The following is a 144,179-nucleotide window of genomic DNA, read 5'->3' as shown; positions in this document are numbered from 1 at the left end:
ATAAATGTCTTAGTGTGTTAATACAGGTGCCCATGGACTTGGCTCAACCTCAGATGAGTACAGCGGCAAAATGATAGATTAACATAATTGGAACGAAAAACAGGCCAGGCTTTGGCTGAAATTTTACAGCTTCACCTCTCATCCTGCCCTTATCCTGAGAAGAAGCTTAAAGGACAGTCAATCTCCTGATGAAGACAGAAAACAGACAGAACAACACCGTAGATTTGAAGAATTAACAGCAGGCAGAAGACAGTACAACTGACCTAAAACACTGAAGGGTCCAGCAGCATGTATGTTAATGGAACATGTGCTCTGAATTACAAGCTGGAAAGTGTACCAGTGACATGACTGTGTGAAAGCACTGCATTGGACTGTCTGAGTTCATATTTGCCATGCTGGGAGTTAACCGCCAAGAAAAGACTGAAAAGATGAAGAGAGAATGAACAGAGAAGAAGAAACGGCTGATTTGGGCCTGTGTTTGATTTGGGAGGCCACACAGGAAGCTGTGAGAAGAGGGGACGAGGACCGGTGAGAGGTGAAGGCTGGATGTGTTCAAGTGAAAGTATAGGAAAATTGGGTTGAAAATTGAGGCTGAACTTGTGGGGTTTAGAAATGTCCAGAGCATCGCAACAGAAAGGTGAATTAAAAAAAAGAGAGAGAGCGGGATGAAGAAATAAATAAACTAATAATACATAAATGAATAGAAAAATCTTTTGTATATGGCGCGGTGCTGTGGGCACCTAAGTCTTTGATAGTGTAGAATTTTCAAGTCAATACCATGGTTGCATCTACTGAAAATCTCTGTGAAGCTTAAATCTCAATGACCTTGACTTCAAGGTCAGAGGTCAACTTTTCTGAAAATCAGAGGAGTTTCACATTCATAACACAGGTATGTCTACTAGGAGGCTGAAGGGTAGCTCTATATATTTATAAACAATCAAAAACAACAATTATTACGCAATTTATTTCCAATTTGTATGGAATTTATTTCTGTAAAGGTGGTGTTTTAGGTCTGATTGAAGGACTGATGTGATGGTAAGGTGTCCACTGCTGCGCTTTGAAGATTGGTAGGCTTTTTTTTTTAAATTTTCACAAGAATTGCTACTTCCCCTAGAGTTTTGGCCACTCCAACAATCAGAAGATTTCCCTATGAGCAAGCATTTAGCGACAGTGGGAAGGAAAAACTCCCTTTAAAAAGGAAGAAACCTTCAACAGAGCCAGGCTCAGGAAGGGACAGCCCTCTGCCACGACTGGTTGGGGTGGGGGGAGTGAAAATTTAAAAAAAAGAAGCCAAAGTGATCATTTTTGGAGCAGCTTAATTAATTTTTGCATTGTAATTTGCTGTTAATGTCATTTTCCAACCCCAGTTTGTATTTTTATCACTTTTGTCCAGGGTGGAAGATGCCATGCTGGAGACTGATTCAGTATGGTCTTTCAATGTTGATACATGGGAACCTTTTAGAGAGGCCAGGGCTGAAAAAGGGATGCCGGAGAACCTGAGAGGGTGTTATCCGCTGGTGTGCATCCAAGGCCAACATCTGTTTAATTAGGCTGACAAATAAGCGTTGGCCCGCTTCTGGTCCTCGTCTAAACATCATTAGCTGTTCAAGGTCATCCAGACGTGTAAGTATTATGTATCTTGTCTCCAGGGATTCATGTCCTGTCCCTGGAACAGAGCCTTTATATTGTTCTTCCGTCTTAAATGTCCAGCGCTGTTGCTTGTATTTGTCTCCAATGAAATAGTTTTCAGTGTACACGCCAGAGTCTAGCACATGATCTGGTGGCTGACCCTGAGTCTCTATGATGAATTTCAGATAATCATAGTCATTCTCCGAAGGGTAGAGTGGCAGCCCTGTAGCAAGCTCCACAGCCACCAGCCCCAGAGACCACATGTCACTTGCTTCATTGTAAGGAAGGCCAAGCATAACCTCAGGTGCACAGTAACCAACCGTCCCCACAAAGTCACCAGGTATCACTGCAGACGCAGGACATGCGAGGCCAAAGTCTATAAGTTTGACTTTGATGGGAGACTCATGGCGGTTTACAACCATGATGTTTCCAGGTTTGAGGTCAGCGTGCACTATTCCCACAGAACTCAGGTGGGACAGAGCATTTGTGATTTGACCTAAAATTGGCCTGACTTCGCTTATGGGGAGACCCTGTTTATTCTGGTCCCCTATGTAGTCCCACAGGCATTGATCAAGGAGTTCAAATTTCAGGCAAACCCGCTGTCCGTCGTGGAAAAAGCCGTTCCATTGAACAATGTTGGCGGCATCTGGATCCAACCTTCGCAGCTGCTCCAAGATGAAAATTTCCACATGTGCCTGTTGCAGAATATCAGGGTCGCTCTTGTTGACTTTAATGGCAACAGCTTGGTTGGTTGTTGTGTCGCGACATTTGGCTACAATACCAAAGCCCCCTTCTCCGAGGAAAGCCTCTACCTTGTAGTGCTTTCCCAAAATGCTCCCTTTAACTAATTCAAGCTCATCTGAGCTGAATGATGGACTGGCTGATGTGTGGACGAATACTTGCTGAGAAAATTCAACCGAGTTTTGAAAACTGCAGTTGATTTTCTGTGATCTCTTGCTTTCCAAGTTTGAAGGGTGCTGAAAGACCACAGGGTTTTGTGATATTTCAGCACTCATGTCAATGCACAGGGAACTCTTAGGGCTGAAAAAGGGATGCCGGAGAACCTCCGAGGGTGTTATCCGCTGGTGTGCATCCAAGGCCAACATCTGTTTAATTAAGCTGACAAATAAGCGTTGGCCAGCTTCTGGTCCTCGTCTAAACATTATTATTTGTTCAAGGTCATCCAGACGCGTCAGTTTTATGCATCTTGTCTCCAGGGACTCATATCCTGTCTCATACTGAAATTGTTGGTCAGTCTTAAATGTCCAGCGCTGTTGCTTGTCTTTGTCTTCAATGAAATAGTCTTCAGTGTAGACGCCAGAGTCTAGAACATGATCTGGTGGCTGACCCTGAGTCTCTATGATGAATTTCAAAACATCATAGTCTTCATTTCCAGGGTAGAGTGGCAGCCCTGTAGCAAGCTCCACAGCTACCAGCCCCAGAGACCACATGTCAATTGCTTCATTGTAAGGAAGGCCAAGCATAACCTCAGGTGCACAATAACCAACCGTCCCCACACGGTCACCAGGCATCACTGCAGACGCAGGACATGCGAGGCCAAAGTCTATAAGTTTGACTTTGATGGGAGACTCATGGCGGTTTACAACCATGATGTTTCCAGGTTTGAGGTCAGCGTGCACCATTCCCACAGAACCCAGGTGGGACAGAGCATTTGTCAGTTGACCTAAAATTGGCCTGACTTCGCTTATGGGGAGACAGTGGTTTTTCCGGTCCCATATGTAGTCCCTCAGGCATTGATCAAGGAGTTCAAATTTCAGGCAAACCCGCTCTCCGTCGTGAAAAAAGCCGTCCCATTGAACAATGTTGGCGGCATCTGAATCCAACCTTCGCAGCTGCTCCAGGATGAAAATTTCCAATTTCGCCTGTTGCAGAATATCAGGGCGGCTCTTGTTCACTTTAATAGCCACAGCTCGGTTAGTCATGGTATCACGACATTTGGCTACAATACCAAAGCCCCCTTCTCCAAGGAAAGCCTCTACCTTGTAGTGCTTTCCCAAAATGCTCCCTTTAACTAATCCAAGCTCATTTGAGCTGAAGGATGGGTGAGCTGACATGGTGAAATGTGTCGGCTTGGTCGGTGAATTGCTAAGTAAAATTCTCTCAAAACTCTCCAAAAAGGGTTTGCTTGCTGTCAGGTCAAGGTCCGTTGAGCATTAAAGTTTAACAGAGCAAAGCTCCTACTTAAGGGTTTTTTCTCTCAGCAAGATGATGACATAACAAAGGATCTATGTCATCATCTTGTGATGTCACAAGATGTCACCTTTTTTCACAAGATGCATTCCATTTGGATCAAAGGCATTCTATTTTTTCAGTTGAAACACTAAAAAAAAACAATGTTTCAACAGGCCAGGCTGCATTTTCTGCTGCGACATCTCAACAGGAGATAATAAGATAAAGACAAGGAAGACTGGTGATCTATCCATATCAGCAACATCGGCAGGTTTCTAGTGCAGGAAGTAATAAATTCAGCCCTCGTGTTTGCACTACAGGTTGCTTTCATGAGTATTTCTGTTTTTGTGGTGGGGGAATTTTTCCTCGTTCCAACGATGTAAACAAAAACATTAATTGTGCTTTCCGCAATGACTAGTAATCATTTTGTCCTACTGTTCATTTACAGAACAGGAAAGGTTTTGTTTGGTTATGATTGTTTTGCAAGAAATGCTTCAATCACAGTGGGGTAGTCTTGATTAAAATGTTATATGAGAACTGTGGCACCATGTGTGACCAGATATTGGCATGTAGTCGTCGCCAGACTGTCATCAAAAGTGTGAAGTTTGGGACAGACTGGACAAAATACATTTTTAGAGATGAAAATCTTATGTCCAGTGATAAATGATCAAAATTCCACCACAAACATGGCTTTGACGAAGATGTCCCTTTCTGAAGTAACCCCAAAAAGTTCCTGAAGTAACCAAATGGAATTTAACCAGTGACCTCTCACTTTGCAGGCGAATGTGTAAACCAGCGATGCCTGGAAAACACTAAAACTGTGCCAAAATGTCATTTTACATTCAAAATGGCGGACTTCCAGACTTCCTCTTTGGATTGGGTTCACTGAATCTGTGTGTAATAAATGTCATACACGTATTTCAAGCTGTAAATAAGTTGTTAGAAGTTCATTAAAATTTCTTAAGTGGTGCTGTAGATCCATTTCCGCAGTGCCAGTCACTTTTTTAAAAAAAGTACATTTTGACCTGATGTGAAGAATGCAAAAAAATGTCATTAGTTTGGAAGCATGTTTGGTATATGATATACGTGCCTGACTAACAATAATTTATTATTACTATTACTACTGTTGTTGTTGTTGTACAATGGAGCCTTTCCCCTGTGAATGACCAGCTCCCAGCTAAAATGTGTATTTTGTGCCATTTATAAGGTCAGTGCTTTATCATACCTTAAACTGTGCAGGGTAAAAGCCTCAGTTGCTGGGAAAAGCACAGGTGTATTAGAGTTTTTCTGAATTGCTAAAACACTAAACCCCATTGTAAAAACTAAACTGTCAACTATGAAAACTCTTTCATCAAATCAGTCCCACTGTTGCCAAAATCTTAAACACTATTCAAAGCTCAGTCTCCCATTTAGCAAAACTCTAAACACAAAACACACTTAGCAGTGTGGTGCACCTGTTGTCGTGTGAAGGCTGTGTGCAGTAGTGATGTCTCCTGTGTGTCGAAGCTTTGAAGCGTGTGTCGGGTAATCTCGTGGTAGTTTTGTAAAGCGCGTATCGAGGCTTGCTTTGATTACGTATGCAGGAACTGGCTCGCCGGTTTGCACCAGATTCTAAATAAATTGGGCAGCAAAACACAGCTGATTCCCCGTCACATTGTGTTGTGGAATTGGATTACGTCCCAGTTACATACTTACTTGAACATTTCTCCTTCGATGGAACCAGCAAGGAAGAGAATATTTGTCTGACAACATTTAATCTCATCTCTCCTAATAAAGTATGCACACAGTAATAAATATCACAAATGATAAGTACCATAATATAAATCAACAACACCACAGATCTTATAATCTGATTTCTGTCTTTTAGTTTATTACAGTTTTTTCTGAATGCCTAAGCACATTTTTTGTAACTATTGGCTAATTTTGCAAAACTCTTCACACAAATAAGAAAACCTGTCACCCAATAATCAAAACATTGTAGTTCTCTTGCAAAAGCAAACACAGCTAGATTAACTCTTCACACCTTCGTAAAAATGGTGTTTCCGTATCAAACAGTACACACAAGCCATCATCTACTAAGCACACAATGCGCCAACTGCACACTGATGGTATGAATACAAAACACATCTGGCTTTTGCTTTCTCTGTGCACAAGGTAGGCTATGTCAGTTTGAGCTCATACTTCTGTCATAGATCCATAAGCATAGAGGGATCCAAACTTCAAGTACTGGTGTACTTGAAACACATCAAAACAAACACAAGTGTTCATTTCCAAGTATAGGATTATTTGCAATCGCCATAATGACTATATGGGTTACTTGGTCTGCAGTGAACATGCTTCCTCTGCCCCCAGCATCTGGTCATCTAGCAATTCTGTAAAGTAACAATTTCAGTATTTTTACATCAATGGTATTGGTGTGTTTCTCATTGGCATATGGCAGTGCTACAAATCTTTGTGCGAAGTGACTGTACTAACCGATTCTCATTTCAAGATGTCCTTATGATGCTTGCTACAGTGTAGCGGCTCGAGTTAGGCTGGACCCGTTGGCCAGCTACCCTCAGGGTCATTCCACGGTTGATTACATGGTTGATTACATGGTCCACTATTGTCATCAGCAATTCTATTTCTTACTCTTCCTACCCTTCCTCTCCCCCCTCCTCATCTTCCTCTCCCCCCTCCTCGTCTTCCTCTTGCTCCTCCTTGTCCTTGTCGTCCTCTTCATCCTACTTCTTCACCTCCACGTCCTCTTCCTCGGCCTCCTCTACTTCTCACTCTTTCTGCTCCCTCCATTGTACTCCGCACACACAGCTTACCTGTATTATAGTGCTTAGGCTGATTGCAAAGTGAACTAATTATCTAAAAAAGTTTTCACATGTGAAAGTGTGCCAGACAGTTGGCAAATTAGTGTTAATGATAGCCATACATGTGTATACTTTTGCTAGGAGTGTGTTGGAAATTTGGTAATTGAGTGTTGTGCAGTGAATTGTGCCTACCGTTTTGCGAAGTGTGTGTTACAAAATTGCAAACTGAGTGCAAAGCAGTTTATGTGCTTTTAGTTTTGCAAACTCAGTGAGTGGTTTTGCTATAAGTCTGAATAGTTTTAGAGATTGTGCTACAGGAATCACAGTTAGGGTTTAAGCATTCAGAAAAAACTGTAAGTTTAGAGGTTTACACATCACATCATTATAATCATTGAGCCTGTCTGACTTTAATCGTCCACTTGATGGCGCAGTAGAGCCAATGAATCGTCACAATGCTTCGAACCATGAGTCGACCAGTTGGATGGAAAGCTTCAGTTCATCACAAGGCTTCATCTCACCATCACTAATGAAAGCTCTTATAATTTGGCTGCTATTAGAGACCATTGATTTAGTCTCTCTTTGGTTACTACGTGGATCTTTTTTCAGACAAATTAATGAAAAAAAATATAATAAATGGAAAAACAGAGTACAAATGTGGACAGTTAACTGGATATTACAGCGCGATTTCAGTGCATAAATACATAAATACAGGTCTGAGACGTAAGTGGTGCAATATTGATAGAGCTCACATGACTCCGTCCTGTTCGTATCCCAGAAATCCACCAGGATTTTAGTGCCTCATATACTGCACAGGTCATTGGCACACCTGAGATTCAGGACGACATGCTAAGCAGTGCTGTGTCACCATCAATAATACACCATATTAATGCAAGGTACAATTACAGCTGGGCTCCGCCACATTTTATTTTAACAGAGGAAATAAAATATGCAGAGCTAGCTGAGTTGGTTGAAATTCAGTTGCTACTTTAAGAGAATTTCATACAAGAATAATTGAAGATAAAATAGGTTATTAAAGCTGTCATCATTGCTTCAGTGCCATATTCTCTCTGCTGTAACTCCGATTTGAAGAGGGCTTGTTTAGGCAACAACTCAGAGCACTATACGATCACTGCCGGTCACTTAGGTGATTTGTTATAAATGTGAAAACAGCTATGCAGGTTTAATGCAAGGAAGTCTTTACTCAGTGTTTGGCATGGGTCCTAAATGAAGGAGGGGTAGTCTGTCAGTCACTGCATTCCTCACCTGCATGGGAAACTTCCCAAACTGGAAGTTATCAGAAACATTGGAGACAATACTGAATCCACCAGAGACAGCTGGGACAGGTCCTAGTCATTACCATACAGAAAAGAACGGATTTATTTCAGTTCAGTTCAAATCAATAAGGTGAAGAAAAAACAGAGACTGCATCTTATGTGTTTTCTATTCTATTCTAGTAGTTTTAGAATCCAATAACTACACAAACAATCATGGCAGTGAGGTGTGGAGGGCCAGGAGTGACAAAATGAATGAATTAAATATGCCATTAATTATTGAATTAAATGTTTCATTATTTAATTAAATGCCCATTCACTTCACTAGTGTTTGTAGTTGTTGTTGAGAAATGCCCACTGAAAGAATGGCCACCAGGGCAAGTGCCTGTAATCGGATTACAGTAACACGTTACTTGTAACGCATTACTGCCCATCTCTGTTGAGAACAAATAATGTAAATGAATAATAGTGTTCAAATTGTTCGTTAAAACTCTGCATATCTCAGAAAAACTAAAAAAAAATCAGCTTTCTTCACTCACTTCTTTACAATGCAGCCATTACAGTCTTCTTTGATTGGTCGCTGCAGGATTGCCATTCTTCTCATGTTTAGTTTTTTTTCCTATCAGTGCTTTAATTCTATGAAATAAATTTTTCAAAGTCACTTTTTGCTTTCACTAGCTTGTTTTTAGTGTCCCACTTTTGGATCTTCTGAACTCACTCTGATTAAAGTTGTCATTGTACTAATGTTATTCATGTGCAGCTGACTTCACAGCTGTGTGTGGGTTTTTTTTGCTTTTTTGCAACTTTTTGTGATATCTAAATGTTTAACCTGTTCAATAACATTATTACTATTCAGTGATTATTATATATGATTATCACTTGGCTACGTGAACATACATAAATCTGTTCAATCTCAGCGACACAAGCATGTCTTCATGCGCACACACAGTTTCTACTCCCATTCATTCAGGTTTATATTTACACCTTTTACAGGACGAATGGACAGCCATCACTTTAAGGAAAAACAAAGAGAGAGAGAGAGAGATTATAAGTTCAGGGCAGGTCAGTTTTTATAGAAATGCATAGATGTGTGTTGTACTTCCATCTGGCTTATTACTTTCTAATGCAGGGGAAAGACATTGGCAAAGAAACACCTACTACATAAATAGTTTGATTTGAAGTTGCTCTTTTGAGTCCTCTCTATTGACTCTGACATCCTGCTGTTAACAGTTTCATGGTATTGCTTTGTTTGCTTTAAACAAACCTCACAGGGTGGTAGAATATGTCTGCGGTGCAGAGGTCCTTGGATCGCCTCTCTGTTGTCTTTGTTGACAGCAATGAAGGTGGTGAAAGAACTGCTCACTCCTGATTGGACACTGAGCTGCACCACCTTCTCCTTCACTCCTCCATCTTGCTGTCCTCTGAGCTCTCTCTCCTTTATCTCCAGGGAACGAATCAGAGTGCAAGCACCCAACCTGTGGACTGTTAATCTGCAGACAAGGAAGAAAACATTTACAGTTCTAATGTTTCCTATTTTTGCTACATTTGTGCATCACTGACTTTTCTGTTTTTCTGTACTGAGGGTGCATTCTTTTTATATTAGAATTAGTAGAGTTACAGAGGGTATATAGAGTGTGAACATAAAATAAGAGCTTGATTAGGCTGTAGAAACGGATGAAAATCCAGTAAAGTGAAGAGTGTGTGTGTGTGTGTGTGTGTGTGTGTGTGTGTCTGGCAGGAAGTGAAGCAGGAAGTCTGAATATAGCTTGTGAGCTTGTGAGAGACGTTTCAAAAGGAAAACAGAGGAATTAGAGAGTGAAAGTGCTAAGAAATAGTAATGAAAATGATATTAAATAAATGTCTTAGTGTGTTAATACAGGTGCCCATGGACTTGGCTCAACCTCAGATGAGTACAGCGGCAAAATGATAGATTAACATAATTGGAACGACAAACAGGCCAGGCTTTGGCTGAAATTTTACAGCTTCACCTCTCATCCTGCCCTTATCCTGAGAAGAAGCTTAAAGGACAGTCAATCTCCTGATGAAGACAGAAAACAGACAGAACAACACCGTAGATTTGAAGAATTAACAGCAGGCAGAAGACAGTACAACTGACCTAAAACACTGAAGGGTCCAGCAGCATGTATGTTAATGGAACATGTGCTCTGAATTACAAGCTGGAAAGAGTACCAGTGACATGACTGTGTGAAAGCACTGCATTGGACTGTCTGAGTTCATATTTGCCATGCTGGGAGTTAACCGCCAAGAAAAGACTGAAAAGATGAAGAGAGAATGAACAGAGAAGAAGAAACGGCTGATTTGGGCCTGTGTTTGATTTGGGAGGCCACACAGGAAGCTGTGAGAAGAGGGGACGAGGACCGGTGAGAGGTGAAGGCTGGACGTGTTCAAGTGAAAGTATAGGAAAATTGGGTTGAAAATTGAGGCTGAACTTGTGGGGTTTAGAAATGTCCAGAGCATCGCAACAGAAAGGTGAATTTAAAAAAAAGAGAGAGAGCGGGATGAAGAAATAAATAAACTAATAATACATAAATGAATAGAAAAATCTTTTGTATATGGCGCGGTGCTGTGGGCACCTAAGTCTTTGATAGTGTAGAATTTTCAAGTCAATACCATGGTTGCATCTACTGAAAATCTCTGTGAAGCTTAAATCTCAATGACCTTGACTTCAAGGTCAGAGGTCAACTTTTCTGAAAATCAGAGGAGTTTCACATTCATAACACAGGTATGTCTACTAGGAGGCTGAAGGGTAGCACTATATATTTATAAACAATCAAAAACAACAATTATTACGCAATTTATTTCCAATTTGTATGGAATTTATTTCTGTAAAGGTGGTGTTTTAGGTCTGATTGAAGGACTGATGTGATGGTAAGGTGTCCACTGCTGCGCTTTGAAGATTGGTAGGCTTTTTTTTTTAAATTTTCACAAGAATTGCTACTTCCCCTAGAGTTTTGGCCACTCCAACAATCAGAAGATTTCCCTATGAGCAAGCATTTAGCGACAGTGGGAAGGAAAAACTCCCTTTAAAAAGGAAGAAACCTTCAACAGAGCCAGGCTCAGGAAGGGACAGCCCTCTGCCACGACTGGTTGGGGTGGGGGGAGTGAAAATTAAAAAAAAAGAAGCCAAAGTGATCATTTTTGGAGCAGCTTAATTAATTTTTGCATTGTAATTTGCTGTTAATGTCATTTTCCAACCCCAGTTTGTATTTTTATCACTTTTGTCCAGGGTGGAAGATGCCATGCTGGAGACTGATTCAGTATGGTCTTTCAATGTTGATACATGGGAACCTTTTAGAGAGGCCAGGGCTGAAAAAGGGATGCCGGAGAACCTGAGAGGGTGTTATCCGCTGGTGTGCATCCAAGGCCAACATCTGTTTAATTAGGCTGACAAATAAGCGTTGGCCAGCTTCTGGTCCTCGTCTAAACATCATTAGCTGTTCGAGGTCATCCAGACGTGTAAGTATTATGTATCTTGTCTCCAGGGATTCATGTCCTGTCCCTGGAACAGAGTCTTTATATTGTTCTTCCGTCTTAAATGTCCAGCGCTGTTGCTTGTATTTGTCTCCAATGAAATAGTTTTCAGTGTACACGCCAGAGTCTAGCACATGATCTGGTGGCTGACCCTGAGTCTCTATGATGAATTTCAGATAATCATAGTCATTCTCCGAAGGGTAGAGTGGCAGCCCTGTAGCAAGCTCCACAGCCACCAGCCCCAGAGACCACATGTCACTTGCTTCATTGTAAGGAAGGCCAAGCATAACCTCAGGTGCACAGTAACCAACCGTCCCCACAAAGTCACCAGGTATCACTGCAGACGCAGGACATGCGAGGCCAAAGTCTATAAGTTTGACTTTGATGGGAGACTCATGGCGGTTTACAACCATGATGTTTCCAGGTTTGAGGTCAGCGTGCACTATTCCCACAGAACTCAGGTGGGACAGAGCATTTGTGATTTGACCTAAAATTGGCCTGACTTCGCTTATGGGGAGACCCTGTTTATTCCGGTCCCCTATGTAGTCCCACAGGCATTGATCAAGGAGTTCAAATTTCAGGCAAACCCGCTGTCCGTCGTGGAAAAAGCCGTTCCATTGAACAATGTTGGCGGCATCTGGATCCAACCTTCGCAGCTGCTCCAAGATGAAAATTTCCACATGTGCCTGTTGCAGAATATCAGGGTCGCTCTTGTTGACTTTAATGGCAACAGCTTGGTTGGTTGTTGTGTCGCGACATTTGGCTACAATACCAAAGCCCCCTTCTCCGAGGAAAGCCTCTACCTTGTAGTGCTTTCCCAAAATGCTCCCTTTAACTAATTCAAGCTCATCTGAGCTGAATGATGGACTGGCTGATGTGTGGACGAATACTTGCTGAGAAAATTCAACCGAGTTTTGAAAACTGCAGTTGATTTTCTGTGATCTCTTGCTTTCCAAGTTTGAAGGGTGCTGAAAGACCACAGGGTTTTGTGATATTTCAGCACTCATGTCAATGCACAGGGAACTCTTAGGGCTGAAAAAGGGATGCCGGAGAACCTGAGAGGGTGTTATCCGCTGGTGTGCATCCAAGGCCAACATCTGTTTAATTAAGCTGACAAATAAGCGTTGGCCAGCTTCTGGTCCTCGTCTAAACATTATTATTTGTTCAAGGTCATCCAGACGCGTCAGTTTTATGCATCTTGTCTCCAGGGACTCATATCCTGTCTCATACTGAAATTGTTGGTCAGTCTTAAATGTCCAGCGCTGTTGCTTGTCTTTGTCTTCAATGAAATAGTCTTCAGTGTAGACGCCAGAGTCTAGAACATGATCTGGTGGCTGACCCTGAGTCTCTATGATGAATTTCAAAACATCATAGTCTTCATTTCCAGGGTAGAGTGGCAGCCCTGTAGCAAGCTCCACAGCTACCAGCCCCAGAGACCACATGTCAATTGCTTCATTGTAAGGAAGGCCAAGCATAACCTCAGGTGCACAATAACCAACCGTCCCCACACGGTCACCAGGCATCACTGCAGACGCAGGACATGCGAGGCCAAAGTCTATAAGTTTGACTTTGATGGGAGACTCATGGCGGTTTACAACCATGATGTTTCCAGGTTTGAGGTCAGCGTGCACCATTCCCACAGAACCCAGGTGGGACAGAGCATTTGTCAGTTGACCTAAAATTGGCCTGACTTCGCTTATGGGGAGACAGTGGTTTTTCCGGTCCCATATGTAGTCCCTCAGGCATTGATCAAGGAGTTCAAATTTCAGGCAAACCCGCTCTCCGTCGTGAAAAAAGCCGTTCCATTGAACAATGTTGGCGGCATCTGAATCCAACCTTCGCAGCTGCTCCAAGATGAAAATTTCCAATTTCGCCTGTTGCAGAATATCAGGGCGGCTCTTGTTCACTTTAATAGCCACAGCTCGGTTAGTCATGGTATCACGACATTTGGCTACAATACCAAAGCCCCCTTCTCCGAGGAAAGCCTCTACCTTGTAGTGCTTTCCCAAAATGCTCCCTTTAACTAATCCAAGCTCATTTGAGCTGAAGGATGGGTGAGCTGACATGGTGAAATGTGTCGGCTTGGTCGGTGAATTGCTAAGTAAAATTCTCTCAAAACTCTCCAAAAAGGGTTTGCTTGCTGTCAGGTCAAGGTCCGTTGAGCATTAAAGTTTAACAGAGCAAAGCTCCTACTTAAGGGTTTTTTCTCTCAGCAAGATGATGACATAACAAAGGATCTATGTCATCATCTTGTGATGTCACAAGATGTCACCTTTTTTCACAAGATGCATTCCATTTGGATCAAAGGCATTCTATTTTTTCAGTTGAAACACTAAAAAAAAACAATGTTTCAACAGGCCAGGCTGCATTTTCTGCTGCAACATCTCAACAGGAGATAATAAGATAAAGACAAGGAAGACTGGTGATCTATCCATATCAGCAACATCGGCAGGTTTCTAGTGCAGGAAGTAATAAATTCAGCCCTCGTGTTTGCACTACAGGTTGCTTTCATGAGTATTTCTGTTTTTGTGGTGGGGGAATTTTTCCTCGTTCCAACGATGTAAACAAAAACATTAATTGTGCTTTCCGCAATGACTAGTAATCATTTTGTCCTACTGTTCATTTATAGAACAGGAAAGGTTTTGTTTGGTTATGATTGTTTTGCAAGAAATGCTTCAATCACAGTGGGGTAGTCTTGATTAAAATGTTATATGAGAACTGTGGCACCATGTGTGACCAGATATTGGCATGTAGTCGTCGCCAGACTGTCATCAAAAGTGTGAAGTTTGGGACAGACTGGACAAAATACATTTTTAGAGATGAAAATCTTATGTCCAGTGATAAATGATCAAAATTCCACCACAAACATGGCTTTGACGAAGATGTCCCTTTCTGAAGTAACCCCAAAAAGTTCCTGAAGTAACCAAATGGAATTTAACCAGTGACCTCTCACTTTGCAGGCGAATGTGTAAACCAGCGATGCCTGGAAAACACTAAAACTGTGCCAAAATGTCATTTTACATTCAAAATGGCGGACTTCCAGACTTCCTCTTTGGATTGGGTTCACTGAATCTGTGTGTAATAAATGTCATACACGTATTTCAAGCTGTAAATAAGTTGTTAGAAGTTCATTAAAATTTCTTAAGTGGTGCTGTAGATCCATTTCCGCAGTGCCAGTCACTTTTTTAAAAAAAAGTACATTTTGACCTGATGTGAAGAATGCAAAAAATGTCATTAGTTTGGAAGCATGTTTGGTATATGATATACTTGCCTGACTAATAATAATTTATTATTACTATTACTACTGTTGTTGTTGTTGTACAATGGAGCCTTTCCCCTGTGAATGACCAGCTCCCAGCTAAAATGTGTATTTTGTGCCATTTATAAGGTCAGTGCTTTATCATACCTTAAACTGTGCAGGGTAAAAGCCTCAGTTGCTGGGAAAAGCACAGGTGTATTAGAGTTTTTCTGAATTGCTAAAACACTAAACCCCATTGTAAAAACTAAACTGTCAACTATGAAAACTCTTTCATCAAATCAGTCCCACTGTTGCCAAACTCAGATCTGCCAAAAAACATCTTAATGCTCCCCGATATATTTTGTGGACTGATGAGAGTGACATCCAGCACAAAACTAATGCAGCATTTCATAAAAGCAATATCACACCAGCTCCTGAAGGACAATGTCTGGCCATCAGTTTGTGCCTTGAAGTGGCACAAACTGAAGTGTAATTGGGTTATGTAGCAGGACAACAGATGTGAAAAACACCAGGAAGTCCACCTATGAATGTCTCAACGTCTCAGGAGCTGCAGATGAAAACAAGCTAGCAGCTAAATCTGGTACAATGCATCCTTTCTCTACAGAGGTTCTGTTTTTGCTTGGTCACTGACAAATAAAGTGGAAATGACAAATAAATAAATAAACAAAATGAAGGGTTTGGAGTGGCCCGGTCAAAGTCTGGAGTTAAATCAGATTGAGGTGTTTTGCCATGACTTGTCCTTGAAAACCTTCTAGTGTGGCTGAATTAAAACAATTCTGTAAACAAGAAAGAGGCAAAGTTCTTCTACAGCGAGATAAAAGAATCATTGCAGTTCTTGCTGGAAAAAACTACATTTTGTCCATACTTGGGTTATCTTTGTCTAATATTAAAATTAGTTTGAGGATCTGAAACACAAACTGAATGAACATCTTTTCTCCCCTCTTATTCACACATTTTCCCTGCATCTCTTCACATAAACCTCACTAAACACCTCAACGCAGATGGAGGATGCCAAAGTTGGCCTGCAAGCCTCTCTTCTGGTCAGATCTCCAGAAACTGGCGAGTTATTTGTGAACTTTGACCCAGAGATTCTGACGCAGATCAGAGAGGTGAACTGCATGACAAAGATGAATTTGGCAATCCCTCCCTTTGCTCTTCTACTGCTGCAAAAACAGGACGTCTTTAAGAAACACTACAATAGAATACAGGTGAGCATAGCACACAGTTGTAGCTAAAATTTCAAAAATGCATACAGTGAACAACCAAATGATCAAAGCTGCATGTAACTACAGGGAGTGCAGAATTATTAGGCAAATGAGTATTTTGTCCACATCATCCTCTTCATGCATGTTGTCTTACTCCAAGCTGTATAGGCTCGAAAGCCTACTACCAATTAAGCATATTAGGTGATGTGCATCCCTGTAATGAGAAGGGGTGTGGTCTAATGACATCAACACCCTATATCAGGTGTGCATAATTATTAGGCAACGTCCTTTCCTTTGGCAAAATGGGTCAAAAGAAGGACTTGACAGGCACAGAAAAGTCAAAAATAGTGAGATATCTTGCAGAGGGATGCAGCAGTCTCAAAATTGCAAAGCTTCTGAAGCGTGATCATCGAACAATCGAGCGTTTCATTCAAAATAGTCAACAGGGTCGCAAGAAGCGTGTGGAAAAACCAAGGCGCAAAATAACTGCCCATGAACTGAGAAAAGTCAAGCGTGCAGCTGCCAAGATGCCACTTGCCACCAGTTTGGCCATATTTCAGAGCTGCAACATCACTGGAGTGCCCAAAAGCACAAGGTGTGCAATACTCAGAGACATGGCCAAGGTAAGATAGGCTGAAAGAGGACCACCACTGAACAAGACACACAAGCTGAAACGTCAAGACTGGGCCAAGAAATATCTCAAGACTGATTTTTCTAAGGTTTTATGGACTGATGAAATGAGAGTGAGTCTTGATGGGCCAGATGGATGGGCCCGTGGCTGGATTGGTAAAGGGCAGAGAGCTCCAGTCCGACTCAGACGCCAGCAAGGTGGAGGTGGAGTACTGGTTTGGGCTGGTATCATCAAATATTGAGCTTGTGGGGCCTTTTCGGGTTGAGGATGGAGTCAAGCTCAACTCCCAGTCCTACTGCCAGTTTCTGGAAGACACCTTCAAGCAGTTGTACAGGAAGAAGTCTGCATCCTTCAAGAAAAACATGATTTTCATGCAGGACAATGCTCCATCACACGCGTCCAAGTACTCCACAGCGTGGCTGCAAGAAAGGGTATAAAAGAAGAAAAACTAATGACATGGCCTCCTTGTTCACCTGATCTGAACCCCATTGAGAACCTGTGGTCCATCATCAAATGTGAGATTTACATGGAGGGAAAACAGTACACCTCTCTGAACAGTGTCTGGGAGGCTGTGGTTGCTGCTGCACACAATGTTGATGGTGAACAGATCAAAACACTGACAGAATCCATGGATGGCAGGCTTTTGAGTGTCCTTGCAAAGAAAGGTGGCTATATTGGTCACTGATTTGTTTTTGTTTTGTTTTTGAATGTCAGAAATGTATATTTGTGAATGTGGAGATGTTATATTGGTTTCACTGGTAAAAATAAATAATTGAAATGGGTATATATTTGTTTTTTGTTAAGTTGCCTAATAATTATGCACAGTAATAGTCACCTGCACACACAGATATCCCCCTAAAATAGCTAAAACTAAAAACAAACTAAAAACTACTTCCAAAAACATTCAGCTTTGATATTAATGAGTTTTTTGGGTTCATTGAGAACATGGTTGTTGTTCAATAATAAAATTATTCCTCAAAAATACAACTTGCCTAATAATTCTGCACTCCCTGTAGGAGTATAAAACATCCTGGAATTGTGTTTAAATTCCACACAGATTTTTAAAAATGACTAAAATCGACAAAAACCCATTTTATTGTCAACTGAAAAATTCAGTTCATCCCTTTTGTGTGATTGCAAAAATGCTCCAACATGCATCTATCTCATTTCAGCTGATGTTGAGCGAGGACACTAGAGTGCGTGCCAAGATTCAGAGTGTCTTTGAACAGCTGGCCATGCCACATGTAGCTAAGGTAAGTGGACCGACCCTCGGCTACCAAAACTAGCAATTGGGACATGGAATGTCACCTCTCTCATGGAGAAGGAGCCTGAGTTAGTGTGTGAGTGTTGAGAGGTAGCGGCTAGATATGGTGGATGTGAATGGCTTGGGCTCTGGAACTAGTCTCCTGGAGACGCGCCCTTGGTGCGAGGTGGCCGGCTGGGATTGGGAATCCTAGAGTGATTGACCGAACAGTAAAGGACAGTCAGGCACAGGTTAAAGTCCAAAAAAGTGTTTTTTATTTAACCCAAAAAATGAACTTTGGTAAAAATAAAAAAAATCAACATCTTGGGCAAGAGATCAAAGCAACTGAGCTTGACTCAAAGTTAGTTTTTGTCCCTACCCTCACCTGTGGTCATGAGCTTTGGGTAGTGGAGGAGGTGACTGGGGAGAGGGAGGTCTCAGCTTCTCTACTTAGGCTGCTGCCCCAAGACCCAGCCCCGGATAAGGGTAAGAAAATGGATGGATGGATGTGTCTGTGAAGGTTCTCAGTCATCGTAGTCTAAGGATGGATGGTTTCCCTCTGTTCTTTATCATGTCGATGTCAAATCCTTCATGTTGTGCGCGCTGCAGTTAGCTAAATTATGTTTGCCAGTGCTAGCTAATAAAGCTTTGTTTTGATTTTATATTTCTCTGCAAAGTCCTGCATTTCAGTCCAACCCAGCATCCCATGATCGAGCGTCATGTGATTACATAAAAGTTCAAAATAGGACTCATTTTATTTGATTTCATTTGATTTTATGTTTTTATTTTCAGTTGTCTCTAGTAAGTCAGAAGAACACACAAAAAAATGTTAGATCCTTTTTTATTGTTGCTTGGTTTCGTCATGAATCTTTTCTAAGCATTAAACTGGTGACAGGTATGAGACTGACTGTCACAGCAGGTTGCTTACAAAGTGCATCACCATCATCATACCATACATGACTTACTTGACAGGTGGATGAGGCTATACAACCGGGTTTGACCTCCCTCAACTGGACATCTCTGAATATTGACAAGTATCTCGACCGCATCGACAAAGTGTTGGGTAAGCAAAAAATGTAACGAGATCGATCCTGTACACGCTGACACGAGACATTCCTGCAACTCAGCACTGGCTGCGTGTGATTAATGGATTTATTGCATAGGTGGCTTTCTCACAAGTAACACTCATATATTCAATAGATTCTTTCTCTCTCTACACATTGTCTTTTTTTATACTGAATTGTCTGTTTATCACTGTTCTCTCCTTTGTTCAAACGCATAACAAGTTCCCTTTGATTTTTCCCTCTTTCCCTTATTTTTGGTGGGTTTGTGTCCCTCCCTTTCTCTTTTGTGTGGTTTTTTTTTTGTCTGTTTAGCTGATCTTGAGTTGCTGATGGACAGAGTGAATGACCTGGTGGAGTTTAGAATAGAAGCAGTACTGCAGGAGATGAGCATATCCAACCTGTGTGTCCTGCCAGAGGATGAGCCTGTGACCTGTGAGGAGTTTGTTCAAACCACCAGGGTAAACGAAGACAAATAAAATAAAAGTATCCGCTGGGTTATTGTTGCTCTACTAAGTCTGTGTAACTATGCAGACATCTGAAAGATGCTATCAATATTTATTAAGTGGTTTTGGTAATTCTCACACATTTAAAATACTTTTTTCTGTATTTAAACATTATTTCTTATTCTAAAGATTAATTACATTGAACTGAACTGTATATCTGCATGTGTCTAGGACCTTTGCATAAGACAAGCCCAGAAAGTGAACATGAAGAGCTCACTGGTGGAGGAGGCAGCTAATGAACTGATCAACATGCTGCTAGAGTTTGACCACAATCAGAGAGAGGAGGTGGAGAAGTTTGAGGAAGAAAGCTGCACAGAGAGCAAGACCATAGACCACAATGACAGTGAAGGTATGCTGACAGTTTCCTTTCACGATCAAACACAATACAGTGTGATAATTATGATTCAATGCTGTAAGAGACAAGTTAAAAAAGGCAGTTCAAAGGTTTTTAAAGGAAAGGGGATTACCTTTTTTAGGACCTTGTTGTTTTTACTTTTATTATAATGCTGATTTATTCAAGGTGAAGTGTTGCTGAAGGTGTTCGTATTGACTGTAAACGTGTCACCTTCTTAGGTGATGACGAGCGTCTCTTCTCCAGAAACACGCTGCTACGTTCTGCTAGTGTTGGTCCTTCTTCTCCGTTGGTGAGGAGGAAGAAGAAGAGGGACTTGATGGAAGTGATGGAGCAGGAAGCCCAGGAGCTGCTGTCCTACTTCAACCACCGTAATGTGGATGCCTTGCTCAAAGTGACACGCAACACCCTTGAGATGTTGCGCAAGCGCATACATACGTCCTCGCTCATACACTTCTCTGGTGCGTCTTGTTTAATTGTTTGCTATATTTCTGTAAAGGCCTAAAATATTTAAAATAAGCTCATAAAATGTCTATTCCAATACTTTATGTGTGTTACCCTTCTCTCCCTCTGAAGCTGCAAGTGACCCAACCAGCCATGGCAAAAGCAGCGATCACCATGCAATCTTCAGAGTAAACATGACCCTTTCCATCCCTAACATTGTCATGGTTCCAGCTTTGGAGGAGGTTCAACAGGCTCTAAACCGCGCTGTAGAGTGTGTAGTCAGTGTCAGCAAAGGAGTCAGCCAGTGGAGCAAAGAAAGGATATCTAAGGTGAATAAAGGAAAAATCAATTTGTGACATTTAGCTTGATAACTGTAATAAACTGTTAGAACTGCTCTTTTTAAACTAATATTGTCGTGGTCCAGCAGTGTACTAAATAAACCCGGAGGTTTTACATTCCCCTTTCCAGAGACAAATGAATGAAAGGCGAATGGCAGCACTGAAACAAGACAGCTCTGAGAGCGAAACAGAGGACGGAGCAACAACATACAGAAGCTTGGCTGGTAATAGAGAACATTATCACTTTCATAGCTTAACCTCAGACCTTCAACAGCTCCCAACTGTGTCAGCTCACTCATTTTTAAAATTTTAAGATTTGCTGTTTTCAGCATACAATTACAACTCGATTTTACAGCTCAGCAGAGCAAGCAAATATCTGACCAGGGGCAGAAACACATAATATTGCTTGGGGAGGAAAATATTCAAGAATTTCATATTTAATGCAAATTAAATACATATTTAATTAGAAAGCGGCAGGGATAATCAATTTCCACTATGAAAAGCACATTTTACTTTTAGAAATTATATATACAGAGAGAGAAAAACTAAATGGAAGTAATTCCATTATTAACATGTTCTCTTGTAAAAAGACCTGTAACATATAATTGTTTTAAAAGCCCAGAAGTTAATATTTGGAAGAATAATGTCCATCATTTCTGCTCAATGTGTTTTCTGTGAAATTCTGTCATTTTCAGATGGCAGTACCTCAGACATGTCAGCTTCTATGATCCAGGCCATCCCGTTCCAAGCCAGAAATTACTACAAGAGTGTGTCTGAGAACAAGGAAATAGCCAAGCTAATCTCTGTACTTAGCACCTCTATCACCTCCAGTAAAAAGGTACATGGCACTTAATTAAGCTATTTTTTATATGAAACTAATCCAAACTTAGCTGTCTTTTATTAAATCATGCCATACACTTTTTATATTTCTTTATCCCACATTTACAACAGATATTTTCATCTATATTTCTGTATATTTAATGAATATAAATGTCTTTTATTTTTCTATAAGTGCACTTCATTTCATATTCTCCTGTTGATATTAATGTGCAGGAAGTGGTGACCGCTCTACATCACTTTAGCCGTTACCATCACATCCTCCTGCTACCCCCCCAAAAACCCATCTCCATAGAGACTGTGTCAGCTCCCAAACAGACAAAAAACAAACTAAAAACCAGCAACAAACAACTTAAACATAAACAATCACAAAGAAAGAACAATACAGTATCCACATCTGAACCAAAGAGTAAAACAGTGAAATGTGGATTATTAAATATTAGGTCTCTCTCCTCCAAGTCTCTGTTAGTACATGACTTAATAATTGATCAACAAATTGATTTACTCTGCCTTACAGAAACCTGGTTGCAGCAGGATGATTATGTTAGTTTAAATGAATCAACACCCCCGAGCCATTCTAACTACCAGAAATCTCGAAGCACAGGCCGAGGGGGCGGTGTGGCAGCAATTTTTCACACCAGCCTATTAATTAATGAAAGACCAAGACAGACTTTTAATTCATTTGAAAGCCTGATGCTTAACATTGTCCACCCCAGCTGTGAAACTCAGAAACCAGTCTTACTTGTTATCATCTATCGTCCACCTGGGCCTTACACAGAGTTTCTGTCTGATTTCTCAGACTTTATATCTAATTTAGTTCTGAGCTCAGATAAAATAATTATTGTGGGTGATTTTAACATCCATGTAGATGCTAAAAATGACAGCCTCAACATGGCATTTAATCTGTTATTAGACTCAATTGGTTTCTCTCAAAATGTAAAAGAACCCACCCACCACTTTAATCACACTCTAGATCTTGTTTTAACATATGGCATCGAACCTGAACATTTAACAGTGTTTCCTGAAAACCCTCTCCTGTCTGATCATTTCCTGATAACATTTACTTTTACAATAATTGATTACACAGCGGTGAAGAGTAGACTTTATCAAAGTAGATGTCTTTCTGAAAGCACTGTAACTAAGTTTAAGAATATAATCCACCCACTGTTATCATCTCCAATGCCCTGTACCAACACAGAGCAAAGCAGCTATCTGAACGCTACCCCAACAGAGGTCGATTATCTTGTTAATAATTTCACCTCCTCACTACGTACGACTCTGGATACTGTAGCTCCTGTGAAAACTAAGGCCTCAAATCAGAAGTACCTGACTCCGTGGTATAATTCTGAAACACGTACCCTAAAGCAGATGACTCGTAATCTGGAGAGGAAATGGCGTGTCACAAATCTAGAGGATCATCATTTAGCCTGGAGAAATAGTTTGCTGCTTTATAAGAAAGCCCTCCGCAAAGCCAGAACATCTTACTATTCATCACTGATTGAAGAAAATAAGAACAACCCTAGGTTTCTCTTCAGCACTGTAGCCAGGCTGACAAAAAGTCAGAGCTCTTTTGAGCCAACCATCCCTTTAACGTTAACTAGTAATGACTTCATGAACTTCTTCACAAATAAAATTTTTATCATTAGAGAAAAAATTACCAATAATCATCCCACAGATGTAATATTATCTACAGCTACTCTTAGTACCATTGATATTAAGTTAGACTCTTTTTCTCCAATTGATCTTTCTGAGTTAACTTCAATAATTACTTCCTCCAAACCATCAACGTGTCTTTTAGACCCCATTCCTACAAAACTGCTCAAAGAAGTCCTGCCATTAATTAATTCTTCGATCTTAAATATGATCAACCTATCTCTAATAATCGGCTATGTACCACAGGCCTTCAAGCTGGCTGTAGTTAAACCTTTACTCAAAAAGCCATCTCTAGACCCAGCAGTCTTAGCTAATTATAGGCCAATCTCCAACCTTCCTTTCATATCAAAAATCCTTGAAAGAGTAGTTGTCAAACAGCTAACAGATCATCTGCAGAGGAATGGTTTATTTGAAGAGTTTCAGTCAGGTTTCAGAGCTCAGCACAGCACAGAAACAGCTTTAGTGAAGGTTACAAATGATCTTCTTATGGCCTCTGACAGTGGACTCATCTCTGTGCTTGTCCTGCTAGACCTCAGTGCAGCGTTCGATACTGTTGATCATAATATCCTATTAGAGCGATTAGAACATGCTGTAGGTATTACAAGTACTGCGCTGCAGTGGTTTGTATCATATCTATCTAATAGACTCCAATTTGTGCATGTAAATGGAGAGTCCTCTTCACACACTGAGGTTAATTATGGAGTTCCACAGGGTTCAGTGCTAGGACCAATTCTGTTTACATTATACATGCTTCCCTTAGGCAGTATCATTAGAAGACATAGCATACATTTTCACTGCTATGCAGATGACACCCAGCTCTATCTGTCCATGAAGCCAGATAACACACACCAATTAGTTAAACTGCAGGAATGTCTTAAAGACATAAAGACCTGGATGGCCGCTAACTTTCTGCTTCTTAATTCAGATAAAACTGAGGTTATTGTACTCGGCCCTGAAAATCTTAGAAATATGGTATCTAATCAGATTCTTACTCTGGATGGCATTACCTTGGCCTCCAGTAACGCGGTGAGGAACCTTGGAGTCATTTTTGACCAGGACATGTCCTTCAACGCACATATTAAACAAATATGTAAGACTGCTTTCTTCCATTTGCGCAACATCTCTAAAATTAGAAATATCCTGTCTCAGAGTGACGCTGAAAAACTAGTTCATGCATTTATTACTTCCAGGCTGGACTACTGTAATTCATTATTATCAGGATGTCCAAAAAACTCACTGAAAAGCCTTCAGCTAATCCAAAATGCTGCAGCAAGAGTCCTGACAGGGACTAGAAAGAGAGAGCATATTTCTCCTGTTTTGGCTTCCCTTCATTGGCTTCCTGTTAAATCCAGAATTGAATTCAAAATCCTGCTCCTCACATACAAGGTCTTAAATAATCAGGCCCCATCTTATCTTAATGACCTTGTAGTACCATATCACCCTATTAGAGCGCTCCGCTCTCGCTCTGCAGGCCTACTTGTTGTTCCTAGAGTATTTAAAAGTAGAATGGGAGGGAGAGCCTTCAGTTTTCAGGCCCCTCTTCTGTGGAACCAGCTTCCAGTTTGGATTCGGGAGACAGACACTATCTCTACTTTTAAGATTAGGCTTAAAACTTTCCTTTTTTCTAAAGCATATAGTTAGGGCTGGACCAGGTGACCCTGAATCCTCCCTTTGTTATGCTGCAATAGATGTAGGCTGCCGGGGGATTCCCATGATGCATTGAGTTTTTCCTTTCCAGTCACCTTTCTCACTCACTATGTATTAATAGACCTCTCTGCATTGAATCATATCTGTTATTAACCTCTGTCTCTCTTCCACAGCATGTCTTTATCCTGTCTTCCTTCCCTCACCCCAACCGGTCGCAGCAGATGGCCGCCCCTCCCTGAGCCTGGTTCTGCCGGAGGTTTCTTCCTGTTAAAAGGGAGTTTTTCCTTCCCACTGTCGCCAAAGTGCTTGCTCATAGGGGGTCATATGATTGTTGGGTTTTTCTCTGTATCTATGAAGCGCCTTGAGGCGACTTTTGTTGTGATTTGGCGCTATATAAATAAAATTGAATTGAAATTGACTTGACACTGAACATAGGGACACGGGAACAAGAACTAGAAATCACAGAGCAACAAACTAGAGAGCTAGAAATACTGAGACAGAAACCAAAACACTAACAGTGATAACCATGATGAACTCAAAGATCAAAAACACAACAAAACTCAAAACACTGGGTCACCGACCCAGGACCGTGACAATAAATATATACCCAGAAAGAAGTTTAAGGGTTTGAGTTATCAGGTTATAGGCCTGTGGGGTTTTTTTTTTGCTAATAAATCATAACAATACAGATAAAAAAAAACAACAATCACACAATATGTAATGTCAGATATCTTATTTGTTTGCAGCGGACGGACCATAGCTCTGTGTTTATGTGATTTACCAGGTCTGGCTCAGTCTGGTTCGTGGGGCTGTTTTGACGAGTTCAACCGCATCGACCTCCCAGTTCTTTCTGTGGCAGCCCAGCAGATCGCGATAGTTCTCACCTGCAAGAAGGAACGTCGCAAAAATTTTGTCTTCACAGATGGAGACAATGTGGACATGAACCCAGAGTTTGGCATCTTCCTTACCATGGTTAGTGATGGAAGTAGAACAAGACTGCTAATATCTATTTGACTGGTCAGAGGAAATATCTAAAGGAGGCAGTTCTTAACATCAGTAAATGACACCTTAGTTAACAGAATGAATATTGAAGTGTATGAACTGTATCTGTTTCAGATGGTGCCTGGACATGCTGTGCATGCATGGACATCAATATTTACTCTTGGCTGTTAGATTTATCGCATAATGATTCCTTTTTTTTTAAAGCAAAATTTTTAATCTTGAAAACTGAAATGAATCACAAATAACACTAAAATGGAATTGAACTCTAACATGTAATATTTTATAAGTCAGTTTTTGAATTAAACTTTGGGCTCTGCCTGCTATTTCATGTGATTTATTTCTTTGAGTAATAGTTAAATCGCTTTATCTCCTTGCCTCATTTGCTGTCCTGAGGCAAGTCATTAAACATAACAGTGGAATAATTCCTCCCTGTGGCGAGAGGGGTCAGAGATCATTTTCCTCTTTTTTATTCTGTGTGTGTGTGTGTGTGTGTGTGTGTGTGTGTGTGTGTGTGTGTGTGTGTGTGTGTGTTAAGTAGCAGCAGGTAGCTTTTTGACTGCAGTAAGTAGTCGTTAAAGGGCATACTCTTTTTCAAGATTACACACATGCCTAAATATGAGCAATATTTTAAAGGTACATTTTTATTGAGATTTAGAAGCAGGGCTTGCTTTATCCCTTTGAAGTGACTTGATTTCTTAAAGAAACTAGTTGTTAAGATGTTGTTAATACAGCTTTATTAGGAAACCTGCCTAATTTTTTCTAATTTTGTTCGATTACACACAGTTATCCATGGCATTGCTGTTGTTACAAAAGATAAAAACATGCGTGTTTAAGGTGATTTATGATTCTGACTTGACCACCATATGTGTCGGTGCCTGAAGTTTTTGCAATGGTGATAGTTTATAATTTGGGCCTAAATAAGCAGTTTTCCAAGAACAACATCCACCCACAGGTGGGGAACGTTTTTGCTAGATGTTATTGGATTAGCCCTGGACTGAAGCTGGACTGGTTGAGGTCCCCCTGGATGTTGTAGCTGTGTAGCAAATTAAAGTGAAACGCTCTGGATTAGAGAGGTGGTGAAAAAAAAAAAGACAAGGAGGAGGTGGTGGACTTTCTAACTGTTCTGCTTTTAGCAAAGTGACATTGAAGTTGGCTTTGTGTATTTCTTCATAAGATACACACCAATGGTATAAGCGAATGGGCTAGTTTTCTTGCAGTATTATTGTGACGACAGGTCTGACTTTCGATGTTATTCAGAAGTTTAAGTTATTCAACAGAAGTTTTGAGGTTTAGTCAAGCATTTAGTGATGATGTTTGAAAATGTTCAGTTATCTTCTTCTACGTCTTGACTTTGTACACACTTTCTTTTCATCGCTGTAGCCAGGGTGATACTACAATTTTAATTATAATTTATTTGTCACTATTAACAGGATACATAACACAGGCTTTTAAGGTTTCTGTCATTAAATTACTTCTTAAATTCCTTGCTTGATCTAAGTGTCTCATCTAATTATAGACCATATTGCAACCATCTTATTTCAAAAAATTATCCACTTCCTCTGTTTTAAGATAAATAAAACGTTCCTTTTTTATAAAGCCTATAGTTAGCAATAAAAATAAACCTTAATTAAAATCAAATTGAATTGGATTAAACTGAATTTTTGCTTCCTTGTATGTTTTTGTTCCAAGAAAAAAAATGGAAAACTGCCTATTTCACCTGTTATGTAAAAGTGAGCCTTTAGAAGAGTAACACTTGCCCTCAGTCTCAAATTATCGAATCTCCGATAAATTTGGAGCAAAAACAGTCTTTACTTGTTAATGTGTTAAGTGAATTTCAGTCTGGCATTAGAACGGGGCACAGTACAATTACTACTGCTTCAGAAATGATCTTGTGGATTGAACTGTAGACAGTAATTTGGGCTGCCAAAAAGGGCATCTAAGAACTAAGTCATGTTTTGCTTGGGGATCAAATACTTATTTCTCACAATGATAGGTGAATCAATTTGTAACTTTTATGTAATGTGTTTCTTCTGGATTTTTGGTTGATGTTCTGTCTTTCTAAATTGAAATGAAACAACCATTAAAAATAGAGACTTTTTCATTTCATTGGAAGTGAAACTTACAAATTGGCAACTTACAAATTCAGCAGGGGATCAAATAATTGGTCCCTCCACTATGTATGTGTTACCTTATGACTGACTGCTAAACTGTCTTGGGTATATCCTCAATTTTTTTTTTCTAAATTTGATCCTAAAGTATGTGAGAGTTTAAAGCTATATTGATGAGCTGTATCCACTGTTATACAGTTAAAAGGTTATTGCCGTGCCATTGCCAGACTTGTTTAATTTCCCCCAGGGATCAATAAAGTATTCTGATTCTGATTCTGATTCTGATTGCCATGCCACTTCTGCTAGTCTAGTTTCCTTTGTGCTTCGTTGTGATAAACATAACAATATTAGCACAATCTGTTGGCATATTTTGTGCTATCACACATGCAGATCGCATCTTGGAAGCACATGGTGTTTACAGCAGTGTCAATTCATGGCCTCCTGTTATTGCATAATCATCTAGTTAGATCACGCATTACATGTTGTGTCTGTCTGTGCTCGTTATAAAATGAAGTGCCATAAATAAGACTTCTTCCATGCATGAGACCTCAGCTATATTGTCATGAATTGCTGTGTGAAGCAGGCAGGATAGGACAGAAATGCAGACTCACACTCAGAACAGCTTTATTGCTGGACGCCAGGAATACAAAACTTATTAAACTGGGAATACACATGAACTACACAGGCAGGCAGAGCACACAGCGGGGAAATGAGGGAGATCACGACACAGGACAGAGGGAGACGCAGACATAAATACACACCAGGGCAAACGAGGGAACAAACTACTGGAGGGGACCCAGCCGAACGTGATCTAACTAACGAGACACGGGGACACAAAACTGAACATGATGCACACCAGACAGAAGACTATCAAAGTAAACCAGGAATCACTAAGACAGAGACCAAGTCACACAACTTGACACGGGAGCTGGGAGGAAAGAAAATTCAGGGAGATGAGACGGACCAGGGAGATAACGGGAGGAGACAACGAGGGGGACACGGAAACAGTTAAGGGAGACGAGACACAGAGAGAGAGCGAGGGAGTGCACATAGTCAAACAGGGTACATTTCATCCTTCTTTTGTCTTTTTTTGTTGTTACTTATTAGCTTTCTTTTGTTGGCCACTTTGAAGATCACTTTGTGTCTAAATATGTTTGAAGTGTTCACAGTATTCTTTTATCTTTTCTGCAGATTTTGATGTGCTGTAATGCAGTTAAAGTTTTGCCCTGTTTTATATTTGTTTCCCACGTCAGAGCTTTTTGTCACAGATAAGTCTTCTTACAGATAAGTCGTAACGAGAAACAGTGGAAGGCTTGGTTTGACAAGGAGGCCCCAGAGGAGGAAGTAGTCCCAAACTCCTATGACCAGTCTCTTGACTGTTTTAGACGGCTGCTCCTCATACGCTGCTGGTGTCCTGACAGGACCATCGCACAAGTAAGGAGAGACATGTTTATGCATGGCTATAGAGGACAGATACAATGATTAAATTCAGTTTTCTTTATATAATGCCAATTCAAAACAAAAAGTTCCTTGGAACATTAATATTGTAATAACTGTTATAAGTTCCCCTGTGAACAAGCCTTTGGTGACGGTGCTCCAGAATTAATGATCGGGTCCTTGGCAGAAGCTGGTTTAGGTTCAGAAAGGGAGGCCATCTACTGCGACTGGTGAGGGGTAAAGAGGAGAGAGAAAAGGAGAACATAGAGAGACCAAGGACAAAACATAAACTACAGGAGTGAGAAGGGAAATATTAACAGTATGAATATCGCAGTGTAAACTTTAAAAGCATCAGAAGAGTCTAACCAGCCTATAGCAGCATAGGATGGCTAAGGGTCACCCAATCCATTTTCTTTAATTAGAAAGCCAAACATTGGTTGTCTGGTCTGTTTTTTGGTCATGCTTTTGCCTACTTTATAATATACAACACAACAAGTAGAACAGGCAATGTAAATCTACTTTTCTCATTTCTATCATAGTGCATTTTCAATAGTATACTGTAGACTGCAATTAAAATTAATAATTACCACTAAAGAAAGAGAAAAGGCTTAAAGTTGCTAATCTGAGAGTTAATGGCTTAAAGCTTGGGAAGCGATACCTCCTGACTTAAAAATACAGCTACATAAATGAGACACGGACCACAAAACAAGAATGTATAATCTCTTAATCTTCACTGAAAGCTGCTTGGTCAAAGCTCTTCTTGAGATAAGAAGCAGCTTGTGTAACTTGTTGTTATACAGCTTTCACCCTCCAGCCTGCTGTGCCTGAATATTTACAGTGGCTAAAAGATATTCAGTTTTACTGATGGATAACTTTCTGGCCCACTGAAGACAAGCCTGGAGTCCAATTTATTTAGTTAAACTCACAGTCCAGTCCACAGTTGCCCTAGCCTTAAGGGTAAAAAGAGTTAGCCAGTAAAGAAAATGCTTTGAAGAATTATCTCAGTTCTCAGCTTTCTAGAAAGTAAATTTATTCCAATATATACTATTGGACTACTTTGCTCAACTCTTTGCATTACAAAGCATTTAAAAAATTACATCTGCTTTGCATCATATTCTTTCCTTTAGGCCCGTAAATACATAATGGACGCAGTAGGGGAGAAATACACTGAAGGGGTGATTCTTGATTTAGAGAAGATGTGGGAGGAGTCGGACCCACGAACACCTCTCATCTGCTTCCTTTCAATGGGCTCAGATCCAACTGACTCCATTATAGCACTCGGGAAGAAGCTGAAAATCGAGACCCGTTATGTATCCATGGGTCAAGGACAAGAGGTCCACGCACGCAAGCTTCTGCAGCAAACTATGGCTAATGTGAGTGGTGAGATATTACTGCTGTTTTAGCAATACAGATGTTCTGTCTCTAAAAATGTGGTTTGGAATTTATAGAAATTATTTAGGGTTTTCTTGAACTCCTCATTTATAGTCTTCGTCATGGATGATAGGCATACTACTGTGTTTGTCCCCAGGGTGGCTGGGCCTTACTCCAGAATTGCCACCTGGGTTTGGACTTCATGGATGAGCTCATGGACACTGTGACAGAGACAGACTTTGTCAACAACAGCTTCCGCCTTTGGATGACCACTGAGGTCCACAGACACTTTCCCATCACACTTCTCCAGATGTCCATCAAGTTCACCAATGAACCACCACAGGGCCTCAAGGCAGGGCTTAAGAGGACATATGGCGGTAGGTTTGGCTCACTTAAGCTCACATTAAAGAAGTCCAGCAATACTAGCCAGTTTAATAGATCCAATTTATCTATGTGATAAAGAAAGAGGACCTAAGAGAATGAAATATATTCCAATATTGATGTGTACATTTGGAGATGCAGATATACAAAACACCTCTACTTCGTGATATCCATGATAGGAATAAGTAAGTGAATAAAAAGATGGAAATGTGGGAGAAACACCTGTTTGATGCTATATTTATTGTATTCCGGATTTTGTTTTTTACCCATGTTACCCAAGGTTAGTAAAATTTTAAACAAGTCTGAGTTATCTAGTCTGTGTTTTGGTCCAAAACAAGGGTGAAGAAAGAAAAGAATCTTTAAAATGTAGAAACCAGCTGTCTTTTCCTGGCTCAGATGACATGGTTCCTGGAGGGGAATTGAGATCGTATCTACAGCTTGAATTTTTTTTTATTTTTTTTATAGAAAACAAGCAGAAAAAAAAAACAAAGCAACATACTAAACACAACACCATCGCATTAATCTAGCTAAGTGTAAACAGCAGTAAATACTAAATATTCAATGTTGTTGTGCAGCATGCAGGACAGATGTGCGTCGAAGTAGCAGCCAAGAAAGGTGTAATTTGGGTCTACGAGCAGTGAACACCCGTGTGCATACCTGTGTGGATCCGCGCGCTTGCATTCCAAAGGTTTCTCCATGTAATGATCTGCTAGGGAATTCTGATTTCGATTAGTAATTGCAGTTTGGTATTATATCAGAAAGAAGGTATTATTTTGACTGACATATTCAGTTCACTATCTTTTCTCCCACATTTACGCAACAAATCCTAACTGTTCGCTAAAAAAGAAATCTGTGTGTGCATGTTTGTGCAATGCTTGGTTTTAGAAGTAACTGACTTTATTCAGTTATGGATTATTTCAATACATTTCTGTAGATGTTACACTTAGCCTCCTTTTGGGCATGCAGTACATCTTTTTGACCTGCATGTCCCTGACCAGGTATAAACCAGGACCTTTTGGATGTCAGTAACATGGCGCAGTGGAGGCCGATGCTGTATGCAGTAGCCTTTCTTCACAGCACAGTTCAGGAGAGAAGGAAATATGGCCCCCTGGGATGGAATATTCCCTATGAGTTCAACCAGGCTGATTTTAATGCCACTGTCCAGTTTGTTCAAAACCATCTTGATGACATGGATATTAAGAAGGTAGGTAGAGTAATGCTTATTATTCTGTGTGATTAGGACTCTTGACCATAAAAAAATGTTAAAAGGGTTGAGATTTAAAGAAAGGATATTGTAAATACTTATCAACAACAGCCATCTGCTGGGAGTTTTAGAGCTTTCTGACTGTGTATGTATTCAGTCTGCTCACAAATTATATTGCACATTCATGAACAATTTTTTTGTCATCCTTTATCACTGTTTTATCATCTCCTTAGGGTGTGTCCTGGAACACAGTTCGATACATGATTGGAGAGATTCAATACGGTGGTCGTGTGACCGACGACTATGACAAGCGCCTCCTCAACACCTTTGCCAAGGTGTGGTTCAGTGAGGAAATGTTTGGACCTGCATTTAGCTTCTACAAGGGCTACAGCATCCCAAAGTGCTCCAGTGTTGACCAGTATCTAACATACATTCAGGTCAGTCTCTAAAAATAAGACATTTCTTAGTGCAACGTGTCTGCCAGAACTCCCACTGTGTCAGTGACTGAAAATTCATCTGTTTCCAGACTATTTCTCTTTTTTTCTCACTCAAAGTTAAGTTCTGTGATATACAGTGTTGGGTAAGTTACTTTAAATGAGTAACTTAGTTACATTACTAGTTACTTCTATCAAAAGTAACTCAGTTACTTCAAGTTACTCGTTACTTTCAGAGTAACTAGTTACTAGGGAAAGTAACTTTGGTTTTACTCAGAATTCTCTTGTTAATGTGTTGCTTCCGTAACTGGATACCCAGCAAGATTCTTCTTCTAGCTTGCTTACTTACCACAAGTGCACTGTGCCACCTACCAATAGAAAGGAAAAAATAATGTGCACATTTCCACGAGAGAAATCCCACGCCTGATTCTATCCTAGCCTGCTTTTTACATCCAACACAAAAACTGCAGTCGTGGTGCTTTCGATTGTACTCAGAACTCGGAAATTCTGCCTTCTGAATAGGAAGATGTAGGTAACACCAGACTGCAGATGAGCTGCATACAGGGCTGGACTGGGACAAAAAAATCGTCCCGGGCATTTTGACTAGAGACCGGCCCACCATTATAGGAAAAATCATAAAGCCTTTGAATGAAAATAAATACTGTTGTGACAGTGATGTACACTGTTCTGATGGTATATATGTATCAATCTATCAATTGTTTGTTGTAAGACTCAGATAATTATTTTTTTAAAAGTGAGACATTTTAAATGAGAATAAGAAAGTATTTCCTTGTGCCCCCCTTTCCCTTTTAATTCCCTACATGGACCCCTGGCAACACTTTGCTAGACCCGCCCCTGCACAGTTACCAGCTGTCAGCTGCTTAGAAAAGGATCCTGGTGTTATTTATCTCTCAGAAACAGTTCATAACTTCCCTTCAACTCATTCATGTTAACTAAAAGGTAAACCTGTTTCTCCATCACAGCTCTGATGATTCAGTAAGGACATCTCCTGGTTTCATCTTCATGTTTCCCACTCACCACATCTCCAAACCGACATCATGACCAGCAGCTTTACAGCTGTGGCTCCAGCAAGCATCAGCTGATACTAGAAATTAATATTAAATAAATTCTAACAACAGCTGATCAAGCTTAAAAGTGCTGCTGTTGTTTACCGCGACATCCGTTGGTTTCCTCTTTCTGCCGCAAAGTGGGCGATAAATAAACAAGAGAGAAAAGCCGATCAGCTGATCATTGATCAGTTTCATGATTGAAGTAGAAACAGGAGAGGAAGGGTGAGAGGATGAGAGAAGAAGAGGCAGCTGTGCAGCGTAAACACAGAATAACTCCAGCTTTGTGTCTTTTTCATTGTAGCTGAAGTCCGGGAAAAACTGTTCCTTTTCACCTCAATAAGAAACGCGTAATATTTTCTCTGAATACGAGACGATTCTGTTTTTTACGGGACGGTTGGCAACTCTAATAATTAACCTTATGAACAAAATAAAGTTCAACATCAGTAACATAGCACCCACCCAGCTGTATAGAAACTCCGTCATGCTAGCTAGCACGCAGTACAAAAAAGTCAGCATAACGAAAATAAACTCCACCTAAACTTGGTTCATATCTGACCCAGATGGACTGCAGGTTATAACTTCTTACCTGAAGTTCAGTTCACCTGACACTGGGACCGGCGGCCGCTTCGGGTCTCTCCTCTTGCCTCCCTTTCTCTCATCCACCTGCTGGCTTCCACCACTTGCTAATGTTATTGAATCTGTGGAAGCTCCGCGATAGCCACCACACGAAGTAACGAATAACGAGCCTATCTAAATCCCAGTAACGAGTAACGCGTTCCTGGTTTTGGCATAATAACTAGTTACCGTGCTCGTTACCACAATAATAACGTAGTTACTGTAATGCGTTACTTAATAACGCGTTAGTCCCAACACTGGTGATATATTTATTGTTTAGCGGGGTGTCATTTATTTATTTATTTATTTGTTGTTGCTTTCTTGTGATGTGCTCTTGTTACATCCAAAATGCACTCTATGTGAGATTTCACAGATTATATATATGAGTTATTAGTGTGCTTAACTTGTAGGTGTGTGTGTGTCTAGGGGCAGTTCCTGAGCTTGTTTCATTAAAGGTAGTTTCATTATGACGGATGCTTATGGCTGTCAGGCTCAGCAGGCCCATTGTATTTGTGCTGCTTCTTAAACTGAGAATGACAACACAGCCTTAGAAAACTCATGCACAAACCTATACATATGCATTCAACGGCATGCACATATAGCACATTAAATCTGTAAATGTTGGGCAATTTCAATTTTTTTTACATATTTTACTTCTGTATGCTGCCAAGACTTGATGTTAAATGAAAGTTTCCACTCGTAGCTTTTATTAAAGATGTTAAACAGAAGTCTTGCATCATCTGTTCATGAATTGAAGCCCTTTTAGTACCCAGTTATGAATTGGACAAAGTTGCATAAGGATTGTTTTTAGTATTTGGATGAAAATTATTTACATGAAGTCCAGAACCCATAGTCATCATCAAATGCCTTGCTGAAGAATTAAAAGAACACAGCAAGGGATGCAGGCCATTCTGTCTAGTATAAGCTATCTCTGTTTTTCTGTCACCATCCATTTTTCTTTCCGTATTAGCCACCATCCTGATGTTTTACCCTGTCTGAAAACAGAATCCATCACGACTGAAGAAAGTATGATACATCAATAACCACTTGCTGAAGTTGCTGAACAAGCAAAAAACAAACTTGCAGAAATGTGGTTATCTACTGGTACTGTCACACATTTTGAAGTGTTCTAGTTCAGCAGATAAAAGAATTGAGGTGAAACCTGTGAAATTGAAACATTCTCTGTTTAGAAGGGCAAATGTATATCTGCTAAATCATGCTGTAAACTGGGTTAAGAACTGTCCCAAATATAAAACAAAGCAAGACAAAACATTTGTCATCAGCTGGTTTTGTCTAACTGATCATATTTAAGTATTATACAGTACTTAAAAACAACACAACGCTGTCACGCTGATGGTAAAAACACAGGCCTTTAACACAGTGCCGCTGTGCCACTTTATTTTTTAACAAAACACTACGCTTTATGTATAAAGAACTGCCTATTCTACTACTTATTGAAGAAAAAGAATCCACAAAAGATTATTTTTACTTTCTTTTATTTGTTCCAGATAAATTATAAATTATTTTTTAAAAAGCAATGAAATGCATCAGATGTCTCCCATGCTTTCTTTTCTGCTGTAATTTTTTTTTTTTGAACATAAATTGGTCTATTGAAAATAAAATGTAGTAAGAACCACTACATTTTTTCAATAGGCCAATTTATGTTTAAGAAAACCCCAACAATCAAATGATCCCATCTGAGCAAGCACTGGGCGACGGTGGGAAGGAAAAACTCCTTTGTCTTAAAAAGAAGAAACCTTCGACAGAACCAGGCTCAGATGGTGCGGCTTCTGTCAAGACCGGTTGGGGGTTAGGTAGTTAAAAAACTACTCTAACGGTACAGCACTACAGCTTTTTGGTGGAAATGGGTGGAAGGATGGGTGTTACACCTCGTTTCATTGGAGGTCTTACAGGTGGTCGGGGTGTAGATTCAGCTTTTTTACAAATAGGTGGCAGAGGGACAGGACTAGGTCGTGGAATTATAACTAGTTGGGTGGGAATAGGTTGTCTGTGAAGGTTCTCAGTCATGGGAATAGGTTGCTTTCCACTTCTGGATATAGGTGGAACACACATCCTACGAAAAGGTGGTAGGTTGTCGGTCGAGAAAGTTTCCTTTTTCGTTGGTTGTGTGACTTGAGGAGCGGGTGTCAACTTTGTCTTTTTCGGTCTAATGGGTGGCAGTGGAGTCCGCTGTAACTGTTGTTCGTCAGATGCATCTTCCCTGCCTACGTAAATGTATTTATGTTCCTCAAAAAGGGCAATGTCTTTTTCAACTTGACTCATTGCCTCTTCGAGAAACATTTTGTAATTGTATTTTTTGTGCTGTGAAGGGGAGATAGTAAAAGGGAGGGATTGATATTCAAAGTTTAGCTCATTAAACCTCCTCTTTAGGCCCTGGAGAATGTTTTGTTTCTCCTGTTCGGCCAGTGGTTTAACTGTTTCCTGTTGTTTTGTTAACCAGGCATCATTGTCCTGCTTAGCCTTTTCTTTCTCTGCCTTTCTTCTACGCAGGTAGCCTGGAACGATTCTGTAATCGTTTTTCTGTAAATAAAAGGGGACAAGTCCAGATTTCTCAAGGAGCTGCTTGTCCCCTTTGCGTGTATCCACACAAGCAGGTTGAGCCATGACTTTCTTCATGCCTGTGTGTTCTGGTTTTTTCCTGAATGTGTGTTCAGGTTTTTCGCCTTCTGGCCTCTGTGGGCACATTTCGCGATGAGATGGGGCCTTAACTGTTCTTGGCACCATGGTCCTGTGTTCATTTTTATATTTATTTTCTAATACAATTGCTTCCCTGTATTTAGAAATATACATTTTAGGTTTGGGTGGAGGAAGAGTACTCTACTTTGGGAGAAGGTTATAAGCGCTTTCATCTGAAAACACAATTCAATCGCTAGCTTAAAATCACCTGCAAGGGAATTCTACAACTGTGTGTCGAGGCACCCCTATTTATAGATTTTTATGGCCTGGCATGTGACATCATGGTGGCCTGGCATGTGACATCATAGTGGCCTGGCATGTGACATCATGGTAGCCTGTCTTTGTTCTGTCATTTAAGCCCCACCCCCCTGGTTACTGTTGCTATTGTAACTATTATATTATGAATGCTGGTAGCTAGCATTCCACACACACACATACACTTTTTGCCAAGGTTCCAGCTGCAGTCACCAAGACATGTAAATGTATTTAGTAACCCTCTGGGGTCCAGAGTATAATTGGCCGTTTTTGACTACTTTAGATTTTACCTCTATATTTCACCTTTAAAAAAATCTTCTTCTTTTTTTTTTTGGCACAACCTCAAATATCTGAAATTTGAGTTAATTTTTCATTTATACTATATTTGCACAATAGATCTAAATTCAGACAAAAAAAATTCAAAATCCGAGTAGAAAATACTTGTCATTTTTACTGTAAAAGCCACAAACATGTTTAAGGAATTGTTTTCATAACTTGAAATGCGAATAGAAGTTGTACATTTGTAAAAATTATGCACAAGTTTTGCAAACAACTTTATGTTCAGTATAATATATGCAGGTTTTCTTCCTGAATACTATCGTTGTTTATATTTACTGCGGGAAGAAACGGTTTTTATAAGGAAAAACACTAGAAAGCACTCAGTCCCCCTCCCAACTCCCCCAGCCTTTCCTATTGGTGAAAAAATATACCATGTGGACCAATCAAAAAATGATAGGGCAACATAGCATTTAGTTGTTTACGAAGGCGGGCAGGTGTATACATATAGTTTGAGTCTGACGGCTCTTTGTTTGCTTCTCATCTGTAAACTCTGCATACTCTCTCATGTGATTCAGTTTGTTTTGAAAAGTCTCAACAGGATCTTGAGCTTTATTGTGAAAGGTTTACGTGGAAAACAAACAAGCGTACAGCGGAACCACGCGATGGTTTTACCGTCATTGTTGCTAACGAAAACACGTAAAAACAGGCACTTGCCCGCCCATAGTGTGGTTATATTAAATATGAGAGAAAGAGAGAACTTTAAGAAATTAATATAGCCACTAAGGTGACCGTCAAAACGATGAAAAATACTGCTGTAAACAGTTTATTTTACGACATCACGAAACAAACGATAGCGTAATAGGAAACGATAGACATTTTTATATTGTCATTTGATATATATCGTTATATCGAACAGCCCTAACATACACTCTTATATTTGTACATATATTTATTCTTATAATTCTCAGATTTACCCATTCGTATATTTTGCTTGTTCTTATGTTATTGTATTTTGCACACCTCTGTTGCACACACATAAGAATTTCGCTCACATGTGCTGTACCAGTGTACCTGCACATGTTATGTGATACGGGAAATCTCCAATTTTTTTTTATTTTGTTTTTTTTGAGATTAAATAATATACCATTGTAAAGACGACACAAGAGTTCCAGAGGCTCTTCTGGGAGCCAGAGTCGACCAGAAAACGTTTCCCCGAGCTTGAGTCCTCTATGAAGAGCAGCCTTTCCTTATCGGCAGCGGTCACAGCCGCTACAGAGCGCTGGCAGGCTTGTTTCCCTGGGCCTTAAAACTGCAAAGGCGGCACGGTGCTGTCACGCTGATGGTAAAAACACAGGCCTTTAACACAGTGCTGCTGTGCCACTTTATTTTTTAACAAAACACTACGCTTTATGTATAAAGAACTGCCTATTCTACTACTTATTGAAGAAAAAGAATCCACAAAAGATTATTTTTACTTTCTTTTATTTGTTCCAGATAAATTATAAATTATTTTTTAAAAAGCAATGAAATGCATCAGATGTCTCCCATGCTTTCTTTTCTGCTGTAATTTTTTTTTTTTTGAACATAAATTGGTCTATTGAAAATAAAATGTAGTAAGAACCACTACATTTTTTCAATAGGCCAATTTATGTTTAAGAAAACCCCAACAATCAAATGATCCCATCTGAGCAAGCACTGGGCGACGGTGGGAAGGAAAAACTCCTTTGTCTTAAAAAGAAGAAACCTTCGACAGAACCAGGCTCAGATGGTGCGGCTTCTGTCAAGACCGGTTGGGGGTTAGGTAGTTAAAAAACTACTCTAACGGTACAGCACTACAGCTTTTTGGTGGAAATGGGTGGAAGGATGGGTGTTACACCTCGTTTCATTGGAGGTCTTACAGGTGGTCGGGGTGTAGATTCAGCTTTTTTACAAATAGGTGGCAGAGGGACAGGACTAGGTCGTGGAATTATAACTAGTTGGGTGGGAATAGGTTGTCTGTGAAGGTTCTCAGTCATGGGAATAGGTTGCTTTCCACTTCTGGATATAGGTGGAACACACATCCTACGAAAAGGTGGCAGGTTGTCGGTCGAGAAAGTTTCCTTTTTCGTTGGTTGTGTGACTTGAGGAGCGGGTGTCAACTTTGTCTTTTTCGGTCTAATGGGTGGCAGTGGAGTCCGCTGTAACTGTTGTTCGTCAGATGCATCTTCCCTGCCTACGTAAATGTATTTATGTTCCTCAAAAAGGGCAATGTCTTTTTCAACTTGACTCATTGCCTCTTCGAGAAACATTTTGTAATTGTATTTTTTGTGCTGTGAAGGGGAGATAGTAAAAGGGAGGGATTGATATTCAAAGTTTAGCTCATTAAACCTCCTCTTTAGGCCCTGGAGAATGTTTTGTTTCTCCTGTTCGGCCAGTGGTTTAACTGTTTCCTGTTGTTTTGTTAACCAGGCATCATTGTCCTGCTTAGCCTTTTCTTTCTCTGCCTTTCTTCTACGCAGGTAGCCTGGAACGATTCCGTAATCGTTTTTCTGTAAATAAAAGGGGACAAGTCCAGATTTCTCAAGGAGCTGCTTGTCCCCTTTGCGTGTATCCACACAAGCAGGTTGAGCCATGACTTTCTTCATGCCTGTGTGTTCTGGTTTTTTCCTGAATGTGTGTTCAGGTTTTTCGCCTTCTGGCCTCTGTGGGCACATTTCGCGATGAGATGGCGCCTTAACTGTTCTTGGCACCATGGTCCTGTGTTCATTTTTATATTTATTTTCTAATACAATTGCTTCCCTGTATTTAGAAATATACATTTTAGGTTTGGGTGGAGGAAGAGTACTCTACTTTGGGAGAAGGTTATAAGCGCTTTCATCTGAAAACACAATTCAATCGCTAGCTTAAAATCACCTGCAAGGGAATTCTACAACTGTGTGTCGAGGCACCCCTATTTATAGATTTTTATGGCCTGGCATGTGACATCATGGTGGCCTGGCATGTGACATCATAGTGGCCTGGCATGTGACATCATGGTAGCCTGTCTTTGTTCTGTCATTTAAGCCCCACCCCCCTGGTTACTGTTGCTATTGTAACTATTATATTATGAATGCTGGTAGCTAGCATTCCACACACACACACATACACTTTTTGCCAAGGTTCCAGCTGCAGTCACCAAGACATGTAAATGTATTTAGTAACCCTCTGGGGTCCAGAGTATAATTGGCCGTTTTTGACTACTTTAGATTTTACCTCTATATTTCACCTTTAAAAAAATCTTCTTCTTTTTTTTTTTGGCACAACCTCAAATATCTGAAATTTGAGTTAATTTTTCATTTATACTATATTTGCACAATAGATCTAAATTCAGACAAAAAAAATTCAAAATCCGAGTAGAAAATACTTGTCATTTTTACTGTAAAAGCCACAAACATGTTTAAGGAATTGTTTTCATAACTTGAAATGCGAATAGAAGTTGTACATTTGTAAAAATTATGCACAAGTTTTGCAAACAACTTTATGTTCAGTATAATATATGCAGGATTTCTTCCTGAATACTATCGTTGTTTATATTTACTGCGGGAAGAAACGGTTTTTATAAGGAAAAACACTAGAAAGTACTCAGTCCCCCTCCCAACTCCCCCAGCCTTTCCTATTGGTGAAAAAATATACCATGTGAACCAATCAAAAAATGATAGGGCAACATAGCATTTAGTTGTTTACGAAGGCGGGCAGGTGTATACATATAGTTTGAGTCTGACGGCTCTTTGTTTGCTTCTCATCTGTAAACTCTGCATACTCTCTCATGTGATTCAGTTTGTTTTGAAAAGTCTCAACAGGATCTTGAGCTTTATTGTGAAAGGTTTACGTGGAAAACAAACAAGCGTACAGCGGAACCACGCGATGGTTTTACCGTCATTGTTGCTAACGAAAACACGTAAAAACAGGCACTTGCCCGCCCATAGTGTGGTTATATTAAATATAAGAGAAAGAGAGAACTTTAAGAAATTAATATAGCCACTAAGGTGACCGTCAAAACGATGAAAAATACTGCTGTAAACAGTTTATTTTACGACATCACGAAACAAACGATAGCGTAATAGGAAACGATAGACATTTTTATATCGTCATTTGATATATATCGTTATATCGAACAGCCCTAACATACACTCTTATATTTGTACATATATTTATTCTTATAATTCTCAGATTTACCCATTCGTATAATATACGAATGGGTAATATGTAGAAGATATATTATATCTTCTACACGTTCTGTCTCTTGTCACGTGTGTGTTTATATTTAAATCATGTATGTTGATTATTTAAATATGCTTTTTCATTCATTTTTAAAAAATGTCAACAGCTGTCGTTTACAGATTCATTGTTTACTATATGCTATATATATATATGAACATGAACAAAACTGAAAACACTGGGTCACCGACCCAGGAACCCTGACAATATGTATTTTACCTGGTTAATGTGTGTGGCGGGGCGTGGTCTGCAGCGCCGCTGCAGGGGAGGCGGACGCACCTGAGCGGCACCCGCGATCACGCCTCGGCGCCTTAACGTCTGTGCTCTCTATGCTGTTGTGTTGGTATGTGTCGGGCTGTGAGCTTTAACACCGGCTGTATGCATACAGCAACCGTGTGTGAAAAGTGGTCAATAAAGAGAAGCTGTAAAGCGTGTTCATGGAAACATCGTTGGGTCTGCCGTGATATGTTTACAATGGGACTTCTGCTCCTGAATCTCTGCGCACAGCGTCTGCAAATCGGAGCTGTATGAAGTCACTTTCATCTTTACGCAGGACTGTAAGCTGTCATCTGTGAGGCGTGAGCGGTGTTTGTTTTTAACATAGTTCACGGTGGAGCTGCTGACATAATGTGGATCCGAAGATTGATAATTAGCCTACCTGGGGTTGAAAGTCTCGATAAATGCACGGCGTTTCGGCGGGTATATCGGCTTCCGCAAGTGTGACGCTTATTTTGAGCGTTCAAAAACTAATAGAATATAATTTTATATTTATATTTCATTTCAATATCACAGTAATCTTCCAATTTAGAACTACAAGTTAAAAAAGAACTAACATAAATAAAATACACTTCAGCTAATTACTTAAAAAAATCATTTATTTTCCCAAACCACGCAGAGCCGCACTAAAAGGACTAAAGAGCCGCAGGTTGCTGACCCCTGCACTAACCTATTCAGCTGCTTGTGAATGCAAATATCTAATCAGCCAATCACATGCCAGAAAAAAAAAAGGGTGATTTAAGTGACTTTGAAGGCAGCATTGCTGTTGGTGACAGATGGGCTGTTTTACGTTTTTCAGACACTCCTGATCTTCTCAAATTTTCTCAGGAATTTACAGAGAACAGTCCAAACTGAAAAGCGAAATAAACATTTCCCTGGGTAAAAATGCCTTGTTGATTGCAGAAGTCAGAGGGGCGTGGCCATGCTGAAGGCAAGAGGAATTCTAAGCCAGTTTCTCAACCCAGCCCATCTGATATCAGTAACCACAACACATTCAAAGTCAATTAAAAGTCGCCTTTCTTGCCCGTTCCGATGCTCGCTTTCAACTTTGAAATGAGACCACTTGGACAACAGTAATGATAAATAATTGCAAATAGAGCACGTTTACAGAATTTAATGTCATTTTTATAGAGCACCTCTTATTTTAAGAAAAGATGGGCGAGACGATTTTTGAAACTAACTGCAAATTAAGCACACAATATTTAATATCTGTATTTTACCATTTTGATAAGACATATTTCAGTACTCCAAAACACTTTTATTAGACTGCCAACATGCTTACAAGTAGTAAATCCAGGTTAGTGGATCATAATTAAACATAACTCTGTGGCAAACGCAGAGTTCAGCAGGCCATCAAGGAAGAAGTGACGTGCATTTCTGCAGTGTAAAGATTCACAAATGATTTTCTCCTTAATCTACAGTCACACAAAGCGCCAGGAAAATCTTTGGTGATGTTCTCAGATGATTCTGACGCTTATCACCCAGTTCCTCGTGATGTCCTCCACACCATCAACCCTCTGTCCTCCTCCCAGTTTCTTCCTCAGCTTGCCTTTATGGCCACCCCTTCCAAAACCTGACTTTTTAACTTATCCGAGCCACTTTTTGTTCTTGGAGCGGAGCTTCCTCATCCCCCCGCCCTGCAGGAACTGGTGCTTCTGCTTTTTCTTGCGCTGCTTCATGATCTGATCCTTTGTTTTCAGCTCCGAGCGTGCTTTGTGGTCACCGGAGCTCTGTACGTTTGGACCTCGTCGGCCACGGCCACGACCTGGGAGAGGCACGACACAACAAAGAGGTTGGAGGTGTTGGGTCTAAACTCAGACCCCGCTGTATCCAAGACTTATTCCCATGAAAGAAAAACAAGGCAACAGTGTTCGATCGATTTCTTGCGCAAGGGAGGCCCCCTCATCTGTGTCCAGCACGACAATGAACCCCGATGATGGCCTCCTCTCGCTGCCTTTTATTGACAAACTTCAAACAATAGTTTACAAAACACCTCCCCCTGCAACCCCCTTTGGTTACAAAGACAAGGCACTGTATGTAAGTGTGTGTGTGTGTGTGTATGTGAGAATGTGTGTGTGTGTGTGTGTGTGTGTGTGTGTTGATCAAAGGGTCATAAAACCTAAAAGCAGGAACAACATCCTTTGTCATAAAGAGGGTAGTCTTCCCCCACACCCAATGTATGGTTTACCAAAGATAACACAGTGAAACCATACAAAGGGTAGGAAGCTCTACCAAACATCAAACAGATCTTCAAAAGGACGTTCCTGTGATAAAACACTTCAACCTCCCACCCAGAACCTCGAGAATCTGGGGATGGGAGGAAAGAAAGAATTCCTTTCACAGAGTTAAAACAATGGACAAATGGTAAATATAAAAATGACAAATGTTTAACTATTTAATCTAACAGGAGGTTATAGCTCGCAAGGCTGGAAGAGGGACTTGAAGTATTTACCTTTAGAGTTGAGTTAAAACATGGTGGCTGATGTTCTATATTTAACAGGCAGACATGTTTGTGCTATTCATTTTGATGCCTTCCTACCTCTTGCTGGCTTCCTGCCTCCTCCGCCTGTTTCTCCATCTGATCCAGATCCTGTATCATCAATCTTGTATTTTTTCCTTCACTCCTCATAACTGACATGTCAGAGCGACATGTTGTCAAGTGATACAACATCTTCACAGTACAGCTTAATATTGTCATAGGAGTAGAGAAGAGGGTCATTGAGAGCAGCACACAGAGAAGCTTTTTGTTGGAAGGATACAAGTTCTTCCTGTTCTTCTTGTTACTGATAACCTGACCGCTGTCTGTTTTGATCTTCTTCTTCTGGTCTTCTTTTCCCGTTTCTCTCACAAAACGCTTCCTCTTACGGTCCCTAAAAAAAGAAGGGGAAAAAAAGACTTTAAATTATAGTTTGAAATGACCATTTGGTGGATACTGAGTCAAACATAGGGAAATTTGTACCATTTCATCATTTTCTTCTGCTGGTTAAGGCGATCGCCTTCATCTCCCATGAGATCAAGGACAGCTGAAGAGGCCTGCTGTTCAAAAGCACTGCCCTCTCCACCGAGACTCAACCTGTCGACGCATAACACAGGACAAAACAGCATAAAACACAAAGCCATTCACATTTTTTAAAGAAACAGATGCAACAGTTTAATGCCTCACCCTCTCTCAGAGTCAAAGTCTTTAGGTCTGTAAGGGATATAATACTCTTCATCTTTGCCTGACTGCCTCTTTTTCTTGGTCTTTGGTCGCTCTTCGCCATCTTCCTGCTGACCTCTTCTTTTACCACCTACCACGTCTGAAAACACCCCCTGGTGGAAATAGAAAGAATTACATGGTACAAAGTGACAAAGCATGATACAGAGATCCTACTATCTTCCTCTTCTAGTTTGTATACAACATCATCTACATCAAAACTGCACTTTATTTTGCTTCTTCTTCATCAGACAGCACAAACAACTTTCTCATTTTGACTCAAATATTGGTTTTGAATGAAAATGATGAAACAATCCTGGGTGTTTATTCAACTTGTGAGCAGGTTTTCTAATCCACCGTACTATTATTATTGACACTAGTACATGTTCGTGCTGCTGGCAAACTAATACACTCAAGAACATATAGCAAAGCAAAAAAGTGAAAAGTAGGTCTTGCCTACATAAATAAACATAAGACAGTTGTGAAACTTTGACATAGTAACATCTGCAGTAATATTTACACCTGTGATGACATCTCACCAGCATTAGCCTTATTTTGAAACCAAGATTGTTTACACAGAGTTTGTAATTGCAGAGAAATGCTCCATTTATTTTGGTCATTTCATTTTTGAGCAGGAAGCTCACCTTTCTTGTTATAGCCTTTAGACGAATAGAGAGATTTCCAATTAAATACATATTCTTTAAATAATGTTCCCTCTTATAAAAAGTAGGATAATTTAAAAAAAAATTTAAAAAATGTATTATACCTCTATTACTTAGAAAAAAAATGTTTTTTTTCTGTTGTCTGTTATATAACGTTAGTGATGCTCGTTTCAATTCATTTCTTAATCAGCTAAACAGGTCAGTTAAGAAACAGTCAAATATTAAGTTAAATTTGAAAACGGTTTAAAAAAAAATATCCCCATTCCAAAATGTCACATGACAATCTCATTGGCTCACGGAGTTATGATGTCACTACACGATCCTTTGAAGTTTTTCCTTAAACAGGGGTGACACACAGCAGTTTTTTAGTTCGTGTCTTCGCAGCATTTGTGTTTGCAGCCTTCACACGTTCACCACAGAAACTTTTGGAAACCTTTTCAGAGTTGTCGTGTACAACCTTCAACATGTATCCAACAAGACACCAACCAAGGCAAAAAGATTACGCCGCTTCTCCTTCCTGTCGTGGCCGGCCAATTTCCCCAAATGACCTCTTAGCCGTCCAAAGGGCATTACATGACAGTAAGAAGGAAAACTACCATCTCCAGAATAAAATTCAACAGATTGAAGAAGAGAAACTTCAACTGGAGGAGAAGTGTAGACAGATGGAAGCGCAAAATAAGAACCTGGAAGAAAGACAAAAACGCCAGCCCGACATAAATATTATTAATGAGGGTTGGGGAATCAAGTTTGGACAAGCCCGAGAGCAGATTGTCTTCCTAATTAAGGAAAACAAGCAAAAGAGCGTGGAACTAAAGGAGATGTCCAACCAGCTTAAAGACAGCAAAGCTACTGTTGAGAAGACAGAATGGGATCTCCAATATATGGACCAAATGAATCGGCTGCTCCAAACAAACTTCGATGAAGCTGTGAAAAAAAATGAAGAAATCCTCCAACAGAAGGAAGAACAGGAGAAAAAGCAAAGAGACATGGAGCACAAACTCAAAGTCACGGAGGAAAAATACAGAATGCTGAAAGAGAAGGTGGATGATACTCTGCGCCAAAATAAAGACCTTCTTCACGAGAAAAAGCAACTAGAAGGGGAAAAAGAAAAACTGAACAAACAATGCTCGCACATGCAGAAAAGGATGGAGCAAATGGCGAGAAACAACTCCGAGCTCACTAAGGGGATATTGTTGGAATACAACAACTTGAAGCGCAAACACACTGAAATGCAGGCGCAAAAGCAAGAACAAGACAACATACATGACGACCTGCAGCGTACGCTCCAAGATATCCACAAAAGAAATGAGGAGCTACAAGACATGTACAAAGAAGTACAACAAAGAAACGCAGACATGCACAAGGACAAGATAATGCAGGAGGAAACATCCAAAGAGCTCAGGGAAAAGCTTGAAGAAAAACAAGCAACGTTGGAAGAGGTGGAGAAAACGTGCAAGAAGCTTGAGAAACAAAACAAAGAAACCATCGATGAGTTGAGAACCCTCATCCTGGAAAAAAAAGCTCTTGTAGAAAACTGCATGAAAAAGAAGAACAAACGCTTCCGCTGGCCCTGGAGGAGGAACTCTACTGCTTCCTCAGCAGGTGTAGCCTCGTCTTGCTCCACCTCTGTTCACCTCCCCAACCAGTCCCGGCAGTTGACTGTCCCCTCCTGAGCCTGGTTCTGCCGGAGGTTTCTGCCCGTTTAAAGGCAGTTTTTCCTCCCCACTGTCGCCTAGTGCGTGCTCAGAGGGGATTGTTGGGGTTTTCTCTCCTCTACCTTGTTTCATTATTTACTTAACGTTTTGTTCTTACTTCATTTTACCTTGTTTCATTATTTACTTGTTAACGTTTTGTTCTTACTTCATTTTACCTTGTTTCATTATTTACTTGTTAACGTTTTGTTCTTACTTCATTTTACCTTGTTTCATTATTTACTTGTTGACGTTTTGTTCTTACTTCATTTTACCTTGTTTCATTATTTACTTGTTGACGTTTTGTTCTTACTTCATTTTACCTTGTTTCATTATTTACTTGTTTAACTTTTTCTTTTTCAACTTATTCATAAAACAATAAACCAATTGAATTTATCCTTTGAGTATTTTTCATCTTTTCATCTATAACTTTTTCAAACATTCATATCTGTCGTTTATCTTCTTCTTGAAACCTCATAAATGGTGAAGGAAAAATCCTGGAACATGGTTTGAAACACTGAAATTGTTTCAGCTGAAACCGGCAAAGTCATACGTGTGTGTGTGTGTGTGTGTGTGTGTGTGTGTGTGTGTGTGTGTGTGTGTTACTCTGTACATGAAACAACTTTGTAGAAAACCATTTTCCTGTCGAAACATTAGCAAACACAAACAAAGTGTTATTAACAAACGAATTACTAATATCCCTCTCTATGATAGTGATTTATTTTCTTACGGGATTAAAACTGTAAATTTTACCAAACTAAAGAAAGTAATACAAAGTAATAAAACTTTTTATCATTTAGTTAAGATCCAACATCCATTCTTTTCATAGTTGGTTGCTACCACCAGAGGGCGACATGGAGTACTTTTACCCATGTAGAGAAACATAAACGCTCATATATTACACACGCACCAACATTTTACTGTCTATTACTACATCAGTCTGTTTACATTAAACTGATATTGATAAATAAACTCACAAATATAGCTTCATGAATTTGGTAACGTCCTGTAAGTCATATCGTCAAATGCTTTTGTTCCAAAATAAAAAGGCTGTTGAAATAATGATTGGTGTGGTTTTTACAGGTGAATGAGCAGCAGAATAACTACAGAGAATCTGTGAATACATGAATGACCTTTTGTAATATGCCTTTAGCCTATTAGTGCCCTGAAAGAGTGGAGATTTTACCTATTTTAGCAAAATGATCTACAAACTGTATGGGTGAATATAGGAGCTTGTTAACAGGTTAGCATGTCCAACTAACAGACAGGAAAATGAGCTATGTATTTTTTAGATATCATGTTATCAGCTGACCACTGAAAGCTCTTTCTGCATATATCTTCTACACGTTCTGTCTCTTGTCACGTGTGTGTTTATATTTAAATCATGTATGTTGATTATTTAAATATGCTTTTTCATTCATTTTTAAAAAATGTCAACAGCTGTCGTTTACAGATTCATTGTTTACTATATGCTATATATATATATGAACATGAACAAAACTGAAAACACTGGGTCACCGACCCAGGAACCCTGACAATATGTATTTTACCTGGTTAATGTGTGTGGCGGGGCGTGGTCTGCAGCGCCGCTGCAGGGGAGGCGGACGCACCTGAGCGGCACCCGCGATCACGCCTCGGCGCCTTAACGTCTGTGCTCTCTATGCTGTTGTGTTGGTATGTGTCGGGCTGTGAGCTTTAACACCGGCTGTATGCATACAGCAACCGTGTGTGAAAAGTGGTCAATAAAGAGAAGCTGTAAAGCGTGTTCATGGAAACATCGTTGGGTCTGCCGTGATATGTTTACAATGGGACTTCTGCTCCTGAATCTCTGCGCACAGCGTCTGCAAATCGGGGCTGTATGAAGTCACTTTCATCTTTACGCAGGACTGTAAGCTGTCATCTGTGAGGCGTGAGCGGTGTTTGTTTTTAACATAGTTCACGGTGGAGCTGCTGACATAATGTGGATCCGAAGATTGATAATTAGCCTACCTGGGGTTGAAAGTCTCGATAAATGCACGGCGTTTCGGCGGGTATATCGGCTTCCGCAAGTGTGACGCTTATTTTGAGCGTTCAAAAACTTATGTGTGTGCCAAGGTGTTTCTTTGGAGCGCACTCACCTAATATTCGGCACACGTCGTCACAGTTCTGGTTGATTTCATGTAACCATCGTTTTACATTGACAAAGGACTCCGCACTCGTGACGTCATATACCACTATGACCCCATGTGTTCCCCTGTAATATCTAAAGACAGAAGAAAGGGGAAACAGTCAGCTTACAGTTTGCGAAAAAGATCAATTGAATTCATTTTAATTTTATTCATATAATGCTAAATCACAACAACAGTCGCCTCAAGGCGCTTTAAATTGTGGGGTTAAGACCCTACAATAATACAGAAAAAATCCCTAACAGTCATATAACACCCTTTGAGCAAGAACTTGGTGACATTGGAAGAAACCACCAACAGAACCAGGCTCAGTGAGGGGCCTCCGTCTGCTGTGACTAGTTAGATAAAATATTTCTAATTAGCTGAACAGTTATAACGACTTCTACTTTTACTACAGAGAAATGGTAGTATAGCAGCAAGACTAGAGAACGCTAAAACTGTTGGCCGAAGAGTATGAACAACAGTATAACTGATTACCTAAAGATAAAGGATAACAGACAGGGTAAAACATGGACGTAGCTTCGGTGGCGGAAAAAAACCCTTTGACCTGCATTTTTTCTGAACACCACATTATGGTGATGGAAAGTAACCGACAAATTTAAAAATAAATCTAAAAGTAATGCCTCAATAGAAACTGTTAGACAGGATTAATGAATAAACAGCAGAGATAGTTTGGTAAAGGTAATAACAAATAAAAGGAATTATTAAAGCTAAAGTTGGCAAATAAATATGTAAAAAATAATTTGTTAAAGTTAATAGATGAAAATAAAACACACAGCAGAAATGGCTAACACACAAAACAGACTGGAAAATTAAAAAAAAAGAAAAAGAAAAAAAAAGGCCAACAGGATTGATGTGTGAAGAGTTTTTGATACCACTACACCGTGTAACAGTTTAAGTATGCTATGGCCTGACCTTCGGTATAATTTTAATTTCAAGTCATCCCTAACTTTCTGAGCGAATAACTAATGTTATCCAGCAAAGGGAAAGACACTTGAAGGGGCACAACTTAATAAATACATTCATCAGGACAGAGTGTATGACTGTGTGAAGGAAAAAGCAACAGCACCACATTTATACCGCACAGACAAATGAACTGGCTTCAAAAACAGAGGCCAGATCTGAGAGAGTGCATCCCCAGTACCAATGCACTACGCCAAACAAACACAAAGAAACTTTTGTCAGGGATTCTCTGTGTGTGTGTGTGTGTGTGTGTGTGTGTGTGTGTGTGGTGACAGTTTGGGGATACAGCTTGTTTTGATAGGGTTTGGTGGCATCAAGGATTTACATCACACTATGTTATTAATGTAAATTAACATTATTGGGCATGATTTTCAATACCATAAAAAACTATTCTTACTGGGGGGGGTTAAATGACAATTCTACAATTCTTATGTGTGTGCAACAGAGGTGTGCAAAATACAATAACATAAGAACAAGCAAAATATACGAATGGGTAAATCTGAGAATTATAAGAATAAATATATGTACAAATATAAGAGTGTATGTTAGGGCTGTTCGATATAACGATATATATCAAATGACGATATAAAAATGTCTATCGTTTCCTATTACGCTATCGTTTGTTTCGTGATGTCGTAAAATAAACTGTTTACAGCAGTATTTTTCATCGTTTTGACGGTCACCTTAGTGGCTATATTAATTTCTTAAAGTTCTCTCTTTCTCTTATATTTAATATAACCACACTATGGGCGGGCAAGTGCCTGTTTTTACGTGTTTTCGTTAGCAACAATGACGGTAAAACCATCGCGTGGTTCCGCTGTACGCTTGTTTGTTTTCCACGTAAACCTTTCACAATAAAGCTCAAGATCCTGTTGAGACTTTTCAAAACAAACTGAATCACATGAGAGAGTATGCAGAGTTTACAGATGAGAAGCAAACAAAGAGCCGTCAGACTCAAACTATATGTATACACCTGCCCGCCTTCGTAAACAACTAAATGCTATGTTGCCCTATCATTTTTTGATTGGTCCACATGGTATATTTTTTCACCAATAGGAAAGGCTGGGGGAGTTGGGAGGGGGACTGAGTGCTTTCTAGTGTTTTTCCTTATAAAAACCGTTTCTTCCCGCAGTAAATATAAACAACGATAGTATTCAGGAAGAAAACCTGCATATATTATACTGAACATAAAGTTGTTTGCAAAACTTGTGCATAATTTTTACAAATGTACAACTTCTATTCGCATTTCAAGTTATGAAAACAATTCCTTAAACATGTTTGTGGCTTTTACAGTAAAAATGACAAGTATTTTCTACTCGGATTTTGAATTTTTTTTGTCTGAATTTAGATCTATTGTGCAAATATAGTATAAATGAAAAATTAACTCAAATTTCAGATATTTGAGGTTGTGCCAAAAAAAAAAGAAGAAGATTTTTTTAAAGGTGAAATATAGAGGTAAAATCTAAAGTAGTCAAAAACGGCCAATTATACTCTGGACCCCAGAGGGTTACTAAATACATTTACATGTCTTGGTGACTGCAGCTGGAACCTTGGCAAAAAGTGTATGTGTGTGTGTGTGGAATGCTAGCTACCAGCATTCATAATATAATAGTTACAATAGCAACAGTAACCAGGGGGGTGGGGCTTAAATGACAGAACAAAGACAGGCTACCATGATGTCACATGCCAGGCCACTATGATGTCACATGCCAGGCCACCATGATGTCACATGCCAGGCCATAAAAATCTATAAATAGGGGTGCCTCGACACACAGTTGTAGAATTCCCTTGCAGGTGATTTTAAGCTAGCGATTGAATTGTGTTTTCAGATGAAAGCGCTTATAACCTTCTCCCAAAGTAGAGTACTCTTCCTCCACCCAAACCTAAAATGTATATTTCTAAATACAGGGAAGCAATTGTATTAGAAAATAAATATAAAAATGAACACAGGACCATGGTGCCAAGAACAGTTAAGGCGCCATCTCATCGCGAAATGTGCCCACAGAGGCCAGAAGGCGAAAAACCTGAACACACATTCAGGAAAAAACCAGAACACACAGGCATGAAGAAAGTCATGGCTCAACCTGCTTGTGTGGATACACGCAAAGGGGACAAGCAGCTCCTTGAGAAATCTGGACTTGTCCCCTTTTATTTACAGAAAAACGATTACAGAATCGTTCCAGGCTACCTGCGTAGAAGAAAGGCAGAGAAAGAAAAGGCTAAGCAGGACAATGATGCCTGGTTAACAAAACAACAGGAAACAGTTAAACCACTGGCCGAACAGGAGAAACAAAACATTCTCCAGGGCCTAAAGAGGAGGTTTAATGAGCTAAACTTTGAATATCAATCCCTCCCTTTTACTATCTCCCCTTCACAGCACAAAAAATACAATTACAAAATGTTTCTCGAAGAGGCAATGAGTCAAGTTGAAAAAGACATTGCCCTTTTTGAGGAACATAAATACATTTACGTAGGCAGGGAAGATGCATCTGACGAACAACAGTTACAGCGGACTCCACTGCCACCCATTAGACCGAAAAAGACAAAGTTGACACCCGCTCCTCAAGTCACACAACCAACGAAAAAGGAAACTTTCTCGACCGACAACCTACCACCTTTTCGTAGGATGTGTGTTCCACCTATATCCAGAAGTGGAAAGCAACCTATTCCCATGACTGAGAACCTTCACAGACAACCTATTCCCACCCAACTAGTTATAATTCCACGACCTAGTCCTGTCCCTCTGCCACCTATTTGTAAAAAAGCTGAATCTACACCCCGACCACCTGTAAGACCTCCAATGAAACGAGGTGTAACACCCATCCTTCCACCCATTTCCACCAAAAAGCTGTAGTGCTGTACCGTTAGAGTAGTTTTTTAACTACCTAACCCCCAACCGGTCTTGACAGAAGCCGCACCATCTGAGCCTGGTTCTGTCGAAGGTTTCTTCTTTTTAAGACAAAGGAGTTTTTCCTTCCCACCGTCGCCCAGTGCTTGCTCAGATGGGATCATTTGATTGTTGGGGTTTTCTTAAACATAAATTGGCCTATTGAAAAAATGTAGTGGTTCTTACTACATTTTATTTTCAATAGACCAATTTATGTTCAAAAAAAAAAAAATTACAGCAGAAAAGAAAGCATGGGAGACATCTGATGCATTTCATTGCTTTTTAAAAAATAATTTATAATTTATCTGGAACAAATAAAAGAAAGTAAAAATAATCTTTTGTGGATTCTTTTTCTTCAATAAGTAGTAGAATAGGCAGTTCTTTATACATAAAGCGTAGTGTTTTGTTAAAAAATAAAGTGGCACAGCGGCACTGTGTTAAAGGCCTGTGTTTTTACCATCAGCGTGACAGCGTTGTGTTGTTTTTAAGTACTGTATAATACTTAAATATGATCAGTTAGACAAAACCAGCTGATGACAAATGTTTTGTCTTGCTTTGTTTTATATTTGGGACAGTTCTTAACCCAGTTTACAGCATGATTTAGCAGATATACATTTGCCCTTCTAAACAGAGAATGTTTCAATTTCACAGGTTTCACCTCAATTCTTTTATCTGCTGAACTAGAACACTTCAAAATGTGTGACAGTACCAGTAGATAACCACATTTCTGCAAGTTTGTTTTTTGCTTGTTCAGCAACTTCAGCAAGTGGTTATTGATGTATCATACTTTCTTCAGTCGTGATGGATTCTTTTTTCAGACAGGGTAAAACATCAGGATGGTGGCTAATACGGAAAGAAAAATGGATGGTGACAGAAAAACAGAGATAGCTTATACTAGACAGAATGGCCTGCATCCCTTGCTGTGTTCTTTTAATTCTTCAGCAAGGCATTTGATGATGACTATGGGTTCTGGACTTCATGTAAATAATTTTCATCCAAATACTAAAAACAATCCTTATGCAACTTTGTCCAATTCATAACTGGGTACTAAAAGGGCTTCAATTCATGAACAGATGATGCAAGACTTCTGTTTAACATCTTTAATAAAAGCTACGAGTGGAAACTTTCATTTAACATCAAGTCTTGGCAGCATACAGAAGTAAAATATGTAAAAAAAATTGAAATTGCCCAACATTTACAGATTTAATGTGCTATATGTGCATGCCGTTGAATGCATATGTATAGGTTTGTGCATGAGTTTTCTAAGGCTGTGTTGTCATTCTCAGTTTAAGAAGCAGCACAAATACAATGGGCCTGCTGAGCCTGACAGCCATAAGCATCCGTCATAATGAAACTACCTTTAATGAAACAAGCTCAGGAACTGCCCCTAGACACACACACACCTACAAGTTAAGCACACTAATAACTCATATATATAATCTGTGAAATCTCACATAGAGTGCATTTTGGATGTAACAAGAGCACATCACAAGAAAGCAACAACAAATAAATAAATAAATAAATGACACCCCGCTAAACAATAAATATATCACCAGTGTTGGGACTAACGCGTTATTAAGTAACGCATTACAGTAACTACGTTATTATTGTGGTAACGAGCACGGTAACTAGTTATTATGCCAAAACCAGGAACGCGTTACTCGTTACTGGGATTTAGATAGGCTCGTTATTCGTTACTTCGTGTGGTGGCTATCGCGGAGCTTCCACAGATTCAATAACATTAGCAAGTGGTGGAAGCCAGCAGGTGGATGAGAGAAAGGGAGGCAAGAGGAGAGACCCGAAGCGGCCGCCGGTCCCAGTGTCAGGTGAACTGAACTTCAGGTAAGAAGTTATAACCTGCAGTCCATCTGGGTCAGATATGAACCAAGTTTAGGTGGAGTTTATTTTCGTTATGCTGACTTTTTTGTACTGCGTGCTAGCTAGCATGACGGAGTTTCTATACAGCTGGGTGGGTGCTATGTTACTGATGTTGAACTTTATTTTGTTCATAAGGTTAATTATTAGAGTTGCCAACCGTCCCGTAAAAAACAGAATCGTCTGGTATTCAGAGAAAATATTACGCGTTTCTTATTGAGGTGAAAAGGAACAGTTTGTCCCGGACTTCAGCTACAATGAAAAAGACACAAAGCTGGAGTTATTCTGTGTTTACGCTGCACAGCTGCCTCTTCTTCTCTCATCCTCTCACCCTCCCTCTCCTGTTTCTACTTCAATCATGAAACTGATCAATGATCAGCTGATCGGCTTTTCTCTCTTGTTTATTTATCGCCCACTTTGCGGCAGAAAGAGGAAACCAACGGATGTCGCGGTAAACAACAGCAGCACTTTTAAGCTTGATCAGCTGTTGTTAGAATTTATTTAATATTAATTTCTAGTATCAGCTGATGTTTGCTGGAGCCACAGCTGTAAAGCTGCTGGTCATGATGTCGGTTTGGAGATGTGGTGAGTGGGAAACATGAAGATGAAACCAGGAGATGTCCTTACTGAATCATCAGAGCTGTGATGGAGAAACAGGTTTACCTTTTAGTTAACATGAATGAGTTGAAGGGAAGTTATGAACTGTTTCTGAGAGATAAATAACACCAGGATCCTTTTCTAAGCAGCTGACAGCTGGTAACTGTGCAGGGGCGGGTCTAGCAAAGTGTTGCCAGGGGTCCATGTAGGGAATTAAAAGGGAAAGGGGGGCACAAGGAAATACTTTCTTATTCTCATTTAAAATGTCTCACTTTTAAAAAAATAATTATCTGAGTCTTACAACAAACAATTGATAGATTGATGCATATATACCATCAGAACAGTGTACATCACTGTCACAACAGTATTTATTTTCATTCAAAGGCTTTATGATTTTTCCTATAATGGTGGGCCGGTCTCTAGTCAAAATGCCCGGGACGATTTTTTTGTCCCAGTCCAGCCCTGTATGCAGCTCATCTGCAGTCTGGTGTTACCTACATCTTCCTATTCAGAAGGCAGAATTTCCGAGTTCTGAGTACAATCGAAAGCACCACGACTGCAGTTTTTGTGTTGGATGTAAAAAGCAGGCTAGGATAGAATCAGGCGTGGGATTTCTCTCGTGGAAATGTGCACATTATTTTTTCCTTTCTATTGGTAGGTGGCACAGTGCACTTGTGGTAAGTAAGCAAGCTAGAAGAAGAATCTTGCTGGGTATCCAGTTACGGAAGCAACACATTAACAAGAGAATTCTGAGTAAAACCAAAGTTACTTTCCCTAGTAACTAGTTACTCTGAAAGTAACGAGTAACTTGAAGTAACTGAGTTACTTTTGATAGAAGTAACTAGTAATGTAACTAAGTTACTCATTTAAAGTAACTTACCCAACACTGTATATCACAGAACTTAACTTTGAGTGAGAAAAAAAGAGAAATAGTCTGGAAACAGATGAATTTTCAGTCACTGACACAGTGGGAGTTCTGGCAGACACGTTGCACTAAGAAATGTCTTATTTTTAGAGACTGACCTGAATGTATGTTAGATACTGGTCAACACTGGAGCACTTTGGGATGCTGTAGCCCTTGTAGAAGCTAAATGCAGGTCCAAACATTTCCTCACTGAACCACACCTTGGCAAAGGTGTTGAGGAGGCGCTTGTCATAGTCGTCGGTCACACGACCACCGTATTGAATCTCTCCAATCATGTATCGAACTGTGTTCCAGGACACACCCTAAGGAGATGATAAAACAGTGATAAAGGATGACAAAAAAATTGTTCATGAATGTGCAATATAATTTGTGAGCAGACTGAATACATACACAGTCAGAAAGCTCTAAAACTCCCAGCAGATGGCTGTTGTTGATAAGTATTTACAATATCCTTTCTTTAAATCTCAACCCTTTTAACATTTTTTTATGGTCAAGAGTCCTAATCACACAGAATAATAAGCATTACTCTACCTACCTTCTTAATATCCATGTCATCAAGATGGTTTTGAACAAACTGGACAGTGGCATTAAAATCAGCCTGGTTGAACTCATAGGGAATATTCCATCCCAGGGGGCCATATTTCCTTCTCTCCTGAACTGTGCTGTGAAGAAAGGCTACTGCATACAGCATCGGCCTCCACTGCGCCATGTTACTGACATCCAAAAGGTCCTGGTTTATACCTGGTCAGGGACATGCAGGTCAAAAAGATGTACTGCATGCCCAAAAGGAGGCTAAGTGTAACATCTACAGAAATGTATTGAAATAATCCATAACTGAATAAAGTCAGTTACTTCTAAAACCAAGCATTGCACAAACATGCACACACAGATTTCCTTTTTAGCGAACAGTTAGGATTTGTTGCGTAAATGTGGGAGAAAAGATAGTGAACTGAATATGTCAGTCAAAATAATACCTTCTTTCTGATATAATACCAAACTGCAATTACTAATCGAAATCAGAATTCCCTAGCAGATCATTACATGGAGAAACCTTTGGAATGCAAGCGCGCGGATCCACACAGGTATGCACACGGGTGTTCACTGCTCGTAGACCCAAATTACACCTTTCTTGGCTGCTACTTCGACGCACATCTGTCCTGCATGCTGCACAACAACATTGAATATTTAGTATTTACTGCTGTTTACACTTAGCTAGATTAATGCGATGGTGTTGTGTTTAGTATGTTGCTTTGTTTTTTTTTTCTGCTTGTTTTCTATAAAAAAAATAAAAAAAAATTCAAGCTGTAGATACGATCTCAATTCCCCTCCAGGAACCATGTCATCTGAGCCAGGAAAAGACAGCTGGTTTCTACATTTTAAAGATTCTTTTCTTTCTTCACCCTTGTTTTGGACCAAAACACAGACTAGATAACTCAGACTTGTTTAAAATTTTACTAACCTTGGGTAACATGGGTAAAAAACAAAATCCGGAATACAATAAATATAGCATCAAACAGGTGTTTCTCCCACATTTCCATCTTTTTATTCACTTACTTATTCCTATCATGGATATCACGAAGTAGAGGTGTTTTGTATATCTGCATCTCCAAATGTACACATCAATATTGGAATATATTTCATTCTCTTAGGTCCTCTTTCTTTATCACATAGATAAATTGGATCTATTAAACTGGCTAGTATTTCTGGACTTCTTTAATGTGAGCTTAAGTGAGCCAAACCTACCGCCATATGTCCTCTTAAGCCCTGCCTTGAGGCCCTGTGGTGGTTCATTGGTGAACTTGATGGACATCTGGAGAAGTGTGATGGGAAAGTGTCTGTGGACCTCAGTGGTCATCCAAAGGCGGAAGCTGTTGTTGACAAAGTCTGTCTCTGTCACAGTGTCCATGAGCTCATCCATGAAGTCCAAACCCAGGTGGCAATTCTGGAGTAAGGCCCAGCCACCCTGGGGACAAACACAGTAGTATGCCTATCATCCATGACGAAGACTATAAATGAGGAGTTCAAGAAAACCCTAAATAATTTCTATAAATTCCAAACCACATTTTTAGAGACAGAACATCTGTATTGCTAAAACAGCAGTAATATCTCACCACTCACATTAGCCATAGTTTGCTGCAGAAGCTTGCGTGCGTGGACCTCTTGTCCTTGACCCATGGATACATAACGGGTCTCGATTTTCAGCTTCTTCCCGAGTGCTATAATGGAGTCAGTTGGATCTGAGCCCATTGAAAGGAAGCAGATGAGAGGTGTTCGTGGGTCCGACTCCTCCCACATCTTCTCTAAATCAAGAATCACCCCTTCAGTGTATTTCTCCCCTACTGCGTCCATTATGTATTTACGGGCCTAAAGGAAAGAATATGATGCAAAGCAGATGTAATTTTTTAAATGCTTTGTAATGCAAAGAGTTGAGCAAAGTAGTCCAATAGTATATATTGGAATAAATTTACTTTCTAGAAAGCTGAGAACTGAGATAATTCTTCAAAGCATTTTCTTTACTGGCTAACTCTTTTTACCCTTAAGGCTAGGGCAACTGTGGACTGGACTGTGAGTTTAACTAAATAAATTGGACTCCAGGCTTGTCTTCAGTGGGCCAGAAAGTTATCCATCAGTAAAACTGAATATCTTTTAGCCACTGTAAATATTCAGGCACAGCAGGCTGGAGGGTGAAAGCTGTATAACAACAAGTTACACAAGCTGCTTCTTATCTCAAGAAGAGCTTTGACCAAGCAGCTTTCAGTGAAGATTAAGAGATTATACATTCTTGTTTTGTGGTCCGTGTCTCATTTATGTAGCTGTATTTTTAAGTCAGGAGGTATCGCTTCCCAAGCTTTAAGCCATTAACTCTCAGATTAGCAACTTTAAGCCTTTTCTCTTTCTTTAGTGGTAATTATTAATTTTAATTGCAGTCTACAGTATACTATTGAAAATGCACTATGATAGAAATGAGAAAAGTAGATTTACATTGCCTGTTCTACTTGTTGTGTTGTATATTATAAAGTAGGCAAAAGCATGACCAAAAAACAGACCAGACAACCAATGTTTGGCTTTCTAATTAAAGAAAATGGATTGGGTGACCCTTAGCCATCCTATGCTGCTATAGGCTGGTTAGACTCTTCTGATGCTTTTAAAGTTTACACTGCGATATTCATACTGTTAATATTTCCCTTCTCACTCCTGTAGTTTATGTTTTGTCCTTGGTCTCTCTATGTTCTCCTTTTCTCTCTCCTCTTTACCCCTCACCAGTCGCAGTAGATGGCCTCCCTTTCTGAACCTAAACCAGCTTCTGCCAAGGACCCGATCATTAATTCTGGAGCACCGTCACCAAAGGCTTGTTCACAGGGGAACTTATAACAGTTATTACAATATTAATGTTCCAAGGAACTTTTTGTTTTGAATTGGCATTATATAAAGAAAACTGAATTTAATCATTGTATCTGTCCTCTATAGCCATGCATAAACATGTCTCTCCTTACTTGTGCGATGGTCCTGTCAGGACACCAGCAGCGTATGAGGAGCAGCCGTCTAAAACAGTCAAGAGACTGGTCATAGGAGTTTGGGACTACTTCCTCCTCTGGGGCCTCCTTGTCAAACCAAGCCTTCCACTGTTTCTCGTTACGACTTATCTGTAAGAAGACTTATCTGTGACAAAAAGCTCTGACGTGGGAAACAAATATAAAACAGGGCAAAACTTTAACTGCATTACAGCACATCAAAATCTGCAGAAAAGATAAAAGAATACTGTGAACACTTCAAACATATTTAGACACAAAGTGATCTTCAAAGTGGCCAACAAAAGAAAGCTAATAAGTAACAACAAAAAAAGACAAAAGAAGGATGAAATGTACCCTGTTTGACTATGTGCACTCCCTCGCTCTCTCTCTGTGTCTCGTCTCCCTTAACTGTTTCCGTGTCCCCCTCGTTGTCTCCTCCCGTTATCTCCCTGGTCCGTCTCATCTCCCTGAATTTTCTTTCCTCCCAGCTCCCGTGTCAAGTTGTGTGACTTGGTCTCTGTCTTAGTGATTCCTGGTTTACTTTGATAGTCTTCTGTCTGGTGTGCATCATGTTCAGTTTTGTGTCCCCGTGTCTCGTTAGTTAGATCACGTTCGGCTGGGTCCCCTCCAGTAGTTTGTTCCCTCGTTTGCCCTGGTGTGTATTTATGTCTGCGTCTCCCTCTGTCCTGTGTCGTGATCTCCCTCATTTCCCCGCTGTGTGCTCTGCCTGCCTGTGTAGTTCATGTGTATTCCCAGTTTAATAAGTTTTGTATTCCTGGCGTCCAGCAATAAAGCTGTTCTGAGTGTGAGTCTGCATTTCTGTCCTATCCTGCCTGCTTCACACAGCAATTCATGACAATATAGCTGAGGTCTCATGCATGGAAGAAGTCTTATTTATGGCACTTCATTTTATAACGAGCACAGACAGACACAACATGTAATGCGTGACCTAACTAGATGATTATGCAATAACAGGAGGCCATGAATTGACACTGCTGTAAACACCATGTGCTTCCAAGATGCGATCTGCATGTGTGATAGCACAAAATATGCCAACAGATTGTGCTAATATTGTTATGTTTATCACAACGAAGCACAAAGGAAACTAGACTAGCAGAAGTGGCATGGCAATCAGAATCAGAATCAGAATCAGAATACTTTATTGATCCCTGGGGGAAATTAAACAAGTCTGGCAATGGCACGGCAATAACCTTTTAACTGTATAACAGTGGATACAGCTCATCAATATAGCTTTAAACTCTCACATACTTTAGGATCAAATTTAGAAAAAAATAATTGAGGATATACCCAAGACAGTTTAGCAGTCAGTCATAAGGTAACACATACATAGTGGAGGGACCAATTATTTGATCCCCTGCTGAATTTGTAAGTTGCCAATTTGTAAGTTTCACTTCCAATGAAATGAAAAACAGTCTCTATTTTCAATGGTTGTTTCATTTCAATTTAGAAAGACAGAACATCAACCAAAAATCCAGAAGAAACACATTACATAAAAGTTACAAATTGATTCACCTATCATTGTGAGAAATAAGTATTTGATCCCCAAGCAAAACATGACTTAGTTCTTAGATGCCCTTTTTGGCAGCCCAAATTACTGTCTACAGTTCAATCCACAAGATCATTTCTGAAGCAGTAGTAATTGTACTGTGCCCCGTTCTAATGCCAGACTGAAATTCACTTAACACATTAACAAGTAAAGACTGTTTTTGCTCCAAATTTATCGGAGATTCGATAATTTGAGACTGAGGGAAAGTGTTACTCTTCTAAAGGCTCACTTTTACATAACAGGTGAAATAGGCAGTTTTCCATTTTTTTTCTTGGAACAAAAACATAAAGGAAGCAAAAATTCAGTTTAATCCAATTCAATTTGATTTTAATTAAGGTTTATTTTTATTGCTAACTATAGGCTTTATAAAAAAGGAACGTTTTATTTATCTTAAAACAGAGGAAGTGGATAATTTTTTGAAATAAGATGGTTGCAATATGGTCTATAATTAGATGAGACACTTAGATCAAGCAAGGAATTTAAGAAGTAATTTAATGACAGAAACCTTAAAAGCCTGTGTTATGTATCCTGTTAATAGTGACAAATAAATTATAATTAAAATTGTAGTATCACCCTGGCTACAGCGATGAAAAGAAAGTGTGTACAAAGTCAAGACGTAGAAGAAGATAACTGAACATTTTCAAACATCATCACTAAATGCTTGACTAAACCTCAAAACTTCTGTTGAATAACTTAAACTTCTGAATAACATCGAAAGTCAGACCTGTCGTCACAATAATACTGCAAGAAAACTAGCCCATTCGCTTATACCATTGGTGTGTATCTTATGAAGAAATACACAAAGCCAACTTCAATGTCACTTTGCTAAAAGCAGAACAGTTAGAAAGTCCACCACCTCCTCCTTGTCTTTTTTTTTTTCACCACCTCTCTAATCCAGAGCGTTTCACTTTAATTTGCTACACAGCTACAACATCCAGGGGGACCTCAACCAGTCCAGCTTCAGTCCAGGGCTAATCCAATAACATCTAGCAAAAACGTTCCCCACCTGTGGGTGGATGTTGTTCTTGGAAAACTGCTTATTTAGGCCCAAATTATAAACTATCACCATTGCAAAAACTTCAGGCACCGACACATATGGTGGTCAAGTCAGAATCATAAATCACCTTAAACACGCATGTTTTTATCTTTTGTAACAACAGCAATGCCATGGATAACTGTGTGTAATCGAACAAAATTAGAAAAAATTAGGCAGGTTTCCTAATAAAGCTGTATTAACAACATCTTAACAACTAGTTTCTTTAAGAAATCAAGTCACTTCAAAGGGATAAAGCAAGCCCTGCTTCTAAATCTCAATAAAAATGTACCTTTAAAATATTGCTCATATTTAGGCATGTGTGTAATCTTGAAAAAGAGTATGCCCTTTAACGACTACTTACTGCAGTCAAAAAGCTACCTGCTGCTACTTAACACACACACACACACACACACACACACACACACACACGCACACACACGCTCAGCCAAAAGTATTTGACTGGAAGTTTCTCCAACTAAGCTCATTTCACAGAGCACTGAGTTTTGACTCCACGGGGACCACAGTGCTGTCATTCATCCACAAGGGTGTGTGTATTTAAGTGTGAGTGACAGTCCATCATGATGAGTGTGTGTCTATGTACAAGAGGGAAATGAAGTGAGCCATGATGAGACTGATATTGACATGCTTACTAGAGCAAAGAAGAGCTGTGAAAAGTATTTAATAAGCACCTTGAGACAACTGCTGTGTATGTGAGTGTGTGAGTGTGCAGGTGTGTATGTGATAGATTAGAACTGCTATCTGAAGACTTAAAAGATAAAAGTCCAAGTGGGTAGATTTTCTGTAGGCTAAAGGACACTATCATACAGCTGTCAAGGCATGTCTAAATTGATCAAGTGTATGTTGTACCTGATCCAGTATATCAGCGAACTGCCAAAGTTTGCTGAGCTCTACAAGATTTAGCCAGGTCATGTCAAGGATCCATTTAGCTGGTTTCTGGGGGCAAGCCTTCAGATCCAAGGATGCACCTCCTGAATAATATGAACATGAACAATTACAGATATAGACACCTGCAAGTATAACTGGAGGATCCAATGCAAAAAATTCAATTTTAAACTCCCAAAATACATAACAAATGTAAAAATGTAAACCCAATCTTCAAAAACACAGAAAAAGTCATCAGAATTGTAATTTGTTGTTTATCAGGCCGGAGCTGACAGATGGTGAAGCTGCGTGCGTGCACCAGACTGTGGCTGTTCTGGTTCTGCCAGTTGCCATTGCTGGGTTTTATCCCCACAGTGAGGAGCACTCCATATCATATTCAGTGAACTGCTACAGTGTCAATATGTTCAAATTCTGCATAGTTTCTGTCATGAGGTTTAAAACCTGTCTACTCCTTGAAATAAACAATAAATATGGTTAAAGAAAAGAATAACAAACAGCAGAAACAGATGGCAATTTTAACAAACCTTCAGGCTGTTTTGATGTGAATGATAGCTTTACAGAAACCCTTGTATTTTCATTTTTATTTCAAAATGGTGTTTTAAAATAAATCTTAAGAAAAAGTAGGGAAAAACAGTTTTTGTCCAGATGAATATGTTTCAGAAAATCTGTCTGTTCATTCTAACAAGCCGTAAGAAATATCATAATCATGTTTACAACCATGTGATCGATCAAACAGGAAGTAGAGTGTTGTTAGCTAAATGATCTATTCGTTAGCTGTAGAATCTTTGGTTCTGGACAATTTGTGAGTCAGCACAGCACTGGCAGCCTTCATGCACTATGTGTCTCAGTATTCAGTGATCCCGCCCTGTAACTTTACATGGTCTAACACTTTGTAGTTTAGCTGATGGTGGAATATCTAGGAGTGAAGAAATTTCCCAAACTCACTTGTTGCAACGGTGGGATGTTGTTAAATTCTTAGTACTAAGAATCTTTGTCAATACAAGCCATGTTTTTTCATAGCTCAGAGCAGATGTGTTGAAACTCATAATTTTGGGTCTTAGCATTTTTATCTTTTATTTGTTTTCCTGCGTTACTGAATAGATTTCATTTGGCGTATTTTAGTAGATCATAGAAATATTGTTGCATTGTTTGATGTTATTTCATGTAACGAAAATTCTATTCTTTATATTTGTAATATGCAGTTAAATACCTAATAAATAAAGAATACTTATGCACATCTAAATGCCAGTAATCAACATGAGTTATGACCCCACTGAAACGTTCCAAATATTCAAACTAACCCATGGTTGCATGTGCTCACAAAAACAACAATTTACCCGTACAAACAAAACCTTCAGTGTTTGCATCTGCCTCTTACCTTTGATGAGTGTGAGGAACTCCTCGTGTTTGACCTTGTTGCTCTGCATGTCTATCTTCAGCGTCATCAGCAAAGTGAAAAGAAACTTGTGGTCCTCATACAGGCCCCGTGCTGCGTACTTATAAACTTCAAAGGTCATGAACTCTATGATGTTGGCGATCCGTTTACTTGTGATAGGGCTTTTAGAAGACCTTTTCAGGGAAATAAACAGGTCTTCTAAATAACATAGCAACTTGAAGATTCTGTTGCTATGTCATAAAATTATACTTGCCAGTAGTAAGAGTGAGAACTTCTCTAAAATCAAATATAAACTACTAGTAATGATTGCACAACTTCATGAAGTAATAACTTGCAGGTTTTTACATTAGAAAGGTATGGTGGTTTAAATGCACAATAGTTCCTTGATTTGAAGTTTGCAAAGACTTTCCAATATACATATAAACACACAACAAATTACTATGGGCAAACCAATTCATTAAGCAGGAAATGGTAAATATCAGCGTATCCTCACCTGGCCAGAGAAAGGTCAAAAAGTCCCAGGAACTGTCTAAGAGACGTCTGATACATGACATTCACCATACTCATCTCTGTAATCAGGAAGTACAGGATGCTGCCCCTGGTGGCCACTGGAATCACACAGGGAAACACAAAAGCACAAACTCCAACAAAACAAGTAATATCGTTCATGAGGACATTTTTAAACAGGTTTTTGAAAGAATGTTCTGTTAACTGTAGCCTCCATCCATCCATCCATTCGCGTCCGCTTATCCTGTTCAGGGTCGCGGGGGGCGCTGGAGCCTATCCCAGCTGTCATAGGGCGAAAGGCGGGGTACACCCTGGACAGGTCGCCAGTCTGTCGCAGGGCCAACACACAGAGACAGACAACCATTCGCACTCACATTCACTCGCACATTCATACCTATGGGCAATATGGATTAACCTATCCCCACTAACTGTAGCCTGTATTTTTTAAATTAAAACCAATATGTCTCACATTTGTGTAACTGAAGGCTGACTGACACTTTGCAGGCTTACTTAGAAAAACACACAAAAAAAGAGGGAACTTTGTTTTTAAATCATTTTCATTTTCACTTACCTGGCCGGTACTCCTCTCTGGCTGCGTTGATCTGGATCTCAGTCTCTGCGGCAATCTGTAACTTCTGAGTGACTTCTTCAGCCGTACACTTCGTGTTGCTAAGGACAAGAATCAGACTCTCATCATCAACCAAGGAACCCTAAAAAACACACAAACAATTTTTTTTTTTTTAAAAACGATTATTTTTCACAATTTATATCTTATAAAGCAAAAGAGAAAAAGAAAAAGAAGGCTGCAAACTATTTCTAGTTTTAATTAAAAAACGAGAATGCACAAAACTTGGCCCCAACCTCACCCATGCAAATGAATAAAACATTTTCTCACTGGTGGCAATGTAGTTAACCATTTCTAAAAAGAACATTTCTGACACATTGCGGTTTCTTGCCTGTGTGCTCGTCAGTCGGTAGAGAAGACTGTCTTCTAGTTCCTTCATCTTTCTCTTGTTAGATGTCACATCTTCCAAGAGGTCTGTCCTCTCCTTCTCCAATTCCTGGTGTCATAAAAGCAAAGAAAACACAACCACATGAGCAGATATAGCTGCAGGATGGTGCTAGAGAAAGCCTGTCATTAAAATCAAAGGTCTTTGATTCTGCATTGCTCTGATGAGTTGATTCTGTCTGTGGCTTTAGACTCTTCTCCGGTGCCTGTCTATCATGGTGGCCTCTGGTAGCTGTCTATATTATTCTTACTAATATCTGCAGCCGCGTGAAGGTCAAGAAGCTGAGATTTTGGCAAAAAAAATTAATAAATACCTTATCTAAATGAATAGATGAGCAGAATCCTTATGAAGAATAAAAACGCCCCTAGAGGAGAGATAGCCTCAGGGTGATGATAAGACCTGTAAAGCTATGTTGTCGCCCTTTTCTCCGTAGTCCTAAGTAAGCCCCAGCAAATGACTCCAGCTTACCTCTTCTAAGTGTCCAAAAGTGTTATTTCTGCACTGGGGAAAGCAGGTCTTATCAAAATTTACACCACAGTCTTGCCTGCTGGGAGCGTAAATTTGACCAGCATGCTAAATCCCTTTTAGAGTATGAGAGACAATAATTGTGATATTTTGTTTTGAGAGTGCGAGAGATTAAACTAAAACAAAATTTGTCTTGTTATCTAAGTCAAATTTAATGGTGGCTCATAAGTAGGCCGACTATCCACATCCCATTAAACTGACTGCCTTTAAGCGGGTATAAAAAAAACAGTCACCACTTCTAAGTGGCAGGTGTGTTTTAAATCAATTAGATTGCTATTTTGATTGTAGATTACAAGCATATTTTCCTAAGAACTGCTGTGTTGGACACTATCACAGCAGGTTGTTATCAATGATAAATGCTCTTTACATATAATGTAATATAATATAATATAATATGAATACACAATATTTAGGCGGTGCCGGACCAAGGCCAGGAAGATCGTGAAGGACCTCAGCCATCCCAACAACAGACTGTTCTCTCTGTTGAGGTCAGGAAAGCGATTCCGCTCCCTGAAGACCAACACAGAGAGACTGAGGAGGAGCTTCTTCCCGCAGGCGATACGGTCTCTCAATCACACCACCACACAGTACTGACCCACACATATGGTTCTTACACACACACTGGACATTCTGGACTTTGGTTTTGCACAACACTGGTCACTATATTCTTCATTTCCAGTTAATACTTGTACAGCTGCTGTTATTGTGTATATATTTATTTATATTTAGATTTCTTCATACATTCTTATATAGTTCTATATTGTGTATTGTGTATTTTGTTGTACAGTTATTTTATTTTCAACTTTAATTTATATATTTTATCTTATTCTTCCCAGTTAAATTTACCCTTCATTCTAATTTGTGTTGTACAGTTATTTCATTTTTAACCTTAATTTATATTTTATTCCTTCCTAGTTAAATTTACCCTTTTTAATTTTTCATATTTATTTCCTATCTTATTCATAGCCTTTCCTTTTTTGTTCTCTTTAGGTCACGAGCAGTTGTCCAAGCATTTCACTACATATCGTACTGTGTATGACTGTGTACGTGACAAATAAAATTTGAATTTGAATTTGAATTTGAATTTGATTTATGAAAATGCTTTTTTTTTTACATTTCCTATAATTTTACTTTTACTATGAGAATTATTATGGTCAAGACAGCAGGCTGGTTTGAAACCAGTGGGTCTGAGAGGACAGAATTAGTATTCATACCCTTTCTATTACTGCATATGAATGATTTCAATAGCTTACAAAGACAGATGTAAGTCATACTGGAGCTGAAAGCTGTGCGTAGAATTGAAGTTTGACTGAAAGTAAAAAGAAACGATTCAACAGTGATGTTGGGTTTGTGAAAACTGCACAAATTGTAAAGACAAGAAGCAGGGCTTACAGCTGAGGTAGTAGTTTTAGCTCTTATTTGATTAAATCCAAATTTAGTACACAGATACAGTAACAAGCCTCTTCCCATCTGGAATAAATCTTTCATTTCATGACCAGCTATCAGCAAAAGGAAAATTGTTTTTCTGTAACAGGACCAGCCTTTTCAGAGTGACAATCAATGAGTCCTGCATTTGGTGCATTTATAATTCACTAATCTATTCCCCAGTGAGACTGACGTCACTTGTCTGTGTCTTTGTGCGTATGCTTGGTACCGATACACGTGAGCACTATTTCTGGGTTACTTTTATTCCCCACTCACACTGTGTTTGACCAAAGCAGGGCGGTTGCAATTGTTTGTATTCAAATGGCGTTCTGATGTCACAGTACAGAGAAAATGAGATTGGGAAAGATGTAGAGAGTCTGCATTTAAATGTTGTTCAAGATTTATTTCAGGTTCTACAAGGATGCACATAAGCAGTATTAATGCAGGGGTACAGTCTAATAGTACATTATGCTAACCTAATTTAAATATGTTCCTTAATTATGTATCGTCTGGCTTTAGTGGCTACCATTTTGAGTACTTGTATACCTGCTTTTCAGTGAGGATGACTCTGCCCAGCAGCTGGTCCTCCAGTCCTCTCATGGTGACAGTGAAGTCAATGATGGAGGTGCGAGCACTTATTTCAGGAGTGTAAGCCGGGTTAGGCAGCTTGGTGGTCATATACAACCTGAAGCCCTTCATCACATCCACTTCTTTGTCACCAAGCTTCACCTGCAAGAGGGTGTATGTGTGTTATTGTTTAGAATATTAAGTCTTACAAATAACATAATAAAGAGCTCAGAGTTGGAATTACTGGTTGGAGTTCTGGTTTTCCATTGGAAATTAATGTGGGTGTATTTGGATGCTAAAAGTTCATATTTTTAGCATCCAAAAGTGCAGAATTAATTTAGAGTGTTCTCATTTGTGTTTTCAGGAAATTGGAATTGTTCAAATCTTTATTAGCAACACAGAAAAGACATTTGCGCACAATATAAATGTTTTTTCTCCAAAAGCGCAAACCATTTTTTCCATTAAAAACATATGAATGTCCTGTTGTACCCAGAGTCTACTTCCAAAGCTTAATTTGGGGTCGTCATTTAGGCTAATGAAACCAAAACCACTCAAACTGTGATCTGCAATTTTCCCAACTACAATTATCTTCAACATTACATAAAACTGAAGCTGCAATAGAGTCAAAATCGGTGCATTTCGCATCTCAGGAACAGGAAGCACTCTGCAAAAGTATGCTGCAATTTCAGCCTTCATCCTGTAAAATCATTTGATTTTTTTATTTTTGTTTTTTTACTAACATGCCCCCAAACACCCACAACTCACGCAACAGCATCAGGTAGCTCCAGTTTGTTTATTTCGCCCCCCAAAAAATAATATTCATTCAAATCAACCAACATCCCATCTGCACTGGCTCAATGCTCCACAGCCTGAACTCCTTTGCATTAGAATGTGAGCTAATACAGGATACCGAATGCACTTTGTGTACTGTATTTAATTTGATGTTACTTTAACAACTGATTGAGTTCGATTTATGTGGTGAATTTAACTTGTTTGGCATCAACAAAAATGATGGAAATAAAAAAGAAAAGGAAGTTTCATTATGCAACAGAAGTCTGTTAAAGTATCGACACTTGCCCTTGTTCTAAGTGGTGACATATTGAATGTTTGTTTCCCTGAGTATGTCTTAAAATTTTATATTTTATTGTATTTTTTGTTAATGTAGCTTTCAAAACTGTCTGAACACCCAAAGCAGAGTCAAGAGAACCAACTGTGCCTTTTTGACAAGATCTAATGATGCCGACCTTCTATAAAAAACAGCAAAATAAAGGAGGAAATAGTACAATGTACACTGCACAGTGTAAACCCTTTTCCCAGACTTACCAAGTACATTTTAATCTGTCTCAAAAGAATTAATATGATCTAGGAAATGTGGTCTGGCTGCCAATGATACTCATACTTAAAACTCTCTTCTAGTCGACACTACCTGTGCAGTGTCAGCGAGAGAGCTTGTTTTTCTCTGTCTGAGCTAATCAAGCTCTATCAGTCCAGGTGTGACAGCTGGCGTGCCAAGGAGAAGCTGGCAAAGTCTCATCATACTGACCACTAGTCTTTGAACATGCCTGCCAATTTCATACCCTTCTAACTAAAAGTAAAATCTAACACATGGATCTAAGTAGGATTATTTCGTTCTGTGTTGTTACCTTGTAAGTGGAGCCGGTTTTGATGAAGTTTTTCTCAAGTATGTTGTCAAGCGCAGGGTCCAACTCCTCCCCCACATCCTCAATCAAAAGGGGTCGACCAAGAGACAAACTGTCCTCTAGGTGGTTCTTGAAGTACTTGTGATTCAGTGAGGTGATCTGAGATCAGACAAGAAAACACATTTTAAAATGGTAATTGTCTGATTTCAATGTGCAGTTTGGATGACCACCACCACAGAGCCTGATATTGTCCTGAGGATATGAAATAAATGGGCTAAATGTGAGAAGATTTTACAAAACAGACAAAAATACTGATTTTACTGTACGATACAATAACCTTCCTATGTGACCACAGCAGCAATAATATTTGTCTCCAACAGGAGTAGGAGACACATGTGTGGTTTCCTCACTTTTCCTTCAAAGCTACAAAGGTCAGCCTCTATGTGCGGATTCTGACTGTTCAAGCTAACAAAGAATTGCTTTTCAAGTGAGCCATTTTTAGAAAAAAATAAATAAACTTTTTCTAATGATGTGACCTGAAGAAAGGGTTGAAACCTACCGCTGGAGGAAATGTGTCTCCAGGATGCTCATAATGGGATTTCAGAATGCATTCACTCGGCTTAGAGATTGCCCCTAACAGGGTCAGCGACTTTTGCTTAGCTTATTATGTCTGCAGAATTGGTGGTAGTTTTTTTGTGGGGGGTTTTGACATTGTGCTCTGTATACTGGATAGCAGGAAGGACCAAGGGCATTAAAGAATTTAGTACCACAGTTACTAACAAGCAATGATGATCCACAAGGCCAGTAACATTGTGGGGATGGAGCTGCACTCTCTAAATGTGGTGTCAGAGAGAAGGATGTTTTCCAAGATAAGGACAATGCTGGACAATACCTCCCACCCAGTCACAGGAGCACGTTCAGTGAGAGACTGAGATTACCCAAATGCACCACTGAATGACACAGGAAATAATTCCTGCCGGTGGCTCTCTCTCTGTAAAATTCATGAATCTAAACCACCAGTACACACTGCAGTAGTTGCACACACTTATGATCTGCACATCCTATACAGGAATATAAGGGCACTGCAATTTCAGCTTTGTCTATATTCAGTGTTGTCTAATATATTTATAATTGGAGCTATTTTCGTTTATTAGAGCTGTTTTGTTCTATTTTTAAATTAGTATTATTTCATTGGTACTTTAACTTGGTAGTAACTGTTCTTACTTGGAACTGTGAACACACAATTTCCTCTAGGATTCTGATTCTGATATTAGAGGCCACTAAAAATCAAAATGGGCACAGGACATTTGGACTGGTGAAGAAGACTAGGTATAATGCAAAAGGCTGCATGACGGATGGATGAATGGATGCATTCATTTAACTTTTATATGCTTCAGACATTGAAACGAAATTGTAGAAGATAGTTTTGCAAACCTGTAGCTCATTCTTGGCTTCTTTGTTCTTGATCCAGATTTTTCCCTGTGTCTGTGGGTCAATAAGGAGGGGGAAGCGGGCAGCTTTGGTTACAATAATGCCATTGTGAATGGACAGGTCATCATTTGGCAAACCCTGTAAGACACAACATGAATAAATGGTGAGGGTCAATCTTGATGCTTAACAGTATCTCCACCAATGATAAATGGTCCAGCAATCAATGTTTCCTGGGATCCTCGTTTAAAGATAAATAAAAGATATTAGCAGCTACCAGTGCTACCCATCAGCGTTTTAGTAGCACCTATGGTATCAGTTTAAAAATCCTAAATTGTCTGGTTTTCAAGTTATCTGATTTACAAACTGGGCGTCCACACCACCCGGTTGGCGACCCAGCAGACTGACAACAACACCATATCAGCTTTTTACTGCTGAGGGGTAAAAAAAAATATGACTGTTAACATAAACTAACATTTACACAAACGTTAAAACAACTTAAGCTAACAAAAATGTTAGCAATTCTAGTTAGATTCCCATATATTCACAAAACTTATTTCAACTACTAACTACTACATTACTGTTACTACAACCAACAATAATAATAATGACGCTATCAGTTAATTTTTAATTAACCTAATTACCTTATTTTCCGCAGGATTTTAAGGTGCACATAAAATCCTTTAATTTTCTCAAAAATCGACAGTGAGCCTTATGTATGAATTCTGGTTGTGCCGATTTTATGTGGTACACAGCACTCAAAAATCTGTCAAAACATGTTTTAGTACAACTATGTTTTGGTAAGCTACGAAGAATTGATTGTCAGAGCGTTATGACAACCGTAGTCAAGAGCCTTGCGGAACAATCTGGGTCCAAAACTCCTCAGTTTCAGGACAGGTCCCAAAGTCGAACAAACAGTGCGACATCACAGAGAGTTAACTGTCTAAATTCTTTCACATGTAATAAAATGATCAGCGTTGCTGATTTACCAGGTGTAACGATTACGTTTAACATACAGGCATCCATGAAAACAGAATTTATAAGATTATAGTTATAGGTTAGATTAGAGTTATAGGTTAGCAGGAAGTTAGCTCGCTAGTTTCCGTCTAAACATGATATACCATGTTATGACTGAGAGATTTCTGAAAAAAATTAAAACATACAGCTCTGCTATGGCTTCCAGCATAAATGAAGACAGAAAACTAAACAGCAGTGATGCTTGTAGGGTTACTGGGTTGGGCTAGCTGGTATATTGGGTTGGGCTAGCTGGTATATAATGCTGTGCTACATTACATGTGGCATTAATATGTAAAAACATCTTTAATTAGCAAAATAGATCACTGACCTGAAGGTTCCATTCACTAACTGTGGGCGCATCAATGAGCAGTTCAGTCAGATTGAGGTTGTTACCAAACGGGATGTAACGTTGCTTCAGCTCTCGCTGCCAGTCGTTCAGCAGAAGGTTACGAAACTCCTGATTGAAAGGTCCTGAGTAAGAAAGAAAGGCTGTGGCCAGAAGAACATCACCTGGAACAGGAACAAGCGTTGTTACGTGTACATACTTATCAGTACACATCAGTGTATCAGTTACATATTAATCAGATGTGGCACTGCCTATGCACTGAAATGAGAACATGCCTAAATATTAGTGGGGTAATTTTAAAAGTGCAAGAAATTCCATGTCAAACAGTAGCATCACGACCATCCCGCTGATAAATTAAAAACATTAGCATACAATAACGACATGACAGATTAAGGTTATAACTCCAAGTATAACTGCATCATCAGACAGAGATTTTTCACTTCACTGCACATTATTTATCCACAGAACATTTCCCATATCACACAAAGAACTTCATATTATTATGATAGGTATTTGTTATTATGTTGCAGAGGCTAACTCTATGTTTTTGAAACCTGCTGTGAAACCCACCCACGAGCCGTTTGGTTTGGACAGCAAACTCTTTGCTCTGTTCCGTCCATCTCTCCTTCTCGCCAGCGAGACCGCTGATGAGACTGGACGCTGTCTGCATCTTGTGTCTGCAGCGCTCAGCATCCTCCAGCAGCGTCTGATGGGAAAGGGGCCCGCAAACAGGTCAGTAGGTTGATGTGTCTATTTAGCCTTGTGTGTCTGTCCAAGTGTGTCTGCCTCTATCCAAGTCTTATTCCACCATCTGCACATTCGTGGATTAAACCCCTAAAAGCTCATCTCTGTTCATCAGAATTACATACCCATCATCATTATCTAACTTAGTACGCATGAATCTAAGAATATTTGCCTCTTCCCTCAGCTGCTCACCAGCGAACTGCCCCTCACTGCATGCGCAAGCCACACTTTAGGTTTTTTTGCTTGACAGAGAGGGACACAGTGCCCTTCCACACTGCTGAAGTGTGTGCTTTGTTAAGCAGGAGAGAAAAACCGAGGGCTTCTTCTGTAAATCAAGAGGACTATAAAGGAGAGGTGGTGCTGTTCCAACAGGTCACAGGAGAGAAGAAGTAGTGTGATGTGTCAGGAACACAGTGACTTGGGCAAAATAAAGAAAATGCTGGGTGTTAAATCTGTGATTACAAACAAAGCATACAAATGCAGACAGATTAACACGTCCTGGGAAGCTTGTATTGCCCCAAGCTATTGTTGTTAATGTTATCTTCACTTTATCTGTCTTCTTTTGCTTTCCAGGACTCATTTTTAAAAAAATATATTTTACCACTTTATAAAGGGGAAATATTGAAAAAGGCATGTGGCCTGTGCTATGAAGCAGAATTTCATCTTATCCTGGTACTTTCAGGGCTAACCCTGAGTTTTTTGTATTATGAAGGTGGTTTACTTCTTACCGAGTTATATCACCATGGTAAATTATGCTGCAAATCTAACTTGCCTTTTAAACATAATTGAATTAAACACTTGATTACAGTCCATCAGATTCTGTTTAGATCATCAGTATCTTAATGACTGAGCTATGATATTTTTAAGCATGTCTGTTTCCTTCCCATGAGCCTAGTGTTCCCAGTCTTCATCCAGAGAGCCATCTAGATTTCCAGTTCTTTTTCTGTTTTTTGCCTTTTATTGTTTAGTTATGGACTTCGACTGCATTCCTAATAAAGCTTGCTTTCTGTTTTACATCGAGACTTTGGTCTTCACTTGGAGCCACTCCTGTCCATCATCAACACCAAATGCCTTTGCAACGAGCCTTTCAGTCTCACTTTTAGCCCTGGAAGATGAACAGTCTCTGCATCTTAATCATGACATTATAACCTGTTCCCGTCCTGGTCTCTTAATCAGGGAGTCTTGATTCACTTGCTGTTCCATTAAGATGTTACATTTCACATCACAAAGTGTACTGAACATGGGAAAACACAGACCAGATGCTCTCACAGACCTCCACAGAGGATTAACCGGTGTTACTCAGTCACTTCAGTAACTAAGGTTCAGTCCTTTTTTTCCTTTTAGCCAGGCTGTCACAGATCTTATGGTACATTTGTCATACTGTACATACTGCAGTTTATAATAATATTGTTATTACATCAGTGGCACATTGATATTCTCAAAAAACATTTTGCTTTCTTGAAGAACGTGGGAAAAAATATCATGTAACAAATAATAAACACAGTTTATCCCCTATAGTAATTGTTGCACTTTCAAATAAAAGATAAAAGGTATTAAATTCCTATATCAGGAGCAACACACAGGTTTTGTGTACTGAACTAAATTACAGTTGTGTTTTGATGAAGTTGCTGACCTGTTTCTCCATCATTGCTTTCTCATATTCCCCCTGTACCACATCAAGCTCTGCCTGCTTGGCGTCTAGCTCAGCCTGAGCTTTCTGAAGGTCCGCATTAGCTATGGTCAGACGATTCTCCTGCACGGCCAAGTTAGCCTAGAAAAAACAGAGAAAAACAATGAAAGAGTGTGGAGGGGAGAGCTGTGATGGTTTGTTTGTTTGCTTTGTTTTTTGCACATTAAAAGCTTCAGGTAAAAAACAGAGAAAAAGTCATTAAATAGTTAAATGGTTAGTGGGATGCCAGTTTATCTCACAGCATGCGCAACCCACAAAGATTAAATGCAGCAGCCAGCGTTCAACTCTAACCCATGGCCTCAGTTACCAGTGTGCTATCTAATAGAGGCAGAAATGTCTGAAAATGGTTAGTAAGATATTTTAGAAGAATGGACATAAACACTGAAAGAAAGAGTTTGAAGATGACAGAAGTAAGCAAAAAGATAGTTTGTGTATAGAGCTAGGGTTGTAGAGAAAGAAAAGAAAATCCCGTCTCATCTTTCTGCATGTCTGTCCATTCGACTGTATCTCTGTATCCAGCTTAAAGGGAAAACACCACTGGGCTCGAAACCAGAAAATCTGTTTTGTAGGCTGTGCTCCACAAAAGGTCAAAATAAAACAACAGTGCCGAGGGATGTGTATATATGTAGCTGTGTGTGAGTGTGTTTGGAGGGGGATTAGGGAAACAAAGTGGAAGGGAGGAAAAAGAAATTGGTGGCTAGAGCAAAAAGAATAGAATGCAGTTAAGAAAAGAGAGAGGTGTTGAATGAGAACTAACAAGGGTGACAGCAACAGATGTCATCATCAGGCAACATTTCCAAAAGCATAAATGTACACTGTAAATGCCTTTAAATGACTATGACCCATCAGACATTCACAGCAGCTTGTATTTACTTATAGTTAACCGAGTGGGTGATTCTTCAGAAGAATTTTGCCTTTTGTGTTGGTGAAAGCACATGTTACAGCCATGGGTCACCTCGCTCTTTCATCTGGCGTGATTAGCCCTGTCTGTTTTGTATGCTTATTAGCATGTGCAAGCCCCTGTTAATGATTGGTGCCTGGACTTGTCTCTCATCCTGCCTCCTGGCCTGCTCTGCGTTCTCTCACGAATGACTGGACAGTTGCCCCGGTGCAGTGGTTCAACTGGAATACAGCACTAATCACAGCAGCCGCTTTAAAAGAGCTGCCACTTTGCTATTCAGGACAGTGTGAACAACGTGCCATGCTGTGTTTCCTGATTGGCATGAACTAAAGGTTGCTTGTTAGCTAGTTTTGTATTGTTTGTAGCTAACAAGCTTCTGCAAGCAACTCTGTGTAGTGCTTCTCATGATTCTGTAACCTCTTCCGTTGACCAAGCTCGGCACACTCATCCAACTAGAGACACTCAGTTTAGAGGGTGACTAGTTAAGTAAGTTTGTCCCTTTAAAAAATGATAAGTAAAAGAGAGATTAGTTGAAGTAAAGTTCAGTTGCTTCTGGTTAGAAAGCGGTCATTGGCACTGTCTGGCATCTTTATATCCACTTTTCCATTGTGCTTAGACTACATTATCTCTAAACATATTTTCTAAATTTCTATATTTTTTTGACCAAATAATTTTCTGTTTTGGAAGAATTAACTGCTGAATAAGGTAAGGCTGAATATTAACACTTTAGAAACGTTCTAACATTGAAAATGTTAGCTCTGTATTCTCTACTAAGTCATAAGTCCTTTTTCCCCAAAAACAGCCACAGATCAAGAAAATGTTTGATTTAAAGGTCAATCATGGATGCAATACACCGTTTTTCTTTTTGTTAAACACTTTACTTTGCCTTTAGTGGCTGATTTTGCTGATCCATTTAGTTGTCAAAAATGGCACACACAAAAAAATGACAAAAATAAAGATTTAGTATGTTTGTATTTTATCTCTGGGGTAAGCATGAAGGTGAGAGAAGGCTCAGCTGGTAAGCTTTTAGCTTACACAACTTGTGATGCTGTGCAGTAATAATCAAGACTTTGCACATATTTTCTGCAGATATCAGATCTGGGTGTGTGGATTTAATAATTCATAATTAATAATTGAATAATTCACAGGGATTCCAGTGACATAAAGCGAATAAATAGTGCAGCCTGCTGCATAAATAAGCAGTCTTTGAGCACAAGGAGTCTGAGGAAATCCATTTTCAGGCTTGTATCACAAGATTAAAAACGTAAGCCTTGAAAATCTGAGATGCACCCAATGTTTATAATCAGTGGATAAATACTTCTGAATTTTGCTGCACTTCAAACTTCTACCATCAGCAAATTATTGCTGCTGCAGTGTGGAAATGTGCCTTTTTGTGCTTTTGTGGCTTGTGGTTTTTCTACAGAATGAAATGTTTCATATTCATCAGATTGGGAGAATAGTCCAAAAAGTGTGTGTGTGTCCCTAATGTTACACATTTTAGGAGGTGTTTCATAATACATATTTGTAAGGGTGAGTTTAACTTACAGATGCCAATTGGTAGTCAGTGGAATAGTAGATTATTCAGTTCACTTTCTGCTTTTCTGAGGAAGCACTCTACTAGATCTGCAATAATGTTTGTTACCTTCAAGGGCAAGACCTCCTTGTTGATGGAAAAGAAGGAAGCCATGGCTTTGGTCCAGGATGCTATGCCAGCTACATTGCCACACACCCTCTTGGCTGTTTCGATGTTGTAGTCAGGCATTTCGAAATAAGGCTGCAGGAGCTCCACAGTTTCCCTATTAATGCTGTCCTTGGGGAATTGCTTCAGGAGGGGAAAAGAGGCAGAAAAAACAGAATGAGTATGCGGCGGTTTAATCTGGGACTTATTTCAGCCTGTGCATTTAGACAAATGCTGAAAATGCAAAGCTATACAAAACCAGAGAAAATGAAAAAATACATACTGAAAGGGACAAAGACAGAAAATAGAGCATGTACTCAATTGAGACCAAAATTGCATCAGGATGAAAAAAAAACTATTTAAATCAGGGCATCAATGGGTTATGTTTAAAATAAAAGGTGTTTACAAATAAATATTTTAATAAGACATGAACCACTTTTATGGAAGTGCAGAGACTAAACTCTTAAGAGTCTAAGTTTAGCCCTTTCTATTATGTAGAATGTAGCTTTCATTCATGTTAAACATGGCAAATAACACAAAGCATAAATCCTGAATCATGTGTTGAGATAATATGAGCACTTCAGTCTTAACTATATACAAATTAAATAAATGTTACTGCACCTGCAGACTGCCCAGGAAGTTTCCAGCAGTCATGAGTTTTAATGACTCCTGCCATGAAGGAGTGTTGCAGTTCTTCTCTGGGTCAACTTTCACAGGGTTGACCTTCCTCTGGAAGAGCAGCAGCACGCAGTCCATGATCCGCATGATGAGGTGAGGGGGGCGACCGAGTGTCCGTACTGTGGCAATATCCGACGGTTTAATTGTCTATGTGGGCAAAGAGGACAAACGGAGAGCGGGAGAATTTAGAACAGTCATTTACTGTATGGCATGACCCCGATGGGAGAGCTGGAAACATGTGACAAGTAAGTCGAGTAAGGATTTGACGCCAGCAAACTGGACAAACGCAGAGCATGTTAGGAGACGATTAGAGCAGCGCGTTACTATGACGAGAACAAAGGATAAATCATTTGTTTCTCATTACCGTGTTCAAAGAAGAGACAGATACATTAATGAGGATTATACCTAATTCTCCAGTTTCAGAATATAAAAGCAAAGGAGGTGTGCAGAGGGAAACAACACGACGACTGTAAGTATAAACTGTGGCAGAATGAGAGGAGTTCAGGAGAGGGTGACACAGGATTTCCTCCAGGGACTGATTAAAACAAGAGACAGCAGACCAGTAAAGAAAATGTTCCTGTGAGAACTGTTCGGCTGCTTTACTCTCTTCTTATCTTTTCTTGTTTTGCACTTCCCATTTCTGTTCTCTCTTCCTTGCTCCATTTCCACTCAGTGCAAGCCTGAATTTCCCACTAGAGTGTCAGCCACCAGACAGTCTGGGTTATCATGTACTTCTACTTTCACTAGCCTATATCCTCTATTCTCCTACAGCTTCTTATGAAAATCTCTCACTAAGCCCATTGTTACAAAATAAAATCATCACTCCAGTTCAGCAAGAACTACAAAAACTAAACCATTTTATGCTTTACTGTCATCATTAATCCACTGTAACTATTAGCAAATCAGCTCCTTTTGTATGACAAGGAAATTTTATAGAATGGTACCGTTACCTTGAGTTTGCACACACACAAACTCGGTCCTTTTAAAGGCTGGGTGAATATCCAAATTAATCAGGAAACAGAACCGGTCGGTGAATATTTTAATGTGACAGTGTGGTATGAAAAGCCTGAAGAAAGGAAACATGAATTCCTTCAACTCCTCTGCCACTAAAACTGATGTTCTTGAATAAGTTAGAAAATATCTTTTACTTTAATCTCGCTATACTGCAGAACACCAGCAACATTAGGAAGAGTCTTGGGTTGTCTGTTTAGAAATCCGAGGTTTCTATATGCAGTTGCACGATAACATTTTTTTAATGAGGGAATTGCCACAGGAGCTCTGCATGCAACCATCTACCCAGGAGGACAGCTTTAATTACAATGCAGCTAGAGGCACCAGACGACCATACTAAGTTTAGACACACCAGGACAGTAAAGCTGCAGGCAGAAACATTCATACAGCTTCACACATTAAGTCACAGAGGGCTTTAAGTGGCACCCTGAAGCAATACATAGTAAAAGAGCAGGAGAAATCTAAATTGGGTAAATGTAAGTCACACATTAAAGCACAAAAAGACTGCCCTCACTTTTTTAAATATTCAAGTTATATTTTAGGGTTAGATCATGAAGGCAAAAGCAAATATGCTTTGCTTTACTGGATCAAACATGCTTACATTCACCCCCCTAAAGCTGTGACACAGGAAAAACTCTGCTTATGAGTGAAATAATCTAATAGCTACAAGACTCGTGGTGTCTACAAGATGAACTTTGATGACTCTGGTGATCTCCCGCCTTTTTTCACTGGCACTAACATTAGGGTGACATTTGGCTCATGAAAGCCAGTTCAGACAACGATGTCACGTTGCTGTTGAATGATTAATTGCAATCATTTTTCCAGCACATTTTGTAATCTTCAGATCATTTTAATTTGTCTCGTTAAGTGATTTATGATCAACTACCTGCAAAACTAATTATCCTATAATACACCCCCCGGTCCAACACACACACGCACACACACACACTCACACTCACCGCCAATGTGGTACTCAAAAAAAAATACTCAGGTTTAACATTTAAACTGAAATGGTTCGTATAGCATGTTGTGAATCTCTAGCATGGCTATAGGCTCTGAGTGATTTAAAAGAAAACAAACAAACAAACAAACAAACAAAAAAGACGTCTGAACGTAGATATGTCTACCTGAGAAATTTAAGTCTGGAGGGAAGCCTTGGAGGCATGTATTCAACATTGCTGTTTCAACATCCCATACCTGCAGCGCAGCCTCTGCCTCCTCGAGAGCTGGCCGGGCAGCTTCGAGTTTCTCCTCAGCGATGGCCTTGTCAGCTGAAATGCTGTCCACAATGGCCTGCGCCTTGTCCTTCACCTTTTGTACCTCTACCTTCACTCGCTCTGCTGCCTGGGCTTTTACTGTCACCTCCTTCAACACCTGCACAAGAAAACAAACACACATTATAAGTGACAGAGAAATGATTTGAAGCTGGGAGACTTTCTCAGCTGAGAAAAGATCGTAAGTGTGGTTAAGTAGAAAACAGAATGCTCAATCCAATGGGAGATGGCAGATCTGAGCATTTGTAACACTGAAGAGGCTCTACCTGATATAGAGGTCTCTGTATAACAAGAGTGAGTGTTCACGAATGGAGGGAAAAAAAGAGACGGCTTAAACTGCTTCACTTATGCTGAAGCATGACTGTAAAAAATACACATTCGTCCCATTAAACATCTATTTGTCTTATTTCTCTCACTGCAAGAGGGTAATTTTACGCAACAATACAATATTCCCCAAACAATCACTGGAAAGCCTGATTCCCAGCAACGGACACAATAAACACTTCATCTCTTCATTCTGTGTTCACTTTCTTATTAATGCATGAAACTTTATATTAGTGTCTAATACAAACTAGCATGTATCCATTCAATTCTGTTGATTAGTTCATAGACCGTGTTGCTGTTTTAATAAAAATGCAACTAAAAAGCCAGCTGAAGCATTCTGTATGCTTGTTGAACCTTAAACCCACACACATACAAATAAAAATCCCCTCCCTGCCTACAAACGTACCATATCAGCCTTGTCATTGGCAATCTGTAGCTCCTTCTCTTTCACCTCCAGTTCTTTGCTGAGAGCTGCCACTGACACCGATGCCTCCTTCAGCTTTTGGAGACCAGTATTCATCCTGAAGAGGAGAAATTTTGAATACAGTTGATCAAGTCAAATATGATTACAGCAAACTTGTTGCTTCTGTGTACTGTCTGTCTACTATCTGGGTTTCTGTTTGCTTAAATGGCAACACAACTTGCATATGTTATCATTTGCACAACATTGTTGAACTCATTTTGAACAATTTACCTGTTGGCCAAAGTCTGAACTTCAGACCTCTTTTCTTTATAGATGGTTTTGTAGCCTTGAATGAAGGATAAATAAGACTTGGGTGTGACATGGGTGGAGCGTCGGTATCTAAATTCAAACAAATTGGGTTACATTAATACTGCAACATGCTAAATATTATGACAATCATCATGCGTTGCAGACACACATAAAACAATCTTCACATATATGCATATAATCTTCAAACACACATATATATATATATATACATATATATTAGGGGTGCAACGATATTCGTATTGATATTGAACCGTTCGATACAGTGCTTTCGGTTCGGTACGCATATGTATCGAACAATACAACATTTGTAATTTATTTTATCAACTTTCCTTCTGACGATGCTGTCTGTGTGGAGCGCTCAGTGAATCTGCGTTCGACTACTCCGCCTAGGCTGCACTGTCGAGCGCAGATCCACTGAGCGCTCCACACAGACAGCATTGTCAGAAGGAAGAGCGCAGGGCAAGCTAGCGAGACAGAAGTTAAGCTCTCCTTGCAACATGGCAAATTGAACCTCCCCCACCCTCATTCAGATCTGGCGTTTGGAATTATTTTGGTTTTCATGTGACGTATGACCCTGAAGGTAAGCGCGTCATGGACTAAAGTAAAACAGTATGTTGGATGTGCCACGCAATGCTCAATTACATGGGTGGGAGCTAGTGTGTTAGCGCAGTTAGTTCGTTAACGTGTTGGCCGTCTAGCCCCATGCACGGGGCTATCAGGGGTAGCTCGTTAACGGAGATTTGCCGTGTTGTGGCGTTAAGGTCATTTTAACGAGATTAACCTGAAAGCACTAGTGGGAACACAACGAATATGACTGCACATTTACGCCGACATCATCCTAGTGCAAAGACAAAAACAACAAGCATGCTACTAACTTTAGCCGAGTTATTTAGACAGCTGTTAGCACATGATTCTCCTTATGCTGCTGAGAATATAGCCCAGAAGAAGCGGATAGCATAGCTTTTATTTTGGAAAGAGGCATTTCTCTGTAATAAACTCTCTTTTCCAAAGATGAGTGATTCCTCAATCAGATACAGGGCTCGCAATATCGCTAGCCCGACGTCCTGGGGCTAGCGATTTTTTTCAGACGGGCTACCCTGCCCGTCGGGCTATTGTAGGAAGGAAAAATATATGTCAATGCTTTTGCATTCTTTCAGAAATGTAGCTGGGTAATTATGTCATTGGCATCGGTGAGCCACTGTCAATATGTGACATATTGAAATCGCGTTTGAATTTGCGCTTGTTTTTTTGCTTTCACTTTGCAATCTTGCGAACTGTGTATAGAGAGCGACAGCACTGATCTGTGAGTGATGATAATTTGTGCACCAATTCCTCTGACATCGTCTTATTAATCGTTAGCTTACTATGCAAACATGACAAGTGAAATCTCCCGCAGCAAGCTTAAACATGTGAGAGGTTGATCGCGCAGAGAATCGCTGAGCTTATGTGAGTGTGTAAAAGCATTTCAGTTCTGCTGAGCCAAATAAGACAGGTCGGGGTGAAGAAGTGACAGCCAAAGAAAAGCTTACCACAAAACGGAGAAGTTATGACAAATGAGACTATAAGGCAAAAAGAAAGTGCAGCTTTATGGTTTCATGGACAAAAGAATTTCTGTGGCTGCAATATGACGAGCTAAATAACCAGGGCTGCACATAAGTGGTCCGCAGGTGCGCATTCGCTGTCAAAATAAAAAACACGCACAAGGGTTAGGGTTAAATTTAAAAACTGTACTTTTGAGTTAAAATATATATTTATAATTTTAATAAATGACAAATTAAAAAGGCATGAACATTTTTTTGTATCGAAAAAATATCAAACCGTGACACCAAAGTATCGAACCGAACCGTGAATTTTGTGTATCGTTGCACCCCTAATATGTACTGTACCTCTGGAAGTAGTCCACACATTTCTCCGCTACACCATCCTGGAAGGAGCCCATGCACTGAACTACCTCACATTTAACCTGGGCTGAGCAGTCTATGTCATAAACAGACAGGAAGTGCTCTGAAACTGAAGGACAGGAAGAAACGAGACAGGACATTATTAACTGAAGAAAAACCTCAGAGAGCGCAAAGAAAGTCGATATCTTGTATTCATATAACAGCATCCACTTTGAAATAAACAGAGTATAACATGTACCACATACATTTTTGAAAAGAAATGCGAGCACCAGACAGGTCACATTTGTGAAAATAAAACTGTGTGTTAAAAATACCTGCAACCAGTGCATCTTTGGGCCAGCGGCTGAACCAGTCCATGGTGCAACCAGAGATCAGCGCCGGAAACTTCAACGCTCGGTTCCGGAACTTCTCCCCAACAGGGGAAAAGCACAGAATGACGTGGAGATTATGTCGAACTCGTGACATGAAGTAATCGTACAGGTTTCCGTTGGTTGGAGGTCGCCGGGGAAACTCTCGCTTCATGACAGGGATGAGATCATTGAGGATATCATCTATTTCGTCACGGGCAAACAAGTTGGACACCTGAAGGCAGAAACATGCAGTTGTGTCTCTGATATCACAATACTGACGGACCTAACCATAGTTCGCTCGTTTAACACTTTTCTTAATTTCGGCTGTCGTCTCTTACAACTCATGGCCGCAGCGTTTTTTAGCTGATGAGCTGATGGAGCTCCGATGTGTCTCATCCTCCCCTGCAGCCATTCCCAAGCCACACCCCGCCACAATCCATGTACCTGTACTGCTGTGTATTTTAAAGCTCAAACATTTCTACTCCGATAATAGTGCCAACCAAATCTTTTACAGAGTAATTTTTCAATCTGATCTGATCAAAGATTTCCCATACAGAGATCTAGCAGTTGCAGCTTTTAAATGCAGTGATTAGCACTGTCACCTCACAGGAAGGCTGTGGGTGCAAACCTTGGACGTTCTCTTCAAATACAATGGCTTCCTCCCACAGTCCAAAGACATGAATGTTAGAAACATTCATGTATTTCCCTACACAATACTGTGTTTTATTGACCATTTTTTAACATTATTTTAATTGGATCTTCTTCTTCCTCACACTTCACAATAGTTGTCACTTCTTCTTACCTCAACCTCTTTCCTTAGCAATTTCAGTAGAAGTGTATATTGGTTGGCTGATGAACTAAATGTATGTGACTGCTGGCAAAAAATCTTGAAATGGTGAGTTTTAAAACAGCTTGCTGGGTGGGTACAAGTTTAACCAAGTGGATGAAGGTACGAGATTCACTGTTTAAATGTTTTAAGCTGAGTCATTTCTCCAAATCCCCAGTTTCCATTAGAGAGAACATGTAACTCAGATTTAAGAAAGTGAAACAGTGTCATGGGGGACTATGTGGTGTTGTGGTAAGTGTCCCTAACCATCTGTTACTCTCACAAAAAAACAATATCACGATAACAGCTTGCTTTTCCTTTTTGTTTCTCATCTCTGTCACTTTCTCTCACACAGTAAAGAAAAGAAGACAAAAAGATGGGAAAATAAATAATTGAAAGAAGGGAAAACAAGTGGGAAACTAACAGGGAAAAAGCAACTGCATGGCTCTTATCATGGTGTTCCCATAGTGTTAAATGTCAAATCCAATGATATCCACTGACTTCGAACAGTGTAAGAGCTTCAGCTTGGTGAGTGCTGGTAAACCTCACTGGAAGCTTAATACTTGTCACATGAATTGATCTGACTTCTGACCTCTTTTATTAAGTGACTTCCCGAATAACAAAATGTAAATATACGGAGTTCAAAATAAGGGCTTTGAAAGTTGTCTAAATATCCTGTGGTGGCAAAAATTCATACAACCCCTCCCAACTGTGTAAACAAACATGGAGAGGAGGAGAAAAGATGAGAAGGAAAGGGAAGAGAAAATATAACCATCGAGTAGAGAGAAGACAGTAAGAAATGTGCATAAGAACTAGCGGGGAAAAAAATCAAAGGGCAGGACAAAGATGAAAACAAAATTCTGGGAGTGGAGAAAGAGTCTTTCAGCAGATGTAATGAAGAATGCTGTAGTACACAGAGGTGTACTTGTATGTGATTGTCCATTATAGTTTCATTTCATTACAAATATCAAAGAGAAAATAACTGCAACTCGGTCATAATGGTGAGGAAAATACACTTTTAAAATTGCACTGAACTGATACGACTCGTGCTCTCTTAAGATTGCATTCATGAAATGTTTACTGCACTCAAAGCGGAATGCAGTGCTAAAACAAAATGTTGTCTTCTAACATGCTTCTTTATCCTGCTCTTTTCCTTATCTTCTCACACAGGCCTCAAAGGTTTTTCATGTTAAAATAGAGTCCTTTCTCCCAAATGTCACCAAGTAATTGCTTGTTGAGGACTATTGGGATTCTCTTTAATATTTTAAGGGTTTGACCTCACAATTTGAAGCACTTTGAGTAGACTTGTGTTGTAAACTGATGATTTTTAAACAAAACTAAATTAAGCTGACTTGAAGTGAATATACACAGCTATCTGAGCGAGTACAACAGTTTGTAGGTTTTCCAAAACTATGTGTGACTGTTAAATAGCTGGTGCCAGTGCTTTCATAAAAAGATAATATGTGAATCAGACAATTATAGTTGTGCCAAAGAATTCATAAATTGTACAATTTTCTAATAAACACCACCTCTAAGTCCACCTCTCCAGTAACTATAAAGCAATTCAAAGGCAAATTACAAAAATATAAATATAAAATGCATGCAATATAAAACATTAAGTTTGTAAAGCATGCAAAGAAAAGCTGGAGAACAAAGACACCAATGGATTGAAAACTTGCTTAAGGAAGCACCAAGTAGCTTTCTGTACTGTAGTGCCTTACAGACCAATTACAGTAACATTATCTAATATAAAATATCAGTATGAGTCATTCAGATGGACTATCAGACAATGAGACTCCAACCTCTTACTTAAACTTGGAACCATATATTTTTCAACACCAACACTAACTGAGCTCTGTAAACAGTTTTATAAACAGTTAAAGTTTTATGGCAGGCTTACATTTCAGACTTTATGATATAATTTTAGGGGATGAACACAAAACTTGCATTAAGTGTTGAGGAATTTTAGCCATTTAGCAGAAAAGTCAATGAAAAGTCAGTCAGTCTTTGTCCAAACCCATCTAGAAAAGCAAGAGTAGCTTTGGAAAAAAACATTTTAGAGAATATATAACTATGGTAAACCTGTATAATAAAGACAGGAAATAAAAGGTATGGATAACATTTTGAATGCCTTATGAACAGAGACTGAAGTGGCCCAGAATAATCTAAAAGGCCATTTCAGCACCTTCAGCTAATGAGCAATAAAATTTAACAGAATGCGCATTGGTGTCGCTTCCAGTGACGGCATGATACGGCTCAGTACATAATAAGAATAATTACATTTTCTGCTTAAGCTCTCAGCACATTCCATATTTCATTCTTGACCCTGTGATGGCTTTATGGTGCTGATATTATTAAAGTTACTAGCGCTAGCTAGAGGCTGTACTTTAGCCTGTTGTGCTACAGAACAGGAGTTTGAATAAATAGAGTAACTCGTTTTGTTTTGTCTTTTTTTTTTTTTTTTAAATAAAGGTGGGTAATTTCGAGTAACTTTTCACATAATTCAACAAATATCAGAAAACACACAAACTATGTCTGCGCATTTTGCCCCAAAATTCATTTTAGAGTTTTTAAATCAGACATGATGAGTTGCTGACTTGTGTTTTTGGTGAAACATCTTGCAAAACAAACTGAAGTATTCTCCTTTATATTATTCAAAAGTTCCATATAAATACTGCACTAGGCAGTTTGGTACAGTTTAGTGCAGGCTATGCCAGTTACTTTCAAACACTGTGTTGAAGTTAATAGTGACACACTAAGTTGGACTGGTACGGAGCAAGCTGTAGTGTTCATGGTCAATATTAGGCTGCGTCAAGTGTAGCATACATGAATTTCTATTTAAGAAGATGATGAAGATTAGATTCATCTCCCCAAATTCCATCTTTTATACTACCTTTAAAATATCTTGGGGTTAGAAATCGGCCATATAGCTTGTGAAACATGTGCTTATATCTTGTTGACTTCACTTAGCTAAATCCACAAAGAGAAATGGATATCATGGTAGCAACATCACATGGCAGCTTATCAAATAAGACTCTACTAGTGGCTCAAAACAAGTTAGAATGCAACTTATATCTAAGTAACTGTTTCCCCAAGCTATAACTCCTGATTACAAACCATAGGATATACTGTAATATCACCTGAAAAACAACAACAGAGCCAATGCAGTCCATGCACATGCACAGCACTGGATCACTACTGTCTATTAATGATATAAAAGAAGTAGAAACAACCAGATGCCTTTTTAAAGATACCTTAACCTCTCATTGATTATTTAATTTAAAACTATACAACTTTCAAACACTGCACACTGCATATTCTCTTGTTGTTCTGGTCTCACAGCCTTAACTGTGACCCACATTAAGTAGAGGATTACATTACTATGAATACGGATTATTTGGAATCTTTTCTCCTTGTGTGTGCTGCTGACCTCTCCAGATGACAGCACATTATTCATGTACTCCAAGAAGGACTCGTCTTTTATTTCGTTGTCAGTAAAGATGAAGCTGATGCCTTTTCCATGCTGGCCAGCTGTTCTGTACAAACTCTTCAGGTCATCCATCAGGTTGGATGTATTGTATGAGCTGGAAAAGAAAAGCATAAAATAAATATGCACACCCTTTCTTCACTAATAACTAATTTTACAGCTTCTAAAAATCATCCATACGTAGTTAAATGCAATCAAAAAGTGCAGCAGCAGAAAACTAGATCGCATAAAAACTTTAATTCATCTATTTATGTGCCAATTTGCATGAAATTTCTCATGAGATTGAAGCTCAAACTACATTTATTGGTGAGAGCGGTTTAAAAAAAAAAGTGTCGGCGCCCCAGTTTGAGGCTTGGACGATGAAAGTGAAGCACATCTTAGCTTGAAAGTTCACCTGCTTTAGTGTGTGAATGTCAAATTTATTGAATTATAAAGAGGCAGATGAAAAATAAGTTAGAGGGAAAATGGAAGAAGCTGCAAATTGGAGATATTAACTGCATAAACAACATGAGAGAGAAACCACAGATTACTTTCATCTGGTTCTTTAATGATTATCAGTGAGATGAGATACTCCATCCTGTAGTTAATAAGAAATTATAACAACAGCCCTAAGTGGCTGGGAGTTACGCTGTGACTGCCAGACTAGATACGCATTGCTGGTTATTAAAAATAAACACACCTGTTCCCAACTCAACCCAGCAAAAGTGATGAGTTGACCAGTTTGTAAAAGAAGAAATAATATTTGAGGACAAAATAATGGCAGTTTGAGAACAATGAAGCTAGTTAAGCAAGATACAGGTAAAGAGTAACCTCTCCACTCAAGGGAGAAAAGCTGCTTAAGTGAAAAGTAACATTGTGTCAGCCATAAGGATAAAGAGCCCGGACACAGACAGCATGACTACTAGCCACTCAGGGCTGCTGTGATGATAGAAATGCTTCTTTATATGCAGTCTAGTGTGCTTCTAAGAATCCACTGCAGCATATATACCAAAATAAATGCTTTTAAAAAATCTCTAGTAGGAATAATAGTGTTAGGATAACAAAGTTTAAAAGAAATTGTGTACATTAAAGCAACAAGAAAGTCTAAGTTACTGTACAGACAGAGGGAGAGAAAGAGAGTAAATTGGGTTTGCATGAAATAAGAGAACTATCTGTACTGGATGTGCATCTGAAAATCAGTTTTATGTGTGTATCAGAGAGAGCAGATGAAAAAGAAGGAAGGGGACACACAATAGAGGTATCCGTTTTCACCAGGGATAGCTGTGAAGCTAAGAGGACAAACATGTGGTTCATTAATATTAATAGGAAACATTAAAATCTGTTTGGCGAACAAACCGGTGGAAAGTGTGACAATAAATGAATGTAGGGACTGAAGGAGGAAACTACTTGACAGGTTTGGAAGCACGAGTTAGTGATGGTGAGTTAGTATGTTAGTGAAGCCAGAGCTTCTGAGATATCATATAATTAGTATGATATCTGTACCTCTAATGAGAATATACTAGCTGCTGGGCCTGAGAGCTGATAATGCAGAATGTTTCTCATCAGTGACAAAGGTTCTGAGTTTAATGGTTTGATTATAGATGATTATATGATTAATGATTAGATTATAACTAAATCTAACGATTATAAAACAACTTTAGTTTGACATGTTTTGTGAAGAAATTACTCAGAAAAGGAAATCTGACAATGAAAGGTGTTACTACCACTCCACAATCCAATCCTTAGGAGGTTTACAACTTACACCACCCTACCTACATCATTAATAATATTAATATTAATATTTGCCAGCACACTACCGTGTGAGCGTGATCTGGAAGATCTTGTATCCAGCTATGAACGAGGCCAATCTGGTCAGGCTCTGTTTGCCAGAACCCCCAACCCCCACCAGCAGGGCATTACCTCCCGGTGTTCGGATTATCCTCGACACCTACAAATACACACAGAGCTAGAGTCAAATAAGCATGTTTAGATTTGCAGTAAGTTGTAGGCAACAAAAGAAAATAGCAAGCAAAGTAGGAATACATTAAAAAGATAAAGTAGGAATCTGTGTCTGAGTGCAAATGTCTGGGAGTGAGCAACTGTTTGTGAACGCTCCACAATTTATACTCCTTGAAGTAAAACTGTTAGGATATTCCTTGGGCTTTAAGGTGGTCTGAAAACATTAATGGAGGACTTTGAAATGTAAAAACCCTGACTGATGAAAACGTTAGGAAGTGTAGATTATTTTGGTTGGCACAAACACGACAAAAAACTCTTTAGAGTACCTTGACCAAATGTATCATAGCATCCTGAAAGAAGACCATATCCATGCCAGTACCCCTAATACTTTCATTGTAATGGCTTAGGAACATGTTCAGACGGTCCTTTAAAGTCTCAAATGATTCAATAGGCTCGTACACTTTGGGCAAATCAAAGTCTGAGTCTTCTGGTTCTTCCCCTGTGAGGAAAAAAATGAAAGCAGGTCACAAAACTGAGAAAATCTCTTAAATATATATATATTTCAATATAGTCAGACTCAGTAGTACCTGTGGCCTCAGGGGCATCTCGCAAGAAGTCAACAAAATATCTTTCTGCTACATAGTCCACCATATTCTTGTGCTCTTCACCAAGATGTTCTTCCACCAGCTTTGCCAGAGCCTGGTCAAACCACTCCACATCATCAGGCATCGTGAATCGATCCGCTATCACACGCTTGCACTCATGTTTCCAAAGTGCCATCAACGTCTGGAAAATATATGTTACGTTATTTTTCTGTTAGACAGAAGGTAATTAGCTACATGGAATAAAGTAATAATAATAAGTAATAACAAAGTAATGACTGGTAATAGGTAAAAGCACTGGTTATAGTTACTAGTTACTGCAAAACTGTATTACTAGTGTATTATTTGACTTAGGATTTTTAATGTGAAGTCAGACTGTCAGCCGATATTTTTAACCTAGTTATTTTTGACCTCAGCAAGCCTCCTGTGACAGCTCTTGCCACTCAGTTTCATACTGCTGCCACTTCCCCTGTTTGTCACTTACTCAGTCATGCATATTTGTCCTTGGAAAAATCCTGCATGTGTGACCAAAAAAAATGTTTCTCCAGTGGAAATCTCAACATGTTCTCAAGTTTTTCTTAACTACTTGTCATGTTAGAAATGAGGTAATTAAGCATGCAAAATACATCTCACCTGGACAGAGGTGACAACTTCAGCATTGGTGCTGAGCATGCCTTGCCAGATCCTGGAGAGATCCCTCAGGTTAAAGATGTAGTGGAACTTTGCAGGAGTCGGAAGCATCTTGACCTTAGTCAGCTGCCAGAGACGACGCGTGAGGGAAACCAAACGAGGTACAGTGCTCTGGACCTCCTCGCTAAAACCACGTCCTGTGTAAAAGTGGCCCTCACCGATCACGCCTGTGTCATAAAGTCGATGTTTAGAAAAGTTATATATTTTTTTCCAAAGTAAAGGATACAGTGTGTTTCGTGAAATCACTGTATGGTGGCATTTATTAGTACTTAGTTCATCCCTCTAACTTGCTGTGATATATATATGATTGGCAACTATATTACAAGCACACAACACCTACACAACTGTCTGGAAATGGTAAAATAAGAACAAATAAAATAATGTATGTCTCTCAGGACATACATTATACATTATGCCTTAGACCTTGTCATGTATGAACATGTAATGCGAAGTAATCCCCAAAATATAAATGACTGCAGAAAAATGACTTCTTGCAGTGTTTTACCCACCAAATATCTTGTCTATCGAAGCATTGGAGGGCAGCGTGCAGTTAAAGATTGAGAACTGCCTTTTCAGTCTCTGTGGTATGTCATTACGGCCCCCTCCAGGATGAATCATTGCTGCCAGGAACTGAACATCCACAATATTTGTGAACTCTCCAGGTTTTTCCAGATTGAAGAAACCATTCTGTTCCATCAGCTGCCTGACAATCTCATTAGTCACCTGTGATTGAAAGCAAGAAGCTTAAATCAAGAAAAGTTTTGTTTTTCATTTATTTATCATTAACCAGTATTATGAATGAAAAAACACCAGTAGAAATGTTATAATGACCTGGTCTCCCCACTCATTGATGACAGGCATGTTGATGTCATCTATAAAAATTGACATTTTCTTCCCAGCAGGCGGTCCATAAGTGGTCCCCATCCTCTTATCAACATAGCTCTCAACTGACCTCTAAAAAAAAGGAAAAAAGGGAGGGATGAGGCAAGAAAAAGTACAGCGAGATAAAGAAAGAGATCTTTTAATTTCAACTGAAATGTAATTCATCGCAGATCATCAATATCACACATGTTCATATTCTTTAATGGCAAATGAACACAGTCATGGTGTTGGTTTTCATTATAGACCTGCTCTGTGCATAAGGCATTGCCAGGTTGGCAATGCCTTATACAACTGCCCCCTGCCTTGCATTGAAACGATTACTTTCTTCCTGTCTTTGGCTGTGTGACTGCTGTCTACTCTTACTACTTCAGCTGTATCTCATCACTCGATCGGTCCCTGAGTGTGCGCAGTAAGGAGCCTATAATATGCCTTGTTACTCAGCTGTATTCCGCCCTCTTTCCTAGTTTGTGTCTATTTTGGTTTCACTGTACTTTGCATCCATCCTTCATATCTTTTGTTTTTGGTTTTACTACTATTTGTATAAGCCTTCAGCTAATTCCTGTGTTTGATCTCTTGGTGTTACGTTCTGTTGCATCAGCTTTCATTTTTAAAGTTTGCTCTTTATTCTTGTTTACCTGCCTGTGGTGTTCTCCCCTCTTTAACTGAACGCTCCTTTTAAGTTAAAAATTCACAGAGTGACACACTTCTGTTTCTTCTAAATTAAGAGAAACGTAGGCAGGTGACCTGCTGCTTTACCTGGAACATTAGTGGTGTAGTAGCAGAAGAGAAGTTGAGACTCTTGCCTATGTGGGTCTCAGGGTCATACTTTGACATGTAGCTCTTGATGATAACAGTCTTGGCTATTCCTTGCTCTCCAATTAGCAAAACAGCCTATAACAAACATATTTAGATTTGCCATCAGTCCAAATTATCCCAACTAACTTCCACGTTATAGGATAACATGAGAAGGACGACAGTAGAACAAGACCGCGAACAGTTAACTGTGTCCTCCAATGCAAGAGAGGCACGTCTACGGCATATTCTATGAGGAAAGATCAAAGGGAAAGTAAGAGCATATCCTCTGCGTCTGCTGAGCATAAACACATGATGCTGGTTTTGTAGTTACATTTAAATGTTTATCCAAAGTTTACTTCAGGTTGTCTCTCTGGAGAAAGTACATGACTCATTGTCAAAGTCTAAAAACAGATGAGACCTTCATAAATGTAAATATAACACATCAGAGCTGCTTTTCCACCATCCCTGGACTCGCACCAGTTTGAATACAGGGAGAACCGGTCAACCGAGGATGCGATCGCCACAGTGCTGCACACATTACTGAAGCACTTGGAACACAGGAACACCTATGCACGGCTCCTCTTTGTAGACTACAGCTCGGCTTTTAATACCATCCGGCCATACAAACTCCGTCCCAAACTCCACCAACTGGGACTTAACTCCTCTCTGTGCAACTGGATTGTGGACTTCCTCACTAACCGTAGACAGAGTGTCAGAGTGGGTAAGAACACCTCTTCCACCCTTGTGGTCAACACCGGTGCCCCTCAGGGGTGTGTTCTGAGCCCTCTGCTATACACTCTCTTCACCCATGACTGTATTTCCTCCTGCGCGTCCAATCTCATTGTTAAGTTTGCAGATGACACTACAGTGCTCGGACTTATATCCAACAATGATGAGACAAACTATAGGACAGAGGTGCAACAACTAGAGTCATGGTGCCACGACAATAACTTGGTCTTAAACACCAAAAAGACCAAGGAGATCATTGTAGATTTCTGGAAGAGGGGTCATAACAACCATCTGCCTCTCTTCATTGGCAGTGAGGCGGTGGAGAGGGTGAGCAGTTTTAAATTCTTGGGGGTAACTGTGACCGAGGACCTGTCCTGGGGCAACCATATCACCTCAGTTGTACGGAAGGCCCAACAGCACCTCTACTACCTGAGGAGACTGCGGAGCGCACACATTCCCAGATCTCTGATGTTGAACTTCTACAACTGTGCCATCAGCAGCGTTCTGACGTATGGATTTCTAGTGTGGTTCCCCAGCTGCACCAAGGCCGATCAGCAAGCACTCCAGCGGGTGGTGAAAGAAGCTGGCAGAATTATTGGAACAAGTCTGCCAGAGATCAGTAATATCTTCCCCACTCGCTGTCTGAGGAGGGTGCACAGTATCCTGCGGGACCAACATCACCCTGCGCGCCACCTTTTCCATCTGCTGCCCTCAGGGAGAAGGTACAGGTCTATACAGGCCAGAACATCCAGACTGGCCAACAGCCTGTATCCACAGGCTGTGAGGCTCCTGAACTCTCTGCCCCCCTCTCACGGACAATAACCATATCCAACTTCTTAATAGCAATGAACTGGTCTGCATTGGTGCATCATATCTTTATTCTCTTCCCCCTCCTGCCCCCCCCCCCTCTTTCTTAAATAGATAACTATCATATCTGATATCATATCTCACAGTACAATAATATTGAATGGGTTGCATTGTTGTATTTTGTCATGTTTCTCAGGTCTTTGTCTGAATTTCTACGAACATTATTGCTAAGGATTGTCTTATTGCATTGGAGTCACACTGGGTTAAATATGTACACTTGGGTTTTAAGGGGTATTTATTATTTTCTTCTTTTTTTTGGGTTGTATGGAAGCCCCAAACGCAATTTCATTGTTCTTGACAATGACAATAAATAAATACTATAGAGGATTTAGAAAAGACACAAAACACTCAAGAACAGGAAGGTCAGATTAGACTTTGAAAACAGAAAACAGCTAAAAAGAGCCTTGCACAATTATCCAAAAACTAAAACTAAGATTGCTTGTGCCAGAATGATGGGAAAAGAAAAGTATGTGGAACATCATCACATTGTCTATCAAACATGGAGAAGGCAGTTTAACACTACGCGTTAAAGCATGCGCGTGTAGGCTGTCACTGGAAGCGGGTCACTAGTGTTTGCTGATGATGGAAATTACTCTAACTGGTAACCATACCTTGCCTTGCTTTGCAATAGTCTGGGTTAGGAAGTCTGTTCTAACGTTGTCCACATTGGGGACCAAAATTGAGCTGTACTCTGGTGTGAATTCAGATGGATAAATGTATTCCTCCACTCTGGTGTTCCAATGGACCCAATGACCTGGAAAAATATTTAATTTAATTTTAATAAGATAAAGCTTGTTGTAGAGATCAACACAAAATATGAAAAAAAAAAAAAAAATTCAAAATAATATTAATCCAAGGATATTAATTTAGTTTATCACTAAAAATAATTTTATATACACATATGTACTTTCCATAAGTACAACATGAGACATAATGTCTCTGCCTACCCAGTAACTAAACAACGCCATCTGACTGAAAGTTAATGAAGCCATGCTTACCATCTGCTGTGACATAGTAGTCAAACATGGTGTCCTCACTGTCAGGAGGAATGTCTGGCAAGTTTAGATGAATACTCTTGTTTCCTCTAAGCCAGATTTCCATCTTCCTCCGATCATCCAGTTCAAGTACGGCCCCAGCGCTCCACATTAGTGCAAAGACATAAAGCCGCTCCAAGAACTCTCTGGATAAATCGCCACACTGCTCCTGTAAATTGATATCCATTTTAAGATGAGGAAATTCAGGGATCATTAAAAGAACCCAAAAAGGAGATGAGCACTTCATAAGTTAGGCCAAGTCTATGAAACTGAACATACAAAATATATGGACAAAACTATGAGTCCCAGTCTGTATAATGGGTATAAATGTGCTTAAAAAGGTTTTGAAAACATAAATACAAGTTGGTCTCACTATAAATTTCCACTTCTACTTCAAGAGTCACTTATCAATGAAATATTCATTAGCTGCTGTTCGTGTGCATGTCCAGTGGATGGGAATACCTCACCTTAGGTGGTATGAGTCCCTGTAGCATGTTTATGCATTGCATGATTACAAAGGCCTCTAGCATGTCCATTTTGAACTCTAGTGACTGCACGCAGAAGCGGTAGAGCTCGGAGAAAGACGAAGAGAAGAGCTTTCTCAGTATCTCTGCCTCATGTGGGGACCGTTTCTTCAACCAGCCCTAGAAGCAGCAACAGCATGACTCTATTTAGTCAAAACTACATGCAGTGCACAGGTTTTAAATTATATGATTCACAAGTAAATATTGCCTTAATATACCTTGATTTCAAACTTTTACGAAATGAAACAAAAATAATTACAACCGGTTTTTCACCTCTAGTATGGGGATCCAGGTGAGCACAGAGGAGCTCATGAACACCATGCCATTGCGTGAGACGGTGGCTGGAGAGGCATTGTCGATGTTATGCGGCTCAAATACCACCTTGCAGTTGGGAGCCATTGGTATTCGGTCTCCATTTGCGAGTGTAAGAGTTCTGTTGTCATCCAAAACTGAATTTAGGTTTTCAATCCAGATGGCGTCAACTGGCCCATCCAGCACTATCCAGATGTGCTCTCCTGTGAGGGAAACAAAGTGTTTGTTTACATGATTACGAAAATGAGGTGGTATGAAGACCTTGTGCTGTCACCCTCAAGCAAAAATGAGCTACATTTCTGAATATGAATTTAGTGCAGACAAAAGAGTTCAAAATGTTTTCTTGGCTAACCAGCAATCATGAGCTATCAGTTTGCAAGAAAAACAACAACTGAGTCATTTATTTTGTGGAATTTTAAATATGAACAAAGAAATCCGTTTCTCCTCGCTCTCCTCCCAGTTGGAAAACATCCAAAAACAGAAACACAAAAGACAAATTGCGTCTGAAACAAGCAAAAGGCTGACGTTGTCTGACGTTCAGGCAATATCGCACGATAAAGCTGCTGTTTGAATGTGGTTTACACTCTAAATGCTGAGAAATCAGTTCCTTTGAATATGACTACTACATGAGCACGTGTTTTACACAGAAGTTACCAGATGATACACACAAGGCTGTTTCTGCATCAGTTAAAACACAATGAGCGTGGACAGCACACAGCTGTTTTCACAAAGTACTTCTTTTCTTTGAGGAATATCTACTTGACCCAGGAGCTGCTGCCCTGTCACATTGCCACATCTACTTTTCTACACTGGAATTCACTCTGTCCAAAGTAGCAAGCTCTGCAAATGAACAGGAAGTAGCAGCAGGAAAATAATGCAAATACGCAGAGAACACCCCACTCATAGATATGCAAAACACCATCAGAACAAGTAATTAATAGATGAGATGTGTACTTAGACGCATAAAAGCAAACATGGAATGCATACGCAATTGACATTTTTAATTATCCGTGTAAGCTTAGAACTAAATAGGAAGATTAAACAGAGCTTTGTTTCCTTTGAACCTTCCAACGTTGTCCCAACGTATTAATACTTAATTGCAATAACCTACTTGAACTGGTTTGTCAAAGTTCTCATGGAAAACAATGTTTACCAATGATTTTTTGCTTTATTAATACCCAAGTGTGACATATGTGCACAATAAGAAACTTTTTGGACCTTTCTTTGCTCTCAGTGTTTTCCTCCACAGTGTAGAGAAGATGCCATCAGTCCAGTCATTTGTGGCCACATCTAGTCTGCCAAACATCTGAGGTGCAGTAATGGCTTTGGGGTTCATGCGCATCTCTCTGTGAGAATGACCACATTCTGGAAGAAAATTAGATATTAGCAGAAACATGTTCTGTTTTCCTAAAGTTAATATAATGGATAATATAATACTTTAATGGAGCAATAATTATATTAAACACATGACAAGGTCACAAAAGTAACAATATTACCCTAAAAATATGTAGATTTAATAAGATACCCCATAAATTAAATAGATATCTCGTCCCAGTATGAGTATATTTCTTCGGTTATTCTGTTCACATATTCGTGTCTACAGTACAATAGATTCAAAACAAGCTTACCACAAGTTGGTGTCTTTTTCTTTAAGCTCACATGCGACAAAATACACTAAATCCTACCTGTCATAGCTTTCATAAGCGTGTGTATACAAGTTGTCTTTCCAGCCCCACTGGGCCCCAGGGCCATCATGCCATGTCGGACTCTTTGAGTCTCGTACAGCTGGATGACCTTTAGCTTCCAAGGAGGATGGTTGATTAGGCCTGCATCCTCCACCTGAAGAAACAAAGTAGTTACAATTCCAGCTATTTTTGTAACAATAATGCTTTTACTGTATTTACAAGTATAATAACTTAGTATACAGTCGTGGTAAAAAGAAAGCACACCTTCAGTCAATTTTAAGGTTTCACACATCAAAACATCTTTTTTTTTTTAATTAAAAAAATGAAGCCAAAATGCAGAAGCAATATATGAAAAACTAAACTAATACTATCAAATGCACTTGCTTAACTGATCAGCAACAAAACAGCATAAAATCTAAAAGTTCCAACTTTTAATTGCATCTCTCCCTTCCTGCACTGTTTTTCACAAGTCCTCGGGTTAGGTCCTTTACAAATAATAAATGCCACTATTTGTATCCTTCTCGATGTCCTGTCCTGAGGTCTGACATGACAAATACGGCGGCCTCACTCTCCATTAGGCTTTTGGACCGTCTTACTCAGCCTTCGCATTTCTCTTTCTGCCTCTTTCCATTGTTTCCCCTTCCTGTTCCCCCCATCTTGCAAACTTGGTGTTACTGTGGATTTTCACTCTCCTCGTCAATAACAGATAAATCCATTCTCCAAACTCTCCTACCTGTTTGTCAATGGCAGCTTCTAGTTCAGGGTAGCCCGCTTTGTCAAGTTGGATGCCCGGGAAGAGGTCTTCAATCAAGCTCAGAAAAAGTGGCTCATCCTCATCGATCTAAACGCATGTGCACACAAATTTGCAAAACCCAGTGAAAACATGAAATATCAGCATGGTTATCTTTTTGATGCCCTATTGTGTACATTGTAGACTTACCAGTTTTGAAAGGTTCATGTCCCTTAGAACCCTCATGACAATGGTAGACTCTGTATCACTGGGGTTGGCTCGCTTGGCTGCTCCCAGAGTTCGCAGAACTGACAGAATGTTGCGCAGGCCAAAATCATAGTGAACCTGAACATTCATAAATATCATTTTAGTTTCATTTACATTAATGGAAACCCGTGCAACCTTGTTGTTAAGTCATGTGACAATGATACCTCCTCCAAACTAACTCCTTTTCTGACCCCATTCCTACAAGCATCACACTCTATTTTCAGCAGCCTGTGTGTCAGTAAGACTTTTTATGCATTTTTAGCTGCAGCTTGTTTATGCTCCCACACTCAGTGCAAGTTCTACCACTTTCCACTTGTTACTGCAAGGTTAAAAGGAAGATCTTCAATTTTTATACCTGCTTGGACAGTTGCTCCTCGCACAGCTTGTAAAGCGTGAAGAATTTGCGTGCAAGCTCCATGTTGTCGATAAACCCACAACTGGCCAGTTTTACCCTAATAATGATTTGACGGTCTGGAACCATCATGGCCACGGAGCGGAAGTTGATCTTCAGGTTTTCAGGAAGCTCCTGACGACCTGCATAACCTGGATTCTGATTACATGGAGAATAACAAAAAAAAAGATATTAATGGAGTAAAACAGAAATAAAACATTTAATGATAATTAGGAGTAAATGCTACATTGCCCATTCTACTGCATTAGAAATTTAGATCAGTGGTCCCCGGGCCTCGGACCGGTACCGGTCCATGAGTCGTTTGGTACCGGGCCGCGAGAGTTGAGGCTCAGGTGTGAAATGTATGGTTTTCAGGGTTTTTATCGGTTTTCTGCGTTATTTTGTTATCGTTTTTATCGTTAACTCAGTTTTCCTGGGTCTTTTCACGTGTGTTATGAGTAACTCTTCTATTTTTCAGTAGCGGTACTAGTTTTATTTTGTTGTATTTTTCCGCGACACCTTAAAGGCCGGTCCGTGAAAATATTGTTGGGCATAAACCGGTCCGTGGCGCAAAAAAGGTTGGAGACCGCTGATTTAGATGACAGACTAGAATGCAACAACAATGAAACTAAATGGATGAAGTTTATACTGGAATGTAGTTCATCTTCATCACAAACGCTATCCTTCAACTTCAGCAGACACAGCCTACAGACACAGCCTGTTTCACAAAGCTTGTCTATACTAATGTACACACACACACACACACACACACACACACACACACACACACACAGAATAAAAAAGAGGAAAATGATCTCTGACCCCTCTCGCCACAGGGAGGAATTATTCCACTGTTATGTTTAATGACTTGCCTCAGGACAGCAAATGAGGCAAGGAGATAAAGCGATTTAACTATTACTCTAAGAAATAAATCACATGAAATAGCAGGCAGAGCCCAAAGTTTAATTCAAAAACTGACTTATAAAATATTACATGTTAGAGTTCAATTCCATTTTAGTGTTATTTGTGATTCATTTCAGTTTTCAAGATTAAAAATTTTGCTTTAAAAAAAAAGGAATCATTATGCGATAAATCTAACAGCTAAGAGTAAATATTGATGTCCATGCATGCACAGCATGTCCAGGCACCATCTGAAACAGATACAGTTCATACACTTCAATATTCATTCTGTTAACTAAGGTGTCATTTACTGATGTTAAGAACTGCCTCCTTTAGATATTTCCTCTGACCAGTCAAATAGATATTAGCAGTCTTGTTCTACTTCCATCACTAACCATGGTAAGGAAGATGCCAAACTCTGGGTTCATGTCCACATTGTCTCCATCTGTGAAGACAAAATTTTTGCGACGTTCCTTCTTGCAGGTGAGAACTATCGCGATCTGCTGGGCTGCCACAGAAAGAACTGGGAGGTCGATGCGGTTGAACTCGTCAAAACAGCCCCACGAACCAGACTGAGCCAGACCTGGTAAATCACATAAACACAGAGCTATGGTCCGTCCGCTGCAAACAAATAAGATATCTGACATTACATATTGTGTGATTGTTGTTTTTTTTAATCTGTATTGTTATGATTTATTAGCAAAAAAAAAAACCCACAGGCCTATAACCTGATAACTCAAACCCTTAAACTTCTTTCTGGGTATATATTTATTGTCACGGTCCTGGGTCGGTGACCCAGTGTTTTGAGTTTTGTTGTGTTTTTGATCTTTGAGTTCATCATGGTTATCACTGTTAGTGTTTTGGTTTCTGTCTCAGTATTTCTAGCTCTCTAGTTTGTTGCTCTGTGATTTCTAGTTCTTGTTCCCGTGTCCCTATGTTCAGTGTCAAGTCTGTGTCTCTGTGCCTGTTGTGCTTCCAGTGTGTCTGGTTTTGCTTCACCTTGTCTCGTTAGCTCTGATTTCTCCCCGAGCTGTGTTTCCCTCCTGTCTCCCGTTCCTTGATTGCTCCAGTCCTATGTTTTCCTTGCTCTGTGTCATGTCGTACCCTCACCATGCTGTCTGTTTTTTCCCCTCCGAATTCCTGAGGAAATTCTAGTTCCCAGTCCTGGTTTGTTTTCCTAGTTTGTGCTTCTTAGTTTTTAGACTCAAGTGTCCAGTTTAGTTTCGAGTTTTCTAGTTTGGGGTTTTGGTTTGTTTTTTGTGAAGTTTAATCTTTATGTAAAGCCTCCCAGCAATAAACGCTGCCTCTTTAAGTTGATTCTGTCTCATGAGTTCTGCAATTGGTACGTACTTCCTGCTTGCCACACAGTCTATCATGACACTTATAGCATGACTTTACTTAGTGATTCTCACCTTTAAATATTCTCCCCAAGCCTCTGAAGTCCATCTGGTCAGAGCAGTTGAAGACCACAACGTACTTTCCCAAACAGCGACCCATGTCTTTTATGGTCTCGGTCTTTCCTGATAACAAAAGGCAACATTTTCACAGCCTAAACTGAAATGCAACCATTTGTATGCTGATAGAAAACCTGACAACAAATGATCTCATAATAGAAACTATCAAAGCTAACTCTGTAATGAAGCCGTTCCCGACTGAGATAGCTGTGTTGTTTGATTCTTCATTTAAATGACCTGAGTTGTATAGAGTCTAGAAGGGTAAATTATCTATATTTAAAATGGTTAAATTCAATTACTTTAACACTTGGCAAACCTTGGAACAGCTTTTTAACATGTCTGTCCCATTCCGAAATCATAAGTTTTGCATACCAGTTCTAGGTTTTCATTCCTATAAAATGTTGCATTTTCTTTTTGATTCAATGTAATTTCCAAAAAATAGATAGATACTGTGTGACTAATTTTCATACCTGTTCCAGCTGGACCAGCAGGTGCTCCACCCATACTCATACCAAGAGCTTGGGCTAAAGTGATGTAACACCTGTCCAATTGTAGACACACAAACATAATAACAATCTAATTTCATAAATCATGAATCATTTCATAAATTCATAAGCTAATAATATCCATACTCAAAATGACCACAAATGAACGTGATCTCATTCTCCACAAGGTTCAAGGATTAAGCTTTAGAACCCTGCCCCTGAAGCTGATGGGGATTCAGCGATTTGCTCAAGGACACATCAGCAATCAGGATGACTGACAACAGGACCTAGCCCTCTGGTCACTGGTCTCCATCTTCATTACAATGACTGACCTCGGGGTAAAAATCATGGTAAAGCTGGGATACTGACATATTTTCTCTCCTTCAGCAGATACAGATTAATTCTGACCACTCCGTAACCAGATTTACTTTTTTCATCCCAACATCTTTTTTGCCACAATTTAGGACCACTTGCACCTTTCCCTTTTTTAACGTGATGTGGTGGCAGCGAGGAGGTAGGACAATGATAGCAAGCAAAACAAAGAAGAAAGACAGCATGAGAAAATGATGGAAAAGCAGAGCTGTCTTGGCGCCTCTAGCCATAAGGCCAGCATGCCACTTTTTTGGAGAGCTGCTGTCTGATGTTAGATGGTAACTCCCTCCCTAGTGCTGTCCTCTCACATCTCCTCCTTGTCTCTCCTCATCTTTTTTTCCCTCCTTGTCTCTTCTCATATTTTACCCTCTGTGTCTGTTACTAAGACACTTCTTGTTGTTGGACTGCTGTCTCCCTCACTCTGTCTGATCCTCTTTCCTTTTCTTTCTGTCATTCATATCGCCTGTTAGTTACAGATGTGATGATCGCTGTGTAAGACTGCTTCATCCTGCTTCATCCTGCTTCATCCTGCTTCATCCTGCTTTCTAATTTCTCATCCTCACAGTCCCCGAGTTGTCTTTTTTTCTTTGCTTTACAAATCCAGTCATTAGTCAACCACAGAAAGTTTAATCCATTTCATGAAACTTGACATTACAACGAACAATCACGGTCAAGTTTTCAGCATAAATCTAGAGTGGGTTCCTAAAATAACTGATGCATGATGCAGCATGCATTTCTGACTTAGTTACAAAGGCAGGGTCACGTTTTCTGTACAGTCACTCCAAGGTTACACTGTCTTTGTTTAAACTGCAAAAAAGAAAAGTTATACTGCTGTTTTTTTCCTTTATTTTCTTATTAGTGTGTGTGCATATGACTTTTGCCATTATGATACATTTTACTGACGTATGTCTGCTTTACCTGTCCGTCAAAGGTGTAATGACAAGCCTTTCGGTACACCCCAAGAATTCATTCTGGTAGACAAAGCCCACATCTGTAATGTTGATGATCATCTTGTCTGAGTCCTCATTGAAGTAGAAACGGCACTGCTTCAGCCATTCAAAGTCACTGGAGCTTTTGACATGCAACCGGCACTAGGTGGAGAAAGGGTAGCGATAAGAGACAGGGAAAGAGGGAAAGAGAGGGCAGAAGGAGACAAGGGGATGGAAACAGAAGTGAAGGGAGAAGGGAGATGGCATGTGAAGAATAAGAAATTGAAGGGCACCACTCAGAAGATTATTTGAAAAGAGAGATGAAAGCCAGATAAAAGAGGGGAAGAAAGGTGGAAGGGCGGGATGTGTGAGGAGGGATTTCGGTGACAGGAGGGTAAGATTAAAAGGGTGGAAAGAGAAGAGAAGCAAGAAAGTGGAGGATGAACGAAGAGGTCATGAAGTGAAATGGGAAGAAAGGAAGGTAAAGGATAGGGGAGAGTGAAAAGGAGGGAAGAGAAAAGTCCAGCAAGTTAAAATGATGCAAATGGGAAAAAGTACAAAATGAATTAGAATAGTAATGAATAGAAGAGATAAAAAGCAGAATATGTGTGAGAAAAAATACAGTGGGGGTAGAAAAGTAGCAGTGTGATATATTATTGGAGAGGAAATAAGGTGAGGCAAAAATGTGTTTAGAAACAAACAGGACAAAGGAACATGAGCAGGACAAATTAATGGTATGAGCTAAATAAATACAAATGATTTTAGAAAGAACTGAAAAAACACATCCAAATAAAGTTTCTTCAAACTGCTTCTATTAACCTTGGGGTTCAGCAACATGCTTATTCTGCCTTAAGTGGAGATTCAAACACAGTCGTGACTTTAAATATTACTTGACTGCCATTAAAACCCCTCTGACTACTTTCGACAGAATTTACTCGCTGCAGTAAACAACATTTTGTATTCTGACATGGCAGCCCTTGGGAGTCTGAATATCAAACACAGTTTACAGAGTGGTTGCTATTTTGAGCCGGAGATTCTAATCTTGAACAGAAATTGCAAAGCGTTAATGTGCACAGTTCAGCGTCAGTCTAACTGATCCCAGCTCGGATGTCTCTGGCCTCTTTTCACCGAATGATCAACATACTCACCAGTTCATCAAATATGTCCCTCTGGTGGACATGAATAGTGATGAGGGTCTCATACTTGGTCCTCTCCACAGCCTCCAAGTCTCTTGTGGTCATGTCAATCAGGGTGTTAAGGAGATCCAGGAAGAACTGGTTGGTTTTGGACATGATGCGACGATCGTATCGGGCATTGGTCAGAGCTTCTTCTGAGTCCCTTGTCCAAATCATCTGAATACCCAGTAACCCCACCTACATTAATGTGCAAAAAACAAAACACATCAAAATGGTCAAATGTACCGATGACCTTAGAAATCTAACTATTGTTTTGATGAAGGAATACTATAGCAGTTTAGTACCACACCCCAAGATTTACAGAGAAAATAACAGCCCCAATTCCCAAAAGTTGGGATGCTGAGTACAATATAAATAAAAACAGAACGCAATGATTTGCAAATCTCAATAACCCATATTTTAGTCACAACAGAACATAGAAACAATAACAAATACTTATAGAAAACACACCCTTTTAAGAAAAAAAAAATACTTGTTCACTTTTAACAACAGTCAGTAAACATCTGGGAACTGGGGAGACCAGCAACTGTACGTGGGTAAGGAATATTGCCCAGTTCTATTCTGACACAGGATGTTTCCAGGTGGTGAACAGTCTGGACTGATGTAAGGCAGTTAAAAACCCAGAGTATCCTTCTACAAAGTATGCGATTTAGCTGAAATATGCAGGTTGTTCCCTGAAAAAGACAGGGACATGACTGGATTGGAGCATATTTTGCTCTAAAACATTTAGATACTTTTCAGCAATGGTGGTATCTATCCAGATGTGGAAGCTGCCAGTTTCATAGGCACTAATGCACCCCCATACCATGAGAGAGAGCAGAAAAAGACAGATTGCGTGAGGATGTGGTCTCCATGTTGTATAAAAAGTTTTCCACATTGGCTCAGTCAGTGTTAAATGACCTCTGGTCCAGAGAATATAACGGTGATTCTGGATCATGTTCACACATGGCTTTTTCTTTGCAGCATAGAGCTTTAGCCTGTACAGCAAACTGTGCTCCCACACATTGATTTTCTGGAGGTGTTCCTGAGCCCATGCAGTGATTTCCATGACAGAATCAGGTCTGTTTGTAATGCAGTGCTGCCTGAGGGTCTGAAGCTCGCAGGCATCCAATATTGATTTTCAGCCTTGCACACAGAGATTTCTCCAGATACTTGAAATCTTTTGATATCACGTAACGTAGATGACGGGAAATTCATATTTGCAATTTTACACTAAAGAACATCATTCTGTAATTGTTCTACAATTTTAGTTTTTTGCAGATTAGTGAAACTCAGCCCAATTCTTTCATCTAACATGCTCTATTTATATCCACTCATATTACTGAGCTGTTGCCAGATATCCTAATTAGTTGCAAAATGTTCCAGCTGTTTTTTTTACTACCACTAATTTATCCAGACTCTTGTTGGCTGTCGTTGTAGTCATTAAATTCAAAATGAGCCAATATTTTATCTCAAAATAGTTTTCTCAGTTTTAAACATTTGCTAGATTTATTATATGGGTTTATAAGACTTGCGAATCATTGCATCCTATTTTAACTTACATTTTGGAGCATCCCAACTTTCTTTAGAATTTATTTTGGAGTTTATTACAATGTTCATAGTAGATTGCCTCTTTAGGCTACACAGGTTTCTGTTTTTGAGCAGCGCCGTCCTTGCTCCACAAGGATAGCCAGTTGTGGTCGAATCAATGTTTTAAAACGTTTGCGGATTAGTTCCTGGATTTGGACAATGACTTACTTGAGATGGGAAGGAGTTGAGGAAGTCAATTAGCTGGAAGCCAGAGTCCTGGATAGCCAGAGCAGCTTGTCTGATCACAAGGTGCAAAGACCTCTGGGATTCTTTCAGCAGAGCATTGAGCCACACCTCCACGTTCCCTTCAGCTGTGACGGGACGATCCAGCTCCACAGTCTCTCCCTCGCGTGATGACACGGCCAGAATGCGGTCATATATCTGTGAAAGGCAACACTGATTAGATCGATTATTATAACTACAATGATGAAGTTATTTTTCTTATAAAAAGTATATTTTTCAAATTCTACATTACTCTGATTAGTTCATTCAATTTGACATTAAAGCAGCTATTATATTTTATTACTTTCATGTTACAATCACATATTTTTCAGAAGGTTAAGTGTTTAAGATAAACAACAAAAAAAGAACATAATCCACCTTTTCATGAAACTGGACACACTTGATATTGTCAAAGACATTGAGAAGGTGGGCCTGGATGGTGTGGGAGTCAGAGGCCTGGCCCAGGATCTCCAGCAGGGCAGGATCAGAGACAAAGAAGAAACGAGGAAACAGCAGACGCTTCTTCTCCAGATAACTGTTTGACCACATAATTTTAAAAAAATCAATACAAAGTATCATCTGACAGATAATACAATAAACCAGATAGTTAACTGTACAGCATAAAAAAGGAAATCAGTCACTTCACTTACCCTCACTACTGATTATCGTTTAAAATCTTCTACCTTTCTTTTGGTGGTTAAGTTCATTAGAACCTAAAAATAAGGGCCATGGTGGTGTTTTAAGTTTTTTCTACTCACCCTGTTAGAGACTTCTGACAGATCTCCAGCTGTTCGAGGAGATGTGGAAGCAGCTGTCCCATGGTCTCATCCCCCACGCATGACTGTACCACATTGGGCATTTCATGGGCTCGCATCATGATCTTCACCCATGACTTATCAATGTTAGAGAAACGCTTTGCTTCCTAAAAAGATTGAGTTAGTCAATTATCTCATGATCACTGTTTGACTGTTTTATTATTTTATTTTGTATTTGGTTATTTCTTTTAAATGCTTGGACGCTGTTTGGCGCTGATTTTAGAATTAAGCTCGTAAAACAATCTTACAAAGGCAACATTTCACTATTATTTCTTCTTCTTTTAAATGTCAAAACACTGTGGCCTGAAAACATTGCCTGGACCAGTGATTTATTTTGCTCAAGAGACTGAAATATAATTTTTGAAAATGAAAATAAAAGAAACTCAACGCCTGGCACATTAATGCACTACTGCACCTAAACACCCAGAATATTGTCCAGAAATCTGATAATGATGTAAAGATAGAATTTTTTTATGTAAATTGTGTAACTGCAAATGAGTAATTTCAGTTCAGTTCACTTGTTTGCCTTTTAAACTGAAATTGCCTTTTAAACTGCATTTGGAGTCCATGTTTAAGCCTGATAACCAATATGAATCACATCCTGAAATGTTGTTCACCTTAGGCAACTGTTTGGCGATATCTCCACCCACAAACACAGCCTCCAGATAGATCCACAGGTTCTGGACAGTCATCCAGTGCTCGATAATATCAGTGGTGTTGGAGAGATTCTGAACCCACTTCTGAATCTGGGCTTTAAATGGGGTGTTGTACCTGAAAAAGAAGGTAAATCTTCACGTTCGCCTTACTTAGGGACGCACACCTGTGTGTGGCTCGTCTAATGTCTAGATTTCCCACAGCTGTGGAAGAAGATCATCACTACCGACACTAATGATAATGACACTCAACACTGCCGTACCGGTTGCTCATAAGGGATCCCAAGATCATTAGGCTATCCTCCATGCTGGCAATGATCTCTGATGTGCTGTCTCCTCTCAGCAGCAACTCCCCACGGGTCTTAAAACTGGCAAATGTAAAAGTCTTGTTGTCCCACTCAGCGATCACTTGCTTCAGCTTTTGTTCAATATCACGCTCTTTCACAGCACTGATGCAGATATCCTGCACAAGAATCCCGCCCCCCAAATGTTTTTAAATGTTAGCAATAAAAATGCTGATGGCAAACAGATGCATATGCACTGAAAAAACAGGATTGGTGTTTGCACTGAACAGGACCACCTATCAGTTAATTCAATATATTACTCTTTAAACTTTTTAAATGTTTTCATTTCCTCCAAACAATTTTCCAAACTTGTATTTTATTTGGAATTTATTATATCAAATAAAAAAGAAAACACATTGAATTAGCAGCTAATGATTCGTTTGTACCTCAATCTCTTCTTTATACTTGAGTAGAGGAGCCTCCATTATGTTACGCAGCTTGAATGTATCAGTTTCCACCTCAAAGGTATGGCCAGTCACCTGGATACAAAACAGGACAAATTACAGCTATTATCATTATCATTAGGTTCTGGTGATGACTTGATTTCAGTCAATAACATTCAGTTGCAGTGCTACACCAGTGGCCATGTTTCACTAACCTCCGTTATCCTCTTCCAGTGCCGGGCCATCATTGCTTTGTTAGTCATGAGTTCCAGCAGGGGGCAGCACTCACTGAATTCATCAATCGTTTTCTTCAGATCCTGAAAGGCCTGCCACTCTTTCAGAGCACGAGGCAGTTTTCGACACCTGGTAGTTCACAGGACGTGACAGTCAAACTCATATTTATTGTCTTCTTTCTAAACTACACTTTAGCTTTGCTGAAGTCAAGTAAAGTTGACATGAACTAGATTAGATGTATAGTTGACATTTTGTTTGTTAAAGGAAAAGTATTACAACACACTTCAAGTTTGGTATTAACGCTACAAGAGTCATTGGATTGGACAACTTGTTGAGTATCCTTCCTTACTAGCACAGAGCAAAAGTTCATGCATCAGTGTCTGTTCATAGCTTCACTCAACCAAATCAACACCTCCACAACAGATAGCTGACATTTCTGCCAGAGGAAACAAATATCCTCTCTTCTTCAGCTCTGACTATAGCTCTATATTTTCCTTCTGACTGCTTCTAATGTTTATCTAGATTTTCATTGTCAAGTAATCCCTTCCAGCTATATTAAAACTTGTTCTTAATTTCTTTAGGTAAAATAAACTAGCCTGTAGCCTATTAGCCTCTTTCCCCTTCAGTGTCCATTTGACACATGCTGGACAAATGTGACCACATAAAGGGCAAAGATTAGCTTTGCATTGTGAGACTGAAATATTAATGCAGTGTTGATGAAGAACAGGAAGCTTTGTTTCTGCCACTGGAAAAAAAAACAACTTTTTTTGTTGTTATGTAAAACTTTTGGGTTAGTATTTCGAAATTATAACATCTCGAAACAAGTTTCCATATTGTAGCAAGTGAGAGGAAGCAGTTTCTTTAATGCCTGAAAATAAGAGTGATGTTTATGGATGGACTAATGAAAATCATTTAATTTAATTCTGCTTTTTTTTTTTTCTCTTTGTGATGTCACCAATTCCTGCAGTAATGAGAGGGCTTGATTACACAGTATGAGAAGGTTATTTTCTCACATAGTCAGTTTTGTTTGTTTCCAGTTCAGCTTCTTTCCTGAAAACGTCTCCTTCTTCATTAACATATTTTAAGCTCATGTTACTACATCTACAGTTAAAAGAGTTCAACAGTTGCTTGAATAAAAAACAAACAAATAAATTGCCAAACCTCGTCTGAAAGTCGAGCAGCTCATTATTAATCTTCTCGATGCAGATGTCAGCCCAGAGGATATCATAGTAGCCATTAACTGTATCGATGACATTGTTGTAAAGGCCGTACAACTTCTGCAGCAGAGCCAGTTGCTTCCTAATCTCCAATAGCTGAGGATGCTGGGTAACAGGAAGTCCAAAGAGCTCTTCGCCTCCCGTGTAAGTGATGTACTTCCTGAACAGGTTGTCAAATCGATTCTGAAGAGGAGAAGAGCTACGATTAGGTACAGCTTACGCTCTGATGGACTTTAAAACATTACACATTTGAGGTAAAACATTTGCAATTATCTGAGTATAATTTATACAGAATAAAAAATCTGTCTTTTGCTAACCATGAAATAGAAACTGTAACAGTATAATAATAGTAATAATAATAATAAAAATATAATAGCTCTTTTAACATCAGTTTCAAGTAACTACTTTTCTGAGGCATCAGGTCAATGCAGGATCTAAATATTTACTAACTGACAGAGAGACAAAATAATTAATCACTAACCAACCTGGAACATGATCAGCCGGTCACTGGCATCTTGGGGTGCAAGTCCCACAACCATGGGACCATCCTTAAACAGAGAGGGAAAAGTGTCATTTTAGTAGCTATTATTAAAACTAACCTTAACTGTAATTAACTGAGCATTTATTTGTTGAATTAAAATAAAAAGTTTAATTGAAACAGAGCAAACAGCCATAGATACTTTACCTTTTCATAATCTTGATAAAAGTGTTGGCAGTCTTCCAGAAAGGTCTCCACATTGCTGACCAGTTCTTCTCTGAAGTTTGGCTGCAAGGCGACCAGCTCGTTCTGCACCTCTGTGCTCCGGGACAAGAGCTTTTCCCAAGTGTAGCGCAGAGTATCCACTTTTTCAGCCTCCTCTTTAGCCACTGACAGTTCATACTTATGGAGCATGGCATAGGACTCCTGTGAGGAAAAATAAGATACTAAGTCTTCCACCTGACAAAAACTAGAATGTGCAAATGTGTAATTATTTCTTTCTGAGCTTCTTGTACAGACTCATAAAGTCAAACAGCTAAAAATGTCTCTTTCCCACTGTGTGTATTTGTGTGTATAAAAAGAGCTTCGATAAATATGTGATGCTGTGGTTTACCTCTATGGGCCCAACTTGAAAATCAATAGATATCTGGTGCTCTCTGATCTCCTTCAGTGCGGCCATGGCAATACGAATATCATCCAGGTCTTTGATCTGTCGATTCAGTTTCTTTCCTGCTTCATCTACAAAAGCAAAAATGTGCTCCATCTCTGAGCGACATTTCCTGTTACAGTAAAGTCCGTAGTCCACCATCCAATTCTTGATTTCAGCAGAGAGGGACATCTTTAAGGGTGCTGGCAGGAAGTAATATGAGCATGCAGAGAGCATCATTTAACTTGCTGAAAATCTCAAAAATCTCATTCATGCCGGTTTTAAATTTGTAACTTAATAAGACCTGTGAATAGCGCCAAGGCTCCTACAGCAATATACTCTGGTTCAGAGTTTACTTCCAGCTCTAGATCTCGATAGAAAAGAATCTGGCTCTCAAACTCCGATAACAAGGGACTCCCCTCGATAAATCTGTTCAAAACACAAACAAAAATAGCACTAGTGCGATGTCAGATAAGCAGATTTATATAGAAACCATACATTTCAACGTACTTCCTCATGGTCTCTTCACGGTCTTTCCTCCAGATGTGATGGTAACGGCTAAAGTGATGTAGAGCGGTCACCACTTCCTGCACATTAATATCAACAGGAGAATATGAAATGAAGTGCACTTATAGAAAAATAAAAGACATTTATATTCATTAAATATACAGAAATATAGATGAAAATATCTGTTGTAAATGTGGGATAAAGAAATATAAAAAGTGTATGGCATGATTTAATAAAAGACAGCTAAGTTTGGATTAGTTTCATATAAAAAATAGCTTAATTAAGTGCCATGTACCTTTTTACTGGAGGTGATAGAGGTGCTAAGTACAGAGATTAGCTTGGCTATTTCCTTGTTCTCAGACACACTCTTGTAGTAATTTCTGGCTTGGAACGGGATGGCCTGGATCATAGAAGCTGACATGTCTGAGGTACTGCCATCTGAAAATGACAGAATTTCACAGAAAACACATTGAGCAGAAATGATGGACATTATTCTTCCAAATATTAACTTCTGGGCTTTTAAAATAATTATATGTTACAGGTCTTTTTACAAGAGAACATGTTAATAATGGAATTACTTCCATTTAGTTTTTCTCTCTCTGTATATATAATTTCTAAAAGTAAAATGTGCTTTTCATAGTGGAAATTGATTATCCCTGCCGCTTTCTAATTAAATATGTATTTAATTTGCATTAAATATGAAATTCTTGAATATTTTCCTCCCCAAGCAATATTATGTGTTTCTGCCCCTGGTCAGATATTTGCTTGCTCTGCTGAGCTGTAAAATCGAGTTGTAATTGTATGCTGAAAACAGCAAATCTTAAAATTTTAAAAATGAGTGAGCTGACACAGTTGGGAGCTGTTGAAGGTCTGAGGTTAAGCTATGAAAGTGATAATGTTCTCTATTACCAGCCAAGCTTCTGTATGTTGTTGCTCCGTCCTCTGTTTCGCTCTCAGAGCTGTCTTGTTTCAGTGCTGCCATTCGCCTTTCATTCATTTGTCTCTGGAAAGGGGAATGTAAAACCTCCGGGTTTATTTAGTACACTGCTGGACCACGACAATATTAGTTTAAAAAGAGCAGTTCTAACAGTTTATTACAGTTATCAAGCTAAATGTCACAAATTGATTTTTCCTTTATTCACCTTAGATATACTTTCTTTGCTCCACTGGCTGACTCCTTTGCTGACACTGACTACACACTCTACAGCGCGGTTTAGAGCCTGTTGAACCTCCTCCAAAGCTGGAACCATGACAATGTTAGGGATGGAAAGGGTCATGTTTACTCTGAAGATTGCATGGTGATCGCTGCTTTTGCCATGGCTGGTTGGGTCACTTGCAGCTTCAGAGGGAGAGAAGGGTAACACACATAAAGTATTGGAATAGACATTTTATGAGCTTATTTTAAATATTTTAGGCCTTTACAGAAATATAGCAAACAATTAAACAAGACGCACCAGAGAAGTGTATGAGCGAGGACGTATGTATGCGCTTGCGCAACATCTCAAGGGTGTTGCGTGTCACTTTGAGCAAGGCATCCACATTACGGTGGTTGAAGTAGGACAGCAGCTCCTGGGCTTCCTGCTCCATCACTTCCATCAAGTCCCTCTTCTTCTTCCTCCTCACCAACGGAGAAGAAGGACCAACACTAGCAGAACGTAGCAGCGTGTTTCTGGAGAAGAGACGCTCGTCATCACCTAAGAAGGTGACACGTTTACAGTCAATACGAACACCTTCAGCAACACTTCACCTTGAATAAATCAGCATTATAATAAAAGTAAAAACAACAAGGTCCTAAAAAAGGTAATCCCCTTTCCTTTAAAAACCTTTGAACTGCCTTTTTTAACTTGTCTCTTACAGCATTGAATCATAATTATCACACTGTATTGTGTTTGATCGTGAAAGGAAACTGTCAGCATACCTTCACTGTCATTGTGGTCTATGGTCTTGCTCTCTGTGCAGCTTTCTTCCTCAAACTTCTCCACCTCCTCTCTCTGATTGTGGTCAAACTCTAGCAGCATGTTGATCAGTTCATTAGCTGCCTCCTCCACCAGTGAGCTCTTCATGTTCACTTTCTGGGCTTGTCTTATGCAAAGGTCCTAGACACATGCAGATATACAGTTCAGTTCAATGTAATTAATCTTTAGAATAAGAAATAATGTTTAAATACAGAAAAAAGTATTTTAAATGTGTGAGAATTACCAAAACCACTTAATAAATATTGATAGCATCTTTCAGATGTCTGCATAGTTACACAGACTTAGTAGAGCAACAATAACCCAGCGGATACTTTTATTTTATTTGTCTTCGTTTACCCTGGTGGTTTGAACAAACTCCTCACAGGTCACAGGCTCATCCTCTGGCAGGACACACAGGTTGGATATGCTCATCTCCTGCAGTACTGCTTCTATTCTAAACTCCACCAGGTCATTCACTCTGTCCATCAGCAACTCAAGATCAGCTAAACAGACAAAAAAAAACCACACAAAAGAGAAAGGGAGGGACACAAACCCACCAAAAATAAGGGAAAGAGGGAAAAATCAAGGGGAACTTGTTATGCGTTTGAACAAAGGAGAGAACAGTGATAAACAGACAATTCAGTATAAAAAAAGACAATGTGTAGAGAGAGAAAGAATCTATTGAATATATGAGTGTTACTTGTGAGAAAGCCACCTATGCAATAAATCCATTAATCACACGCAGCCAGTGCTGAGTTGCAGGAATGTCTCGTGTCAGCGTGTACAGGATCGATCTCGTTACATTTTTTGCTTACCCAACACTTTGTCGACGCGGTCGAGATACTTGTCAATATTCAGAGATGTCCAGTTGAGGGAGGTCAAACCCGGTTGTATAGCCTCATCCACCTGTCAAGTAAGTCATGTATGGTATGATGATGGTGATGCACTTTGTAAGCAACCTGCTGTGACAGTCAGTCTCATACCTGTCACCAGTTTAATGCTTAGAAAAGATTCATGACGAAACCAAGCAACAATAAAAAAGGATCTAACATTTTTTTGTGTGTTCTTCTGACTTACTAGAGACAACTGAAAATAAAAACATAAAATCAAATGAAATCAAATAAAATGAGTCCTATTTTGAACTTTTATGTAATCACATGACGCTCGATCATGGGATGCTGGGTTGGACTGAAATGCAGGACTTTGCAGAGAAATATAAAATCAAAACAAAGCTTTATTAGCTAGCACTGGCAAACATAATTTAGCTAACTGGAGCGCGCACAACATGAAGGATTTGACATCGACATGATAAAGAACAGAGGGAAACCATCCATCCTTAGACTACGATGACTGAGAACCTTCACAGACACATCCATCCATCCATTTTCTTACCCTTATCCGGGGCTGGGTCTTGGGGCAGCAGCCTAAGTAGAGAAGCTGAGACCTCCCTCTCCCCAGTCACCTCCTCCACTACCCAAAGCTCATGACCACAGGTGAGGGTAGGGACAAAAACTAACTTTGAGTCAAGCTCAGTTGCTTTGATCTCTTGCCCAAGATGTTGATTTTTTTTATTTTTACCAAAGTTCATTTTTTGGGTTAAATAAAAAACACTTTTTTGGACTTTAACCTGTGCCTGACTGTCCTTTACTGTTCGGTCAATCACTCTAGGATTCCCAATCCCAGCCGGCCACCTCGCACCAAGGGCGCGTCTCCAGGAGACTAGTTCCAGAGCCCAAGCCATTCACATCCACCATATCTAGCCGCTACCTCTCAACACTCACACACTAACTCAGGCTCCTTCTCCATGAGAGAGGTGACATTCCATGTCCCAATTGCTAGTTTTGGTAGCCGAGGGTCGGTCCACTTACCTTAGCTACATGTGGCATGGCCAGCTGTTCAAAGACACTCTGAATCTTGGCACGCACTCTAGTGTTCTCGCTCAACATCAGCTGAAATGAGATAGATGCATGTTGGAGCATTTTTGCAATCACACAAAAGGGATGAACTGAATTTTTCAGTTGACAATAAAATGGGTTTTTGTCGATTTTAGTCATTTTAAAAAATCTGTGTGGAATTTAAACACAATTCCAGGATGTTTTATACTCCTACAGGGAGTGCAGAATTATTAGGCAAGTTGTATTTTTGAGGAATAATTTTATTATTGAACAACAACCATGTTCTCAATGAACCCAAAAAACTCATTAATATCAAAGCTGAATGTTTTTGGAAGTAGTTTTTAGTTTGTTTTTAGTTTTAGCTATTTTAGGGGGATATCTGTGTGTGCAGGTGACTATTACTGTGCATAATTATTAGGCAACTTAACAAAAAACAAATATATACCCATTTCAATTATTTATTTTTACCAGTGAAACCAATATAACATCTCCACATTCACAAATATACATTTCTGACATTCAAAAACAAAACAAAAACAAATCAGTGACCAATATAGCCACCTTTCTTTGCAAGGACACTCAAAAGCCTGCCATCCATGGATTCTGTCAGTGTTTTGATCTGTTCACCATCAACATTGCGTGCAGCAGCAACCACAGCCTCCCAGACACTGTTCAGAGAGGTGTACTGTTTTCCCTCCTTGTAAATCTCACATTTGATGATGGACCACAGGTTCTCAATGGGGTTCAGATCAGGTGAACAAGGAGGCCATGTCATTAGTTTTTCTTCTTTTATACCCTTTCTTGCAGCCACGCTGTGGAGTACTTGGACGCGTGTGATGGAGCATTGTCCTGCATGAAAATCATGTTTTTCTTGAAGGATGCAGACTTCTTCCTGTACCACTGCTTGAAGAAGGTGTCTTCCAGAAACTGGCAGTAGGACTGGGAGTTGAGCTTGACTCCATCCTCAACCCGAAAAGGCCCCACAAGCTCATCTTTGATGATACCAGCCCAAACCAGTACTCCACCTCCACCTTGCTGGCGTCTGAGTCGGACTGGAGCTCTCTGCCCTTTACCAATCCAGCCACGGGCCCATCCATCTGGCCCATCAAGACTCACTTTCATTTCATCAGTCCATAAAACCTTAGAAAAATCAGTCGTGAGATATTTCTTGGCCCAGTCTTGACGTTTCAGCTTGTGTGTCTTGTTCAGTGGTGGTCGTCTTTCAGCCTATCTTACCTTGGCCATGTCTCTGAGTATTGCACACCTTGTGCTTTTGGGCACTCCAGTGATGTTGCAGCTCTGAAATATGGCCAAACTGGTGGCAAGTGGCATCTTGGCAGCTGCACGCTTGACTTTTCTCAGTTCATGGGCAGTTATTTTGCGCCTTGGTTTTTCCACACGCTTCTTGCGACCCTGTTGACTATTTTGAATGAAACGCTCGATTGTTCGATGATCACGCTTCAGAAGCTTTGCAATTTTGAGACTGCTGCATCCCTCTGCAAGATATCTCACTATTTTTGACTTTTCTGTGCCTGTCAAGTCCTTCTTTTGACCCATTTTGCCAAAGGAAAGGACGTTGCCTAATAATTATGCACACCTGATATAGGGTGTTGATGTCATTAGACCACACCCCTTCTCATTACAGGGATGCACATCACCTAATATGCTTAATTGGTAGTAGGCTTTCGAGCCTATACAGCTTGGAGTAAGACAACATGCATGAAGAGGATGATGTGGACAAAATACTCATTTGCCTAATAATTCTGCACTCCCTGTAGTTACATGCAGCTTTGATCATTTGGTTGTTCACTGTATGCATTTTTGAAATTTTAGCTACAACTGTGTGCTATGCTCACCTGTATTCTATTGTAGTGTTTCTTAAAGACGTCCTGTTTTTGCAGCAGTAGAAGAGCAAAGGGAGGGATTGCCAAATTCATCTTTGTCATGCAGTTCACCTCTCTGATCTGCGTCAGAATCTCTGGGTCAAAGTTCACAAATAACTCGCCAGTTTCTGGAGATCTGACCAGAAGAGAGGCTTGCAGGCCAACTTTGGCATCCTCCATCTGCGTTGAGGTGTTTAGTGAGGTTTATGTGAAGAGATGCAGGGAAAATGTGTGAATAAGAGGGGAGAAAAGATGTTCATTCAGTTTGTGTTTCAGATCCTCAAACTAATTTTAATATTAGACAAAGATAACCCAAGTATGGACAAAATGTAGTTTTTTCCAGCAAGAACTGCAATGATTCTTTTATCTCGCTGTAGAAGAACTTTGCCTCTTTCTTGTTTACAGAATTGTTTTAATTCAGCCACACTAGAAGGTTTTCAAGGACAAGTCATGGCAAAACACCTCAATCTGATTTAACTCCAGACTTTGACCGGGCCACTCCAAACCCTTCATTTTGTTTATTTATTTATTTGTCATTTCCACTTTATTTGTCAGTGACCAAGCAAAAACAGAACCTCTGTAGAGAAAGGATGCATTGTACCAGATTTAGCTGCTAGCTTGTTTTCATCTGCAGCTCCTGAGACGTTGAGACATTCATAGGTGGACTTCCTGGTGTTTTTCACATCTGTTGTCCTGCTACATAACCCAATTACACTTCAGTTTGTGCCACTTCAAGGCACAAACTGATGGCCAGACATTGTCCTTCAGGAGCTGGTGTGATATTGCTTTTATGAAATGCTGCATTAGTTTTGTGCTGGATGTCACTCTCATCAGTCCACAAAATATATCGGGGAGCATTAAGATGTTTTTTGGCAGATCTGAGTTTGGCAACAGTGGGACTGATTTGATGAAAGAGTTTTCATAGTTGACAGTTTAGTTTTTACAATGGGGTTTAGTGTTTTAGCAATTCAGAAAAACTCTAATACACCTGTGCTTTTCCCAGCAACTGAGGCTTTTACCCTGCACAGTTTAAGGTATGATAAAGCACTGACCTTATAAATGGCACAAAATACACATTTTAGCTGGGAGCTGGTCATTCACAGGGGAAAGGCTCCATTGTACAACAACAACAACAGTAGTAATAGTAATAATAAATTATTATTAGTCAGGCAAGTATATCATATACCAAACATGCTTCCAAACTAATGACATTTTTTGCATTCTTCACATCAGGTCAAAATGTACTTTTTTTTAAAAAGTGACTGGCACTGCGGAAATGGATCTACAGCACCACTTAAGAAATTTTAATGAACTTCTAACAACTTATTTACAGCTTGAAATACGTGTATGACATTTATTACACACAGATTCAGTGAACCCAATCCAAAGAGGAAGTCTGGAAGTCCGCCATTTTGAATGTAAAATGACATTTTGGCACAGTTTTAGTGTTTTCCAGGCATCGCTGGTTTACACATTCGCCTGCAAAGTGAGAGGTCACTGGTTAAATTCCATTTGGTTACTTCAGGAACTTTTTGGGGTTACTTCAGAAAGGGACATCTTCGTCAAAGCCATGTTTGTGGTGGAATTTTGATCATTTATCACTGGACATAAGATTTTCATCTCTAAAAATGTATTTTGTCCAGTCTGTCCCAAACTTCACACTTTTGATGACAGTCTGGCGACGACTACATGCCAATATCTGGTCACACATGGTGCCACAGTTCTCATATAACATTTTAATCAAGACTACCCCACTGTGATTGAAGCATTTCTTGCAAAACAATCATAACCAAACAAAACCTTTCCTGTTCTATAAATGAACAGTAGGACAAAATGATTACTAGTCATTGCGGAAAGCACAATTAATGTTTTTGTTTACATCGTTGGAACGAGGAAAAATTCCCCCACCACAAAAACAGAAATACTCATGAAAGCAACCTGTAGTGCAAACACGAGGGCTGAATTTATTACTTCCTGCACTAGAAACCTGCCGATGTTGCTGATATGGATAGATCACCAGTCTTCCTTGTCTTTATCTTATTATCTCCTGTTGAGATGTCGCAGCAGAAAATGCAGCCTGGCCTGTTGAAACATTGTTTTTTTTTAGTGTTTCAACTGAAAAAATAGAATGCCTTTGATCCAAATGGAATGCATCTTGTGAAAAAAGGTGACATCTTGTGACATCACAAGATGATGACATAGATCCTTTGTTATGTCATCATCTTGCTGAGAGAAAAAACCCTTAAGTAGGAGCTTTGCTCTGTTAAACTTTAATGCTCAACGGACCTTGACCTGACAGCAAGCAAACCCTTTTTGGAGAGTTTTGAGAGAATTTTACTTAGCAATTCACCGACCAAGCCGACACATTTCACCATGTCAGCTCACCCATCCTTCAGCTCAAATGAGCTTGGATTAGTTAAAGGGAGCATTTTGGGAAAGCACTACAAGGTAGAGGCTTTCCTTGGAGAAGGGGGCTTTGGTATTGTAGCCAAATGTCGTGATACCATGACTAACCGAGCTGTGGCTATTAAAGTGAACAAGAGCCGCCCTGATATTCTGCAACAGGCGAAATTGGAAATTTTCATCCTGGAGCAGCTGCGAAGGTTGGATTCAGATGCCGCCAACATTGTTCAATGGAACGGCTTTTTTCACGACGGAGAGCGGGTTTGCCTGAAATTTGAACTCCTTGATCAATGCCTGAGGGACTACATATGGGACCGGAAAAACCACTGTCTCCCCATAAGCGAAGTCAGGCCAATTTTAGGTCAACTGACAAATGCTCTGTCCCACCTGGGTTCTGTGGGAATGGTGCACGCTGACCTCAAACCTGGAAACATCATGGTTGTAAACCGCCATGAGTCTCCCATCAAAGTCAAACTTATAGACTTTGGCCTCGCATGTCCTGCGTCTGCAGTGATGCCTGGTGACCGTGTGGGGACGGTTGGTTATTGTGCACCTGAGGTTATGCTTGGCCTTCCTTACAATGAAGCAATTGACATGTGGTCTCTGGGGCTGGTAGCTGTGGAGCTTGCTACAGGGCTGCCACTCTACCCTGGAAATGAAGACTATGATGTTTTGAAATTCATCATAGAGACTCAGGGTCAGCCACCAGATCATGTTCTAGACTCTGGCGTCTACACTGAAGACTATTTCATTGAAGACAAAGACAAGCAACAGCGCTGGACATTTAAGACTGACCAACAATTTCAGTATGAGACAGGATATGAGTCCCTGGAGACAAGATGCATAAAACTGACGCGTCTGGATGACCTTGAACAAATAATAATGTTTAGACGAGGACCAGAAGCTGGCCAACGCTTATTTGTCAGCTTAATTAAACAGATGTTGGCCTTGGATGCACACCAGCGGATAACACCCTCGGAGGTTCTCCGGCATCCCTTTTTCAGCCCTAAGAGTTCCCTGTGCATTGACATGAGTGCTGAAATATCACAAAACCCTGTGGTCTTTCAGCACCCTTCAAACTTGGAAAGCAAGAGATCACAGAAAATCAACTGCAGTTTTCAAAACTCGGTTGAATTTTCTCAGCAAGTATTCGTCCACACATCAGCCAGTCCATCATTCAGCTCAGATGAGCTTGAATTAGTTAAAGGGAGCATTTTGGGAAAGCACTACAAGGTAGAGGCTTTCCTCGGAGAAGGGGGCTTTGGTATTGTAGCCAAATGTCGCGACACAACAACCAACCAAGCTGTTGCCATTAAAGTCAACAAGAGCGACCCTGATATTCTGCAACAGGCACATGTGGAAATTTTCATCTTGGAGCAGCTGCGAAGGTTGGATCCAGATGCCGCCAACATTGTTCAATGGAACGGCTTTTTCCACGACGGACAGCGGGTTTGCCTGAAATTTGAACTCCTTGATCAATGCCTGTGGGACTACATAGGGGACCGGAATAAACAGGGTCTCCCCATAAGCGAAGTCAGGCCAATTTTAGGTCAAATCACAAATGCTCTGTCCCACCTGAGTTCTGTGGGAATAGTGCACGCTGACCTCAAACCTGGAAACATCATGGTTGTAAACCGCCATGAGTCTCCCATCAAAGTCAAACTTATAGACTTTGGCCTCGCATGTCCTGCGTCTGCAGTGATACCTGGTGACTTTGTGGGGACGGTTGGTTACTGTGCACCTGAGGTTATGCTTGGCCTTCCTTACAATGAAGCAAGTGACATGTGGTCTCTGGGGCTGGTGGCTGTGGAGCTTGCTACAGGGCTGCCACTCTACCCTTCGGAGAATGACTATGATTATCTGAAATTCATCATAGAGACTCAGGGTCAGCCACCAGATCATGTGCTAGACTCTGGCGTGTACACTGAAAACTATTTCATTGGAGACAAATACAAGCAACAGCGCTGGACATTTAAGACGGAAGAACAATATAAAGGCTCTGTTCCAGGGACAGGACATGAATCCCTGGAGACAAGATACATAATACTTACACGTCTGGATGACCTTGAACAGCTAATGATGTTTAGACGAGGACCAGAAGCTGGCCAACGCTTATTTGTCAGCCTAATTAAACAGATGTTGGCCTTGGATGCACACCAGCGGATAACACCCTCTCAGGTTCTCCGGCATCCCTTTTTCAGCCCTGGCCTCTCTAAAAGGTTCCCATGTATCAACATTGAAAGACCATACTGAATCAGTCTCCAGCATGGCATCTTCCACCCTGGACAAAAGTGATAAAAATACAAACTGGGGTTGGAAAATGACATTAACAGCAAATTACAATGCAAAAATTAATTAAGCTGCTCCAAAAATGATCACTTTGGCTTCTTTTTTTTAAATTTTCACTCCCCCCACCCCAACCAGTCGTGGCAGAGGGCTGTCCCTTCCTGAGCCTGGCTCTGTTGAAGGTTTCTTCCTTTTTAAAGGGAGTTTTTCCTTCCCACTGTCGCTAAATGCTTGCTCATAGGGAAATCTTCTGATTGTTGGAGTGGCCAAAACTCTAGGGGAAGTAGCAATTCTTGTGAAAATTTAAAAAAAAAAGCCTACCAATCTTCAAAGCGCAGCAGCGGACACCTTACCATCACATCAGTCCTTCAATCAGACCTAAAACACCACCTTTACAGAAATAAATTCCATACAAATTGGAAATAAATTGCGTAATAATTGTTGTTTTTGATTGTTTATAAATATATAGAGCTACCCTTCAGCCTCCTAGTAGACATACCTGTGTTATGAATGTGAAACTCCTCTGATTTTCAGAAAAGTTGACCTCTGACCTTGAAGTCAAGGTCATTGAGATTTAAGCTTCACAGAGATTTTCAGTAGATGCAACCATGGTATTGACTTGAAAATTCTACACTATCAAAGACTTAGGTGCCCACAGCACCTCGCCATATACAAAAGATTTTTCTATTCATTTATGTATTATTAGTTTATTTATTTCTTCATCCCGCTCTCTCTCTTTTTTTTAATTCACCTTTCTGTTGCGATGCTCTGGACATTTCTAAACCCCACAAGTTCAGCCTCAATTTTCAACCCAATTTTCCTATACTTTCACTTGAACACGTCCAGCCTTCACCTCTCACCGGTCCTCGTCCCCTCTTCTCACAGCTTCCTGTGTGGCCTCCCAAATCAAACACAGGCCCAAATCAGCCGTTTCTTCTTCTCTGTTCATTCTCTCTTCATCTTTTCAGTCTTTTCTTGGCGGTTAACTCCCAGCATGGCAAATATGAACTCAGACAGTCCAATGCAGTGCTTTCACACAGTCATGTCACTGGTACTCTTTCCAGCTTGTAATTCAGAGCACATGTTCCATTAACATACATGCTGCTGGACCCTTCAGTGTTTTAGGTCAGTTGTACTGTCTTCTGCCTGCTGTTAATTCTTCAAATCTACGGTGTTGTTCTGTCTGTTTTCTGTCTTCATCAGGAGATTGACTGTCCTTTAAGCTTCTTCTCAGGATAAGGGCAGGATGAGAGGTGAAGCTGTAAAATTTCAGCCAAAGCCTGGCCTGTTTGTCGTTCCAATTATGTTAATCTATCATTTTGCCGCTGTACTCATCTGAGGTTGAGCCAAGTCCATGGGCACCTGTATTAACACACTAAGACATTTATTTAATATCATTTTCATTACTATTTCTTAGCACTTTCACTCTCTAATTCCTCTGTTTTCCTTTTGAAACGTCTCTCACAAGCTCACAAGCTATATTCAGACTTCCTGCTTCACTTCCTGCCAGACACACACACACACACACACACACACTCTTCACTTTACTGGATTTTCATCCGTTTCTACAGCCTAATCAAGCTCTTATTTTATGTTCACACTCTATATACCCTCTGTAACTCTACTAATTCTAATATAAAAAGAATGCACCCTCAGTACAGAAAAACAGAAAAGTCAGTGATGTACAAATGTAGCAAAAATAGGAAACATTAGAACTGTAAATGTTTTCTTCCTTGTCTGCAGATTAACAGTCCACAGGTTGGGTGCTTGCACTCTGATTCGTTCCCTGGAGATGAAGGAGAGAGAGCTCAGAGGACAGCAAGATGGAGGAGTGAAGGAGAAGGTGATGCAGCTCAGTGTCCAATCAGGAGTGAGCAGTTCTTTCACCACCTTCATTGCTGTCAACAAAGACAACAGAGAGGCGATCCAAGGACCTCTGCACCGCAGACATATTCTACCACCCTGTGAGGTTTGTTTAAAGCAAACAAAGCAATACCATGAAACTGTTAACAGCAGGATGTCAGAGTCAATAGAGAGGACTCAAAAGAGCAACTTCAAATCAAACTATTTATGTAGTAGGTGTTTCTTTGCCAATGTCTTTCCCCTGCATTAGAAAGTAATAAGCCAGATGGAAGTACAACACACATCTATGCATTTCTATAAAAACTGACCTGCCCTGAACTTATAATCTCTCTCTCTCTCTCTTTGTTTTTCCTTAAAGTGATGGCTGTCCATTCGTCCTGTAAAAGTTGTAAATATAAACCTGAATGAATGGGAGTAGAAACTGTGTGTGCGCATAAAGACATGCTTGTGTCGCTGAGATTGAACAGATTTATGTATGTTCACGTAGCCAAGTGATAATCATATATAATAATCACTGAATAGTAATAATGTTATTGAACAGGTTAAACATTTAGATATCACAAAAAGTTGCAAAAAAGCAAAAAAAAAACCCCACACACAGCTGTGAAGTCAGCTGCACATGAATAACATTAGTACAATGACAACTTTAATCAGAGTGAGTTCAGAAGATCCAAAAGTGGGACACTAAAAACAAGCTAGTGAAAGCAAAAAGTGACTTTGAAAAATTTATTTCATAGAATTAAAGCACTGATAGGAAAAAAAACTAAACATGAGAAGAATGGCAATCCTGCAGCGACCAATCAAAGAAGACTGTAATGGCTGCATTGTAAAGAAGTGAGTGAAGAAAGCTGATTTTTTTTTAGTTTTTCTGAGATATGCAGAGTTTTAACGAACAATTTGAACACTATTATTCATTTACATTATTTGTTCTCAACAGAGATGGGCAGTAATGCGTTACAAGTAACGTGTTACTGTAATCCGATTACAGGCACTTGCCCTGGTGGCCATTCTTTCAGTGGGCATTTCTCAACAACAACTACAAACACTAGTGAAGTGAATGGGCATTTAATTAAATAATGAAACATTTAATTCAATAATTAATGGCATATTTAATTCATTCATTTTGTCACTCCTGGCCCTCCACACCTCACTGCCATGATTGTTTGTGTAGTTATTGGATTCTAAAACTACTAGAATAGAATAGAAAACACATAAGATGCAGTCTCTGTTTTTTCTTCACCTTATTAATTTGAACTGAACTGAAATAAATCCGTTCTTTTCTGTATGGTAATGACTAGGACCTGTCCCAGCTGTCTCTGGTGGATTCAGTATTGTCTCCAATGTTTCTGATAACTTCCAGTTTGGGAAGTTTCCCATGCAGGTGAGGAATGCAGTGACTGACAGACTACCCCTCCTTCATTTAGGACCCATGCCAAACACTGAGTAAAGACTTCCTTGCATTAAACCTGCATAGCTGTTTTCACATTTATAACAAATCACCTAAGTGACCGGCAGTGATCGTATAGTGCTCTGAGTTGTTGCCTAAACAAGCCCTCTTCAAATCGGAGTTACAGCAGAGAGAATATGGCACTGAAGCAATGATGACAGCTTTAATAACCTATTTTATCTTCAATTATTCTTGTATGAAATTCTCTTAAAGTAGCAACTGAATTTCAACCAACTCAGCTAGCTCTGCATATTTTATTTCCTCTGTTAAAATAAAATGTGGCGGAGCCCAGCTGTAATTGTACCTTGCATTAATATGGTGTATTATTGATGGTGACACAGCACTGCTTAGCATGTCGTCCTGAATCTCAGGTGTGCCAATGACCTGTGCAGTATATGAGGCACTAAAATCCTGGTGGATTTCTGGGATACGAACAGGACGGAGTCATGTGAGCTCTATCAATATTGCACCACTTATGTCTCAGACCTGTATTTATGTATTTATGCACTGAAATCGCGCTGTAATATCCAGTTAACTGTCCACATTTGTACTCTGTTTTTCCATTTATTATATTTTTTTTCATTAATTTGTCTGAAAAAAGATCCACGTAGTAACCAAAGAGAGACTAAATCAATGGTCTCTAATAGCAGCCAAATTATAAGAGCTTTCATTAGTGATGGTGAGATGAAGCCTTGTGATGAACTGAAGCTTTCCATCCAACTGGTCGACTCATGGTTCGAAGCATTGTGACGATTCATTGGCTCTACTGCGCCATCAAGTGGACGATTAAAGTCAGACAGGCTCAATGATTATAATGATGTGATGTGTAAACCTCTAAACTTACAGTTTTTTCTGAATGCTTAAACCCTAACTGTGATTCCTGTAGCACAATCTCTAAAACTATTCAGACTTATAGCAAAACCACTCACTGAGTTTGCAAAACTAAAAGCACATAAACTGCTTTGCACTCAGTTTGCAATTTTGTAACACACACTTTGCAAAACGGTAGGCACAATTCACTGCACAACACTCAATTACCAAATTTCCAACACACTCCTAGCAAAAGTATACACATGTATGGCTATCATTAACACTAATTTGCCAACTGTCTGGCACACTTTCACATGTGAAAACTTTTTTAGATAATTAGTTCACTTTGCAATCAGCCTAAGCACTATAATACAGGTAAGCTGTGTGTGCGGAGTACAATGGAGGGAGCAGAAAGAGTGAGAAGTAGAGGAGGCCGAGGAAGAGGACGTGGAGGTGAAGAAGTAGGATGAAGAGGATGACAAGGACAAGGAGGAGCAAGAGGAAGACGAGGAGGGGGGAGAGGAAGATGAGGAGGGGGGAGAGGAAGGGTAGGAAGAGTAAGAAATAGAATTGCTGATGACAATAGTGGACCATGTAATCAACCATGTAATCAACCGTGGAATGACCCTGAGGGTAGCTGGCCAACGGGTCCAGCCTAACTCGAGCCGCTACACTGTAGCAAGTACCATAAGGACATCTTGAAATGAGAATCAGTTAGTACAGTCACTTCGCACAAAGATTTGTAGCACTGCCATATGCCAATGAGAAACACACCAATACCATTGATGTAAAAATACTGAAATTGTTACTTTACAGAATTGCTAGATGACCAGATGCTGGGGGCAGAGGAAGCATGTTCACTGCAGACCAAGTAACCCATATAGTCATTATGGCGATTGCAAATAATCCTATACTTGGAAATGAACACTTGTGTTTGTTTTGATGTGTTTCAAGTACACCAGTACTTGAAGTTTGGATCCCTCTATGCTTATGGATCTATGACAGAAGTATGAGCTCAAACTGACATAGCCTACCTTGTGCACAGAGAAAGCAAAAGCCAGATGTGTTTTGTATTCATACCATCAGTGTGCAGTTGGCGCATTGTGTGCTTAGTAGATGATGGCTTGTGTGTACTGTTTGATACGGAAACACCATTTTTACGAAGGTGTGAAGAGTTAATCTAGCTGTGTTTGCTTTTGCAAGAGAACTACAATGTTTTGATGATTGGGTGACAGGTTTTCTTATTTGTGTGAAGAGTTTTGCAAAATTAGCCAATAGTTACAAAAAATGTGCTTAGGCATTCAGAAAAAACTGTAATAAACTAAAAGACAGAAATCAGATTATAAGATCTGTGGTGTTGTTGATTTATATTATGGTACTTATCATTTGTGATATTTATTACTGTGTGCATACTTTATTAGGAGAGATGAGATTAAATGTTGTCAGACAAATATTCTCTTCCTTGCTGGTTCCATTGAAGGAGAAATGTTCAAGTAAGTATGTAACTGGGACGTAATCCAATTCCACAACACAATGTGACGGGGAATCAGCTGTGTTTTGCTGCCCAATTTATTTAGAATCTGGTGCAAACCGGCGAGCCAGTTCCTGAATCAGTCACGTGGTACGGACTGCCCGCGAGGCCTCGAACATCACTGCATACGTAATCAAAGCAAGCCTCGATACGCGCTTTACAAAACTACCACGAGATTACCCGACACACGCTTCAAAGCTTCGACACACAGGAGACATCACTACTGCACACAGCCTTCACACGACAACAGGTGCACCACACTGCTAAGTGTGTTTTGTGTTTAGAGTTTTGCTAAATGGGAGACTGAGCTTTGAATAGTGTTTAAGATTTTGGCAACAGTGGGACTGATTTGATGAAAGAGTTTTCATAGTTGACAGTTTAGTTTTTACAATGGGGTTTAGTGTTTTAGCAATTCAGAAAAACTCTAATACACCTGTGCTTTTCCCAGCAACTGAGGCTTTTACCCTGCACAGTTTAAGGTATGATAAAGCACTGACCTTATAAATGGCACAAAATACACATTTTAGCTGGGAGCTGGTCATTCACAGGGGAAAGGCTCCATTGTACAACAACAACAACAGTAGTAATAGTAATAATAAATTATTATTAGTCAGGCAAGTATATCATATACCAAACATGCTTCCAAACTAATGACATTTTTTGCATTCTTCACATCAGGTCAAAATGTACTTTTTTTTAAAAAGTGACTGGCACTGCGGAAATGGATCTACAGCACCACTTAAGAAATTTTAATGAACTTCTAACAACTTATTTACAGCTTGAAATACGTGTATGACATTTATTACACACAGATTCAGTGAACCCAATCCAAAGAGGAAGTCTGGAAGTCCGCCATTTTGAATGTAAAATGACATTTTGGCACAGTTTTAGTGTTTTCCAGGCATCGCTGGTTTACACATTCGCCTGCAAAGTGAGAGGTCACTGGTTAAATTCCATTTGGTTACTTCAGGAACTTTTTGGGGTTACTTCAGAAAGGGACATCTTCGTCAAAGCCATGTTTGTGGTGGAATTTTGATCATTTATCACTGGACATAAGATTTTCATCTCTAAAAATGTATTTTGTCCAGTCTGTCCCAAACTTCACACTTTTGATGACAGTCTGGCGACGACTACATGCCAATATCTGGTCACACATGGTGCCACAGTTCTCATATAACATTTTAATCAAGACTACCCCACTGTGATTGAAGCATTTCTTGCAAAACAATCATAACCAAACAAAACCTTTCCTGTTCTATAAATGAACAGTAGGACAAAATGATTACTAGTCATTGCGGAAAGCACAATTAATGTTTTTGTTTACATCGTTGGAACGAGGAAAAATTCCCCCACCACAAAAACAGAAATACTCATGAAAGCAACCTGTAGTGCAAACACGAGGGCTGAATTTATTACTTCCTGCACTAGAAACCTGCCGATGTTGCTGATATGGATAGATCACCAGTCTTCCTTGTCTTTATCTTATTATCTCCTGTTGAGATGTCGCAGCAGAAAATGCAGCCTGGCCTGTTGAAACATTGTTTTTTTTTAGTGTTTCAACTGAAAAAATAGAATGCCTTTGATCCAAATGGAATGCATCTTGTGAAAAAAGGTGACATCTTGTGACATCACAAGATGATGACATAGATCCTTTGTTATGTCATCATCTTGCTGAGAGAAAAAACCCTTAAGTAGGAGCTTTGCTCTGTTAAACTTTAATGCTCAACGGACCTTGACCTGACAGCAAGCAAACCCTTTTTGGAGAGTTTTGAGAGAATTTTACTTAGCAATTCACCGACCAAGCCGACACATTTCACCATGTCAGCTCACCCATCCTTCAGCTCAAATGAGCTTGGATTAGTTAAAGGGAGCATTTTGGGAAAGCACTACAAGGTAGAGGCTTTCCTCGGAGAAGGGGGCTTTGGTATTGTAGCCAAATGTCGTGATACCATGACTAACCGAGCTGTGGCTATTAAAGTGAACAAGAGCCGCCCTGATATTCTGCAACAGGCGAAATTGGAAATTTTCATCCTGGAGCAGCTGCGAAGGTTGGATTCAGATGCCGCCAACATTGTTCAATGGGACGGCTTTTTTCACGACGGAGAGCGGGTTTGCCTGAAATTTGAACTCCTTGATCAATGCCTGAGGGACTACATATGGGACCGGAAAAACCACTGTCTCCCCATAAGCGAAGTCAGGCCAATTTTAGGTCAACTGACAAATGCTCTGTCCCACCTGGGTTCTGTGGGAATGGTGCACGCTGACCTCAAACCTGGAAACATCATGGTTGTAAACCGCCATGAGTCTCCCATCAAAGTCAAACTTATAGACTTTGGCCTCGCATGTCCTGCGTCTGCAGTGATGCCTGGTGACCGTGTGGGGACGGTTGGTTATTGTGCACCTGAGGTTATGCTTGGCCTTCCTTACAATGAAGCAATTGACATGTGGTCTCTGGGGCTGGTAGCTGTGGAGCTTGCTACAGGGCTGCCACTCTACCCTGGAAATGAAGACTATGATGTTTTGAAATTCATCATAGAGACTCAGGGTCAGCCACCAGATCATGTTCTAGACTCTGGCGTCTACACTGAAGACTATTTCATTGAAGACAAAGACAAGCAACAGCGCTGGACATTTAAGACTGACCAACAATTTCAGTATGAGACAGGATATGAGTCCCTGGAGACAAGATGCATAAAACTGACGCGTCTGGATGACCTTGAACAAATAATAATGTTTAGACGAGGACCAGAAGCTGGCCAACGCTTATTTGTCAGCTTAATTAAACAGATGTTGGCCTTGGATGCACACCAGCGGATAACACCCTCGGAGGTTCTCCGGCATCCCTTTTTCAGCCCTAAGAGTTCCCTGTGCATTGACATGAGTGCTGAAATATCACAAAACCCTGTGGTCTTTCAGCACCCTTCAAACTTGGAAAGCAAGAGATCACAGAAAATCAACTGCAGTTTTCAAAACTCGGTTGAATTTTCTCAGCAAGTATTCGTCCACACATCAGCCAGTCCATCATTCAGCTCAGATGAGCTTGAATTAGTTAAAGGGAGCATTTTGGGAAAGCACTACAAGGTAGAGGCTTTCCTCGGAGAAGGGGGCTTTGGTATTGTAGCCAAATGTCGCGACACAACAACCAACCAAGCTGTTGCCATTAAAGTCAACAAGAGCGACCCTGATATTCTGCAACAGGCACATGTGGAAATTTTCATCTTGGAGCAGCTGCGAAGGTTGGATCCAGATGCCGCCAACATTGTTCAATGGAACGGCTTTTTCCACGACGGACAGCGGGTTTGCCTGAAATTTGAACTCCTTGATCAATGCCTGTGGGACTACATAGGGGACCGGAATAAACAGGGTCTCCCCATAAGCGAAGTCAGGCCAATTTTAGGTCAAATCACAAATGCTCTGTCCCACCTGAGTTCTGTGGGAATAGTGCACGCTGACCTCAAACCTGGAAACATCATGGTTGTAAACCGCCATGAGTCTCCCATCAAAGTCAAACTTATAGACTTTGGCCTCGCATGTCCTGCGTCTGCAGTGATACCTGGTGACTTTGTGGGGACGGTTGGTTACTGTGCACCTGAGGTTATGCTTGGCCTTCCTTACAATGAAGCAAGTGACATGTGGTCTCTGGGGCTGGTGGCTGTGGAGCTTGCTACAGGGCTGCCACTCTACCCTTCGGAGAATGACTATGATTATCTGAAATTCATCATAGAGACTCAGGGTCAGCCACCAGATCATGTGCTAGACTCTGGCGTGTACACTGAAAACTATTTCATTGGAGACAAATACAAGCAACAGCGCTGGACATTTAAGACGGAAGAACAATATAAAGACTCTGTTCCAGGGACAGGACATGAATCCCTGGAGACAAGATACATAATACTTACACGTCTGGATGACCTTGAACAGCTAATGATGTTTAGACGAGGACCAGAAGCTGGCCAACGCTTATTTGTCAGCCTAATTAAACAGATGTTGGCCTTGGATGCACACCAGCGGATAACACCCTCTCAGGTTCTCCGGCATCCCTTTTTCAGCCCTGGCCTCTCTAAAAGGTTCCCATGTATCAACATTGAAAGACCATACTGAATCAGTCTCCAGCATGGCATCTTCCACCCTGGACAAAAGTGATAAAAATACAAACTGGGGTTGGAAAATGACATTAACAGCAAATTACAATGCAAAAATTAATTAAGCTGCTCCAAAAATGATCACTTTGGCTTCTTTTTTTTTAATTTTCACTCCCCCCACCCCAACCAGTCGTGGCAGAGGGCTGTCCCTTCCTGAGCCTGGCTCTGTTGAAGGTTTCTTCCTTTTTAAAGGGAGTTTTTCCTTCCCACTGTCGCTAAATGCTTGCTCATAGGGAAATCTTCTGATTGTTGGAGTGGCCAAAACTCTAGGGGAAGTAGCAATTCTTGTGAAAATTAAAAAAAAAAAGCCTACCAATCTTCAAAGCGCAGCAGTGGACACCTTACCATCACATCAGTCCTTCAATCAGACCTAAAACACCACCTTTACAGAAATAAATTCCATACAAATTGGAAATAAATTGCGTAATAATTGTTGTTTTTGATTGTTTATAAATATATAGAGCTACCCTTCAGCCTCCTAGTAGACATACCTGTGTTATGAATGTGAAACTCCTCTGATTTTCAGAAAAGTTGACCTCTGACCTTGAAGTCAAGGTCATTGAGATTTAAGCTTCACAGAGATTTTCAGTAGATGCAACCATGGTATTGACTTGAAAATTCTACACTATCAAAGACTTAGGTGCCCACAGCACCTCGCCATATACAAAAGATTTTTCTATTCATTTATGTATTATTAGTTTATTTATTTCTTCATCCCGCTCTCTCTCTTTTTTTTAATTCACCTTTCTGTTGCGATGCTCTGGACATTTCTAAACCCCACAAGTTCAGCCTCAATTTTCAACCCAATTTTCCTATACTTTCACTTGAACACGTCCAGCCTTCACCTCTCACCGGTCCTCGTCCCCTCTTCTCACAGCTTCCTGTGTGGCCTCCCAAATCAAACACAGGCCCAAATCAGCCGTTTCTTCTTCTCTGTTCATTCTCTCTTCATCTTTTCAGTCTTTTCTTGGCGGTTAACTCCCAGCATGGCAAATATGAACTCAGACAGTCCAATGCAGTGCTTTCACACAGTCATGTCACTGGTACACTTTCCAGCTTGTAATTCAGAGCACATGTTCCATTAACATACATGCTGCTGGACCCTTCAGTGTTTTAGGTCAGTTGTACTGTCTTCTGCCTGCTGTTAATTCTTCAAATCTACGGTGTTGTTCTGTCTGTTTTCTGTCTTCATCAGGAGATTGACTGTCCTTTAAGCTTCTTCTCAGGATAAGGGCAGGATGAGAGGTGAAGCTGTAAAATTTCAGCCAAAGCCTGGCCTGTTTGTCGTTCCAATTATGTTAATCTATCATTTTGCCGCTGTACTCATCTGAGGTTGAGCCAAGTCCATGGGCACCTGTATTAACACACTAAGACATTTATTTAATATCATTTTCATTACTATTTCTTAGCACTTTCACTCTCTAATTCCTCTGTTTTCCTTTTGAAACGTCTCTCACAAGCTCACAAGCTATATTCAGACTTCCTGCTTCACTTCCTGCCAGACACACACACACACACACACACACACTCTTCACTTTACTGGATTTTCATCCGTTTCTACAGCCTAATCAAGCTCTTATTTTATGTTCACACTCTATATACCCTCTGTAACTCTACTAATTCTAATATAAAAAGAATGCACCCTCAGTACAGAAAAACAGAAAAGTCAGTGATGCACAAATGTAGCAAAAATAGGAAACATTAGAACTGTAAATGTTTTCTTCCTTGTCTGCAGATTAACAGTCCACAGGTTGGGTGCTTGCACTCTGATTCGTTCCCTGGAGATGAAGGAGAGAGAGCTCAGAGGACAGCAAGATGGAGGAGTGAAGGAGAAGGTGATGCAGCTCAGTGTCCAATCAGGAGTGAGCAGTTCTTTCACCACCTTCATTGCTGTCAACAAAGACAACAGAGAGGCGATCCAAGGACCTCTGCACCGCAGACATATTCTACCACCCTGTGAGGTTTGTTTAAAGCAAACAAAGCAATACCATGAAACTGTTAACAGCAGGATGTCAGAGTCAATAGAGAGGACTCAAAAGAGCAACTTCAAATCAAACTATTTATGTAGTAGGTGTTTCTTTGCCAATGTCTTTCCCCTGCATTAGAAAGTAATAAGCCAGATGGAAGTACAACACACATCTATGCATTTCTATAAAAACTGACCTGCCCTGAACTTATAATCTCTCTCTCTCTCTCTTTGTTTTTCCTTAAAGTGATGGCTGTCCATTCGTCCTGTAAAAGTTGTAAATATAAACCTGAATGAATGGGAGTAGAAACTGTGTGTGCGCATAAAGACATGCTTGTGTCGCTGAGATTGAACAGATTTATGTATGTTCACGTAGCCAAGTGATAATCATATATAATAATCACTGAATAGTAATAATGTTATTGAACAGGTTAAACATTTAGATATCACAAAAAGTTGCAAAAAAGCAAAAAAAAAAACCCACACACAGCTGTGAAGTCAGCTGCACATGAATAACATTAGTACAATGACAACTTTAATCAGAGTGAGTTCAGAAGATCCAAAAGTGGGACACTAAAAACAAGCTAGTGAAAGCAAAAAGTGACTTTGAAAAATTTATTTCATAGAATTAAAGCACTGATAGGAAAAAAAACTAAACATGAGAAGAATGGCAATCCTGCAGCGACCAATCAAAGAAGACTGTAATGGCTGCATTGTAAAGAAGTGAGTGAAGAAAGCTGATTTTTTTTTAGTTTTTCTGAGATATGCAGAGTTTTAACGAACAATTTGAACACTATTATTCATTTACATTATTTGTTCTCAACAGAGATGGGCAGTAATGCGTTACAAGTAACGTGTTACTGTAATCCGATTACAGGCACTTGCCCTGGTGGCCATTCTTTCAGTGGGCATTTCTCAACAACAACTACAAACACTAGTGAAGTGAATGGGCATTTAATTAAATAATGAAACATTTAATTCAATAATTAATGGCATATTTAATTCATTCATTTTGTCACTCCTGGCCCTCCACACCTCACTGCCATGATTGTTTGTGTAGTTATTGGATTCTAAAACTACTAGAATAGAATAGAAAACACATAAGATGCAGTCTCTGTTTTTTCTTCACCTTATTAATTTGAACTGAACTGAAATAAATCCGTTCTTTTCTGTATGGTAATGACTAGGACCTGTCCCAGCTGTCTCTGGTGGATTCAGTATTGTCTCCAATGTTTCTGATAACTTCCAGTTTGGGAAGTTTCCCATGCAGGTGAGGAATGCAGTGACTGACAGACTACCCCTCCTTCATTTAGGACCCATGCCAAACACTGAGTAAAGACTTCCTTGCATTAAACCTGCATAGCTGTTTTCACATTTATAACAAATCACCTAAGTGACCGGCAGTGATCGTATAGTGCTCTGAGTTGTTGCCTAAACAAGCCCTCTTCAAATCGGAGTTACAGCAGAGAGAATATGGCACTGAAGCAATGATGACAGCTTTAATAACCTATTTTATCTTCAATTATTCTTGTATGAAATTCTCTTAAAGTAGCAACTGAATTTCAACCAACTCAGCTAGCTCTGCATATTTTATTTCCTCTGTTAAAATAAAATGTGGCGGAGCCCAGCTGTAATTGTACCTTGCATTAATATGGTGTATTATTGATGGTGACACAGCACTGCTTAGCATGTCGTCCTGAATCTCAGGTGTGCCAATGACCTGTGCAGTATATGAGGCACTAAAATCCTGGTGGATTTCTGGGATACGAACAGGACGGAGTCATGTGAGCTCTATCAATATTGCACCACTTATGTCTCAGACCTGTATTTATGTATTTATGCACTGAAATCGCGCTGTAATATCCAGTTAACTGTCCACATTTGTACTCTGTTTTTCCATTTATTATATTTTTTTTCATTAATTTGTCTGAAAAAAGATCCACGTAGTAACCAAAGAGAGACTAAATCAATGGTCTCTAATAGCAGCCAAATTATAAGAGCTTTCATTAGTGATGGTGAGATGAAGCCTTGTGATGAACTGAAGCTTTCCATCCAACTGGTCGACTCATGGTTCGAAGCATTGTGACGATTCATTGGCTCTACTGCGCCATCAAGTGGACGATTAAAGTCAGACAGGCTCAATGATTATAATGATGTGATGTGTAAACCTCTAAACTTACAGTTTTTTCTGAATGCTTAAACCCTAACTGTGATTCCTGTAGCACAATCTCTAAAACTATTCAGACTTATAGCAAAACCACTCACTGAGTTTGCAAAACTAAAAGCACATAAACTGCTTTGCACTCAGTTTGCAATTTTGTAACACACACTTTGCAAAACGGTAGGCACAATTCACTGCACAACACTCAATTACCAAATTTCCAACACACTCCTAGCAAAAGTATACACATGTATGGCTATCATTAACACTAATTTGCCAACTGTCTGGCACACTTTCACATGTGAAAACTTTTTTAGATAATTAGTTCACTTTGCAATCAGCCTAAGCACTATAATACAGGTAAGCTGTGTGTGCGGAGTACAATGGAGGGAGCAGAAAGAGTGAGAAGTAGAGGAGGCCGAGGAAGAGGACGTGGAGGTGAAGAAGTAGGATGAAGAGGATGACAAGGACAAGGAGGAGCAAGAGGAAGACGAGGAGGGGGGAGAGGAAGATGAGGAGGGGGGAGAGGAAGGGTAGGAAGAGTAAGAAATAGAATTGCTGATGACAATAGTGGACCATGTAATCAACCATGTAATCAACCGTGGAATGACCCTGAGGGTAGCTGGCCAACGGGTCCAGCCTAACTCGAGCCGCTACACTGTAGCAAGTACCATAAGGACATCTTGAAATGAGAATCAGTTAGTACAGTCACTTCGCACAAAGATTTGTAGCACTGCCATATGCCAATGAGAAACACACCAATACCATTGATGTAAAAATACTGAAATTGTTACTTTACAGAATTGCTAGATGACCAGATGCTGGGGGCAGAGGAAGCATGTTCACTGCAGACCAAGTAACCCATATAGTCATTATGGCGATTGCAAATAATCCTATACTTGGAAATGAACACTTGTGTTTGTTTTGATGTGTTTCAAGTACACCAGTACTTGAAGTTTGGATCCCTCTATGCTTATGGATCTATGACAGAAGTATGAGCTCAAACTGACATAGCCTACCTTGTGCACAGAGAAAGCAAAAGCCAGATGTGTTTTGTATTCATACCATCAGTGTGCAGTTGGCGCATTGTGTGCTTAGTAGATGATGGCTTGTGTGTACTGTTTGATACGGAAACACCATTTTTACGAAGGTGTGAAGAGTTAATCTAGCTGTGTTTGCTTTTGCAAGAGAACTACAATGTTTTGATGATTGGGTGACAGGTTTTCTTATTTGTGTGAAGAGTTTTGCAAAATTAGCCAATAGTTACAAAAAATGTGCTTAGGCATTCAGAAAAAACTGTAATAAACTAAAAGACAGAAATCAGATTATAAGATCTGTGGTGTTGTTGATTTATATTATGGTACTTATCATTTGTGATATTTATTACTGTGTGCATACTTTATTAGGAGAGATGAGATTAAATGTTGTCAGACAAATATTCTCTTCCTTGCTGGTTCCATTGAAGGAGAAATGTTCAAGTAAGTATGTAACTGGGACGTAATCCAATTCCACAACACAATGTGACGGGGAATCAGCTGTGTTTTGCTGCCCAATTTATTTAGAATCTGGTGCAAACCGGCGAGCCAGTTCCTGAATCAGTCACGTGGTACGGACTGCCCGCGAGGCCTCGAACATCACTGCATACGTAATCAAAGCAAGCCTCGATACGCGCTTTACAAAACTACCACGAGATTACCCGACACACGCTTCAAAGCTTCGACACACAGGAGACATCACTACTGCACACAGCCTTCACACGACAACAGGTGCACCACACTGCTAAGTGTGTTTTGTGTTTAGAGTTTTGCTAAATGGGAGACTGAGCTTTGAATAGTGTTTAAGATTTTGGCAACAGTGGGACTGATTTGATGAAAGAGTTTTCATAGTTGACAGTTTAGTTTTTACAATGGGGTTTAGTGTTTTAGCAATTCAGAAAAACTCTAATACACCTGTGCTTTTCCCAGCAACTGAGGCTTTTACCCTGCACAGTTTAAGGTATGATAAAGCACTGACCTTATAAATGGCACAAAATACACATTTTAGCTGGGAGCTGGTCATTCACAGGGGAAAGGCTCCATTGTACAACAACAACAACAGTAGTAATAGTAATAATAAATTATTATTAGTCAGGCAAGTATATCATATACCAAACATGCTTCCAAACTAATGACATTTTTTGCATTCTTCACATCAGGTCAAAATGTACTTTTTTTTAAAAAGTGACTGGCACTGCGGAAATGGATCTACAGCACCACTTAAGAAATTTTAATGAACTTCTAACAACTTATTTACAGCTTGAAATACGTGTATGACATTTATTACACACAGATTCAGTGAACCCAATCCAAAGAGGAAGTCTGGAAGTCCGCCATTTTGAATGTAAAATGACATTTTGGCACAGTTTTAGTGTTTTCCAGGCATCGCTGGTTTACACATTCGCCTGCAAAGTGAGAGGTCACTGGTTAAATTCCATTTGGTTACTTCAGGAACTTTTTGGGGTTACTTCAGAAAGGGACATCTTCGTCAAAGCCATGTTTGTGGTGGAATTTTGATCATTTATCACTGGACATAAGATTTTCATCTCTAAAAATGTATTTTGTCCAGTCTGTCCCAAACTTCACACTTTTGATGACAGTCTGGCGACGACTACATGCCAATATCTGGTCACACATGGTGCCACAGTTCTCATATAACATTTTAATCAAGACTACCCCACTGTGATTGAAGCATTTCTTGCAAAACAATCATAACCAAACAAAACCTTTCCTGTTCTATAAATGAACAGTAGGACAAAATGATTACTAGTCATTGCGGAAAGCACAATTAATGTTTTTGTTTACATCGTTGGAACGAGGAAAAATTCCCCCACCACAAAAACAGAAATACTCATGAAAGCAACCTGTAGTGCAAACACGAGGGCTGAATTTATTACTTCCTGCACTAGAAACCTGCCGATGTTGCTGATATGGATAGATCACCAGTCTTCCTTGTCTTTATCTTATTATCTCCTGTTGAGATGTCGCAGCAGAAAATGCAGCCTGGCCTGTTGAAACATTGTTTTTTTTTAGTGTTTCAACTGAAAAAATAGAATGCCTTTGATCCAAATGGAATGCATCTTGTGAAAAAAGGTGACATCTTGTGACATCACAAGATGATGACATAGATCCTTTGTTATGTCATCATCTTGCTGAGAGAAAAAACCCTTAAGTAGGAGCTTTGCTCTGTTAAACTTTAATGCTCAACGGACCTTGACCTGACAGCAAGCAAACCCTTTTTGGAGAGTTTTGAGAGAATTTTACTTAGCAATTCACCGACCAAGCCGACACATTTCACCATGTCAGCTCACCCATCCTTCAGCTCAAATGAGCTTGGATTAGTTAAAGGGAGCATTTTGGGAAAGCACTACAAGGTAGAGGCTTTCCTCGGAGAAGGGGGCTTTGGTATTGTAGCCAAATGTCGTGATACCATGACTAACCGAGCTGTGGCTATTAAAGTGAACAAGAGCCGCCCTGATATTCTGCAACAGGCGAAATTGGAAATTTTCATCCTGGAGCAGCTGCGAAGGTTGGATTCAGATGCCGCCAACATTGTTCAATGGGACGGCTTTTTTCACGACGGAGAGCGGGTTTGCCTGAAATTTGAACTCCTTGATCAATGCCTGAGGGACTACATATGGGACCGGAAAAACCACTGTCTCCCCATAAGCGAAGTCAGGCCAATTTTAGGTCAACTGACAAATGCTCTGTCCCACCTGGGTTCTGTGGGAATGGTGCACGCTGACCTCAAACCTGGAAACATCATGGTTGTAAACCGCCATGAGTCTCCCATCAAAGTCAAACTTATAGACTTTGGCCTCGCATGTCCTGCGTCTGCAGTGATGCCTGGTGACCGTGTGGGGACGGTTGGTTATTGTGCACCTGAGGTTATGCTTGGCCTTCCTTACAATGAAGCAATTGACATGTGGTCTCTGGGGCTGGTAGCTGTGGAGCTTGCTACAGGGCTGCCACTCTACCCTGGAAATGAAGACTATGATGTTTTGAAATTCATCATAGAGACTCAGGGTCAGCCACCAGATCATGTTCTAGACTCTGGCGTCTACACTGAAGACTATTTCATTGAAGACAAAGACAAGCAACAGCGCTGGACATTTAAGACTGACCAACAATTTCAGTATGAGACAGGATATGAGTCCCTGGAGACAAGATGCATAAAACTGACGCGTCTGGATGACCTTGAACAAATAATAATGTTTAGACGAGGACCAGAAGCTGGCCAACGCTTATTTGTCAGCTTAATTAAACAGATGTTGGCCTTGGATGCACACCAGCGGATAACACCCTCGGAGGTTCTCCGGCATCCCTTTTTCAGCCCTAAGAGTTCCCTGTGCATTGACATGAGTGCTGAAATATCACAAAACCCTGTGGTCTTTCAGCACCCTTCAAACTTGGAAAGCAAGAGATCACAGAAAATCAACTGCAGTTTTCAAAACTCGGTTGAATTTTCTCAGCAAGTATTCGTCCACACATCAGCCAGTCCATCATTCAGCTCAGATGAGCTTGAATTAGTTAAAGGGAGCATTTTGGGAAAGCACTACAAGGTAGAGGCTTTCCTCGGAGAAGGGGGCTTTGGTATTGTAGCCAAATGTCGCGACACAACAACCAACCAAGCTGTTGCCATTAAAGTCAACAAGAGCGACCCTGATATTCTGCAACAGGCACATGTGGAAATTTTCATCTTGGAGCAGCTGCGAAGGTTGGATCCAGATGCCGCCAACATTGTTCAATGGAACGGCTTTTTCCACGACGGACAGCGGGTTTGCCTGAAATTTGAACTCCTTGATCAATGCCTGTGGGACTACATAGGGGACCGGAATAAACAGGGTCTCCCCATAAGCGAAGTCAGGCCAATTTTAGGTCAAATCACAAATGCTCTGTCCCACCTGAGTTCTGTGGGAATAGTGCACGCTGACCTCAAACCTGGAAACATCATGGTTGTAAACCGCCATGAGTCTCCCATCAAAGTCAAACTTATAGACTTTGGCCTCGCATGTCCTGCGTCTGCAGTGATACCTGGTGACTTTGTGGGGACGGTTGGTTACTGTGCACCTGAGGTTATGCTTGGCCTTCCTTACAATGAAGCAAGTGACATGTGGTCTCTGGGGCTGGTGGCTGTGGAGCTTGCTACAGGGCTGCCACTCTACCCTTCGGAGAATGACTATGATTATCTGAAATTCATCATAGAGACTCAGGGTCAGCCACCAGATCATGTGCTAGACTCTGGCGTGTACACTGAAAACTATTTCATTGGAGACAAATACAAGCAACAGCGCTGGACATTTAAGACGGAAGAACAATATAAAGACTCTGTTCCAGGGACAGGACATGAATCCCTGGAGACAAGATACATAATACTTACACGTCTGGATGACCTTGAACAGCTAATGATGTTTAGACGAGGACCAGAAGCTGGCCAACGCTTATTTGTCAGCCTAATTAAACAGATGTTGGCCTTGGATGCACACCAGCGGATAACACCCTCTCAGGTTCTCCGGCATCCCTTTTTCAGCCCTGGCCTCTCTAAAAGGTTCCCATGTATCAACATTGAAAGACCATACTGAATCAGTCTCCAGCATGGCATCTTCCACCCTGGACAAAAGTGATAAAAATACAAACTGGGGTTGGAAAATGACATTAACAGCAAATTACAATGCAAAAATTAATTAAGCTGCTCCAAAAATGATCACTTTGGCTTCTTTTTTTTTAATTTTCACTCCCCCCACCCCAACCAGTCGTGGCAGAGGGCTGTCCCTTCCTGAGCCTGGCTCTGTTGAAGGTTTCTTCCTTTTTAAAGGGAGTTTTTCCTTCCCACTGTCGCTAAATGCTTGCTCATAGGGAAATCTTCTGATTGTTGGAGTGGCCAAAACTCTAGGGGAAGTAGCAATTCTTGTGAAAATTAAAAAAAAAAAGCCTACCAATCTTCAAAGCGCAGCAGTGGACACCTTACCATCACATCAGTCCTTCAATCAGACCTAAAACACCACCTTTACAGAAATAAATTCCATACAAATTGGAAATAAATTGCGTAATAATTGTTGTTTTTGATTGTTTATAAATATATAGAGCTACCCTTCAGCCTCCTAGTAGACATACCTGTGTTATGAATGTGAAACTCCTCTGATTTTCAGAAAAGTTGACCTCTGACCTTGAAGTCAAGGTCATTGAGATTTAAGCTTCACAGAGATTTTCAGTAGATGCAACCATGGTATTGACTTGAAAATTCTACACTATCAAAGACTTAGGTGCCCACAGCACCTCGCCATATACAAAAGATTTTTCTATTCATTTATGTATTATTAGTTTATTTATTTCTTCATCCCGCTCTCTCTCTTTTTTTTAATTCACCTTTCTGTTGCGATGCTCTGGACATTTCTAAACCCCACAAGTTCAGCCTCAATTTTCAACCCAATTTTCCTATACTTTCACTTGAACACGTCCAGCCTTCACCTCTCACCGGTCCTCGTCCCCTCTTCTCACAGCTTCCTGTGTGGCCTCCCAAATCAAACACAGGCCCAAATCAGCCGTTTCTTCTTCTCTGTTCATTCTCTCTTCATCTTTTCAGTCTTTTCT

At 39.9% G+C, this 144,179-nt stretch overlaps 3 protein-coding genes and 5 pseudogenes across 3 annotated transcripts; 4 read left to right on the top strand and 4 right to left on the bottom strand.

Moving 5' to 3' along the window:
* Positions 1 to 367: 367 nt before the first annotated feature.
* On the bottom strand, positions 368 to 4,068 carry LOC147316907 (uncharacterized; annotated as a pseudogene).
* A 6,643-nt stretch (positions 4,069 to 10,711) lies between these two features.
* LOC147316906 (uncharacterized) lies at positions 10,712 to 13,715 on the bottom strand (annotated as a pseudogene).
* A 4,808-nt stretch (positions 13,716 to 18,523) lies between these two features.
* LOC147316905 (uncharacterized) lies at positions 18,524 to 32,609 on the top strand. The gene is made up of 13 exons (XM_086313064.1): positions 18,524 to 18,784; positions 19,098 to 19,243; positions 19,460 to 19,637; positions 19,862 to 20,101; positions 20,217 to 20,413; positions 20,553 to 20,646; positions 21,118 to 21,252; positions 25,344 to 25,531; positions 28,954 to 29,103; positions 30,234 to 30,479; positions 30,635 to 30,854; positions 31,857 to 32,062; positions 32,296 to 32,609. Exons 2-13 carry the CDS (start codon positions 19,115 to 19,117, stop codon positions 32,509 to 32,511), a joined length of 2,199 nt encoding a protein of 732 aa, XP_086169190.1. The 5' UTR covers positions 18,524 to 18,784; positions 19,098 to 19,114; the 3' UTR covers positions 32,512 to 32,609.
* A 12,276-nt stretch (positions 32,610 to 44,885) lies between these two features.
* LOC147316904 (dynein axonemal heavy chain 5-like) lies at positions 44,886 to 115,851 on the bottom strand. The gene is made up of 66 exons (XM_086313443.1): positions 115,524 to 115,851; positions 115,130 to 115,307; positions 114,662 to 114,905; positions 114,354 to 114,543; positions 114,121 to 114,214; positions 113,507 to 113,625; positions 113,215 to 113,291; positions 113,009 to 113,133; positions 112,672 to 112,907; positions 112,266 to 112,484; positions 112,066 to 112,128; positions 111,525 to 111,763; positions 110,345 to 110,492; positions 110,133 to 110,225; positions 109,666 to 109,865; positions 109,367 to 109,520; positions 108,693 to 108,856; positions 108,313 to 108,469; positions 107,881 to 108,093; positions 106,096 to 106,320; positions 104,937 to 105,109; positions 103,632 to 103,702; positions 103,120 to 103,227; positions 102,103 to 102,290; positions 100,772 to 100,966; positions 100,360 to 100,494; positions 100,153 to 100,260; positions 99,420 to 99,573; positions 98,953 to 99,099; positions 97,696 to 97,937; positions 97,366 to 97,542; positions 96,863 to 97,067; positions 96,476 to 96,618; positions 94,230 to 94,364; positions 93,423 to 93,545; positions 93,101 to 93,314; positions 92,535 to 92,758; positions 91,887 to 92,085; positions 91,626 to 91,798; positions 91,158 to 91,288; positions 89,305 to 89,458; positions 85,013 to 85,280; positions 84,684 to 84,807; positions 82,759 to 82,866; positions 82,471 to 82,585; positions 81,664 to 81,840; positions 79,399 to 79,602; positions 78,742 to 78,921; positions 76,142 to 76,279; positions 74,335 to 74,470; positions 73,747 to 73,928; positions 72,408 to 72,542; positions 70,977 to 71,132; positions 69,313 to 69,495; positions 66,763 to 66,867; positions 66,378 to 66,516; positions 65,793 to 65,907; positions 65,282 to 65,472; positions 63,868 to 63,989; positions 60,380 to 60,529; positions 59,004 to 59,249; positions 58,629 to 58,848; positions 57,421 to 57,626; positions 56,984 to 57,187; positions 49,591 to 49,715; positions 44,886 to 45,236 (listed from the first exon to the last, which is right to left on the bottom strand). Exons 1-65 carry the CDS (start codon positions 115,650 to 115,652, stop codon positions 49,677 to 49,679), a joined length of 10,509 nt encoding a protein of 3,502 aa, XP_086169569.1. The 5' UTR covers positions 115,653 to 115,851; the 3' UTR covers positions 44,886 to 45,236; positions 49,591 to 49,676.
* Positions 115,852 to 115,964: 113 nt separating this feature from the next.
* LOC147316903 (dynein axonemal heavy chain 5-like) lies at positions 115,965 to 119,124 on the bottom strand. The gene is made up of 3 exons (XM_086313063.1): positions 118,918 to 119,124; positions 117,035 to 117,115; positions 115,965 to 116,072 (listed from the first exon to the last, which is right to left on the bottom strand). Exons 1-3 carry the CDS (start codon positions 119,122 to 119,124, stop codon positions 115,965 to 115,967), a joined length of 396 nt encoding a protein of 131 aa, XP_086169189.1.
* A 1,831-nt stretch (positions 119,125 to 120,955) lies between these two features.
* Positions 120,956 to 125,247, top strand: LOC147316902 (uncharacterized; annotated as a pseudogene).
* A 5,492-nt stretch (positions 125,248 to 130,739) lies between these two features.
* Positions 130,740 to 134,552, top strand: LOC147316901 (uncharacterized; annotated as a pseudogene).
* A 5,972-nt stretch (positions 134,553 to 140,524) lies between these two features.
* The window catches only part of LOC147316900 (uncharacterized), a 3,813-nt pseudogene continuing 158 nt past the window's right edge, over positions 140,525 to 144,179 (top strand).

Source organism: Aulonocara sp. 'chitande type north' Nkhata Bay, linkage group LG12 (genome assembly GCF_057382095.1).
Source record: "Aulonocara sp. 'chitande type north' Nkhata Bay isolate Kocher_YH1m ecotype deep benthic linkage group LG12, A_spYH_male_GT1.1, whole genome shotgun sequence".
Lineage (NCBI taxonomy): Eukaryota > Metazoa > Chordata > Actinopteri > Cichliformes > Cichlidae > Aulonocara > Aulonocara sp. 'chitande type north' Nkhata Bay.
The sequence above is the reverse complement of the archived record's forward strand: the minus strand, read 5'-3'. Positions and strand labels throughout refer to the sequence as shown.

Coding starts and splice junctions, on each gene's coding strand:
- LOC147316905 (XM_086313064.1), top strand. CDS start 19,115: ATGGACAGAGTGAATGACCTGGTGGAGTTTAGAATAGAAGCAGTACTG. Junction 20,647..21,117: donor AACATACAGAAGCTTGGCTG/GTAATAGAGAAC, acceptor TGTCATTTTCAG/ATGGCAGTACCTCAGACATG. Junction 25,532..28,953: donor TTGGCATCTTCCTTACCATG/GTTAGTGATGGA, acceptor GTCTTCTTACAG/ATAAGTCGTAACGAGAAACA.
- LOC147316904 (XM_086313443.1), bottom strand. CDS start 115,652: ATGGACAGAGTGAATGACCTGGTGGAGTTTAGAATAGAAGCAGTACTG. Junction 108,470..108,692: donor TGTCAGAAGTCTCTAACAGG/GTGAGTAGAAAA, acceptor GTGGTCAAACAG/TTATCTGGAGAAGAAGCGTC. Junction 91,289..91,625: donor CTATGATACATTTGGTCAAG/GTACTCTAAAGA, acceptor GTGTATTTGTAG/GTGTCGAGGATAATCCGAAC.
- LOC147316903 (XM_086313063.1), bottom strand. CDS start 119,124: ATGGAGGATGCCAAAGTTGGCCTGCAAGCCTCTCTTCTGGTCAGATCT. Junction 117,116..118,917: donor AACACTACAATAGAATACAG/GTGAGCATAGCA, acceptor ATCTCATTTCAG/CTGATGTTGAGCGAGAACAC. Junction 116,073..117,034: donor CCATGCCACATGTAGCTAAG/GTAAGTGGACCG, acceptor CTTACTTGACAG/GTGGATGAGGCTATACAACC.